The sequence below is a fragment of the Colius striatus genome, chromosome 2 (genome assembly GCF_028858725.1).
Source record: "Colius striatus isolate bColStr4 chromosome 2, bColStr4.1.hap1, whole genome shotgun sequence".
In the NCBI taxonomy this organism is placed as follows: Eukaryota; Metazoa; Chordata; class Aves; order Coliiformes; family Coliidae; genus Colius; species Colius striatus.
In genome coordinates this window covers 66,597,458-66,741,636 of record NC_084760.1, presented here as the reverse complement: position 1 = coordinate 66,741,636, position 144,179 = coordinate 66,597,458, and the positions used below count along the sequence as shown (strand labels likewise).

Below are 144,179 nucleotides of genomic sequence, written 5' to 3'. Positions count from 1 at the left end.
AAGAGCTGTGGCCCTTTGTAAGGGAATAATGCTGTGTTTTGAACAGAACCCAATTTCTCAGAAACTAATAGACTCTTCTCTCTGCTTTAGTACATGCAGAATGAGCTGAGGGAAAATCTTGGCTATGCCTGAGTTGCTGTAGCATGACCTCTGTTAAATCATTATAATTCAACACTCTTTACTACCCACTCCTTGACTGCTGCATCAAACGTAAATCCTGGGTTTTAATTTAAATATTAAATATTATTTATTTAAAGTAAATCATGGATCTTAATGCTTAAAGGTTCTCAGGAGTAGCTCTGGCTGTCTGAGGAAACGAGTGCACTGTTTATGTGTTGCACAGAGATCTCAGATGTTGGTTTTGCTCAGTCATTACCAGGTATAACATGCTCTCGCTAACTAATAAAAGGTGCATCCTATCCTTTCTCTCCCCCAAACAACCACACAAAACAAACAAACAAACAAAACTGGAAAAAAAGGAAGCATGGTCAAATGTCATGGACTCAAATCTCACTTGGCAATGGGACAAAACAATGATGCAGAAAGTCTATGGAGCTGCACTGATTTATGTAAACAAAGAGCCTAGATGCTGAACTGCTGCAGCGTCAGGCCCATTCTCCAAATCAGGCTTTGTAATGTTCCCCTAAACTTAAAGTTCACAAGGGAACATCACATCCAGGTCAGGTTGTCAGCAAAAGCTGAGGTCTTGCTGGTGACGTGACAGTGGGAGGCTACCTTCCAGTGTGCTTTTATTTCTTTCTTCTTTTTAGTTATCTTTAAGATTCAATTTATACACTTACAGAGATTATGACATCCTGTATGTGAAATGTATGTATGTGATTGCCATACTCAAAGGGAGAAAAGGTATATAGGTGCTCCAAGTGTATGCCTGCACGTGTGAGCCAATGTCCATACGTTATCCATTTTCAAGGGGACACAGGAGTGTTTCCTCTGGAACAATGAACAGAGTACTAGTTGATAGAGGGGAGCAGAGGGGGCAGGGACAGAAAAGTCTCCCTGTACCCTTGCAAAATCAAGCATCGCCTGCATTGTGTTCTAGCAAATAATAAGTACTAATGCCCTTAAACAATGTGTGCTTTAAGAAAAAGGATGGGTGGATTGAGGGAGGGGAGGTTTGTAAATATTGCCCACAAATCATTCAGTACTTCTTTCACAGTACAGTATTAAAGCCAGACTAAATTAGCAGTCCACTTCCCCCGCTCTCCTTCCCACTCAAGTCATGTCTGTTTACCTTCAGTAATGACAAAATGTAGACAACTGTCTGCTAGGACTGTGGTGACATTGGCACACACATACCAGACAAGCAGAATGTTGTGGGAAACAGAGATTGAAGCATCTTGATATACGAGAAACAATTATCATGGGAATTGTTGTTTCTCAATGCAACAGCTATAATAAATAGTTGCCATATGCTAAGCACAGATGTCTCCTTGAAAAGAAGCCCTGTGATGGCACAGCCTATGCTCTCCAGAGTCTGGGGCTTTGATGAAACGATTGGCTTTTTGCAAGCAAAACTGCTGCCCCAAGGAAAGGTATCTCAGGCCACTGAAGAGCTTAAGGGGAAAAAAAAAAAAAGGCTCAGTAACAGCTTTGTGTTTTGCTGGTGGGTTTTTGCAGGGGAATCTGAAGCCAATCCCTTCAATCAGGTGAGTGAAACGGGTTCCTCTTGGTAACATGGATTTTACCTTGCTTCTCAAAAACCAGGCACAGAAAACCTTTTTGGGGAAGAAGTACTAGTTGGCTGCTTTATGCACATAACAGAATTCCAAGAGGATTTAGTGCACTGCAGGGGTCTCAGGCTTTGTTTGATTTCAAGACAGTACGGGTGGAATGCTTCATATCCCTATATGCACACACACGTGTGCACATATGCACATATGCATGTATCTTCACCCACATCTCATGAGATTGGTCTGTCAATCTAGACAGGAAAAGGTTGTTTTTGTAGCAGAGGAAGATAAAGAAGCAAAGGGAAGGCCACAAGGTTCCTCCACCTACTGCACCAACACAAGAGGCTTATGCTGCTCAGCACAGAAACAAAATCTAACAGGTCAAAATAAATCAGGCAGGTGGACTAACACAGTACCATGCCAAGACTAGCAGGACTGATGACATATTATCACCACTCCTGTTTTTGCATCTGTTTGGATCCCAAGTTCTTTAAAACCTTCCCTGCATTCACCAAACCCTACAGGCATACCTCCTGTGTTTCCCCTGCCCAATGCAAAGGCTAGATTTTCAAAGTTACCTGTCTCAAAAGGCAGAGAGAGTCAAGACTCCAGACAGTTAAATGTCTGAAGGCACTTCACTATCAGATTTCAGTGAGAGTTAGAAGTGTAGAATCTTTGGGGAAAATTAAAAAGAAAACAACGACTTTTTTTTTTAAGAGGTAAAAATATATAATTGTATGTTTTATGGGGTATCAGAAATTTTTAAAACCCCCACCACCTCTGTATTCTTCAAGGATTTACAACACCCATCGATCTTAATCCCTGCGCTATGCTACAAGCAACTATTACTAATTTCTACTTCTTCACTTGTACTAAAATGGGATTATAGTCTCAATCTGGACATCTAGGTGTTATTGTAACAGAAACATCTGTTTAATACTCCAGACTTTGCTGCCAGCACACAGGAGAGTTGATGCTCCAGCAGGCTCTGCTAAGTGAGAAAAATGGATGAAAGTCTAAATGTGCCGACAATCCCTCCGGGTGTGTGTGTCACTTTAAGAACATGGCAGGACATGTATTTGGAAAGCCAGCTGTAAACCCCTTAGATAGGCTTTGGAAAAAGACAACCCGTCATGCACAGCAGATGCTGGCTTCATAAACGTCACAGAAGGCAATGATGTAACCTGCTGCACTGTTTGGTTGACAAAATTTATGTGTGCCATCATATGCTAATAGGTTTTAACATACATTTTTAAAAAATGGACTAGATGATCTTCAAAGGTCCATTCCAATTCCTACCATTCAGTGAAAAAGTGTCAACCAAATGAATAAAACATGTTACAAAAACCATGGCTGTTCTTTCATTTCTCATATGATCAACACATGACAGTGATTAACAACTACGAGCAATTTCCAATAACTTCTCAATTTTTTCAGTCATACAGTCCCTTTTAACCAGAAACTTCCTTTTATCTGCATTCACTTGTACGCTTTGTTAAGAACTGTAACATCAACAATACCAGGAACTTCCTTATTATTATCCTATTTATGCCAAGGATTCTGATTGCTACCCCCCACTCCCATCCTAAATTTAAAGGAAAATGGAAAACTGTTAAGGAAAATTAAACCCCGCCGAGTGGTTGCTATGCATTTTGAATAGCCCTTTTGTGCATGTATTATACATACATACATACTACATGAACCTTTTATTGGCTAAATTTGTATCTAGTGTATGTTTATTAAACAGCCTCCCCCCCACCAAAAGCCACTGTTAAGAGGCTGCCCGATTTCAGCTTTTGCTGCATTTGCAGCAACACTTACAAGATAGCTGGATAAAGGACAAATGCTCAAGTGTCAAGGATTCTTTTTTTTAGCATATGAAGACTTTACAGCTTCACACTTGGGGTTCTCAGAAGTTCCCCTGTTTCCAGGGTCTTTTCTGGGCTCTTACTCTGAAATTATTTTTTTTTTAAAGCTGACCTATTAGTCATTATAAAAACAACAACCAACAAACAGGATTTTTTCTCACCAGCCTTGCTATTATCCTGTTAAAAGATATTGTACAACGATGGCAATATAAATACACAAGCTATTTTAACTCTGTGAATTCCACAGCACTGTTTTATCTGAGAGATGTATAGACTCAGAACCCACTGTTGCACCTGGCTGCTGACAAAGCCTTTTCAAGACTCTCAGGGCAGAAGAGAAGGAAGGAAATTCAATACTGGCACCAGAGCCTGCTTTAATTTAGACCTAGGACTGGAGGCATTTTGCAATGCTTACTTAAGCTTTCTCCTCACAACTTTTGTACTGAATTCAAGGGAAGCACCAGCTGGGGTAAGGACTCCTCTGGATTCAGCCTGTAGTCAAAGTTGGGCAAAACAAACTGTTTGCTGAAATGAGGCTGCCCTTGCCTAGCATGGCACAAGGAAGCAGTTTAGCCTAACAAAGTGCTACACAAGAGTTTAGGTCAATCCATGCAGGAGAGAACTGAAACCATATGAGGAAGAGAAGTCCAGTCACTCCAAACTGGAATTTACCCTCAACGCACAAGTTGGTACTTGACAGCTGTGAAAAGCATCAGGAGACGTTCAATAAGAAGAAAGAGTCAGGACCCTGGCTTTGCAGTTTATTTGAAGGAGAAGTTCAGGCACATCAAACAGAATCTATGATGGACCTGAACTGTGTTTGCAGAGGGCAGGAAGCTCTCCTCATTTAGTCTGTGCTCATTAAGGAGGGCAATTTCCTCTGGATGAGAAGACTTGTTCTGGAGACATTTGCAAGTGAAAAATGTGACACTCAGATGAAGGGAAGGGTTAGAAAACCAGTAGCTGATGGAGCTAATGACAAGAGGTATATGCTCCTGAGTGTTAAGCCATTGTGTGACTAAGAGAGTGACACAAAGCACTCTACAGAATAGATCAAGTTGAACAGAATGGCATCAGTCTCCTGGGTTACACATTTTACCAAACCCTGCTACCAGGAACCTTGCCCTAGCTGCCCTGTATAGGTCCTCCCAGCTGAACCCACTGCTGAACTATCAATACATCAGAGCATGCTTTAGGACCTAAGAGTTAAGGCTTTTAGAAAATACATAACTCCAAATGATTTCTTAATTTCTTCTTAGAAGCTAAGATTAAAGTGCTTTTACAAGCACTGTTACGATACACTGCCTGCAAGGAGCTGTCTGAAAATCTCCTGAGTTTGGACTCAAAACCTTAGACAGTGTCTACACCATTCCTCAACACCAGCAATGACAGATGTGCTTATAGCACACCCTGCTCCATGTGTCCTCTGAGCTGCAGAAACAGTAAGGCAAGACAGCCATCACACCCATAACTCACCAGCCTTTGGTTGCCATGAAAGGGACAAGTGTTTGTGGCACCAACATGTCCTGCTATGGTCTGAATGTTATCACAGTGGAAATACTGAGGGACTAAAGGACCAAATAAACCCCAAGTACAATTTGCAAGGGATGTTACTCTTTACTGTTGCCACAGTGCTTTTCTCCAGTCAAACAATTTTGACATTTATTCCATCTGTAAGCACCTCAGATGATTTATTTCAGGTGTAACATCTGTATTTTCTCATGGCAAGTAAGAGCTTAAATACTGCCACACACCTTATTGGCAGCACTTATCTTATAGCACTTCTCTGAATGGGAGTTACTGCCGCAACATTTCCCTCTCACGCCACCCACTCAGCTTGTAGGGCCTAAGAGGAGGATGGTGGTTGTTTCTGACTCTTTTTCACCTCTTCTGCCCCAGTGACTAACTTCTGATGGACAGTGCAGCCTCCAGGGAGCACAGCTGAGCCTCCTCGGCCCACCAGCTATTGTTAGCTATGCTTTCTGACACATCTCGTTCAGGACAGTCTCTTAATCTAGTGTCTGGAGTGTCAACAGGTCCTGTAGAGGGATCTTCATCTAATCTCCTCTGGGACAGTCTTAAGTGTCTTTGTTTTCCCTTTTCCTTTTGCTTGGGCTTTGTCCCTTTTGGTTTGTATGCCAGCTAAATTCTCAAGTTGACAGCAGTTACTGAGAGCCTGGAGGTAACTTCAAGTACCTCTTTCCTCAGCTCTACTTGGCACAGGCCTTGGTTAAGTGCCTTAGTTGTTCTGTTCAGAGACAGATATGTGTTTAACTCTCAAATTTTCCAAGGTATGTTAAAAAAACATAAAAGGCAATAATAACCAATGGTTCCATGTATGCAGTGCTTGTTTTAAATAAGACAAAACCTCACATTTGAAGACCTGTCCATGTTCATTGTACCTCACTACATTTTCAAAGGAGATAAGCCATTAGAAAAATGTGACCTTCACATCAGATTCCTAAATGCACATATCAGCAGATAGGAAAGTGCCCAAAGCATCAGCAATTCACAACTGCAACAAAATACCTAGGAGATGATAGAATATTACTGCAGAGAGATAAAAGCCTGATGTTCAACAACAATTTTAAACCAAGTTTACTGAAAACTGAAAGTTAGTTCAACAATAATCTGTACATCTGCCTATCTTCATGTACTCTCAAGGTCTCTCAATGACCTTTGAGTTTAACTTGCCAGTTTCCAGGAAGTTTAATGGAGATTGGAAGTGCACTCCAAGACATTAAATTCCTACAAGTCTCATGAAAATGGACACCTGGGTAGAGGAAAGGGGTTTTGTTTGTGTCCTTATTGAAGACAAGTCTTTAGCAGAAGGTAAACCTTACTAGGTATGAGGAATCTATATGAGAGATATAATGTCATGGAGAAAACCCTGGACTAGAGTCAACACTATTAAACAGCAGAGTATACAAACACAAAGCAGAAATCCCACGGAGATCGTGCTCTTCCAGTCCTTCTACTCTTGCCATGGAACATCTCAACTTAAATTTTTAACAAGTTCTCTTGGGTAGATGATTCTCAAGTTTCCCTCTCTTGATCATCATAGGCCACTTAAAATATCAGAATCAAAGGAGAAATACAAAAGCAGTCAGTCTCCGTTATTAATCAGTTAATTTAGCCTGTTGCCACTTGTATGTTTATCTGCTCTTTCCACTTACCATCTAAATGCAGGTGATCAAGGAAAGGTGAGTGGGAAAACTATGCTAACAGTGTTCTGCATGGGCAATTGCTTCCTGAGGGTAATATGTATTTCATTTATGGCACCACCAAATACTGCTGGCTAGGGCTGATGGTGGCATTTGGAACCACATGAAATTTAGCCAATTGTTTTGTTAAGAATGAAATGCCTCCCAGGAGCACATCCATTTCAGCAATTTTCTGGTCCAGATCTACTTGTCACCTATTACAGAAAGAGTGGAGAATGAATGGAAAGGTTTGATTTCAAGGCTACATAGATGAAAATCCAGTAACAAGGAAGTTATCCATCCAGTTCTGAAGGGGAGACAGAAAAAGAAAAGTAATATGAGAAACATATGAGAGTTGAACAATACAAAGTATTGAATTAAAGCAAATTGCTCTGAGACGAACCCATCTCTGCTTTGTTTTGCTGTTATATGTTACTGAGTTGTCAAATTTTGCCCTTTCTATACAATTTCACACTCTGCTTGATTAAGAAAAGGCAAGGATAGTGTAAAGAATATCTGTATTCCTCTTATTGCTGTTTGAATGCTCACTGAGGTGAAAATACAATGCTCTTCCTCTTAATCAATGGCTCTTGGTAGTTAAGTGCTATCATTTGAAGGGCCAAAGTTTGAGTTAGGGTGCATTTATCTATGTGGATCAGCAAAATTTTCATTATCTCTGTGCCTTGGCTGTTGTTACAGAACTCACCTCTGTGGTTTAGCACCTTGATAAGAAATTACTTTTGTCAATATGGTCAGCTTTTCCAAGGCAGACACCAAATAAATGAAAACTGAATACCACAGTATTGGTTTTCATTATGCATATGCTCATTCTGTTTATGCTTACATGATGGTCATCTTTGCTGCTGCCTCCAATACATGTAACTAATATCGCAGATTCGAAATATTAGTGTCATACCAATGAAAGTATGTGGTGAAGAGGAGAAGAGTGCACATCTTCAAAACAACACAGAAAACACATGAGTATGAATGTGTCTCCATCAGGAAAAAAGCCCCTAAATTTTAAAAAAAACAAGCCCCCAAAACAACCCTCCACCAAATACTTGAAAAGACAAAGGGCTAGTAATTGCCTGTAAAATGTCATAAACCCTGTGCTGGTTACTCAAGCAGGGAACATTGCAAAGAACCAGGATCCCTGCCATTTGCAACACAGAAACTGTGGCTGCAAGAGTTCATTAATTACCGGTGGTGTTGCTATTTGTACTTTAAAGCAAAGGCGGCCAAAATAACAGTGCTGAAGAATACCAGATGGATAATCCAAATTCTGAATATTCTGCAGGAAAACAGACCATGTATTCAGACAACTTGTTGATGGATATGCTTGCCAAAGATAATTTAGTGCTGAACACAGAGCTGAAAGCAACCAAGTAAAAAAATCAATAGGCATCCAAGTGGTGCTGTGTAGAGCACTTTTACAGAGGACAGCAGACATCAAAGTATGCAGTGAGAGGGAGCTGTGGCCTTTTCAGTCCTCAGAACTGAATTAAATCAAACGCACATGGCTTCTTCATACAATGCTAACAGGATAGAAGGAAGACTTAAGCCCATCAGCAAGAACAGAGCAACGGATAAAACTCTTTGACTAAGACCTAGTTTATTTAGTCAGATGGGGGAAAAAAAGATCCAGCAAAGCCCCCCTGAAACCATCACTATCCCATCTGTCTATGTTATTAACAAAGACTTGTCCAAAGGCTGAGTGGTGTTAACAAGGCGTCTCTGCTCATTTGAACTGTGAGGTGCATTTGAACTACGAAGGTGCAGAAAGTCATAAAGTTAATACATTGTTAAACATTTACCAGACAATAACAACAAAAGGTGGTGAGAAATCCAAGAGGATCCACTACCAGCTTTTATTTCAAGGACACAACTACAGGCCAGGAAATACAAATACGAGACAAATTTTTCTCTTGCCCCATCGATAAGTCAGGTCTCATCAAATCCCTGCTTAAAAGATGGGAGGGTGTGTGTAAATCTCAAAGGTAAAGTACATCACATCTCTATTCAACTGTGGTCCCCTCTTTCTTCCTAACCAGAGACTGCCACAAGAAAAAGGGACTTCTCCAAGTACCATTAAAGGAGGAAGATACATGTTATACTGCTTATTCAAACAATTGGTAAAATCCAACAGTAATATAGAACTTGGCTAGTGCATGAGAAAGTCAGCAAACAGACACAAAACGTCCCTCACTGACAGTAATATAATAGCGTGCTCCCCTGGGACTAACGCATGCAGAGTACTGCTTGGCCTGCATGTCCTTTTGGGATGCAACGCTGTGAGTGGGGTTTTTTTTCAGACAAAGGAAAACTGGGAGCCCTACAACTCATGCAAAGAAAAAGCCCTTAGCAATATAACTTTTCAGTGTATGGACAACCCTGGGAGCTTTCATCAGGCTTCTTTCAGAAATTACAAGAATTCACATGCCATCTGTTTGTCCCTAAAAGTGCAACAACTGATGCCATTATCAAACCCTTCTCTGCCAAAAGGGATGAAATTGACTCCAGCCAGCTTCCCCCATGCAAAGATTGCTTATTTCAACATGAACTGCATGCAAACAACTAAGCAGGATTTTGGAGATGATTCCTGCAATGTAAACCTACTCTGCTGGATCCAACAAGTTATGTCTGGACAACTGATGTCAAAGGGAATTTAGACATTAAGTGGACGTCTGAACCATTATCACCCAAAGCTGTCTTGAAGCTTATGAATTACAGATGTGTAATGTCCATTCCTGTCAAACTGATGAACGCTCATGCATTAGTAATGGATTCAAATGTACAAAGATATGCAAGCTCCAAACCATATCAACTAAATGACCAATGGTGGAAAGGAAGAGAGTTTGCAAGATTATTTCAGTGAAGACTTGGCAGAGAGAGATAAAAAAAGAGAATAATCATGTTAGACAAGCCCTGTGAAACAAATATCTGACAAGCTTCCACAGGGGGGAAATATCATGTTGTTTACTGATGATATACTTAAACTTATCAGTTCCCTATTTGTGTTCAGAGTCTCTTTTTACCCACAAACTATGTACTTGGATAAAGCAAGGATCATTATAAAAAACATCCTTAGCAGCACTGAATTACCTCACTGAGAAAGTTTTTCACATCCAGCCAAAGTCTAGAGGTAGCAACACCTGCAAGGAGCTTCATAAGAATTTTGACCACAGGAATCATCAGCAAAACCTTGTCCTGTCTGGACAAGACACTCACTTGGACTTTTTAAGATTGCTTCATGTGGGTTTTTTTGGCACGTGATTCAACTGCTAAAAATAGGCAAACTGTCCTTATTAAATGGGAAAATAGACTTCTGTGGAGACAATAAGCTAGCGCTAACACAGAAAAAACAAACAGTGGTCCTGCTCTCTCCCTGCTCTGGCTGCTCAGTTCCATTCCTGGTGATATCATGTCCTGACTACTGACACAAGAGTTTGCGTAGTCATGCAGTGAACTCGACTGGGGAAAATGGAGCCAGCTACACCCCTCAGCTCCTCCACTACAGATGAATCTGCTTCACTTCACTGTTAGGCTAGGAAAAGACTAGTATGGTGAAAGGATGAGAAAAGTACAAGGGCGAGAACAAGCAGCCTTCAGAAGCAGAGGAAGTGTGGAACTACTGCCTATATCAACACTGACAGCTTATGATGGTTTATTTGTCTGACTACAACCCTGTGATCTCCCAAATAGCATCTCAGTTCATCTTATGTATTACCACTCCATAATCCTTTCATCACTGCCTGAAGCTGGTCAAAACACTGCAAGGGAAGAGCTTTTTGGAAAAGAGAGTTTCTTTTTCAAAAACTAAACTCAAGCCTTTCTTCAGGTGTGAAAAGGGATGAAATACCCAAAAACTATTCCTGTGGATTTAGATCCAGCATGATCATATCCCAAAAGGGGCCTCACTGCCCTTGACAAGCACTAATTCCTGACTGACAAGCATCAGAGAACACCCTACTGGGAAAATGACTGAAGAGACTGATGTGGATAATCCAGAATAAACTTGGGAGAACCAAAACTGAATAAATTGATCACACTTATTCAGAGACCAACCGAGCTGACTGACTCCTCTCTCAAGTTTCAGAAGTGACAGCCATTACCCATTCCCCTCTTTCTCTGCATGCCACGCGCAGTTTGTTGTTCAGTTCTGCAAATGTGCAAGACCTTTGCAGGTCTCTCACCTCCAGCAGGAAAAACAAGCAGTTTTCACACAGCTCTAGGTCACTCAATTCTGCTCACCAATAGTGTCAGCAGCAAGTGATAGTTTGAAAGCTCTAGGCCAGGACTTTAAATGTTTTTCTGTCCATCAGCCCCCATCCCCCAGGTGCTTTGATTTTTACATTGCTATGGAAAAAAAACCCTATTAACTTATTTTATCTTTTTCTTTTTCATTTTGGCTCAATTTCTTATGTTATTGAAGTGAGTTGACTTTTTAAATTCAAGTATTTTAACATGATACTAAATATTTGGCTTTTAAAACTTACCATAATCTGACATATTTTATCATGCTTTAACATACCTTTTAATATTGCCTTTTGGTATGTTTTCATATAAGAAACACACAGAAACTGATGACCGAAACACGGATTTCATCCTTACTGAAAGAAAAATACTCAGTCAATCTGAAGGAATAAAAAGTAGCCTATCTTCTGCTGTAATTCTATAAGCAACATGAACACTTTTGCTTTCTGCACCAATTCTGAAAACAATCACCCATAGAATTAATTTGTTGTGCATTTCCCACCCCTAAAGACACTGACTGTGGGGCAGCTGCAGTGGATACCCCAGGCCTGTGTTTGAAGGCTCAGTGGTATGGCTGGTGCTGCTGATCCTTTGGACAAAGCATGTAGCCTGCAGTGCTCCAGTGCTCTGCCTGAGCTGCAGTAATAATTTTACTTGTACTTTTTTTTTTTTAAATGAAATTGATTGTTGGGCCACAACTTTTACATTCAGAACCAGCCCTCTGTGTTTGCATACTTATATACTTCTCCTGAATCCAAAACTTCCTTGAGATCAGATGTTTTTTACATGTGAAACAAACTCAGGCCCGTTCAGATTATGATGTTAACCTTTGCGGTGTTTAGGTGACCAAAGAGGTCTCACTTCAATCTAATGACTCAAATCCACCTTTGCTGTAAAAGCCTCCTCTCCCAGGCAGCCTATAAGACTGTCTGAAAAACTCATGGAGCTCTGAGACTCATTGTCTTTCCCTCATGCCCCTCTCCAGGCACTTGCACCAGTGCTGAAAATTAAACCAGAAACAAGAAATTCCTCCTCGAGGGAGGGAGGCAGGTAATGCAGCTCCCTCCTCCCCAGCAGATCCTCCCCTCGATGGCAGCACACACGGAAGGTTTTATGAAAGTGACATATGTCTAATTGGCTGAAAGGTAATATTCAAAGGCCCGCCGCTCCTTGTCTCTGAGCTCAGGGACTGCAGCTGGCAGAGTGTTAAATCAGTTAACAGTTGGACCCATTACTGCGCTGCACCACTGCTGCTGCTGCTGCTGTTACCGGGGCTGCTGCCCAGTTTGGCTCATTGAGCTCCACAGTCAATGGAGAAGGCATCTCTATTGTGCACCTCAAAGCATGCTCACAGCCCCTGAAAGAGAAACAGGCCCCAAACTACTGGGGCAGATCGTATGACAGGATTACTTGCTTGTTGTTCCTCTTTCTTTCTTTTTTTCTTCTTTAAAGGACTTCTATTGGACTACAGGAAGGAATTACGTGAGCGGGAGACCGTATTACATAGTGACAGCTGGAAAACTGGGGACTGCAGACTGGTAACAGAGCTGGGTTCCCTCTATGCCGGCTGGACACCTACCTAAGGCATCTTTTAATTAATTTGTGTGGAGAGTGATCTCCAAAACCCGGGCAGCGCAGAGCAAATCCTCGCACAAGCCATGTTGAGTGGCAGCCTGCTCCTGATGCTGCAGGGAGGGAGGGATTGTTTCATAAAAACACACTGAAAAGCCCCACTTTGCAAACCTCAGAGCACAGCAGCGTCAGCAAGTATTCATTGCTCTGACAGGATCCAACTACGCAAGGTTCGGAAATGTGGTAAAGCTGTGATTGAGCAGAGCTCTGAGTGCTTAATGGTCCGGCCACAGCAGAGATCGGGCTCTCGGATGGTGTAAGTCAGTATTTCTCTAATGGTATCAATAGACGTCATCTGGATGAGGAACTCCCCTGGCAGCCCAACAGTGCTTCTAGAATTAATTTTGGTGTCCCAGTCTAAGCAATGTGAAACTGGCAATTGCTATCTGCCTCTCTGCTTTTTGCAAGCCAAGGCTATGTGTCCACATCTCAGAAGCCTGTATGTGTGCTTGCCATAAAACTTCTACAGTTTGCCTTCCAGTGCTGTAGGCAGGCACAGCACGAGGGATTTACACCATTGTTTAAGATGAGGACAGTAACCATTACATAGTTCACATAAAGGCAGCAAAGGCATCACTATCTGGCATTTCAACAAGATCCTTAGCTGCTACGCTCTCCTAGAAAAGCACAGATATTATACATTTCTGGTAGAGAACCTGTATATGCCTCTTCTCACCTTGTTAGTAGCATCTCAAAGCTTTGAAACTCTGCAGTTTACCACTCTTGCTGTTTGAATACCACCCAGTAAAGCCACACTGTAATCCATCTTCTCAGCCACATGTAGGAATCAGTGCAGTCATTTCATCTGAGTCTAAAAACTGTGCAAAAACGTGCAATCCCATCCTCTGCAAAAACTGCGCTTTCAGTTGGTAACTGCAAATCCTGCTGGAGGCTGGGCAGATGGTGGCTCATGCCACCAGCTTTCCTTCATGGTTTTTTGATTGAGGGAAAATCAAGTTGTCAAATCTTAAAGCAAAGTGTTAAATTCTGCATTGTTTTGATTCAAAATGCATAATAGCCCAGGCCCATAAAGCCAGCAAAACTCCAAAGCTCTATGACATTCTTGGAGGGGAGAAAAGATTGGCCCAATTTTTGTCTACATACTGTCACGTTTGCACCATTCTGGCAACAAAGGAAGAACACCAATGTGGATTTAAAAGCAGACTGGCACCAAATGAGTTGCCACAAGAAAGAGAAGATATAAATTTAGAGTGCTCAGGCTACATTGTGGGAATTGTGATAAACTGCAGAGAAATGCTTTAATCGTAACCACAATAAAGACGACATAAGAGACCTGGCTTGCCACTTGACAAAAGCACAGTGCACTGTCTCACACGTGCCATGGAATAGGACTCAACATTTGGGCACTTGCTACAAAGCAGATGAGGCAATGTAAATCCCCATCCTCGCTGGCCTTGTGATAATTTGTTCGTGTATTTGTCCCCGGGGTGAACAAAACCAGCCTGTTGTGCCAGAACATCCTGAAATAGTAACATAGGCTGAAGTTGTCCTTATTATTAACACCTAGGATTATGTCAGCCTGTATCATATCTTATCTACACACGTCATGTAGTCTCTGAGCACACAGCATTATTGTGCTATTGAGTCACTTAATTAAAACAATAATTGATGTATAAGAGTGAAAAATAAATATCCTCTTTTCTCTGAGGAGTTTACAACTTAGCCATATGAAAAGACAGTGGAGATATCTATCAGGATGCATTAAAACATGGGAAGAGGATTTTTGTGCTAGAAATAGAAGAAAAGAAAATTTTAGAGACACAAGAAGCAAGAGAAGCTGGCAGAAATGCCATCCAGAGCATGACCGACCAAGCAGGCCACAGGTACCACTGACAGAGAACTGTGGTAGGAGACAGAAAGGATAGGCTGGAGGAGAGAAAGGCAAAAAAGTTCAGTTTTGCTATGCAGGGACTCCAAAGAGACAACGTATCTGAGAAAAGATTTTGGGAAAACAGGAAAGAGGCAAGGCTGGACAGAAGGGAGGGGAGACAAATGGAAGGATGATGGGGGAGTCTTCAGCCTCCAGGCTGATGCTTGAGACATCATGTAAGTGATTGCTGTCCAGAGACTAAAACCCCAGGGCCATCTGGGAACACATAGGAATACCAACACAGAAAATGAGAGATAAGAAATTTCACAACTTCAGAGCATTTAACATTATTGAGCATCCAGACTTTCCACAACCTAAAGGCCACCACTTTTCACCCCAGATATGGTTGGCAGCTTTACCAACAAAGCTATCAGATGCTGCTCTATTCCCTTCACACGTAAGATGCAAAGAAGTAGCAGACACAGTCTACTTGGCCCTCATGTCTGGCATGCAGCTCCTGTTGGCACCACGGCTGAGCTGGGGCTCTTGGTGTGTAACGATGGGCAATATGGTCTAGCGATCCCAGCAGGAGAGGGCTGGGAGGTGGGCATGCCGTGCTTCTTGTGCCAGCTCTCACACTTTGCTTCTCCCTCTTCAAGATGGGAATACCACCTGCCAGCCCCACAGGCTTGTCATGAGGATTGATTAACGTTTGTAGACATTTTTAAGGAAGGGGGGCAGGGGGGGTGAAGCTCACCAGACAGAGCTACAAAAAGGCTCTGTGCAGGCAGTTTTATCGTAACTGCTACGGCTTAACATTGCTTTCTCCCCACAAACTGAGGCCTACACTGTAAAGGCATGGTTGCATTTGGATTCAGTTACATCTGAAAGATTTGTAGCTGTCAGGCACAACTACAACACACAGCAATTACAGAATGAATGACTCTTAACCAAGGCAAAAGTTACCCATCTCTTGCTCTTTGCTTGGCTCCAAAAATCCCTCTGTAGCCTTGCACATCTTCAGGGCTATAGGCATTTCTGCCAGTCACAGTCTCATCACACAAACTTCCTAACCACCACCAGATGTGCTTCCTCAGCCCTGGGCTGCCATGGGAAAGCGTGCCTACCCCTACAGCTGAGCATGTAATGCCAGCGGTTTATCAGGAGCACGTTAGCTCCGCTGCAGCCTTTTACGTTTGCCCTAAAACTCCTAACTTGAATTTTGACTGTGCTCCCCCTGGCAAGTTGAGGGAAAAGGCAGGGATGGGGTAACCCATACCACGGCAGGGCTGCCATTCCAGAGCACAGATAAAAGTGAAACCTGAGCAGAAAATGTTTGCGGTGCCACTGGCAATCATGGGCTGGGTTGTCCCAGCAACGGGAACACTTCATCAGCTCAGCTAACAGATGGTCAGTGAGCAACAGGCAGCATATGTTCCAATAAGCACTGACATCAGCACAGATGGAGGGTGGGCAGGAGGCTGGCCCTGAAACATAACCTGACATTTCCTTCTCATTTGGTGCTGCATTGTTATAACTCACACAGGAAGATTAGCAGGGAAAAGTGAATAGCATTAGGGAATCTGCTCAGGAACCGATTACTAACACTTCACTGCAGTTTTAGATTTTTACTTAACCAGAGTGCAACATTGTTAACAACATTCAGGGGCAGAAAAGGAAAATGCAGTGGGTTTTAACGATGGGGCTTTATTTTCATCACAGGCAGGTTTTCCCAAGAACACTAATTAACAGATTGCCACCTTCTAGGACTCTAGATCTCCAGTTCCACTGATTTCTACAGCTTTTTCTTTTACTACTTGCATCCCTTCCCCAGCAGAATGCACCCAAATACCCCACAGGATTAAATAAAGCCCCACAGCACATTGTCAAAAAGGGTATAACTTTCCTCAGCTCACATATAAACTTTAATGGTTGCTACAAAAGACAGCAAAATATCCACACAAGGACAGAAAAATAAATCAATCTTATATCCCTGCTGATCAGTGTTCAATAAAAATTAGGGATCAAAGGAGACTATAGTCCTTGGAAAGCAACAACAGATTGATCTGGGATACAGAGAATCAGTATGCAAACAGGTTACATACAAGTTGTATATTTGCATTGAGGATAATGGGAAAGCACGCTGGACGGCTCCAAAATGCTTGTTTCTGACAGACAGCAAGATGTCAAGTAGATATATCCAAATGATGTAAGCATACAGCTGTACCACAGGCAAGTATTAAAGAATTGCAACATGTGCAGCAACAACCTTCTGTTACCTCGTGAGATACCTTTAGAAGTCTTTTCCTCTGCTAACGCGTGGGAAAGTTTAGCAGGCACCTCCCTTCAATGCTAATGGGACTTGAATGTACATCTATCTCTCGTGTCAGCTGAACAGACCTTCCAGTGAAGCCAGTCCTGGGGGACTGCCAAGTTGTTTTGGGGATGGCAAACCCTTCCATCTCTGTTCCTTGTGCCTTTCTTTAGAGAGCATGAATCTGATCAGAGATTTGCAGTCTGTGTAACCCCCTGTGCATCCTCCTATTTATTCACAGATTCTTATCTGAACCTTTACCCAGATGCTACACAGTCCTATAGTCCATTCACATAAGGATGTCCTACTCTTCTTCAAGCTATAATCTGAGAGGTGAATATCATCAGGCTTCTTTCAGCAAAGTGCAACATAGAGAGTCAATTCCCAACACTTTCAAGCAGCTTCTAGTTTTGCACACCTCAGTTAACTGCGCAAAGCTGAGGCCAGATAGTTGGAGTAATATTGCACATATTTAGTGTCCACTCACTACAGCAATTGGTACCCAATAGATCCAAGCTTCATAGAGACTTCTGCTCCAGCAGATGACAATGGGTGTCACAAGACGCTGGTCACAGAGTTAGTAAATGACAGGTCTAGGAAGATGCAGGGGAATTAATCAGGTTTCCTAACTCTGCCCCATATCCTACCGATTAGACAGAATCCTCTTACAGCAGGCCAAATTAGATACTCATCAACTTTGAGAACATGTGTTCAATGAGAACTCCCTAATGAACGATGCATGTCAATGAGCGGACAGATAATCACACACAAACTGCAGATTTCTCCATGAGCAGCAAGCAGTCCCAAGCACGTGCTCTTGTTGCTAACTTTCAGGCACAAGCACTGCAACTCAAGTAAAGCTGTTTGAGAACACCTTTAACCTGAAAAGACTGAGCAGCTGAACTATTTTTTATTCACTTTGAGCACAAGGATGCCAGACTGTTGAGAGGTGCCCATTTTATGCACTGAGCTGCTTTATAGTTTATGGCATCCATGACTATATTATAGTGTATCAAAAGAGCAGTGTGCAAGGCTGGGATTGTGCTGTCTTCACCTCTTTCAGTGGTGTTTGGGGGATGCTCTTCCAGTCACAGAGGATGTTTTGTTCTCCTCCTCCACACGTAAGCAAAGCTTGTACACCGTTACTAGTGTGCTCGTACACATGTATTAGCCTCACTGTCCCCATTACACCAAGACTTTGTATTTCAAACATAACCATTTAGTTCTTTGTCAAATCTTCACCAAGGCTAAAGCAGCACAGATCCTTTCTGATCAATGGTCTTGCATGGAAGTCAAAGATGGTGAAAGATACATAGAATCAAACCAGAAAATCCCAAGCATGTGTTCTAGCTGCAGCAATAACGCTGTCAGTTTACAAAACAACTGCAGGGTGAGCACACACAGCCAGTATCTGCCAGTTAAAGACATTTGGAGTGACATGTAACAAATGAAGCCTTTCAGGATCCAGAAGGATTGGTCTGGTTTTGTATGCTCTTTATCAGGGATAAAAAAAAGAAATCTTCTGTCTCTATTTGCACTACATATGTGCTGAAATACAGGGCGCTGGGATTAGTTATCCAACAAATCAGACACCGAGTGTGCTATTTCTCAGCATGCATATATCTATCTATATGAGACAGTCTGGACAGAGGTAGTTTCTGTAGTAAAACCAGCAGCTTAAGGCTGTTAACATTGCCTAGATCTCCAGAAGACTCCTGCCTCTATGTACACCCATTAAAGAATCATCTTGTCCCAGATACCTGAGAACTGCCTTCTAGTGATTCCTTCAGTTCTCTGGAGCAGTATGAATAAGGGCTTGGACAGGTGGCTAATCTGAGCAAGGAACAGAAATACAGGACATTGCTTTTGCCTCCCCTTCACTCTCCAACCTCCTGATCATTGGAATTAGCAGGACATTCCTGTTCATTGAAATAAAGGTTACATCTCTCTTCTGTTCACTGCCTTTGTTCTGACTCACAGTAGTCATCGTTCACAACATAAGGCATCCACTTGTCAAAGGTTAATCTATACTGCTGATGACACTAAACTAGGTGGTGAGATGGACATGTCAGAAAGGAGAGATATCTTACAGAAAGCTGTGGATAGGCTGGAGGAGTGCGCTAGCAAAAACAGTACAAAGTTTAACAACAAAGAGCAAAGTCCTGCCCACATAACAACATAACAAATGTGCTTGCTACAGGCCAAGATCTGTGTGGCTGGGGAGCAGCCTTGCTGAAAGGGACCTGGTGGACAAGCTGAAGAGGTCTGGTAGTATGCTGCTGCTGCAACAAAGGCAAATCTGATCCTGGGTTGTACCTGTAGCTGTACTGCTAGCAGAGATAGTGACATGATGGTTTTACTGAGCACTTGGCCAGGTCACACCTCCAACACTGTGTCTGGTTCCAGTCCACATAATTCAAGAAAGACACTGACAGATTGGAGAGGCTCTAAAGGAGACCATGAAGGTCATCACTGCACTACAAGGAAAGACTGAATGAGTTAATTATTTTCTCTCTGGAGAATAGAAAACTCAGGGGTGACCTTATCACAGCATTCCAGTACTTGAGCAGCTACAAAGAGAAGGATGGAAGCTCTCTCTTTGTACAGAGCCACATGAAGAAGACAAGGGGCAACAGGTACAAGTTGCACTGGGAGAGATTCCAACCCAATATAAGAAAGAAATTATTTACAATGAGAACAATCACTCACTGGAAAAACCTTCCCAGGGATAGGGCATGGTGTTTGTCAGCAGAAGTTTTTGAGATGTGATTGGACAAGGTGCTAGACAATCTCGTTTAGGCTCCTTTTCCCATAGAAGTTTGGGCCAGATCATCTTTCAAGGCCCCTTTCAATCTCGTCTATGATTCTATGTCTCCCTTGGCTTAAAAAAAACCCAAGTTTTACAAAATGCTTTCTGGAAGAGAAACTGAGTTCATCTTAATGTGGAGCAAGTCCTTCCACTAAAGGAAAGCCCCTGTGTTCCCTCAGCTGTTCCCAGTTACCAGTTTTTGCCTCTCTTTTGTGCTGGCACTAGTTTTTGTGCAGCCACAGCAGATGGACTGAGTAACCAATTGAAAACTAGAATTCATTTTTAGTTTCTCAACCAGGTTAGCTTTCAGTCAAACCAACTCCCTGACTTTGTAAATAAGGCAAGAGCAAAGCAAGCCCACAAACAGTAGTCTTCAATTTGCTATAGAGCAGTCCACTGGAAATTTTCAGGGTGGACAATAGTAATATCAGTTGACTTAAACTTCTGTGGACATGCAGCCACAAAGGTGTCCACGAATTAAGTGTCAGACACAAAGCAATTGGGTCCTGTCTTGAATTTTAACCACAGAAGCTGCAAAGTACTAGCACAGGCAAGGCCTATAGCAGATGCTCTATACAGATCTCTGACAGGGCAGAGAAATGAACCCACAGCATTAAAAGTCAGTTGACTGGAGGCTTCCTGAACATTTGCCTTTGGGGCATGGAGATCAGGGGCCATAAAACAGAGAAGAATCCTTACTGAGAGCAGATCCTGGAGCCTATGAAGAGTATGGCAAACGGTGCAGTTGCTTTGCCTAACGTCCCCAGCAATATGAGGACCTCAGTGAGATGTTAAAGCATTGTAAATGGAGAGACAACAGCAAAATTTGCTCTGAGGAAGCAAGAACAGAGCAGTTCTAATGAGGCTCGTGAAATGTTAGAAGCATATTTGTGCAGGCACTGGCAGTGTTTTTCAACCAATTGCAGGTGCCTGATTTTAATGCTAGCAACTGCTTCTTTTTGTCTGTACTGTAGCCAGGACTTGTGAGCCTGAGAGAGATTGAATGCTTTGTAATGAAGGTATATTGTAACATTTCTCTCCAGGTGGCACTTTGTTAACAACAATTAGATCCTGATTGATCTTTGAAGGGCTAATTCTTATGTGGTTTGCAAGGGTCCTACAAGGAGCAAGTGTTGAGTGGGGGCACTTTAAAAGTATTAGTGAGAAGAAGAAAAAAAAAAGAATAGTGGCATAAGAAATTTGCAATACAATGCCCAAGCCTCCTTTGCACCCCATAGTAATTTGTTCGTATTCCTGTTATTATCCCCTCGGGCACTAATGGTCACTTTATTAATTAGTTGAAAAATGCATTCTAGGTCAAATGGCAGCTTTTTTCCCTCCCATTGTTGCAAATTGCTAGTGGTATGGCCCAGTAAATGGCAGTGTTACTGCAAAATGGGAAAGATCCTTTGCTTTTCAAGATAAAGCTCATGGACCAGCTGCACTTTCCATGACATTTCTAAGCAGAGCATTTCCCCAGGCCTGCTTTTAAGCAGTTAGAAATTAAACAGAACTCACTGTCATTGTTAAGATTTCTAATCATAGGCTGTTACTGTATTTGCTTTCTCTCTCCTCACCCTTCCTACCCCCCATTTTAATTCTAGCTAAGCTTGTTTTCTAAGGTGTATCTCTGCAATGCTTAGCCCCATTTTTCAGAAGAGTAGGCAGTGTGTTTAGGTGCCTTCATTTCTGGTGCTCTAATGGAAATACTTTAAGAGACATCTGCTTTAGCAGAAGAGGACAGATGCTCAGTGATTTCTGAGAAATAAGGTCCTGTCTGTGGAATGTGAAGTTAGAGACTTGAAAATTACAAATCACTCCTGAAAATATTTGTCGGCTACTGAATGTAGAAATAGAGCAAACCACAGTCTCAGAAAACAAAATGGGAAATTACAGATTTTGTGAAAGTTTTTGTAAAGAAAACTCCTACTGAGAACAATAGATGTTTAGCCTTTAAATCAGAGGATCAGCCCACCAGAAGTGAACATCAAAGCAGTCTATTTTCCATTAACTACTTTCTGCAGCCTACTGTGCTGGATGCAATCTGTCATGCGAGTTCGTAGTCCAGCAGTCAGGAAAGCTACCAGAAGTCAGAAGGCCTGGGCTAATTTTCCAGAACTGTCAGCCTAACACATACAAAAGCCTGCAGTTAATCTGAAGTCAGTTGCACAAGCCATATAAGAGAAAACATAGCTCTTCATTTCTATTTTGCAAGCAATTCTGGTGTCATATCTTCTTAATCTTCTTCTGTAAAGTTACCTGTAAATGAATTTATCTCCTTTTCCACAAGGCCCAATTTAAAACCAATACAATTTGGAGGAAAAAAAAAAAAAACTAACAAGTTTCTTCTGGCCCTTTAAAGATTTAACCAAAATAATAAAAAGAGTGAGGAAAGTTTTTGTACGGGACAAAAATGCCACAGTCTCTTATAGAAATTTCACACATGCTAAACTCACAGAGAATCACAGAATCATTTTGGTTGGAAAAGACCTTTAAAGTACAACAGTTTGGGGGTTAAAACCATTCCTTCTCAAAGGACAGATATATCCATCACGCATCTTATCCTCTAGCATGTTGGACACTCATACTCTCAAAATCTAAATGTCGTGGGCTGGCAACAGCTCTATGAACATTACATAGGGCAGTTATCAAACCCTTGAATCACTGTACTCCTGGAGTATGGGCAACAGAAGAGAGGCTTTTTTTTTTCCCCCTCCTCCCTAGATCCTAATTTCTAAAACAAAAAGCCATCACCCTTGCTTGGTTGGGCTCTCTGTATAGAAAGCTGAGGGTGTTTATCAGGGAGGGGGGTGGTGAAGCTGATTACTGAGGAAGCAATAACACATTAGTGTAAACAAATGCTCAGTAACAAATTTGGAATTTCTTTCCTACTCCTAACAAGTGTTAGGACACACAAACTGGCTCCTATTAACACTTAATGTTTTTTTTCTGTGATGCTCTTTTTTAACTTGCTTGGAGCAAAAGTTTCCTACAGCACTATTTGTTACCAAGAATTTATACAGTAATCAGTAATGTAAAGAGGTGAAAGGATTCCCTTCTCAAAATAAAAGGAGGATGAATTTGCTGGTTATTAATTAATTCTTTTGTTTGACCACTTCAGGAAACCATTCAAAATATAACCTTTATGTAAAGCATAAAGCACAATCCCTGTATAGACTTAGAGGCATCAAACACCGTTGTAAACGAGCCTAGATATGCAGATAGTAAAATAAAACAAAAAACTGCATTAAGTGTATTGCAACCATGATGGAAGTACAGTATGACTAGGTTTTAGAATTGTGTTTAAAGCCTAGAACTTATGGCCTAGGTGCACTTGTCACCTTCTTAATGCTCTGTGCTGCTGTGCATCAACTGTGGATCTGCTCTCTCTCTTTTGTTTGGAAATGACATTATCACAAGCAGATTTTTTCTGAACCTCTCCTGTTTGCTCCTTTGTGGAGTCTCCTCTCTGCACAGGGAAGGTCAAGCAGAAATTAAATCACACCTAGAAAATTAAGTCTTTGTCAAAGAGAAGGAGTATTGCAATTTGCCCAAAGATGGTTAAGATTCTGAGTCAGCCTTATCACCATATTTAAATGCAGTGATCTTTCATATGCATATTAGATAACAAGAGGTCTGGCTTTATCACCAACATGCCTCCAATCTGGATACACTTCATATACTTTACTCAAACTGAAAACCCTCCAGCAGAATGTAGATCAGAAGGACTAAAGGATCTGGTGGGTAATTAAACCAGAGAGCGAAGATGAATATCAAAAGGCAGCACCTTACACATTTACATCCTTGTGGATGAGCTGCATCATCATTACAAATGAAAATTAAAGTACTCTCACAGAAAGTAAATACAGAGCCTGCTGGGCCTCTGCTATTAACAAAAAAATTCTTGACTAAAATAAAGCTGGACCTGATAAGGCTAACTCCTGAATGGTTACCTTGACTTACATTTTCCAAATGCCATAAATGACATGCAAGTTTCAAAAAATTATGATTGTTTTCACTGAACAATGACTTTCTGACCAACCTACAGTGTATTTAAACTCACATTCAAGATCAGAACAGCTCTCACAATACAATTTTGCTCTTTTAGTAATTACTACAGTTGAAGTCCTGCCTGCACTCTTATTTCAAGCATGTTAGGGAGTCTTCAGTTGTGCACTACCATAACTTCTACTTGTGCAATGAGCAGTACTCAGTACAAGATCAGGGCCAGTATTTGGTTTTGATTCCTTACCTGAACAAGTATTTTGGACTGTAGGGTTGGGTTTGTTTTTTTGTTTAGATATATTTTCACAGTGGCACAAGTAAAACCAAACATTACTCCTTCATTTTGTAGAAAGAGTAAATAACACATTTAGGCAGAATACCATGACACACTCTGACACTCTGACAGAATACCATGTCAGCTGCCTCTTTGTAAATACAACTTTTCAACTCATCACATGTTGTCTCAGCTACAGAGCCCTAAGAACTACATACTTGAAGGTAAAAAGGCCTAGCCAACACACCTAATGTCCTACCTAGGGCTTCAAAACCAGTACAAGCCAGCAGAGCTTTAGAAGTATCAATTGCTGGTACACATTCAAAGGAGCTTCCATCTTCTGAACCAGCTTCATATTTGTGATATGCAACATTGAAACACAGTGTGCTCAGTAGCCTGGTTATGGATGAGAAAGGTCTGGATGTCAGCTACAGGGTCTAGGAAAACAACAAATGCAAAGTCCTAATTGTATAGACATATACAAAGACACACTGCTGGTTGTAGCTGGTTTCAGCTTTTCAAGCAGTTTTCAGTAGCAAGCAATCCTGCAGGCCATATCTATTGTTTTGACACTCTCCAATTACTTAAGTAGTTACAGCCAAGCTTTCTGACCACTACTATTGTCTGGGCCATGGAGGCTTCCCCACAAAGGAAGGTGAGCCAGCAGCTGAGTGCAGAGCAGGCAGGGCAGTGACCTCACTGGTGAGGGTGCAGTCCCACAGTACCTGAACAAGAGCAGTGCAGGTCTGATGATGGTAAACAGCTTCAAAAAGCAGTCCTGTGATCACTGGATGAGTCTGTGGTGATGAGGGATATCCCAGGTCACATCAGAAGTCAAATCAGCAAGGCAAGGACAGAACTAGCAAGGTGCCAGGCTGGAAACAGGCATACCTGCAAAGTAGATTAGGCAAGGACCTGGGCATAAATGCAGCTCTTGAGCCAAGAAGCAGAGGCCTTCCATGAGGCTCTTCCCAGCTCTTGCACACAAGGTCTTCCTCACACCCCAACAGAATCCAAGGTCCCCTAGCTGCAGGCAGCCAAACTCCTTGGGGGCCGTGACCAGAGCCTGGTAGGGCTTTCAGGGTGCAGACAATCATGGGAGTGGCAGGCACCTCTGTGCCTCAGACACTGGGAATCACTGGAGCTTCTATACTCACCATCAGTGAGGTTGTCCTGAGCAATGTCAGCAAGTCTGAACAATCTGCATTCAGGAACAACCTTACCAGGTCATCAAAATGGATCTAAGAGAGCAGCCTCACTGAACATTGTGGTATCCCTACACTCACAAGCATGATATCCCCATGTGGCACAAACATGCCAAGGCCTCTGCTGATTTACTGGGCTGACCATGTTTCTATATCACCAAAAGACACCCTCTAAGAAGAAGGTTCTGTGTCAGAGGAATCTCAGTCTTTCCAGGGAAGGAGCATAGACTAGCCTGCCTCCCAGCTTAGCTGACGAGGGCGGAAATGTTTCAAGGTGAACATGTAAGCTTTTTATCTTCTTCCCTAACCTTTATTTAAAGGCCACATTTGCAAAATAACATGTTTGATTTTCCTTTGTTTCTTCCAGACAACATGGCACAAAAAGATTTCACAGAATCACAGAACCATTTAGGTTCCTTTAAGATCATTGATTCCAACTGTTAAGCCAGCACTGCAATGTACACCACTAAACCATGTCCCTAAAGACCACATCTACAAGTCTTTTCAACTCCCCCAGGGATGGTGACTTCCCCACTTCCCTGGGTAGCCTGTTTCAATACTTGACAACCCGTTTAGTGATGAAATTCCTCCTAATATCCAATCTAAACCTCTCCTGGTGCAACTTGACACTGTTTCCTCCACAAACATAGGTTGCTTCACTTTAAATCCACATGTCTGGTTTTCCTCTGTCTGGTACTCATTCAAAGTAACTCTGTAGCCCACATATTAAGGAAATCATGATAGACTGGAATCTTTACAGTAGCATTCTTGTTTCCTTCCATAAGCTTTATGGTATTCTGACCAATTTAAAGTTCAGTGAAACAGGAAAGTGGTACCTCTACATTTTGACTTCATGCTTCTGCTTTCATTCCATGATTCCTGGTGGGAAAAAGTATGTTTTGGCTTGGAAATGATAATAAACAGCTTCTGCTTATGGTCTAACGTTAGGAGGAAAAAAAAACCTCACAGAGAAGCTAAAAATTCTTCAGTAGTTAGCGCAATTATTACCAACAATTCGTAACACACCACAGCTAGCACAGTAAAACTTCCACCCTAACTTTATTTAACTTTATTGAGGTCAACAGAAATCTTTTCTCATATAAAAGCCTGAAGGGGGAATCACCAACAGTTACATTATTTTCAAATACACTATTACAGATCATGAGATTCCTGAAACTAGAGAACTTTCCATAAAACTCAGACCACATTATTCCAAAATATTTTTTTGGGAAAAAAGTGTTTGTTTCTTGTTTTGTTTGTTGTTTTTAAAAGTGGTAGTATAATTTCAGTCAGTGACAAATCAATAGAGAAAGGAAGCAGGAATGGTCCTATCATGACAAGATCCCTGGAACACAAATCAGACACTGTGTTGAGTAAAAGTTGTGCCTGTTCAAACTTTGACAAGAATCAGAAATCCTGTATTGATGCCCGTTTTGTTTTTTTTTTTTTTTTTTTAGCTGGACTGTTGCTGTATGCAGAGGATGAAAGAATATATTTATTGGGTTAAAACCAGAAAAATACATGCAAGGGAATTATACTATTGAGTTATCTATGTCTGACAATAATCACTTTGACACAACATATGTACTAAATAGTAACTAACAGAATAAGTTCCACTGGCAGCTGACTCAAAGGAGTTACCTGCATAAGGCTTAAGAAACAACATTCACCAAACAATAATGGACTCAAATCAACAGAATTGAAATTAATCATCACATTACCATAAAGATGAGAGTAAGATGTACAACAGCTATACTACTTCTGAAAATAGACTTGAAAATCAGAGCTAAATTTTATCTTTGAATATAAAAGTAATGCTTTTTCCTTGTGCTAAACACATTTCAAGTGTACTTGCAAACCAATGTAAAAATAGACATATCTCCAAAGTAGCAATAAAATCCATGTGATTAACAATACACCAGATAAAATTAACACAGGAGATACCCGACTGCCCTACCTGTACTCTGTCCATTTACTTAGATCTCCTGGGACTGCCTTAGCAGTATGAAGTGAAACCATGGTGCCACTGTGTATGGGATTTGTGTGCTGAGTTTTTTTTGGTAGTGGGGGAGAAGCTGTAGAGGTGGCCCCTGTAAGAAACTACTTGAAGCTCCCCTAGTTCAAAGTCAGACCTGACTTGGGTCAAGGCTGAACCAACTGGATGTCTCTGCAATCACGACTTAAGAAGGGAAAATCTGCAGCAGGAAAAGGAAGTGGGATGAGAGACAACCATGATCTGAGCTCAGGAAGAAGGGAGGGATGGCAGGAAGATGTTTTGAAGATCTGGTTCTATTTCTCATTGTCCTACTCTGGCTTTGACTGGTGGCAGACTAAACTGATTTTGTTTTCTTTCCCACATTATTTCTGTTTTGCCCATGACCATAATCGGCAAGTGATCCCACCCTTGTTCTTCTCTTGATCCACAAGGCCTTTATCTTTTTCTCTTCCACATCCCATCACTGGGAATGGAGGAGTAAGCAAGCAGCTATGTTGTGCTTTGTTGCCAGCTGAGCTTAAACCATGACACATTAACATCTGCAAGAGATGCACTAATGATGTTGACAGGGAAAAAAATTACCCTGTGTGCTTCAAGCAACTGTCACTTAGAGAAAAAAAAAAAAAGAATGCATTGAAAATACCTATTTTTTTCCCATTGATTTTGAACTTCCTTCAAAATCATACTGGCCAGAGGCTTACGCTGATTTCTTTAAGGCTGAAACCACATATTTTATACAAGGCCTGGCATAAACTTTCAATGTTTCATAAATGACTACATATTGAGGAGAATTCCAGGTATTCCAGGAGAGGACTATGCATTTGACTTGGCTCTGAAAGGCCCCAGAATTATAGGAAATTAAAGATGTAGCTGTTTTGTACACAGAAACTATTTTTCTAACTTTCTGGAATGTTTTAGCTACTCTTTTCTCATTCTCTGACATTGAGGAACTATGAAAGTAAACCACATGACAGAAAAGTAACATTTTTTTAACTGTGATATGATTGAAAACACTTTTAGAAATACCCTTTTTTGTCTTAGACTGGACACTTTCAGACTCACACAGCATGAAGGTTTAACAGAAGAGACATAATAGTTCTCATAACAGAACCAGATGAATTAATTTTAAAAGTTTTGCGTCCCTCTTCGACATATAGGACAGACTTCTACTTTTTAAACATAATTTTTCTAAGGATCATTTTTCATGACAGTGAAGTAGTTTTTACAAAAACATTTTTGTAGAATGCTCCAAACAATACTGTCCCGAACCTAAATTGTAGAATTGTTTCACAACATTCTGTAATTGACTTCTCTAAGCTCATGATAAATTTCTGATGAGAGCCTTCCCAGCACCATTTTTGAAATACTGATGAAGTTTTTATGAACTTCTTCATAAAAGTGTATCTTTTTTTCTTATCCATTTTCATCCACTTCCAGTAATGAGTAGGGTCATCTGGATGATCTAAAAGACAAACAGTTGTGAGGAGCCAACTAAGATGCAGGATCACCAACACTGAAACAATTTTACAATCTATGGGCTGTGACAGGGAAAGATTTTGTGATCCGTACTCTGCAGGTCATTACCATAATGCTGGGTTCAGAGTTCAGTGATCTGATTGATTACCCAGATCAGTACATATGCTTTGAACATTAAGTTGTGCAAGTCTAAATGCAAGCACTAAGTTTTACAGTGTTTGCTACTTACTGTTAGTATGGGTCATGAGATAGTTTCCAGGTATAAATGTAATTTTCAAGTCCTTATAAAAATAAATAACCCTGGCAATCATACAAAAGAAGCCTAAGACTGAGACACACTTTATGTTATCAGTAAAATCTAGAATTATGATTATGAGAACTACATTAATAAGAATCTAATCAATCTCACTCAAAACAAAAAAGGAACATAATCCAAAAGTGTGGATTTTCCAACATGACAACCGTTAAGACCACATTTCTCTGTGTAAATACAAATTTTGTTCACGTGCAAGACCAAGGACTCCACTGTTTGGAACAGCTGTTATCCTCAATAACTAAATATGCTCTTACAAAAAATCTGTGAACTGCATCAGATTTCAAAATTTGCTATTAACATTTTGTCTCTGACTGTGGATATCTTCTTTTTCTGCTGCTCAATCTTTTTTGAGAGAAGAAACAGTACATAAGGCTATCATTTTTCTTTCATTGTATACCTCCCATATGAGAAGAGATATTATATAACTTCATGTACTGAAAATGCTGAAGTATTAAAAACTATTTAGCAAAACAAAATATACTGTGATTCCAAAGCACATAAATAGACAAGAACCCATCAGTTCCATAAACACTCACTTCAGCCAACACCATTCAAAGATTGTTAGAAACCTAACAAAAGCATGAAATTGTTTATGATTACATAGACATAGACAATTTTCCATTAGGTTGAGATGCAGATTAGTAAAAAGATAAACATGGTTCTAAGTGTATCATCCACTTTCTGTGTGACATAAGTGGTGTTGACACTTTTTCTCTGGTACAACTTTTACACTTTATGATTCAAGATGGAATTTCTACACAACTGCCTATTTTCTTTTTCCCCCAAAGACAGTAATTAAGTAAAGTATCTCTGATTATTTTTAACTGAATGGGTATGCAAATGGAAGACATAAGAAAGATGTAATCTCTAAAACAGTTTCTTAGGAGACACGATGACTTTAAGAATGTATGATCCTATGGTGCTGTTAAAAAATTGCTATTAATTCTATTGAAAAGTAATTATTTCTATAATTAAAGAAATACATCACTGAAATTGGATCACAAAGTAAAATATATCCATTTTAAAGAAATAATTGTGAAGATAAGTGTTTAATTTAGAATTCTGGACAGGAAAAGAATCTTATTTCTGATAAGTATTACTTATTACAGAAGAAAGCATGATGGATTCTTTCTCTCCTCAGCAGTGTAGTTCACTTCACACAGTCAGTTGATATTATAGAAAAGTTTTGGTGATTTTGATCTCATACTAAGCTTAGACCTAACATGACAAGTGATTAACAAGCTGAAGAGCCTCAGTTTTGAGTGATTTTCTCTGGAGTCACATAGTAAAGTTCATATAAAGAAGCTCAGATTGACAAAGATTACCTTATCATCTCAGTTTACTACCTGTACACATGTGTTCTTTACTGAGGAGGACGCTGAAATCTTCTCCTCCAGTCTGGATGTCCCAATCTATATTCTCTACCTGAAGGGAGGAGGACAGGAATTAAATATTTTAAATTAACATTGAAACAGGAAAACAAGAGCTTATCTGGATAGTCTGCAAGAAAAATTGTAATTATACATATTTTGAAAAAAAAAAAACCAGCAAGCTACCCCTAGCCTGTACTGCTGCATGGGACTGTTCCTCCTCAGACGCAGGTCTCTGCACTTGTCTTTGAAGTTCATGGGGATACTGCTCACCTAAAAGCTCTTTGACAACTGTAACCTCTAAATCTATTCAAATTAATGGGTAAGGGAAGTGAATCATACAGGCCATACACTGTGGTTGGTAGATCTGACTATGAATTCAAGAAAGGAAAATACATTATTTAGAACCAGATTTAAGCTCTGTTAACAAACATTTTCATACTGGTTTAAGTGTGCCTATGTACTGCTAATACTGCTTTAGTTATAGATTCCTATAAGTAAAGTAGTACTCAAACTGTAAACAAAATCCCTTTTTCAGCACTGAAGTTCTACCAAGTTCCACCAACATTATGTTCCTATCAAGATCCTATTAGTCTGAAACATGCTTGAACTCAGAGTATGCAACATGAGTGTGGAAGCCTTGATTAAACATTTTGCAAATGTAAACTTTCTACAAACTCATATCCTTCAGCAGAGTTGCCTTAAGTTCAACTACATGGTTTACACTGTGCTAAGACTAAAGTGAATGTACCCTTTTGATGCAAATACATTCCATGAAGAAGTGTCACTCTGGATAATTCCCTTTGGATTTGGACAAAAGAATTTCTCTTGAGTGAGACACACCTACAAGGATTCTATTTTTTACACATCTTTCCTCAACACTCATCTTTCCTGTCCCCTAAAAAAGTTCTTTCAATTTTCCATACAAGCTTTTCTCCAAGACCTTCTTTTTAAATATGAAGAAATAGCTTTTGAAAAAGTGATATTTCTAAGTTGAATTCTTTAAAAAACAAAACCTTTTTCTCTTCTTTTCCAATAGAACGATGGAAGAAAAACAAGATAAAGGTGAATGGAAACAAAGAAAGCAAAACTATTATTTTGGAGATAACATAATTTTCTTAGGCAGAATACAGTTTATCCCTAAATCCAGCAACTTCTAAATGCAAGTATGAAATTACCACAATGCTTCACCATTCCCCAATCTCACTGTTTATGATTCTGGTGGTAGATGACCAGTAGCTGTTACTTCTATATCTTTGACAGCTCTTACTTGTTACATCCTTATACCCCTGCGGGGCCCATCACACAGAGAGTTCTGATGTTTACCTTATCACCAGTAGAAATTCTATATCCTTGCCAATACCTTTCACTACTTCTAATGTATTAGGGTATTCCTTGATTTCAACCATTCAACCACGTAGCTGTTACAATCAGTCCCATACTCCTTCATATCTTTCCTCATCTTCACTTTTCATCTCACTTTTCAGACAGGCTTTCAAATACTAGTATGAGAACCATTGAAATACAGCTGTAAAAGTATGCAAGATAATGCATAGATAAAGTTAGACTTTTGTCTTTTAAAATTTTTTTTCTATATTTCTTATGTTGATTTAGATCTAGGTGGTAATTTGTAATTTGCTAGACAATCTCAGTGTTTATCAGCTGGACTGCTAAAGAGAGTGACAAAGACACATGATGCTCATTGGTGATTTCCATAGTTCTTCTTGCTCAGTTTATTTTTAGCTGTTTATAGAATGTGGTAACAATTGTGATTCAAAACAACGTATTAGTGGTCTTAACTGCTAACTAATCAAGCTTTGTCTACCAATAGGCTACAGGGCATGTGGTGAGCTGTTTCAGCCACAGAGAACCTGTAAAGTTATGATTTATCACAGACATCTATGCTAGCTTAGGCAAGACTTCTAAACTGAAAGCATATAGATTATAAAGAACTGCAATGCAAGACCTCAATAACAGAAGTCTGACCCTAGCTTTAAATTAGAACCCTACAATCTGTTTAACAAGCATCAGAATAGAAAGACATTCAGGATGAGACACAGAAGTCAGCATGCTAAACTGGAAGTTTTTGAAATGAACAAACGAGGAACACTATGGGAAAATCTACCTTCCTGTGACGCTTAAACATCCTGCTCTGAGTTACATGGATGCACTCTCCGTATGTGACACGTAGCCAAGAAATTTATGAAGAGAATTTAAGTAAATAAAATCAAAACAAACAAACAAGCCCCAAACCAAGCCCCACCACCAACTCCCTTAAAAATCTAAAAAACCCATAGCTGAATTCTCTCAAAATACAGCTAGAGGATGAGATGTTCATTACAAAACATCAGTGATTAGTACTCATAATAAAATCAGAAAAGTCTGAGTTCAGTTCTTGTTCTACTTGTAGGGACTCAAACAATCATCTCATAGAAATAGCAGTGCCTCTTAGGTTTATGCTTTCTGGGTAGAAGCACTCTTTCCACTCTTTCAACTCCACTGTTGAAGTTGAGACATTGTAATGGAATTCTTAAGCATCAACTGATAGGAGGGAGCAAAGGGTACCTAATTATTACGTACACTCCTGGCAGAGAAGATATGGGTCCCATGGTTATTGTTCCATTACTTTTTAATGCATTTAATCCAATGATTTCTATATAATATCCTACATCTATATACTATGCAACAGCAGGAACCATAACAGTACACCACAGGAAGGTATACAAAGGATGGGATAACATTACTAAGACGTTTTATCGCGTAACCTAACACAGAACACAAACTTGATACTTTTTGTTCTTTTTTCTCTTTGATGAGACACACACATATAGTAGAGGCAGCAGCTACATAATGAAGTAATCCAAAGAATTATCTTAATATTAGCAAACTTAGGAAAAATCACTTCTTCAAAATGAGTCATCTTAGCAGATCAGTCTAAAAGGAGCTCTAAAATCTTGCAGGGCTCCTTTGTAAGGACATTTTCCCCATAAATAAATAAATACATCTATTTTACTTTTGACAGAGGCATCTGAACTGCACTTATGGGCTTGTGCTTTATGAGCATCCTGAGGGTAGTATATAGGGCTAGTGTAGAAGAAGCCAAGATGTTTTTCATAATGCTAATGAAACACATTTATAACACAGTTACCGTGGAACATACTTCATGGAACACATCCAGTCTGTAGCTGGGCAGAGATGACGTGACCCCAAAGAGCAGGCTTCTTGAGATGGTCACAGTAACAATGACCAGTTTTGTTTCTGCTCATGGTCAGCTCACACATTCTATATTTTAGCTTTGTATTTTACATACACGATCAAACAATCTTATCTGTGAATCAAATGATAGCATCTCACTCTCAAACATTCCACTGTGGCAGCTGAAACAAACTGAAGACTTTATAGTATTTACTTAGTATCTATCCTCTCTAATCACATCATCAGTCTTTGAAAACCTCATCTGGAAACATAAACGAAATGTGGGCTCTACAGACTTAACAAAATAATTGGCATTTCTTAAGACACGTCTCTTCCTTTTGCTTATTCTCTTGAATCTATATGTTTATGCTTTAACCCATAATAATGGATAAATAAAACTGAATTATGTCAGATAACAGTGTTATCTACAGTGATGCCACATTGGAAGTGAGATTGGAAGTTCAAGAAGTGAGATTGCCGAATCACTTAAGATTAATGCTAAGATAAGACAGAATTTGCATTTCTATTACTTAGGCAATGATCTGGAGACTGAGACCCTGATCTAGAAAACCGCTTAAGAACACATTTAACTTTATTCATATGCCTAAGTATGTTGTTGAAGGATGAACTAGGATCTGCAGCTAGAGACTTTAGAAAGACATTTCTGTGCAGCTGTGCCAATTTGTTTCATAACTACTGCAATTATAAACACAGTTCATCTGAGAACAAGCATGGCAAGTTTAAATACCACAGGAAAACTTTCTTTCCCAGAACATTGTGAATAAAAGATGACTCCAGATTATAATGATATGCTCTACCTCACCCTGTGGAGTTAGTTTCTGTTAATGATAGTATACGACTATATAACTGCTACTTGTTTTGTTACTGACTGCTGTGGCCTCAGGGTAACACAGACACAGAGCTGCTATATTGTTGACAGAGACAATTCCAAATACACACACATATACACATTTTTTACCTTGTGGTTGAGAATTTCTCCACATGAACCCTCTCATCTGGTTATGATATGGAGCAACCAAATAATTTCTGTGTGTTTGTTGGAACCTGGGATTAAATCCCCTTTGCTGTGTTCCTGAAAAACAGTATTTACTAAGCAACTCTGATTGTATAAAAAATTAAATGAAGAAAAAGAAAGATCATATTATTTTTAAAGGAAATAACATTTCTTAGTTTTATGCACAATCATGATTATTCCAAACTAAAGTCAGCCTAATAAGCATGGTTCTTTTCCTCATTTCCATCTATGCACATCATGATTACAAGCTGTTAATTTGTGTACTTAGAAACCAGATCAAAATTTTATGACATAAATTTGGAGACTGCAGTCATTAAAACAGAACAGAAATCTCTGTCCAAATTGGAATCACAAATCATAATTAAAATAGTTAAATACAGCCCTCACAAAATAGCAGATGCTAACAAGGCCTGGTATCATAAATCATGAATAGATACTCTTAGTTTTGAATGTCCAGCACTGCTATGGTGTAGTATCCCATCAGAAGCATTGCTGTCACATAAAGTATTGAACTAGCAGAAAATCATTCTGTCTGTTGCAATTTTGAATTTTTAAAGGGTAATTTTTATCCTCACAGACATTATAATTGTTCAGACATTAAGCAGGTAATAAAAGTAATGCCAGTATAATCACTGAAATTCAGCGTGATTTCAAAGCTTTGAAAGCTTCAACATCAGGCTGACCTGTGAATGATGCTGAAAACTGTTTAGATGGATTTTTATCCTGAAAGTCAGTCGGATCAGGTGGCAAAACCAAAGGTCTTTAGTAAACTAAGCCATAAAGTGCGGGGTGAAAAAAAGAGTAAGGCCAAAAAAAGCCATTCTCCAGGTTACACAAAAGCATTCTTGTATTTTGAGTTATATCAGTCAGTTCAACAAGGAGTATTCTCTCTTCAGTCCCCACTCAGACCTTCAACTATCAACATTAAAATAGCTCCCCTGAGGGAAAGTAAGAAAAAACCCCAACCCTCTGAGTCATCTAATTTCTCCAATAAAAATAACCCTAGTCACTGAGTAAATAGCAGTGATGCTTCTATCGGCAAATGGTATTTTATTTATTGCATGTATCTCACTACGTAGCTAGGTAGAAATACTATTTTAGCCAAACCTGGGTAATCAAATTCACATGAATTCCTAAAATCAGGAAATATTTTCTTAGATTTCTCCTTTGGTTTCTTGGAGAAACACTTTACAACTTACTTGATGGGCTGCCTGTGTAAATGCTGCTGCTGTTGGAAGATAACTGAGCTCACCAATATACTGACTTTATTGAGAAAATTAACACAATGCCAACCTGTGATAAATCCATTCCCTCTTGGTCTGCTCTGTATTGTTCTTTTCTTCACCATGCAAGCTTTGCAAATTAAAGACCTCAGATTCTGGAAAGGTGTATACAAAGACTCCTGCAGACAATAGTGTTAAAAATAAATAACTCTTCTGTTTTTGTCTCCTCAGGAGCAGCACAAATCAATCACATATACAGCAACTAGAAGACTTGTCTTAGACACAGTCATACATCCATGAAGTTGGTTTGTATTTTTTTCAGGAAACAAAGTTCAAACATTTAATATTAAAAGTAGATCCTTGGAGGGATAAGTAGAAGTACAGAAGGAATGTTTTCCCCTTTCCCAGTGAAGTTTGGCTTTTTTTGCTCACATCTGTAAATCGCTCGCATTCCCATTCTATTACCTTTCAATGTAGATAGCAATACCCGAGGTAAACATGGTTAAAGCCTCCAGAGGTCTGATGAACTCATGGAAAACACACCAGTGAAAATCAAGTATCTCCATTTCATACATTAGAAACAAAACAACACAATACATCAGCCCCAACTACTGACTGATAAAATATAATGAAACCTAAAGAGAAATGAGGGAATTCAATAAAAAAATGTTTACATTGTGGTGTGACAAAAAGTTCTACTGTGAAAAGGACAAGCTGAAGCTGTTTAAAAAGATGTCATATATCCCAAGCTTTCTCTGATTTCAGTGAGCTTTGAAAAAGCGCCATATCTTAGAATCTTTCTCTCTTTTATTGATTTGTGGGCAGTAGTGCACATTGCAAAGAATTATCAAAATATTCTAGAGAAATAGCATAATCTGTGATTTTCATAAAACCAAACTGATTTTTTTCAGGATGACAATTTCCTTTTTGTAGCCACCAAGGCAGAGGAGGGACAGAAAGGATTACAAGCTAAGGTAAAAGTCCAACAGGTGGTAAGACTGCAGCAACTAGAGAGATTTCTCAAATTAGAAGTAGAATCTGAATCCCTCAAACCCTCCCACAAACATTCCTAGGACATTATTTGAGTTAAAAATCCTCTTTATAGAGCCTTAGGCAAAACATCCTGGGCCCTTCAAACTCTTATATTCTGTGATTTTTTTTTTTTTTTTCACATAAACTGAGTCTGTGAAGAACATCCATGAATGGGAACAACCTTTCCTTGTATTCTTAGGAGAATAAATTCAGACGTGTTTATGAAAGCTGGATGAAAGGCATGATCAGAAAAGGACAAAACATATCACTTATGCTGACCTCATTGAGTAATTTAGTTTTAATTTAAAAAAAAATGATCATGAACATACTCATTAGTCAGAAGCCCAATAAAACAGCTAATAAAGTGATAATATCATTGCCTCACTGCTTTATGAGACTATTATATCCAATTTTCTGTGTGGATAAACAAAGTAATATGATTACTGTTACGAAAAACAGAGAACCAGAATAATATGAGCTTAGCATATTTTTAAAAAAGCAAGACAGCTCTATTTTTTATTCTTATCAGAAGCTTTCCACTTTTTATTTTTAACAGCTGCTAGGCTACAAAGAGCTGAGCTGCACAAAACTTGCCCACAAATATATCAACTGCTTTTAATTTATACCTTTTCATCTTTTGGTACAACAATCTATGAGAAGTAAAATATTAAAAATATCTGGTACACACATAAGTATTTAACCAAAACTGTACTTCTACTGTGATTTTAATAAAGCTATTAATTGCATTTAAGCCCACCATAATAAAAACAACATTAATTCTCCTAAGCTCCCTTAAGTAATGTAGCTGTCCAGATCATAGAGAAGGGATCTTAGGAGTTAGGAGACAAGCACTAAACACCTGGAAGAGTAACTTTTTCCTACTACTTATATTTTTTTCTAGAACAAAACAGCCCACATATAATAACTTTTTTTATATATATAATGCTGTCACTATCATCATATTAGACTGACGGTGATCAAGGTTAGATTGTTAACAAACAAGAACTGAAAGATCTCAGCTTCCAGCAGCACATTAAGCTCTGCCAGGAATAAAGTACTGGGTTTTTTTAATTGAAGTTGATCTTAAAATAATATGAAAAACTAGTCACATATGCTTGCTGCCTTGCCAGTGTCCCCAGCTCCACTGGCATCTCTTGGCAACTCTCCCAAAACCAGATTCCTGTCTCAAACTGATAAGCTGGAAAGCTATTTTATTAGTCTGGGAGCTATCCCTGCCATATATGTACCATAAAATTGTATCTAAAAAAGAAAAATACATTTAAACTACTCAAAAAATTTATAGGGCTAGATTATTTTTTCCCCAGGTCAGAACCATTTATCTGGGATTTGGTTAAACTAGAGTATCAGGCTTTAAAAAACTCTAACCTAGTTATTTTAGTTCATCAAGTAAATTTCCAACTCTCTTCTAGGGATCTAAGGATCTTCCTTCTAAGACAAGTTAAAATAGAACTTAAACCTGACCACACTACGGTTTTCCAATGTTAGCTAAATCATACTACCTAACACATTTAAAAATACCTCTCAGACAATATAATTGTTTAGATCTTTTAACATTTAGATCAATATTGTAAAGGTTACTCAGGAATCTGAATTCTACACAAATGAAAATGAAGTATCAATTTCACACAGATCAGTATAGTTTTACATTTTCCCAATTATTTCTTAGACCCTCTGTTGTTCTGCAGAAATCCTACATGACAAATTGCATGAACCACTGTCCTGCTCCAAAATCTACTGAAATCAATGGACCAACGGGCTTTGGACTGAGGCTGTAGTGCTAATCATATGATTGATTCTATATGGAAAGAATTGTCCTTTGACTACATGCTGAAACGCTTACATTCCACCCACTCACATGCATTCCATTCATCATTCCAGATCAAGATGGTATGTAATTAGACACAAAATTAGAAATGAAAACTAATTACACAACAACTGATATTGAATGCATGAGATTAAAATCATTCAAAACTGAAAACTTCTTCCTCTATAACCACTTTTAGAGTTTTATTCTTTTTTGTTTACTTAAACCTCAAGTGATATATGTTAAACAGCAGGTAAAAACTATTTCAAAGGCAAAATTTCCAAAAGTAATTAAATGATTACTTTTGAGAGGAAAAATACAAAGAAAGGAGACCAGTGTAAACATTAATATTAAAACAACAAACAAATCTGGGCAGGTATATTTTCCAAAGAATGTAGAACCGTCTAAGAGACTGCAATTACTCACATTGCCTTCCAAAAGCTCTTCAGAAGAGCAACCTCGGTGTGACTGCTGGTATTTCTTCTGAAAAAGTTTTCCATCAAACACTTTCCAAGGCATCAAATCATCCATTTTGAATGGAAAGCCACAGGCACTATTAGCCATGAGCAAAGTTGTAAGGCCACGAATGAGAACAGCACCAAGATGTACAGCTCTGGAGTCCACTTGTGCTAGCTGTTAATACACATACATATGCACAAAAATAAAGAGGTTGGCCTCACAATTCAGGAACTATAAGCAACCTTACCATCACATATAACCACTTGAACAGCAGAGCAAATGATAAGCACTTCCAAAGTTGTGACAATGACAGTCCTCTACTGCATGGGAGAATTCATCAAAGGATTTTATACCTAGTTTTATTCAATAAAGTGAAAGACGTGAAATTTAACAAATACAGCATCTCACTCAAGTTTTTAAGATGGATATATTCAAAATGAAAACAAGACTAAATAAATTCTGTTAGTGGAATGCAAAACATGAACTGAGAGTATAAAATGATGTGTAAAGCGATCCGTTGACCTTCCACAGCTTGATCAACCGGGAAATGTTACAGCACTTAAAATCATTTAAATCGTAACATTTGATAGAAGAAAGTTTACGGTGCCTAGGCTTTTATTTTCAACACTCTAAAATTCCCTCTGACTGTAGTCTGAAAGTCAAATTGTTTCACTTCAACATGGATGTCTCCAGAAGAAATATTGTAATGGTACAACAACATCCAGAAAATGCAAAATGAGAAACTCAACAACACAATTAAAACTTACGTCCAAAATAAACTTGATGGCTAAGTTTAACATTCTGCTGTGGCAGAGCACAGAAAACTATAAAAGCCTTGAATCCAATGCTGGGTAACCTGTGATTTTAAGTATTGTGTAAACAGTGCACAGCTCCTCAGTGAGGAATGCCTCTTCCACAGTCAGTGGAAGCAGTCTGTAAGGATCAGGAGGGATTCGTAAGACTATGGCCATCAATATTGTAATCTGTGGCAGCTGCTGTACCCTTACAGTACAGTCTTCCTTACATTATAAGTTATACCAGGAATGGAATAGCATCCAAACGAGTCCAGAACAGAAAAGACAAAATTGTGACTCAAACATGTATTAACTCTAGTTCCCAGAGAGCTGTGAACTATTTGAAATGAAAAGGGTTGACCAATTATTACTAACAACAACAACATCTTATATCTTGAAAGATCCCCAAAAGACTTCAAGGTATGCACATACACCATCAGTATCCTATTTAAAAAAATGACAAGTAATAGTAGATGACATGAAATCTTGTGCTAATTGATCGGACTTTTTTCTTTTCTAAGGTCCACATAACAAAGCCAGGAAACCTTTGCTAGTAACATGGAGCTACAAAGCTTCTTCCAAAAAAAAGACAAACACAATAATATCATTTGGAGAATGGAGCCTGAACTCGGTGAAGGTCTTAGGTCTGTATTATTGTGCAATAAGCTGAACAGTGTTGCATAATTTGACTGCCTTCTGTAATAGGGTTCTCCCTAGCCATAGACAATGGGCAGGAGGGTTATGTTAAGCTGACTTGAAGATATAAAGTGTAGCTCCACTGGCTGTTTTTTCTACAATGTAAAAGCAGAAGAAGACCTAAAGATGATGATGCAGGCAAAAGATATCAGGCATGGTGGTCCAGAGCCCTCTGGGAAGAACTATGGCCTTCAGTGATTCCTGGAAAAGCATCAGATGGCTACCAGGGCACTGCCCCAACACAACACTCAGCACTTGAAATTCACCCTATCCAGACTACTGAAGACAACCACTGCCATCCAGACAACAGAAGCTAATTTTATCAGTCATTTAGAAAAAGAAAGCCTGATCCCTTTCTTACTGTGACACTTCATACTTGAGTAAGGGAGATCTTCTTCTCCCCTCCCTTTAAAATAAAAGCATTTTCAGTACGGGATCAGGCTATTGAGTTTCCGGAAGCTATTTCCTCCAGATGTAAACTATCATTTTGCCAGTTGAGACTGGTAACTACATGCACATTCATAATTCCCTTGCTCTGGCAAGTAAACCACATTTTTGCAAATCATTTAACAATGCTGAAAGGTACTTGAAAGAGGAATGTTGTTTAAGTACTATTTATACTAAAGTAGATTGTAAGAGTGCACAAAGCCAGTTATTATGTTGCATCTGAGAGATTCTTACATTGTGCTAACCAGTCTTTCTAATCATCTCAACGAATCTTAAGATCTGCTAAAGAAATGAGTCCACATCATTATAAGTGTTAAAATGTAATCTGCTTGGTTTGTGATCACAAAGTAAGACTTTATGAGAGGGAAGCACAAAGACTAAGAACTGCTGAGAATCCTCAGAACTTCCTTTTCTTTTAATAAGTTAATCCATCTAGGGAATTCTTTAAAAACTTATGCACTCTGGTCTTGTTCTCAGTGAAACAATAAATTGAACTTTAATTAACATCAATAAAATACTTTAGAGCACTTTGACAAGTGGTAAAGTTTCACTCTTAAATTAGAAGGAAAACAGACATGTCAAGCTACAATTAGCAGTAGAGGCCAAGAGTGACAATAGCACACCAACCAGCTGAATCAAACTTGGCCAGACTAACATAAATATCATCTGTACCACCAACAGTCTTTTTATTACAGATCAGTACAAAACCAGGTTGAAATTCCCTGTCATACAGATCAATATCTTCTGTCACTGAATTATCAGTAAGGACTGATAATGTCAAAAGTTTTAATTGCTGAAAACAAACTTTTATGAAGAATAATGGAAACAAGTATTTAAGCTGCTGAAAAGACAAGAGCAAATACTGTCATCTGCAGCAAGTGATCTCTCATCTTCTAATTTTGTGGCTGTATTTTATGTGACTATTAATTCATACCTTTTTCTCATTTATTGACAAAGACACATTTACTGCCCTTTTTAATCCCACTGGCACCAAGGATGTGAAACAGCTGTTAGAATAGATCACTAATACTATATGTGGATGCTGGATGCCATCTGTGCCATAAATCTCAAAATAAAGCATTTCTATCTTTATTTTATTCTGAAAACTCTAAGCATAGACCCAACACAAATATGTGATTAACCCAACTTCCCACAGTGATGTTTTTCAAGTTAGTCCAAAATAAATGCATGCTTATTTGCAGAACAAGTGTCTAAATGAGAATTTGAAGAACCTTGCTGTGGATGGTGATGCACAAAACAGTAAAACATAGAAGAGGACTTTGAGTGCTGTCTCAAGATGGAGAGCGGTGTTGTACTGTCATTGACACTAATTGTTACCTCTGTTTAAGTGAATGTGAAGTCTTAGCCACAGATACAACCCTAACTGTGCTCAACTACACTTGAGACATACAGATTAAAAAAGAGAAAATAACATTGCTGGTGAGAGGTTTTAGAGGAAGAAGACTTCATTGTCTATGGATATGTCATGGTTTTGGCCCAGATGGGAATAAAGAACAACAAAGCAGCTCCACACAAACTCATCACAGGATACCAATCCAAAACTTTCCTAAAGCACTAACATATTGGGAGGGTGAGGGTGGATATCACTGTCAGGCTTAGTTTTTTAATGGAAATCAATATTGGTGAGAGCAAGGCAAGAACTATCAACAGTGATTTCTTCATTTCAATAAGACAGGAAATAACGCTCAGTAAAGGCTAGTTTCTATTTTCCATGTCTGGCAATTGAAAACAAAGAAAATGAAAGCCCAGTGAATCTATAACAATGAGGCCTGTGCACATGGCAAACCACAGATCTGCTATGCCATGGGAATGCTCACAACTGCTTGGTGTCTGCAATGCAGAGACGTCACGATGAGGAGAAGTGGAAAATTCCAAAAGAAAAGGCGGCTTGCCTTCCAGGGCATTACACCCTAGAGATTACTTCTTATTGGAAATTATGTCTGTTCTTTTTACTATTTTTATAAACTCAGGACCCCAGTGAATCATGTGAGATACACCCCTGTGATCCCGCTGCTGCGACTCCTACCACCAGCTGATGACATTTGTCTGAGAGAGGCAGGGAGTGCGTGAGAACGGCTCCTCCTGCACCAGCTGCCTGCACTGTGCCCCTGCTGCTGCTCCTACCAGCAGCAGCTCCCCATCCTCTCAGGGTTTGGGAAAAAGATTACTTTTCCTACTTGCCAACATTAATTGAAGGCTGAGAAGGGAATTCAAAGTTCACAGTCCTCCAGTATCGCTGCAGCAGAGGTTACTGATATCGTGCTTAGAAGGCCTGAGCTGAACTGTGTCAGCCCACTTGAAGAGAGCAAAATAAGCACTACAGCACTCACACTGCAAGTGTAGCATTGTTTTTTCTAACCATTTGAGAAATGTCTTCACTACAGGAGCCACCATTATAGACTTTTCCCATATTATGTCTTTGCCTTCTCTAGAAATACAGGGCTTTAACTTGCAGACCACAAGGTCAGGCTGATCTCTGTGTGCGTCCTCACTGATCACAGAAGGTAAGTGCTTGCTCACAGAAGTGATTTGCAAATCTCGACTCACAGACTGTATGTTGTGATGATGAGTTTTTACTTACAGGAAGAAAAATAAATGGATCTCAATTATATGAATGCAAATTTCCAGTCCAAATTACATTTAATTAAATACTAATTAAAAGTAGTCAGGCTGTAAAAATACCTTTATGTTTCAGAACACACTACTAGTCCTCTGAGTCTTCTTTCTGGATTCACAAGTGATTTTTTGATGGAGGTGTAAACTTTATCCTGTGCCCTTTGAAAGCTGCACAATCTATTTATTTTTAGGAACATGCTTAAACCCCACATCTCCTTCACAAGTTTATGAGTTTAGAGGTTACAAATGCTGTGAAAAGGATAAATAGGTTCTACAGAACTTCAAATGTGAGGGTAAACATCTGAATGTGACAGATGTCAGCAGACACAAAGGCCAGAAACCACTGCCAGAGCCACCTTACTATCTTAATTTCTAGAAAACAAGGAGAAAGGTCAATATATGATAATAATTTAAAAATTCTTTACTTGAGCTACTTTACATATCATTTGTATCTTAATATGTAAACACTACATTTCATTTGAGAATTGGCTGCTTTAGTAGCATTTTCAACAACATTGGGAGGACACGGTTTTTCAATTAAAAAATAGTAATAATTGCTACTGAGGTTAAAGTTGTTCTTATGCATTTACTTTTTTTTTTTCCTGATCCATTGCCTTTTCCTGTGGTTGAGCTGAATACAGAAGATATGACTATGCCTAACATTTTGAAATACAAATTTTAAAAGAAATTACTTAAAAATTACATGTGGCATTTTTTAGTCACTCTCTAAAAAACATACCTATTTTTTGTTACAAAAAGAAACCTCAGCATTTAAGGACAGGTTAGCATTTGCTAATTTCTAGTTAAAATTAATCAACTGAGGAACAATAATTAAAAATCAATTACATTTGCCCCAAGCAACAGACTGATGGAATTCAGGTGAGTACTTTCCTAGTGCAATGGCTTCTTTTTAGATCCATTTGAACTCAGTCAGTATATTATCAGTATACTGCTTCTTGCATTACCTCCCCCAAACACACTTGTATCTCAAATGATCAAATATTTAACCATAGGCAATTTCTGCTTGAGCAATAAAGGCAGCAGGTAGATCCTATCTCAGGAACTTGTCATTAAACCAGTAAGGCTTAGCTTTGCCTGGGAGAGGTCAGGCACATCATGTTCCAAATATAAAGAGATGAACTGTCAACTGATAACAACTTCACTGAAGTTAAATTCTCTGCAATGGAAAGTACTATTAAATGAATTCTTTCAACCAAAAGCAAGAGCCTTTTTTCGAATTCCAGATCTTCCTGCCTTCAGCCATTAGTATAAATTCCCAGTGTGAGTTGTCAAAAGATGCCAAAGCCCCTGTGTGCTGGAGCTATACGCTATGTTGTTGAGCAAAGACAACTTAAACTGGTGCAATGGTGGTAAATGTAAGAAGCGTTATTCTACAGAGATGGGCTGGAGAAACAGTACGTTTACCTGGCATCAGTCACCTCCAAGCAATAGGCTTCTGGAAGTGCCATACATCACCTGCTTCCTTGACCTGTCAAATTGAGGCAGGTGAGGTGCAGCAGTATTTTGGAAACACTAAGGTTTCTTCTGATAAAAGATTAAGGCTTAAATTAAGCTCTTCCTGCTTAAACAAGGTGTGTGCAAAGGAAAATGGGGATTGAAAAGAGATCCTATGAGGGTATCTGCCTCAAGAGAAACTAGAAAGACCAGTTTTTAAACACTTCCAAGGCTTCACAGTAAATATTTATCAGTAAACAACACAATTGTTTAGTGTTTATATGTTGAGGAAAGTTTATTTACTGGGTTTTATCAGGGATTTGATGTAAAATGATTCCTCTCTGTGGAACAACACTGTTATTTACATTAAGCCAAAAGCGCCAATGAAGTCAACCTAAAAAACCCTTAAAACTTGCTTTTACCTTTAAGAACTCTACAAAATAATAACACAAAAGTACTACTGCTAACCAATCTGCCACCAGATAAAAATCTCCTTCAGTTCCAAAAAAAATTGCTTCTAATTTCTTGTTCAATTTCCAAAAATATCCTTCTTTATCAGAGCTCTTAATAATGCCTACAACAATACACATCTTAAATGACATGAATCAGTTAAAAAGTTTAGGCCCTTCAGCTTATTCATACACAGCTGTGTAGTGCACAGCACACTAGCATCTGAAAAAAATATTAAAATAACACTACTTACGTTAGCCACAATTGCTTGACAGAACATTATTAAAATTCTGAGTTACAGTCATCAGGTTAACCATCTGACTGCAGCCCAGCCACCCACCACACCTCTTTTGTAAAAGTGAATGGATTCGTTGAGATTTTAGCTTTTACTCTCTTAAATACGTGCTCGTGTTTTTGGTGACATACTTATCTTTGAATCTCCTCCCCTTTCCCTCATATAGATAACACCAGATTTATTTGGTAGCAAAATATATTTTGTTTGAGACTCTGAAAACTCATATGATCAGATCTTTTATTTTTTTTTCCCCCCATACATTAGGTAAATATTGTGGAATTATGAGAAGGAGAAGAATTGATAGCTCTGTCTGCCTTGCAACTAATAAAGTTTGTCCATTTGCCCCTCATGGGGGACAAACTGTTAAGAGACTCTTGGTACATCTGTGCCAGAGATGGATGGGATCCTCCATGTGCTATATCACTGGCGTCTGAAATGTTTCAGCAATTGTTTGAATATGTCTCCCTCTCACATGGATGGCCTAATAACGTGATGTCATATTAAAGCCTCCTCCTGTTGGGCAACTGAGAGTGCCTTCCTGTTCTCCCCAGCTGTCTAATTAAAACAACTGGCAATAACTTATTTCTCTCAGACTCCTACATCTCTGATAAATGTGTCTGAAATTAGACAACATATTCAAAAGTTATTAGGGAAAATGGAGAAAAAAATTAAAACATACAAAAGGTGACTTCGCTCTCATAATCCAGTAACTTTCCATTGTAAGCCTTCAAAGATAAAGTTCTACTACTTTACTTTCTGACACTATGTGTTTCTCTATTCTGCTCCACAAGGACCAGCTCCTCTACTAAAATCTTTACTCTTTTACGTGCTTCATTTACCACTACCTGTTCTTATCCATACCTAACCTCAGCTCCTTCCCTTTGTTTAATCATAGGACAGGTCCACAGAACACAGTTCTAGGAGTAAAAATTCTATGACCAACACAAGTGCTCAGCCGAGCATGCTTGGCTCCCTTTGCTAACTCAGCGTGTCCTCTCACAGACTCTGTTGGTTGGTTAGCACCCAACTTGCTCACTGAGCTGCTGTCTGTGAAACCATTTGCTGTGTATCAAGACATAGAGACTACAAAAGAAATTTTGATAGGTGGGAGTTCACTAATAAAATAGTCCAAAGCTTAATTAGTCAAGCTGACAAACTAGCTTTGTTTCTTCTTTTCTCCCCAGAGCCAGACTAGACGTTCAAGATCTATTTTACTGTCCTAATGTGTGACCATTCCCTCTCTTAAGCTGTTTTGAGTATGTGTATATTTTAAATGCCTGATCTATTTCTCACTGAAAACAACAGAAAGACCAGTGAAGTTCAACAAAATTAGATTAGGCAAAATTTAGTATGTCTGAAGCGCTGTAGCTTCCAGAAACACTATGACAACTGTTACTAATATCATATCTGGTATATAAGTTCTTCAAATAAAACTGCCATTGAACCAAATGCTTATTATAAAGAATTCCAGGAGAAAGAATAGTTTGCCAGTGCAATCAACATGTGGAGGGGTTTTTTTCTTCCTAGGGTTTCATTGTATTGCAAAGCAGCTGCAAAGTAAGAATGTTGGTACTACAGCTCATCCTTTAAAGTGATATGATCCAAGGCAAACAGTTCTGGCTAAAGAGTTTCCCAAGCATTAAGTCTACAGGTTGAGGAAGAAAAGTACTAGTCTGCTTCTGTTTCATGACAAACCCTAGGTTCAAGACAAATCAAATAACAAATCAACGCAGCAGTATCTCAGATGACCTAAGAATGGAACTGCCAACCTACGACCTTGTGATCAGGTATGTTCAAAGCACTAGGAATTGATTTGTAATTCAGCTGCAACAGAGTACCTGCCTCCAGAACACCTACTTCTTTTGGAAAAGAGAACTGCCATATGTGGCTTGACAGTTGCTACCTTTTGGCACAAGAACATCAACTCTGTGCTTTAGTTTAGATGAACACATAACAGTGAAATTAGAAAATCCTTGTTTGGTGCACAGAGCTGATACATAAAGACGGTCTTATGAGCTACTCAAGACCTAACTACAAATAAAGCTTTTAAAGAAAACAATATCACTTACATGTCATAGTCTACATTTTCTTGTATCAGCGATAGGTCAGAGCAAGCTGAGGAGTAATAGAGAAACAGTTTATGTCATTTGGACATTTTTAAAGGTGTACTTAACACAGAGAAGAATGCTGTTTAAAAGAAAATGCATGCTCCGTGCTAGGCCAAACTCTGGGATCTCGGCACTTCAGCCAGCACTGGACTCTGCAGGCACTTTGCTGAGGAAGTAAGCATTCAGTGACATTGCAGTCTCAGGAACCAATCCACAGCCCTTTTAAAACAAAAAGGTACCTTTTTTTTTGACACAAGGTGCTGTGCCAAAATAAATTTCCTGCAGAACTACTGTCCTTTCAGCCTCCTATAATTGAAAAACATTACTTGCCACTGTTACTAGACTGAAGTATGTCTTTATTAAATTGAAGCCTCAGTGTACAAACACAACATACAACTGTATAATTGTATCTTTTTTTTTTCTAAAAAGTAAATAACACTGAGCAGATTGAGGGATGATTTTTCAAAAGTGTTTTGGCATAGCTCTGCTTTTATTGAATTCAGTAGTAAAGCCCTCATTGACTTTAGTAGGAATTTATGGAACTCCAGTCCCAGCACAGAAATATTTTCTTCCAAGATGTATTTCTTTACCCTATACACAGAAAGGAAATAGAAAACTATTGATAAACAGGAAGCAATACCTGGGCATGCACAAACTGCCCTTGCTAAAACCAATTGGATGTTTCTTCTTTTAAATCTATCAGGGGGATATATAGTAGCCTGAGTGCAATATATCTTTTTACTTAATGTGCAGATATGTCCCACTAGTGCTGGTGTGACACTAGACACACTAGATTAGATTGCTAAACAATTAACTAAATCTTACCATAAATCACTAGTTTTGTTTGGAGGTAACACACAACCACGTTTCTACATCTACTTTTTATTGGTCCTGTGGGTTGTTTCCTCACTTATAACCTTTGGATAGAATTGTTTTAATGAGCTATGATATCCTGAAGTGCTAAGATGTAGTGCTGGTAAGGAATGTGGTAACGTACATGTATCACTTTTAACATAGCTCCATTTCTTTATAAAAAGCTCCTTCCCTCACATCTCAGCCATTGTTCAGTGAATGTCAAACAAAATGGTTCCAAAATAAAAAGGGAAGAGAATGTACATGCGACATCATTATTAATGTTAAGAATATATTCAAATTTCATATTTATTCAGCACTTTTGGCTACAGAACTTCTGTTACTGAGATTGCTGGTGCATGAGTGTTACAAGCAAGAAATATGAGAAAGAACTGAACAATCTGACCAAAGTCATAGAAGAAGCAACAGACAGGAACCAGACACTGTCTTGACTTTTAACCCCTGGACAACGGTAATGTCAATCAAGAATACGCTCAAAGAGAGAGGGAACAAATCAGTTCTGGGTTAGTCCAGCTGTTTTTGCTATCTTCAAGGTGAACATTTCTACCATAGCAATTTGAAAAATTCCAGTACATCTTACAAAGCACCGTAACCGTATGCCTAAAGGCTTGTTTTATCTTCTATCCTCCATCCACCTCCAAACAGTTCATTAGGTCATTTCAGAAAACATTTCTACTCCTCCGCAGTTAGCTGCAGCCATCTGCCTCTGCAGGGAAAGCCCGGGCAGATGTGCAGCTTGCATTCCTGCTCAGGCGTGACAGGGGCAGGCGGGCAGGTGCAGGCAGCCCCCAGAGCAGATGACAGGCAGGTGCGTGCGTGCCATCGCTTCCCAACGGCATGGCACGCGCCCTTCCCTGCCCAGCTCCAGGCCCTGCACGGCACCTGCTCTGTGGGGACACGGGGCAGCCCCACCTCCGCAGTGCAAACACAAGCCCTCACCTACTGCTCCTTCCTTCTAACACACAGTGTGTGAGGAAGTGAAAGCTATGTATCTTGTGAGTAAACATACACTTTGACCAACACAAGCTTGGCAGGAAAATGTCAGTTGGTACAAGGAATCATTATTTTACCCCTCTGTAATAAGTTATCTCTGACTTTTTCAAAGCTGCCGGTTTGCTTAATATTTTGGGAGAGCTTTATTACCCTCACTAGCAATAACCATGTTTCACTTTCTGCAACATTATTAGGCACAGATTACATAATTGTTATCTGAAATTCCAGAGTGTCTTTTACTTTAAACATCCCGAAGAATGTTTTGTGCTATAAATTGCTTTTAGACTTTATATAACTGAAACATTGCTGCTATTTCCTTCCTGTTGAAACCTTGCTAATAACGAGCTACAGGACAGTAAAGGGGAAAAAGTCACACAGAAGCAGAGCAAGCTTACACAATTATGGAGACAAATTCAAGAACATCTCTCACAAAGGAACACAAATCCTCTCTTATAAGGCCCTTGCTCAAGATTTTCTCCATGAGCAAACTGTATCAAACAAAATTAATGCATTTTTTTCTCAGAAGGTAGAAGAGCTGATCTAGCCATGCTAGGGGTTTGTACTTGTGCCAATGACACATAACAGAATTCACAGTTATGTGAATTCTGATACCAGAGCTTACATCAAATGTAAAAAATGTTCAGTGAAATAGACTCTAATAATACTAATAAATATACCAAATTTGGTAAAGTAGAAAATGGGTGAGAGCGAGGCAGAACAGCCATCTTCTCTAGAGCTTGAATATGTCAACCTAAGACTTTTTAAAAATAAGTTTATGAACCAACAGCAGAAAAGAAAGGGTAGAGCCAGTTGTCCATGCCATGGGACCAAGCAAAACTTGAATTTCTTCAGAACAATAAGAGATCCTTATGAAAATGGAAACAGATGCTAGAGATGGGAATTCAAAAATATGCTGTAAGTAGTGCGCAACTTCAGCTTCTGAGATACAATAGTATTTGCACTAAGGCTAGATCTGTAGAAACATAATATTTCACTCTCAGTAACAGACTGGGAGAGCCATACCCTCCACTTCAGTGTCATTAGGGAAAGTAAATAGGTTCTGCAATAGAAAGGCAGCACATTGAACTAGGAGTGCTGGCCCAAGAGGCCAAAACCCGGCTATTATGAGAGAAGCAGAGTATAGGTGCCTGAAAACTTTCAGCCTTAATATACAGATTTCACATAAGTGGGCTCATTTAACATAACTTTCTCTTGACTAATCCTGCAATTTTGTTGTTGTATTTTTTTAATGGTTACAGATAAAACTAATTTAACTACTTGAAGACTGTTTCAATTTGGACACATTCATTTAAGACTTATGTTGAGGACATATGAAGAAAGTTATATTTCTGGGTTTGAATAGGGACTGAACCAATCTCATCTTGAAATCACATCCCATACTGCTGCACTTTTGTTCCAGATTAGCCCAGAACATCAAGAAAACCGAAAGACTGCAGATGAGGGAATGGGTTGTGGAAGCAATGCCAGGATCAGTAAACCTCCCTCAATCTTCTCCCTTCCCCATTCCCTGCCAGTTACAATCTCATCTATCATTTTAAAAACACTTTTGACAGATGCAGGTTTTGTTGGAATAGAAGCCTTGATTCAGTAAACATTTGGGAATGCACTCAAATTCCAGTTTAGTTAATACTAACGTAGACTGCAGAAGCAGGTCCTAAGTCCATAAGGCAGGTTTATCTATGAGATCTTTACAATATTCTTTCTTGAATTTTATGTTTTGCTCAACCCATTTACACTTCAAGCAAATATTTATTAGGAAACGAATCACTTAGGCACAATAAACATACACTCTCTGGACAAGAAAGGATTTTTTCTTTTCAACAATCGTATTTTGAAAAACTTGATAGTTCACATAGGCTGTTAGGAGTCTATCTCAAAAGTACTGCATCCAATGGTATTGACAAATGTAGCTTGGCTTGACAAATGGCAGAAGATTGAAATTCTGGAATACTCAGGATCTGGGTATTATTTATGCTTTTCTATTGGCATGGCAAGGGAGAAAGAATATAGAGTTTAAAAACACAGAATAGATTTAGCAACGTCCTTCTGAAATTTGAGGGATCCTAACTAAGATATCTGCACACTATCATAGAGATCATCCAGTCCAACCCCCTGGCAGAAGCAGGTCCACCTAGATCAGGTCGCATAGAATACTCATAGACTTGATTTAGACTACTTTAGATCATACTGCGTTTTTGCAAGAATATGGCTAAGCATCCCTCTGGAAAACATTGTGAGAAAAATATCTTGTATAATATTGGTATAATACTATTACCACACTAATTTTGCTTCTATGACACTGTACAATACAAAAATTCAAACATTTTTTGCAATTACAATTCCTGCTAAAGCTATTTCTGCCTGTCAAACTCGTTAACTAGCTTGCAAAGGGATTTTTTTTATTGTTCCAAAAGTTAATTATGTAATATTTGATACATATTTTGTGAAAGTTCATTTGTAATCAAATTGCAAAGAGTCTCTGGTGTTTATAATTTAAGATCTAAAATGAATGTGCTCATTTTGTTATCTGTAATACTTTTAAAGTGAGTGAAAGCACTTGAAAAATTGAAGGAATACACTTCAGCACTTGACTTTCTTGTACTTCATACACAGCCAAACTGTTCCTTTTATGAGTAGCACAAAAGACATAATTACTCCAAAGCAGATATTCTGGAATAACTGGATATTTTATGGCAAAGCTACAGACAGCTTGAAAATGCTATAAATTCCATCAGTGATGTGTATGTGCACCCATGCATCTGCTGCTACCTTCTGAGTTTGTATTTTCTGGCATGTATTTCACTTGTAAAAGCATTTAACAGGATCTAAATTTCATCTACCAGTTCCAAGGTGTATTTCTTTTTTAACTAAATTTCCCTATCTCATTTTTTGGCCACAACTTTAAGAAAAGGTGTGATTCACAACTTCACACCCGCAATACAAACTCCTCATACATCCGCATGTTTAGAGACATCTTAGAAAAAACATATTTGTGTCTATAAGCTATTATACCCTCACCTGTTCAAGCAGAGTTAGACATGTATTACAGTTGAAAGATGACCTATAATTGCACTTGTAAACAACCTGGGCCAGAACAATATAAGAAACAAGACTGCAAGCATAACTGCTAGTGCTTCTTTTTCTCTGCAATGGACTCAAAGTTAGACTGGTGGCTCTCTGGGCTTTCTGCCCAAACAGCACACCAGATTAAAATAGAAGGAGGGAAATAGGCAACCTGGGGTCAAAAATTTAATTCTGACCTTATGGATAAGCTCTATGGGAGGCGGGCAAAGCAGAATGTTAATCTACCATATAAGGGAGGGCACAAGGAACCTAGGAAAAAAGTTAGAGAAAAAGAATGTATAGTATGTCATCTCTATCGTGCTCCCATTTTGGTATTTTGAAACCATCTATCTTGAAAAATAATCAAATCTTCATGTATAAACATTATGTTATGCTCAGAAAGCAATATTTAATGTGCATTTTAGTTTTATGTCGACAGCCCACTTTCAGCAAGAGATAAACTGTTTTTTATGGCTTTAACCCACTTTATTGAAACCATCAACATTTCTGTTTCATAAATTTACGGGTCTATGGCTCTCATTAACTATGAAATATGGATAGCGTATCAGAAAGCAGATTTGAAAGGGAAGGCTGAAAAGTTCTCATTATTCTATTTCTCTCATACTTCACAATTGAAGTTAAGTTTTCTTTTACTATAACATATTTGCTAATAGACTCCTTTGCAGTAACAGAGGAATTCTTTTTGTGATCAAACCAGTGTTCTTCACAAGGGGTAGACATTTTTTTTCCTACATTTAAACTAATAATATAGTGTTACGTTTAAAATTGGAAGTAGCAAACATTTCCAGAAAATTTTGCAGATAAGTTTAACATAACTTCCTTGAAAGCTCAGTTATAAAGTTGTTCCTTTGGATCATGTTTAACTTGTCAGTGGAGAACAAAAAGTACAGAGAACGGATTAAAGTCTATTCCTCTGTTTTCCCACTGTAAACCCCATATATTCACTGGCTATGGACCAATGTAATTTATTGCACTTGGATCCTTTGATATTAAACACAAATACTACAAAATTAAGCTGTTAAATAACTACTGATATCCTGTTTACTAACTACAAAAAAAATACTTCAAAGCATAACTTGATTTTCTAAAACTACTAAAGAAATGCAGTAATAAGTAAAAACAGTTCGAGCTATACTGAGATAGACTCTTTGAGAAGGAGATGCTTGAATCACAGTGCTCAATAAGCTTGCTCTATTGATCATTATGTTTACAATATTTATGTAAGATATTCTATTAGTTTAGTCTCTTGCCCTGTCAAGAGAAAATTTACAGGACATTACATTCATCCAGGCACCACATTTAAGAAGCCCTGAAACAAGAAAAAGACTATGTTTTACTCCTCCTGTGAAGTGAGGTTAACCTCTTATGAATCTTCAAACTTAATCTGGTACTACCACAAAATAACAGGTGGTTTATATATGAAGAAAAAAAGAGTATTTTTATGGCAATTAATACAATGTGGCATCTTCTCTTGACATAGCCTGACAAGTCAGAGATTTGTGACAAACTGAAAAACAGCAATATTTTTCCATGGGAGGATCTAGGCCATCAGAACACAGGAAGAAATATTAATTTGAAGGCAATGGGGGAAAGTTTTGAAACTGTTATTCACCTATTCACAGCCTCAGAAGGGAAAGAAGCCAAATCTTTCCTTACTATTCTCTTCAGAGGGATTTATTCTGTCCCAAACTACTACTGTGAATTATAGTAGAATAAGACAAGGAAGTGCTCTACAGAATAGCCCGATACAAAATTCTCAACTGCATTATATGACTCTTTTGTTGTTTTTTAGCACAGCAAAAAAGCATTCTGCATCAGTGCATGAAGTGCTTCCATAAACAGCAGTGATGCAACTTTGGAAAGTACTTGCCAATAGTATGTATAAATCCATTTCAACAATGTACAGTCCACTTCGTAGAGTGATACAGTGGAAGACCAGCTTCATGTGTCACATACTTTAATGTCAACAATGGAAGAACAACAATATCTGATCTACCATAAGCCTTGTGACAAAGTTATAATATTTTGTAAACAACTTTACATTACTAGAATGACTGCTGATAAGCAGCATACATTGATTAATCTTGGGCTGCAACACTCAGATTTATAATTTCCAAGGACTATGACACAAGTTAATTGCACAAAGACATCTATCTTTCAAGATCCTTTCTAACCCTTAAGATTTTATGATTCTATGTGACTCAAACAGAATATACTTCCAAGCACTTCAGAAACATATATAAGAGTAAAACTGAAATAGTCCCTACATTTTTGCTGTTTTCAATACTGCCTTCATCTCATTGCTTCCTTTTTGTTACACAGATCTAACACTTGGTCAGCTGCAGAACAAATTCGTGATGAATTCAGAAAAAAATGATAGGAAGCTGGACTTCATCTGTTATAGATAATCAGATAATGAAACTGGAATCACACCAGTTTTCTTATTTTGGTTCCCATGCGCTAGGAACGAATGGGAAGTAACCTTGTTATCAGCAAAAAGTACTTTAAAACTCTAATGTGGACTACTCAAAACGGAATTTACTGGACATATACGCAAAATTTTCACAGTGAAGCTACATTAAGGTTCCAACCATTTCTAACCCTTTCACTTTTACCTTTAAGTAAACGCACAACTCAAATAGGCATTGACACTTGCAGTGTGTTGTACACTGCTAATGCTTTCAATACAGCCTCAACCTATGAGATTGAAAATAGTCTTGTATAATTAGATATGGAAGAAGAACTATTTAGATGGCTCTGCTGCAATAACCATCTAGCAATCTGCTTTTCTACATGTGTATTTCCAGAGACAGGAAGGGAAAAACCAGATTTGCACACAGTATATAAAATTTTTAAAAAGAACTGAATAGTTACAGAATAGTGTGATCCAAAAGCTCTTCACTACAGTGGATCACATTAGGTAAAAAAGAGTTTTTCTTGTTAGTTTGACATTATGTTTATGTTCTCCCACAAGTAGCAATATTAAAATTTATGTAATGTAATGATTTTCATTTAACTTATGTCCCAAAACACTATCCTCCTCAAGAATGAAGCAATGTTGCGAGACAGGATTACAAATTTTCCATCAGCTGGAAGCCTGGAATCCAAGCTGGGAAGAAATCTGAGACTAATTCGCTCACCATAGGACTGTAACCACTAGAAAATGTTCCTCCTGTTTTGTTTTTTTTTCATGACTAACAAATGCAAGTATTCACATGAACTATAGAACAGCAAAATCCTATGTATTTACCATAACTCTCAGTTCCCATATCTGAAAAAAACTTCATGTAGACGAATCTTCCTAAACAAAATTTATCCCAAAGTTATAACGAACATTTTGTGTTACTTAGTTATTTCAGACAATACCTGCAAACACTCCAGTTGAGCAGCTGACTTTCCTTTGAGGCAGAGAACAAGTGCCAGAAATGCATTTAAGTCCTCCACAGAAAGGCTACTGACCTAAACAGATAAAAAGACAAAACATTATCTGAAGACTCTGAGAGTAATTTTCTGAAAATTGATTCCACTTGGCTCAAGCACATCAAACTTAAATAAAAGACATGACATTATGACCACTATGAATGCATCGTCTAGGAAAAGAGAAAGGGAACAAAAACTTGGAACAAAGTGCACATCCCAATACCTGTGTATAGTGTATATACATGTATTTCATAGAACCACTGAGTTGGAAGGGACCTTAAAGATCATCTAGTTCCAAGCCCCTGTAATAGACAGGGACACTTTCCTCTACAGCAGGTTGCTTAAAGTCCCATCCAACTTGGCCTTGAACACTTCCAGAGATGTGGCAGCCACAACCTCTCTGGGCAACCTGTGCCAGGGCTTCACTACCCTCACAAGGAAGAACTTCTTCCAAATATCTAATCTAAATCTACTCTCAGTTTAAAGCCATTACCCCTTGTCCTATTGCTACATGACCTTGTAAAAAGTCCCCCTCTGGCTTTTTCTTAGGCCCCCTTTAGGTACTGTAAGCTGCTATAAGAACTAAAAACTATAAGAAAATTAAACCTAGACTGTTCAAGTGGGAAAACATAAAGAAAAATTCTAAATTCATGTACAATTCTCTTTAACAGTTCTGTGAGAAAAGGGAGAATGGGGACATTTATCATTGTGAAAAGGTACTCTGAGATTCTAGAGAGGTACACAGTCATCTCAGGTAAAAACCAGCTCTAGACCAGCTGGACCGACTCCCTGACAGTATCAATCCAGTCCTTATCACTTGCTGCTTCTTCTTTGAACACTATAGATAATACATGTGTACCAAGGCCAAATATCTGTTACAAATGTTGAGGCTATAAAGAGAGTTCTAAGCAAGATCCAAAAAGGACTACAGTTCTTTATTCACTGGAACTTGAGGGAAGGTTTCTCTTGCAAAGTGTAGAAATGTGCATTGCGAGCTTACAGAACAGTCAATAGGCTGCCTGGAAAAGCCCCTGCATTGCTTTAACAGCTTGATTTTCAGGAAATGTTGTGTACATCCCACTGTGATCCATCAAGAGATTTTAGCATGGTTATTAAAAAAATATATAAAAAAGTGACAGAAAAACTGAAGGAGAAAAAAAGTAACCAAAAAGTATTGATGTAAATGAATAGAAAAGAACTCCAAAACCCACACTAAAAAGCCATCTATAATTACCTAATTAATTTATTTGCTTGTGAGGTGTAACCCATTCTTTCCTCCTCAAGACAAAAACTATTTAAAGCACTATAGAGAACTGGATTTTTACAAATCAGACCTTGCTCTGTGTCCCACTGTAAAATACCTTCTACTCTACAACGTTGTTAAAACTTGCATCAAGCATAAGAATGTGAGAGATATCAGAAAACTTTTAAGCTTTCAAAATGCTCTTGGGTATTCATTAACTTCACTTGGCTGCTAAGATCTGATAATGGCCCTACTTTACCCTGTATTTCAAGTCAGGTATCACCTTTGTGTAGATGGAAACAAGAGAGGTTTACTAAACTTGAACATTGTATACACTGCAGTAAGAGGAAAAAGGACTTTCATTTACAAAAGTATTCTTAATACTCTCACAATTTTGTCCTAAGAAAAGTAAGTCCAAATCACTTGCAAGTACAACAGCAAGGAAGTGCCCCTAACAAAGCAGATGGATCAAAATGCTTATGAATAACAAAATCCTTCTTTAGAGAAATATTTTATTCAGTAACTGAACTTGGTGAATTATCACACTTTCACTGTCAGACTTCTTCCAAAACTGTAAGAGCTTGAAAGAGAATTTCTTTCTTTGGAGGCTCCACAAGTTTAATATTTGAACTCATTCATTCCTTTACCTGACTTTAAAGACAGACCTATTATTTCGTAACCTTTTCACTGTTTTTCTTCTTCATTTGGAGGAGATTTGAAAACGACCCTCACTGAAAAGATTACTCTCAACACTTTCTTTATATAGGTAAGATTTGTTTATGGTATATCTTTTCTCACTTAAAAAAAAAAAAATCTGAAGTTTTCATTAAATACTTGCACATAAAATTTGAGGAAGCCAGATGGCTTGGTCACTATGCTGGTTCCTGCAAAAACTTAACTTTAGGTTAGAATAAATGCTACCTCATGAAATTTTTTAAAAGTTTATTTCTCCCTCATATAAGATGAAGGAAATGATGTTAAATCTACTTCAAGGCAACCTACGATCACTCAGCTTAAATCATCTTTCGGATAACAGTCCACCTTTTCTCTCTAATATAAATCTGAAACTAAAGTAGAAAGAAAGAACGAGAATTAGGCCACACTTAGACAAGCTTTGTTTCCTCAGCTATAAAACAAATGAAAGTAATAAGGTCAGCTCAAAGCATGGCTGCTGACAGTCTTGTTCTCATGTTTTCCCCTCAAACACAAAGAAAACAAATTGACAATATGTTCAAAGCTTAAATCAAAGTTTAAATCAGAAATGAAAAACGCTTTAATCGAAACCAATTCCCTAGTCTGGTTCCCAGCGTGGGTTGTACCAGTGCAACTCAGAGAGCAGAAGAGGATCAGGAAAATGGGAAAGGTGGTGTAAAGCTGGCACTGCCATGAAAAATATTCCATCAAATTAAGGCTTTCACATGATCTCCCTGCTATTATTGTTGTGGAAAACATGAGCTGCAAAACTGTTTTCATCTATTTTTAACTGTCATTGGATAATAAGTTCTGAAAACCATATCCCTAGAAAACATTTTCCCCCATTTTATTAATATACTCTGATCAAAACTTGCTGAACCCATCTATCTGTAGGTGTTCTATCTCCCCAAACCCACTAAAGAAACCCTTCTCAAATAATTTAGTAATCATGCTATGAAAGTGTGTACAGGATAGCACAATAAATAAATGAAACTGTGATTTCTTATCCAAATATGAAAAACACTTAAAGTATGTTAAAAGCTAAATGCATGATACATATCTTGCTGAATTGAAACTGCAAGGCATGAAACACTGTTTAGAGATGTACCTTCAAAACACTTTCCACTTATATTCTGCCATACAAAAATTATGGGGAGAAAAAAAAAGAGCAATACGGAGATCACACAGATCATTTGTGTAATTCCCATCTGTACTTCCTCAATGCATCATCTAACACATATGAAGGAAAAGAAAAGAAAATTCAAGGACAACTTGTTCTTGTGTGTTGCACAACATTATAAATCTGTTACCGAGGAAAGTGAAGTCTGAATAAGCAAAACAAAAGATAAAATATTGTTCAGTGTAAGTAAAAGTGCAACAGAGCCTATTGGATTTGATACAGGCATTATAATTTTTCTCATCTGCTGTGAGATCAGCATGTGAAAGGTGGCAAGTACAGACAATATGTTAAATACCTAAGAGAAATTTAAATAATGAAGCAATATTGTGGTTAATTTTGTGTTCCTTTTTATTACAATTAAGGTAGTGTGCAGCCTGACAAATATTTAGAATTATAACACAATTGCTACTTAATGATCCCCTATTACTCAGAACTTAATGAGAAGAGTCATATCCTCAATTCTGTGTTGAAACTGAGTAGATTGACAAGATGGCACGAAAAGGAATCAGAGCTGAGTAAATATTTATATTGTCTCTTTGCACAGCCTGCATAGTCACCTAAGGGAAGGTCTTCTTTTGATGACACAAAAGAAACTCAAAAAGAGAAGCTTTAATTTGCAAATGGGTCCTGAAAACCTAGACAAATTCCTCGGTTTATACTCTGTCTGTTAAATTGCCCAAGGGGCTTTGTCATGGGCATGTGAGAGTTATGATTAACTACTAAAAAAACCCAAGTGTTTCTTAAACAGGATGCTGCATGTTAAATGGAGTAATTAAAAATACTGTAATGCAGTACTATTATATTTGATCAACTATGCCTACAGTAAAGATTAAGAGAAAAAAACAGCACAGGCTAGCAAGAGTGAGTTTATTAGTCAACCATGTGTATCAGGGCTGACAGATGAAGAAAAAGCAACTGTCCCAGTTACCTGCATCATAAGATAAGCCAGCAAGCAGCAGAATGCTGCAACAGGTGCTTCTAGAGCTTGGAGCTCTTCCATTCCCTCCTGAAGGTGAAAGCATGCCAGAAATGTACTATACCGTTGCTTTTCCACATCAGGTCCTTTGGCAAACCACAGTGTTTTTAAATTAGGTGTTCCACCTACAAAAGAAATCCATTATTCTATCTTGGCATCAGCAAGGTAAAACATGCCTACTTCATTACAATCTGAAAGGAAACAAATGATCTGCTCTTAGTACTTGCAAGTACCATGGAATTGAAAATAAAATGCATTTGACAAAACTTGGCATTTGGGGGGGGAAAAAAAGCCAACAAAAAAAAAAAAATAAGGCCTGTAATTTAAACAAATTGTATTGAATCTAGGCATGTTTAAGCAGAGAGGACTGAATTCAATTGTTACAATATAGACGATTTGGAGACAGCAGCTTTTTACCATTTACAAGAACAAAGTTTGTTCACAAATGTGTCCTTTCCCTTGGGGATACACCACATTAAATGAAGTTAGCTTCACCAAAAAATAGCGATTCAGTAAAAAAAAACCCTACATGTATTTCTTCTCTCTGTCTCCTAGAGCTAGTCTATCAGGGTTCCTCGAAGAATTCTCTCACAGCCTCCTGTTTTAATCACCTATTTTAATAAACAAACCACACACCTAGGCCATTTGCTGCCAGACATTCATTCTCTATCAACACTGTGTTGGTATGACTCCTCTGCAGTATATTCCAGTTTGGGAACAAAACCCAAGGCTATCTGGTATTTTGCACGTCCTACGCTACTCTATGAAATGTTTTTGCAAACACACACAAAAAAACCCCTGTCATCAGTTAGGTATAACGTTTCTTTCCAGAGTCTCTATAGCATCATTTGCCCTGGTCTCTAGATCCTTAATATTTACCCCATGTTGCCATCTTCAAGCTTGTGACGTGTGAACTACTGTAAAATTTTCTCCCTGTTTAAATTACATTTAATCTATTATCAAAATAAACACAAATGCATGTGAAATAACAGAGCAGCTAACTGGTTATGCCTAAGAACCCCAATTAAAGACAGACTCCTCCAATAAAGTAATGCTGCTTCTGTAGTTAAATAAAACGAGGTGTGAATTTTAAATGTTGGCTAATTAAGCTGCATTTGGTAACACCTTTTCCTTTTTTGTGTGACATGCAGCAGCTGTAGTCCAGTTAGGAACAGTTGGTGATAATAAATGATTAAAGTGACAAGGTGCTGAAATCTACATAGACAATGTTTATTTAGCCAAGAATGCCCATTAACCAAATGGTACTAATTCTTTGGAGAGGGAGAAACTAGAAGAAAAATTAGTATTTTCTTTCCTCATCTCCCTCATGATGTTTCTTTTACTCTTTTTTTTTTTTTTTAGACTAACTCTCCCACCAGAACTGTTAACCATGTAAACAACTACCATCTGACAATCTGTAAGTTTCTAACCTTATTTGTAGGGAAATATGTACATTAGTAAAAAATACCAGTTGCTTGACTGGAGTTAGAAATGTAAGTTAGAGATAGCACAAATACTGTCAGTGAGTGGTCCAGCACAGACAGCACACAAGACTCAGATTACTGGGTTTGATATTGGTAATTGCTGCCTTAAGGAAAAAACAAGTAACAGCAGAGACTGACTTCCAGGAACAAAAGCAAATAGAACATGCATAAAAACAAAACATGGGTAAAATACTTTTAATGGTTTCTGCTTTCCAGAAGGTTGCCAATCAGCTGCATATGAAGACATATACCAAGAATCAGTTAAAGGAAAGTACTCCTTTCATCTGCACAGGTTTTTTTAAGTGTGTTCCATCCAGGGGTATACCTAATAATAGAAATCTTTCTTTCTTCAGAGTAAAAACATGAACCACATCAATAATCAAGACTACATATCTATATTGAGAGAGCTCAACAAAAAATTCAAGACATCTCTTCCATAAACAGTTTCTTACACTTTCAGAAACAACATCTACTTGTGCCTGGGAAAAAAGAGGTAGTGATGAATTATGAGCTATTTACTCTAGGAAAGAAAACTTGACACTATCACTTTTTGGAACATACCAACCAAAAGCATTATTTTTCGGAAAGGATCTCTTCTACAAGCAATTAAATTCCATGTAATAACCAAGAGTGAGTCATTATGTTAACCCCTAAATGAAAGATAAGTAAAACAAAGAAACAAGCACATTAAGGTTTAATGACTCCCATCACGCACACAGTTAACAACAGACCTAAGATTCAGATACAACAGACCCCCCAAACTGTTCTCCGCTCTAGTTACATCCTCACCACAAATACTTCACTGCAATTAGAAAACATTCCTGAAAGAGAGAAATTTACTTGTATAGAGAAGAGAAATATTTACTTTCTGAATACATCGAAATATTTATTAAATCAACCTAAAAAACTCCAAAACTGAGTAACAAAAGGGAAACAAGCCATATAGTATATAAGTGATACATCTTTACTGTAAAGATTAGTCATGAGAAAATTATCTATCCTGCTGGGGTTGTAGGAACCACAAGTTCCTATGAATTACAGAGAGATGATCCAACACTGCATACGTTTGTGGTTATTCCTAACACGCACTGAAATTTGTGAAAAACACATTCAGTACTACGTAAACTGCAATCCTTGGGAACGCCAAGAAGAGCATCACAGAGACCTCCACAGAGGCTGAGATACTACTTTCCTGAACACAAAAATGGACAACCAATGAGTTAAGAGAAAAAGCAGTGATTTCTCATTTTTCCTTTTTGCTGACACACTTAAAGACATTTTCATGTAGAATGCATCATGATAAACAAGAGCACTTGAAGGGAATACTTAAATACTAATTTCATTTGTCTGAATGTCAATAACTGATTTATGAATACGCAACACATGCAAAAGTTGTGGAATGCATTCACACGATACCATTGAACTCAAGGCTTATACAAAAGTGATCCTCACATTTATACCAACTTAAAACATGCCATTATTGTGTTCATAGATATATATACATATATTAGTAACTGTTCATGTATATTCGAAGTAATGACCATTGAAAATTAATTTTATAACGTCAGTAATGGAACTTTAACACAATCATTTTACATGCTCATGTAAATACTGAGCAATAATAGCTTATACAAATGTACTTCCTAGGAATACTCAACATTAACTTGCCAACAACCACGACCAATTTTAAAGATGCCATACACCCAAATGTCAATTAAATCTGACCGTTAAAGAAGCATTCAAGAGATGGCATTTTGAACATGAGCATATCCATGATATAACCCTAGAAGATGCATTGATCAGAATACTGAAAGCACATCCAAACTGCTGTGGTGTGAAGCTGCAACATCCTACATATTTTCAGAAAAAAAAAAAAAAGCAGAATCCATACATTTCCAGTAAAGACTTTAGAACTTCCTCTGTTCCATAGAAACTGCACACATATCAAATAGAAATGTTATGTTCACAAGATATGGATGTTACGCAGTATTTTCTTGGATCACAGATCTTCAAACAAATGTCATTTCTCAGAGACATTTTTATCAATTTTAGTGCCACTCTGTCAATGTGTGGGAAGCATAATGATCACATTCATTAAACTGAAAGGAAACACTCCAGAAGGGAGAAAAAGAGACAAAGACCGTGAGCAAGTACAGATGCCAAATCAGGAGACTATCTCTCAAGAAAAATACGTATACATAGTACATGCTATAGGTTAAATCTATTTTAAGCTATTACTTTACAGCCTCTAGAATTCAATATTTCAAAAAAGTTCACATTCAGTCCATCACCTGCAATCTTTTGAGATACAAGACAGTTATGCTAATTTACACATTTGCAAAAAATCAGTGGGAATTCTAGATTTTTCTTCAGATCAATACAAAACTTTAAATATTTACAGTTATGTATATTACAGTTCAAAGCTCATATCAAATATTCTTTCTTCAGATTTTTTAATCTAAAAATCAAATTCAATAGTCAGGATTTCTCATAAATTCTCAGTACACTTCTAAAGCAGTTATGACGATGCCGTTATCATTTTTTCTGAAAAACAGAACCTTCCCACATTAATTGCACCTGTAATATTTCAAATAGTTTCTGGCAAGGTTTTTTTTTCTCTTTTTGAGTAACTTGATCTTGATTGACATCTTTAGGTTATAACTTCCTACAACAACTTTAAATTTAGATCCCTGTCTAAAAAATGCGATGCGCTTTTGAGCACCTTATTTGGTGAATTACAAAGTCATGCTGTGGAAAATGCGTGAGCGAATGTAAGGCATACAAATATGGACTGTAAAAATTTTAGAAAAATATTTGTTCACTGAAGGAATGACAACAGAGCACTAAAAATAAACACTAGAAGTCCTCCTCCCCTTTTTTAATAGTCTGTCTGAACAGCCTTTCATGACTGAGTTAGAAAAGATTATGGCTGAGATGCTGTTTTTATAAACTCCTCTTCTGTGATTGCTATAAACAAATACACATAGTGATTTAAAATCCTGTTTATTGTCAACATGAAGGTGGTTTCTATGTGTAGCATGTTTGCAGAGCAGCAGAACCAGAGTGCATGAGATTAAGTGATTTTTCTCCAGAGGGGCAGGAAGGTATTACACTATATGGGAAGGAAAATTTCACAACAATAAATACAGTATACTCGTTAGGCAAACTGAAATGTAACTACAGAGGTATGGTTTATACTTTGCTGAGTTTTGTTTGCTTGTTTTACAAATGTATGTTTCCAGACCATTTTATGCTGAAATAAAATAGTTGCATAAGACAGACTGATCAATTTTTACCCTGCATATACATATCCATTTGGAGAATTTCACAGCAATTTCACACTATCCTCAAATCAATTAGACAATCACTCTCAGGAGCACTGGACAGTGACAATACTGTATATCAGATTAAACTTTGTACTTGGTCTATATAACTCATTTCTTTCCAATCAGTTCCTTATAAAAGGATTTTGAAAAGGTTGATATCTAAAGAGCAACTGTTCTTCCTTCACCTTTGAATTTGAAGACTCTCATTAAATGGGTAAGTTTCAAATATGAAGATGAATGTACCACCTTAGGATATTTTAAAAGAAAAATTACTATAACCCTAGAAAATTACAAACAAGTAGGTTCTAAAGCAAGAAAAAAAAAAAGTGCATGGATTTCAACTTCTTCTGAATCTGTTTAAGAAAAGCTTGGTATCATAGTATTATATATCAATGGAACTATTTAATTTCATATGAAAGACTAAAAAAACCTCTGAGCTCCTGATCCACATGATAGCAGATGACCAGACAGAGAGAGTGAGCTATGAGAGTAAAGGTAGGGTTGTGACTACAATATGATACACAAATGAACAACTGGAATGGTTTTCCCTCCAAGATAACACAATTGATACAGTACTGCTCATTTCCCATCCTAAACTTGTATTGCATGGTAAAATTCAGTGTTAAGGAGATGAGTGACATTTAGAGTGCCTCATCTTTTTACTAAAGTGCATGATACTGCTTCATAAATGTAAAATATTCTTCGTAACACTAATTTTACTAAAAGTGTTCATGAATGTGTCCTTTACCAAAGGAAAAAATGATACAAACACAAAAAACACTTCACACTTAAGATGACAGAAGCAGCTTCACAGACACAGTCTACTTTTTTATTGAAAACTGGATTATCTTTTTGGGTTGTCACAGGTGATCTAATAATGACCATTTTTTATATTCTCTGTCAGTCTCATTAATACATTCTCTCAAACAGCTTCATAGAAGAATTTTAATATGGCCCTACCCACCGCTTCCCCTGGCCTCAGAGCAGTATTTAAAAACCTTTAAGAAATTGCTTGCTTTTTAGAACTGATGTTTGAATTAGCACTGGGTTTAACAAGACATAGTAGTAACATGTAGCTCAAAGCTGAATCCTCTTATAATTACATAGGGCAACTGAAAGCAATTATAGGCATGTGGCATTTCTACTTTCGCTCCTTGTTCTCCGTAGTCTTTTCGGATTCCATATTAAACGTGATGATGGATTGTCTAACCTGATTTGAGTGATCTCATTACTTCAATTCAGATTTAAACACATTTTTATTCTACCTGGAATAAAAGGTTGTACAGGTTGTATCAGCTCCGGCTGCTGGAGAGGATTTCCAAAATAGACAAACCACTCTTTTACCAAAGGATAGGCTCCACCTAATAAAGACAGAATTATATCAGTAAGTAGTCAAATGCAAACGCGGACATTAGTGTAGAAGTTGAAAGAAGTGGTAATCAGGATTCTAAAGGAAGACAAAGCACTTCATAATGACTTATTTCTTCAGCTTCTTTGAAAACAAATAAAGAAAAAATAATTTTAGTATCTTTAAGACAAATCATCAGAACAAATGAAGAGAGTTTGAATTATGTACTCTAAACCAGAGTTTAGAGTTGGGAATTGCAGCCAAAAATGTTTGAGAATGTTCCAAAACAGTTTCAGTCAATTTTAGGCCTGCTTATCCCAAGGCAGCTCAAGAAACTGTGGAGGCATCTGGCATATCTTAGGAACCTATATGAGCTACCTCAGTCTCTCAGGGCTGTCACATTCCCATATATGCAGGCTGTCCTTAATATGATTCTCCTCCCAACTTGCCCTGACATTTCCTGTGTCAGGGTTTGAGACAAAATCTTTATAAGGAGGCCTTGATGGCTATTTGAAAGCTGACAGCAATGGAGTCATCCCACCCTCAGATGCAGAGCTTTTACAGCCCATTGTTCCAGACCTTTCATCTAGTATAAAGGGATTGTTTATGCATAATAGCTCAAGTGGCTTCCTACCCCCTAACCTCAACTCTGCTCCGCCTCCCAGTAAAGAGTAGGGTGCCCCTTAAATTAAAAATTTCACAACTTGACTTGTGCATCTCACTACTTGATGCTTTTTTTAACAAAAAACCACAGATGAAACTATCTTCAGAAAAAGCTCAAGCATTTGTGAAATTTTACTGCAATCTATCCAATTTCCAATAGATAGCTCATAATCATTCCAATGCAAATATTAATTAAAAAAAACCCAACCAAACAACTGGAATCATTATTGTCATTATAAATGGCACTTCTGCATTCTGTCCAGATTTTGCTTATGATAACCATACCATAGGGCCCTCAATTTCCACTCACATCTTTTCTAGGACCAAAGCTTGTTTGCCTTTTTTTTTATCTTCCTTTGTCCTTTTCCAGATTCACAGGACTGCATCTCTAATTCCTTCCAGCTCTCACGCAGTGCTGAAGCCGCTGTTTTGAAAAATTCCTTTTATTATAAATTCCAGTCACCCTTCACTTTACTGCATAAGCATTTCTGATGCCACACTATGAACCTTAATCCACCTAGCTTAGACGGAACAAACAAATCACTCCAACACTCCTCTTCCCTCCACCACCCCAGAAAATTTGGTCACATTAATTTTCCGATCCTGTTCATAGTTCGACGCTGCAAATGACTGTTGGCATAAATGAATGAGCAAGTAGTGTGCTATGGTGCAAGGGCAGAAATTCCTCAGATGGAGTTCTAGTGTCAGGGATAAGAAAGGGAGGAAAGAACATGACAAAATCTGTTTCATAGCCCTGCTTCCTCTCTCCTTTCTTACCCACAGACCTGCACCAAAAACTCCCAATAAAGGTGAGGGACTGAAGAACCAACAGCTGGACTATCAGGGACAGCATTACACCTGGCTTGCCATGCTTCACTGTTCAAAAACTGATGACATTAAGAATAAAATGAAAAATGCCTACTGCGGGGGAAAAAAAAGCCTTAAACTGCACATTTCAGTACCTGAATAGTCTCATATCTTGATTATAAATCACTGCCTATAATAATGCTATTTCATAAACAAACTCCTCTAATATAATACCCCAAAGTCACTTTCAGAAACATTCTGATGTTTTAGCATTCTGGTTTATTATGTAAATTACTCTGCTTTATTCAATCTATTCAGCTTGCTCAGCCTCCCAAATTTTAGCCTGGCTACTTAAGGAACCAAGACTAATATAATTAGGACATCTGTCTTATAATTAACTCATGGATGTAATGGTCTGTTTCAAACTAACTGTGGCAGAGGAGAAGAGATTTCAAATGTATTAAATTCCTAAACATTTTGTGAAACTGGTGACTCAGCTGAGAGCGATCCTATCAAGCTATAAACTGAAGAAAAAGCAGGAAAGTCAAGTTATCTGTTGTATCTGAACACACTGGAGGCAAAGAAATACACAAGTACTTACAGAAGAGATAAAGTTGAATAAAAAGGTAGATAGGATTTAGGGATAGCAGGAGGCAATAGGTAATATATTTGACAACACCATATATTGCAGGAGGGAGTTGTCAAGAATATGGGGAGAAGCTAAGAGGATGTTAAGAAGGAGCATGGAAATATAATAGCTTTGCTAAGGAGAAGCTGGCATAACCCACAGAACAATTTACCAAAATGTCTCTCAATTCTGATTGTCAGTGAAACACTATTTTTACATCACCCATTGAGCTCAAGAATAGTAAAAAGAGAACAGAAAACCTCTCGTTTTTTTTCTTTTAAAGTATGTGAGTGGTAGAGGTCGTAGCATCACATCAGATGGGGGCTTTTCACCATTGCAGTCCATTAGTAATAAAAGTATATTCCCGTTTACAATAGTAGCCAAATAAGTATAGCTGAAAGCAAGGTCCTGCAAACTGACAGCACATTAACATACCAAGAACAAACTGGAGACATGATTACTAAACGGCAGCTCTCCCTGCATGGAAATATCTCTGGAATAAAAAAATAAATGTTTCAATATTTTTTCCCTATAATGCACACAATATTATCAGTGAAATAAAAAAATAGCAGTTCCTTTGTTTAAATAGACTCTGAATGACCTGTGGAAGCTCAAGGAGGGTGTGGAGTCTACTTCTCTGGATGTTTTACAGATCCGCCAGGACACGTTCCTGTGTGATCTGATGCAGGGGAAACTGCTTTAGCAGGGGGTTGGATTCAATGATCTCTAAAGGTCCTTTCCAACCCCTACCATTCTGTGATTCTGTGAAGCACTATGTTTAAGCAGCCTAGGGACAATTTCAGCTATATGCAAAACACCAAAACACGAGACAGTTGGAAACACTGTTATGTGTGCTCCTCTATACCTGCAACAATGGCAGCCCATCTGTGTGGTCACTGGTGGTAAATGGCAAAAATTCAGCTATGGGATTGCTTTTGACAGTGTCAAAGCGAGGATCAGTCTGACCTGCTACTGTTAGAACTGGGAGTGATGCCAGGACTTCCAGGCACTGGCCACAGGCTTAGGCTGCATTCCATACCCTCACAATTGGTAACAGCCATGCAGGTGCAGGTATTTCCATGGACTGTGCTAGTGCCAAAGTCTGAAAGCTTTGTTCTGAACTCTGCACACAAAAGAGCGAGCTTGGTTGGCCTAACAAGGTCAACTACTGTTTTTCTAGGAAAGATGCTGCAAGTTGACAATTTATATATCATGATATGCAATATTCCACACAATAATCAGAAACATCTCCACTAATTACAAGGATAATTTTTAAATACATAGGCAACAAATGCCACATTATCAGGATTTCCATCAACCCACTAATTATTTTTGTAGAGTCAAAAATAAGGCTGTGATTCTAGCACCACTTCCATGAGTAAAGGTATGCACATGCCTGCCATATACCAAACTATACCAAAGGCACAGATAACTACATGAGCAACACTCACGTAGCACTGCTAATTTTCACAGATGACCACTGATATCTTCATTCACACTCACTGCCATTCCCTCCGGCTGTTTCACCACAGCTGTTTGTGGCTACACAAAGAGTCAGATCAGAGAACAGAGCCAGGTTAGTTACCTGATTGCAAGAAAGGGAGGGAAGAGGGGGGCTATTTTAAGTTCCTCAAACCAGGCCACCACACAGCTGCAAGAACAGCTGCACCAGCACAACTGAAAGGTTGCTCAGAGACTGAAATCAGTGGCTGTGCAAGAGAATTACTTAAACTGCCACTGACAGCAAAATAAATGCTTATCACACTATGGCTTCAGGAAAAGTGGCATGGTGTAATCAAGTGATTTCAAAGGATACAATAACATCCAGCTCCTACAGATTCATGGGTCTCTTAGGCACCCTAAGAAACCTCAACCTAGACATTAAAAAATAAGAGTTTCTTGTTTCAGGGTAGTGGAAATAGTTTACATGATTTTTAACCTGTTCTTACTAAAACTGTAACCACTGCTTTTACTAAATGTTGGCTGCTTTTCTATTCATATTTAATGGTAAATAAGCAGATTTCCAAACTGCAAGGAGGTCAGTTTCCAATACAGGAATCTTGTTATTGTGGGATCTTATGGAATAAAACAGAGGATCTGTAACAAATACATCTCCACTGCAAACTGGAACCTTGTGCAGAGTTAGCCAAGTTAGCTTCAAATGAACTACATCAGCAACTGTGTCATAATGGCAACAGACTTCAAATGGACTAATTTAATTGTTTAATTCTTTCCAAAAAGCTCCTTTTAAATGTTAATCCAAAATAATTCTACATTGTACTACAATCTACATACAGTGTAGGTTACTTTTTCTCATCCTACCCCTCAAGGAATTACAAAAAGCAGTCAACGTGACCTCATCTGAAGGAAACTAGCAAAGGATTCTACCTACTTTATAAAATCAAAACCTTCTTTTAGGTCTAGCAGCAAAGTAATAAAAAACAATGCTTATGTTTACTTATGAATTCCCCTACAGACTCTGATTAATGACCTACATTCTTGACAAAGAAGCAGCTATACACTGGAATAAAAGAAAACAACTCATGAACATAGAAGTGACATGGTTAAAGAAGTTACAGGTAGCTACATGAACTAAAAATGCAGATTTAATAGAGGTGCCATGCAGACACACTCTACCTACCTTTCTGGAAGGGTTAAGGATTGAGGGTACATAATGATTTACTTCAGAAAACTATCTCTGGAATTTGAAGCATGAACTGAGGGTTTCTTTATGAACTGTGGGTTTCTTCTAAAATCACTTTCTTAAAAAAAGACATTTTTTGTAATCAGATTTCATTTTCAATAAGATTCTAGATTAATGCTTCTGTATTTCAATTCTAATCCTCTTCATCTAAGTACTACAAACACTGTAACACAAATACAAATTTGACCACTACCCTGCCATCTCACTGCTACAATTGCTGATCAGACGTTCTGGTCTGGGTGTTTCTGAAAACATCAATGACTATCCTGCTGCTTAAAGGAATAAATAAAACCCAGCCAAGTTATAATAGTCTACAAAATTTAGAGGTGGTAGGCCGAAAAATGACAAATGACAGATGTGCATGATTAGTGCTGAGATTTTTGGTACTCTCTCCAAATGACTATATAAACTATGATTCAGTTTTTCCTATTTTTCTTTTCCTATTATGGCACAACTTCAAACTTTAGTTACTGAAGGAACTGGAGGATTTAATTACCCTTCTGTGCCCTTCTAAGCACATTGAGTATTAGGTTTGATGGTGGTGTACTTTCATTAATAAAATATAAAGTGATTACCAAGGAGAACTCAACATATTAAAAAGAACAAAAGCTTAGTACATTTAAAATTTTCAATCCGCTGTCTAAGTGATACTGTAAAGATAACATTTAACTAATGTAAGTCTTACAAAATTTGTCCAAGAATGTGGATAAAGAATTCTCTGTCTTAAAGCAGAATGGAAACATGGATACACAGATACACGCTACAGAATCTGTTTACACCACCAGATAAAGAAATCATATTTCCTTGCAGTTTGATGAAAGAACTAATAATCACTGGCATGACTACTTGCTTTTGTAATACTACAGTAACTATATTTGACTACCCTAGAGTTTCAGACTTAATATCAACAGAGGGTGTAACTGTAACTGTGCATTACTGTCTTGCAGAAGTTGTCTTTATAACTCACTAATCCATCAGGAGTGATACATATCAAAACAACATAAGGCTTCATATCCTTTTGAACTTTCAAAATCTTCTAAAAGCTACTGTTTTGCTCAATCTTTTGATTATAGAATCATAGAATGGTAGGCGTTGGAAGGGACCTTAACCCCCCTGCAGAAGCACGTCAACCTAGATCAGGTCGCATAGGAACGTATCCAGGCAGCTCTTGATCTCCAGGGAAGGAGACTCCACACCCTGCCTGGGCAGCCTGTGCCAGGGCTCCCTCACCTGAACAGTGAAATAGTTTTTTCTTATGTTTAGTGGAACTTTTTGTGTTCCAGCTTCATCCCATTACCCCTTGTCCTGTTGCTAGGTACAATAGAAAAAACGGATGCCCCAACCTCCTGACACCCACCATTTAGATATTTGTAAATATTAATGAGATCCCCCCTCAGTCTCCTCTTCTCCAGACTAAACAGCCCCAGTTCCCACAGCCTTTCCTCATAAGGAAGATGCTCCAGTCCCCTGATGATTTTGGTGCCCTGTACTGGACTCTCTCCAGAAGAGACCATTAACAACTTTCACAATGTCCCATTTAAGAAGGGGAAAAAAACCCCAATTTCTAAAAAATCTCTTTTAAAAAGCACTGAAACCGCATAGCATGTGGAAAACCTGCCATTTCACTGTCCCATTTTCTGTGAATTCATTAGAGAAGTACACTTCAGTTGCCCACAGATTTCATCCTCAATGCCATGATGATGCAGCCACTGAAATAATGAATTCAAGATTTTATCTTTCAAAATTGAAAGTATACTTGAAAAATGGTGTAAGTAGTTTAATCCTTACCTTTTCCAGATTCCAATAAGATAGAATAAATATGCTGACGAGCAGGGCGGTAGATAAGTGCCTGCCCAGGAATCTCTGTGTCACATTCATCTTCCAAAGAGTTGCTGCACTCAATCTCTCCACTGCTTAAGATACTGAAGATGGCATAGTTTTCAGATTGGATATGCTGTTCTTTAGCTACCTGTTCAAAGAAGAAAGAAGGCATAATCTCCGAAATAAAGAAGGAACAAAAAGTAACAAAATTATTTCACTGTTTGAGAAATAGTACTTTCTCTGTCAGTAGAAATGAAGGGTACGACAAGAGAAGGAACAAGTGCTTTTTCAAGTAATGGTAGTACAGTATATTTTCAGAGATTTCTCTTTTCATGGAAAAAAATTCCTAGGAAACTCATCATTGCCTTTCTTAACCCATCCTGGAATTCTTAAAAGGTCGGATTTTTCAAGACAATTTTTAGGGAGTCATTTTTAAGATTAATTTTTAATTCAGAGATAGAAAAATGAGCTGTCTTCCTTTCGTCACCTGAAGAAGTTATTTTCCCACTTTAAATAGTGAGTGAAGGTATGAAAAAAATCCAAACTTTTACTGCAACATGAACTGTATAAGACAGCTCTGTTTCTTTCCTGAGCTGACTTTATGTAGTTTGCATTGTGGTGAAATTAGCATCACCACACTTTTACTTTGCAACAGCTCTTGCCCAAGAAAGGAAATACAACTTACTCTAGAGAGGAAAACCTGGCATGCAAGGCTTTTGCTGAAAAGCAGAATCACAGCATTAGCCATGCTGCATATTAACCACACACTGGATGCAGACAGATATGGCTACACCAGCTGGCTACAAGCAGACTCAGTACCAACAGGAACCATGGGTTTGGAGCAGCTTAGATGCAGAAGCAACAGAGCTGCCCTTAGGAAGCACAGGATTTCAACCATAACACTTGGAACATGGACTGGCCAAGTGCAGAGCCAGACAGATTTTCTACTTCAGAACCTCAGACCAAAACTATGGGGGTATTCAAACAGTGAAGCCAATTATTTCCATGAGGTGCCACTACTAAATTCTCCAGGACCCCAGTCATATGGTGAGCAGGCACTGCAGTTTCTATTCCCTGCATTCCCTGCATGTGCCACTCTATCTGTGTTACTTGGGTTGTGCCATCCATGCAGCTCTCTCAGCCTCTTTGACTAGGAATTACGGGACTACTGGCTAGTACCAAATTCATCATTTCTGCAGAATTCCAGTGTTTGCAGTCCTAAGAACTCAGCAGATCAAAGCTGCAGTCAATCATCAGGTCATTACTAATAAAAACTAATTCTACTGAAATATCATACTTTCAGAAAAAAACCTCACAAGAGCATAAAATCAATGAGAGGTTTCCGTGTACAATGACAATCAAGAGAACACAGGAAAATAAATAAATTAAAAAAAGGTTTCCCTGGAAGAAACACTTCAGTGTTCCTAACACAGGTAAGCAATGTGATCACCCAAATGTACCTCTGTATAAGACAAAGACTTGAGTGTATACATAACCACGATTTGAATGAAACATTGAAATATTTTATACAAACCATTGTCACATATATGAGATAATTTGAAAATACTAGTTCCTTGCCATTTGCCAATAATTGTCATTTACATGCAGTGCAGATTATATGCAAGGCAAGCAGAACTACTCATGGGTTTCAAAATATGAAACAAAGCAGACACATTACATAAAGAAATACTTAAACACCTGTAACAACCACCAAAAGCAAATTAACATGTCCACAACCTTGACTGCAATTTCCTTGTCCCAGGAACTGGTTTAACATAGGGACTCACAGCAACAGTGAGGAATTCTTCAGTGAGTATCTAAAACATTATTATTTTATTACAGCACTAGCTCAGCATGATGCTAGAGAACTGCAACCCTTCAAATGAAAGATCAAGCCAAGAAATAATGACCACTTGTCATGAAGACTGCATGGTACAGTCTCTTACGGAGTAAGGATATTACTGCTATTGTTCTGCCCATAATCCAACCTGGATAATTACATTCTGGCTAATTTTTCCTTGCACTTCAAGCATAAACAGTATTTTTCAACACTTAATTAGGATGTAGGGTTGGCTTTTTTAAAAAAAATAACATCTTCTATTTAACTACTACAGTCAAAAGTGACATGTGTATCACCTAAATATATCTGCAGTTGACCTGCAATGAGTATTGAATAGGTTACAATATAGTTTTAAAATGGTTCAGAGTCCTTTTGGAAAAGGAAATGTATATGATATGATTACTTTACAGTAAGATGAGGAAATAGAAAAATATTTTTAAAGAAAATACTCATGATAAGAAAGAGACAGATTGAAAAAAAGACTATTTCAAGTCTGTGGGTACCTAACAAAATAAGGAGTAACAGACAGCTAATATAGGGTCTAAACTACATTACCTTGCATACATTTCTCTTTTAATTAAATCTTTAACGTTATCTTTATTGCCATGAATTTACAGAACTGTACTCCAGATCTACTATTGCATAAGCTCTGATGCAAGATGGCTCAGTTCTACTAGCCAGGTAGGCTACCCTAGCTAATATACCCCCTGAAAGCAACCCAGTCTGACATACAGTTTCTCACCCCAGCACCAGGGTATCTGTGCCCAAGCAGGAGGCCGTCAATGCAACTTGCTAGTGCAGGCCTGCCCTATAAGGATCAATCAGCCACTCAAAGTGCTTTTAGTTCATTCAGGGACTATGAACCTAAAGGATAACTAACCTTATAGAAAGTTTCCTCATCTCCCCCACAAAAGCAATTTTAACTTCTGCGTTCCTAGCACAGCTCCCATTGGTACGTTGACTGCAAGGGCCAGACACAACCAGGCAGACCACTAACCAGCTGTATCTGACCTGTGGGTTCCCAAAGCAAAAAGACAAGTCACTACATTGTGCAATATGTGGGAAACACCCAGCTATAGGCCTATACAAGAGCTGCTCCCCATTATTTGACCTGCATGATGTTTCAAAAAGAGAGGAATCACTTTTAGTTAAACGTGCTGCATCTGCCCTCATCCTGATGCATGCAATAGTCCATGTAATAGTGCAGTGTTTATGACAAGTGGTTTGATCTTTCATTTGAAGGGTTGGAGTTCTCTAGTGGGGAATAATCCTGACCATGGCTTTACTTAACAGGTAGAAGATGTTGCTCCAGCAAATTTAAATCAATAGATTCAGTGTACTCATTACCAAGTTCCACTCAGTACTCATGGCAATAAAGCAACCATTAAGTTTGAGCTTTAAAAACAAAGGTACCTGAAAGATTTCTTTATCTTGACACATGTCTGTTTGTTCTTGAAGACAGAACATTTGGCAATTTGTAAAGCTGGGAGGAATCCATGGAGACTGCTGCCCGGGCAAAAGATAGGACCCCACGCCTTTGTAAAGTAATGTCTTGTCTGATCCCAAAGGTAGCATCTCTTCCAAGTGTTTCAGGCTGTCGTATGAGCATGGAACTTTGGAGATGTAATTTGCTACAGCCAGAAGTGTGTTTATTCTTCTGCTGTAGCTGTTATTCCTGTGGGGACTGGTGGCCAAACATTTACGCCAAAAGTCTTCCAAAAAGTTTTCTGGAACAACATCATTGCCAAGCAAGCAAGCAAAGAGAGGGAGGTGTGTCAAACTAAGACCCAAGGAGTGGCAAAGATCTTCTCGAGAGTACATAACAGTGACCAGTCTGTCCAAACGGAGCTTCTCAATGGAAAAGTAAGGGCACGTATCATAGATGAGGTAGTCACTATCTTGCCCAAGAATTCCCATGCAGTTATGTTGCAAACCATATGCAGCCACCTCAAAGTCTGCCTCTTGCAATGTGCATACTGTCTTTTGACCAAGCAACTTCAGGGCATAACGTGTAAAAGTAGGCAAAGCTGAAGGAATAGTGATATTTCCTCTCTCTGGTTGCTTCCTGTGAGTCTTGATAAACTGAAATATTGTTGCTATTTCCTTGTTATTCTGCAACCTCCGTTCGATCCATTTATCTCTTTTCTTGTCTTCTACCACTCCATCAAAGTAAAACACCAACTTGATACCAGCTGCCATAAAAGCTTTAATAAAATTCTCTAAATTGACAAGGTACTCTAGCCACTGGCCACCACACACCCAGGATTCTGGTGTGTACCAGTATTTAACACAACACATGGCATCGACTACAATAACAGGCGGGCCATTGGGATGATTGATGTGATGTTTTTCTGCCATCTGTCTCAGATCTACTACTCTGCATGCATCGGGGCAAATGTTTGTCACAAACCACTGCAAACCTTTAATGCCCATGGCTGACTTCTGAAACTCAAAGCAGCCTGAAAGGAATGCAACGAAGGAAAACGAAATTCTACAATCAAAGAAAAGCAGCTTGGAAATGGAACAGCCAGCTTTCTCCTTTAGCTGATAGCTTGTTCTCTTGTCCTGGCCTTTGAACAGTTTGAACCAGTTTTCTTCCCATCAACCAACTGAAGTGCCCATTCACTTTACCTTCCACATCTGTTTTTTATGTCTGTAAAAATTATAAATATAAAAATGTTTTCATATTAAAAAAACCCACAAAATTTCAGATTCATGGCACAAAATACAGAAAAATATGCAGAGATAGGTAAACAAATGCAGATTTGGGCCACCAAGATGATTAGGCAAGTGGAGCATCTCCCTTATGATGAAGGAGCTGGGGCTCTTTAGCTTGGAGGAGACTGACGAGTGACCTCATTAATGTTTACAAATATGTAAAGAGTGAGTGTCAGGAGGATGGAACCAGTGTCTTCTCAATGATGGCCAAGGGGCAATGGGTATAAACTGGAACACAGGAGGTTCCAAAGAAATACAAGGAAGAATTTTTTCACTGTTCACATGAGGGAGCACTGGAACAGGCTGCCCAGATGGGTTGTTGAATCTCCTTCTCTGGAGACATTCAAAACCCACCTGGACGAGTTCCTGTGTGACCTACTCTAGGTGGTCCTGCTCTGGCAGGAGGGTTGGACTACATGATCTTTCGAGGTCCCTTCCAACCCTTAATATTCTGTGATTCTGTGATGTAATTAAAAGCCTTATAACAGCTGACAGAATAAACACAGGAATTAATGGCTTGATTTTCCCACTGAAAGTATACAAGCATCTTCAATTGAAGTCTGCAGAAAAAAAAAAGAGAATAACTCTGGAAATCAGTCTTACACCTCGATCGTGCAAATGGCTCAGTCACCATCTGATTTTATAGACAGCAGCCCAGCGATATGACACCAGTTGCAATACCTCTACTTCTGCAATGATTTTAGTAGTTGAAGTTCTGCTTTGGATCAGAAATTCAATCCAAATTTACAATCCTGTTACTTGAAAATGGAATTTTCAAGACCTGTTTAAAGAATTAGAGGTTTAGCTAAATTTTGTGAACTTACAAATCTAATATAAATAATGTAGCTAATATATTCATTCTGTGGCAGAACAACATGACAAATGAACCAGTTTACCCCTTCCTTAGACAGGGTTGTGGGGTAAACTTAAAACCATTGATGACTTCCACTTTAAGTCTCAATGCAAAGAGGTTTGGCACACCTCTATGATTGATGTGCTCTTTCCTCTAGAGCATCATTTCCTCTGCCACAGGACCACTTTATTTTAAAGGCCCTTGGAACAAAAAGTCGAGGTAACAAACTCCATCAAGCTTTGTTTTCTTCTTTATTCTCAGAAAATCCATTTTGTTGTTATTTTGTTCAACAAACAAATCCCTTCTCAGTTAAACACTGAAGAATTGTTTTAATTAAACGAGTACAATTTTTCCTGGTTTTCCCACTGCCAATTGCAACATTCCAATTACAGACTGTCTCAGGAGTCTTATAGATGCAAAAAGAAGGGGGGAAAAAATAGGAAGTTGAATTCATGAAAGTATTGTGAGTTGACAGCTTTCGAAGGTTTTCCTGAGTCCTTGGAGTTTAAATATCTAATATCCTCCAGATATAGGTTTTGAATATCATCCTCTCTAATCAGAGTGGTTTTGGTTGGAAGGGACATTTTACGGTCATCTAGTCCAACCCTCCTACAATAAGCAAGGACATCTTCAACTGTATCAGATTGCTCAGAGTCCTGTCCAGTCCAACTCTGAATGTTTGCTGAGATGGGGCGTCCTACAACCTCTCAGGGCAACCTGTTCCAGTGTTTCACCACCCTCATGATGAAAATATCTTATAAAATGCAATATGAAATACATATGAAATAAAGCAGAGAGCATGCAGTAGACTGTTGTTAAAAGATCAGAATTAAATGTGTACTTATCTACTTCATTGATCTTACTAATATTTACAAATACTTAAAGGTCGGTGTCAGGAGGACAGAACCAGGCTCTTTTCTGTGATGTCCAATGATAGGACAAGGGGCAATGGGTACAAGCTGGAACATAAGAGGTTCTAAAGAAATACAAGGAAGAATTTCTTCACTGTGGGGGTGAGGGAGCACTGGAACAGGTTGCCCAGATGGTTTGTGGAGTCTCCTTCTCTGGAGACATTCAAAACCCAACTGGACAAGTTCCTGTGAGACTACTCTAGGTGGCCCTGCTCTGACTGAAGGGTTGGTCTAGATGATCTTTTGAGGTCCTTCCCAACCCCTGAGATTCTGTGATTGCTGTGCATGGATACAAGATAGGACACTGCTCTCTCTACAATGCTACTTCCAATGTTACCTGGGTGCTCTTAAGGCTTCAGCCATTTGCTTTCCCAGGAAACTTGTAGCCCTGATTCCAAATAGTTTGAGCACTGACAGGTTATTGAGTTATGGAGAGGTTATGGAGACCTACCAATGGGTGTGAACATCTTCATCTTTCAGTCACTAATACATGTAGTTAGACAAAATGATCTCAGGTCACTCACAGATACAGTATGCCATAGCAGGCATTACTTCTGCAAAAATGCTTTGCATCCAAGCAAGTTTTAGTTATGATTCAGCACAGATGCTGTTCATAGTGGCTACATACCTAGAGCGAGAAGTGTGATAAGCAACTTACTAGCTAGACTGTACTGTAGTAAGTGGAAAGAAACATTTTCCCACCTCCTCACACCTGTACATGAAGTACTTCTCTTGCCTAACAATTTAAACAAGTCTATGACAGAGAGATTATCAGGAAAACAAAAGTCCATTACAAGTATTAGTTTAGTTTAATCAATAATAAGTTCAAACCCAAACACCTTGGCCACTACCAGCATTTTAATATTACTATCAAACACATCCACTGAAAGCAAAATTAAAAAAATAAAGGGCTTACATTCTGTCAACCATCCTGTTTCATTACTAAACGGTAACAGACATGTTAAGGAAATCACTCTCTATCCATCACAGAGGCAGAAAGGAGCACAAGTAAAATCTATTTTGAGAAAGTGTTTCATCAGAGGCACTGTAATAAAGTTGGCAGAATCTGGACTGAAATGTCTTATATTGTAATGCGAAGTTTCCCAAGAGTGGAAAATATGCACATTCTGTGCAGCAGTTTAAGACTGGACATTTATTTCTAATGATACTTGTGTGACACAAAGACTTCAAATGTACCATGAATCTGCAGAAGGAAAGACTTTTTCTTCACAAACTGAAATAATAAAAAAATGTTTGCGCTCCTTGTGCCTACAGATAGAAAAAATTCAGAGGTGACATCTACAGCAGCTGAGGATACCACTCAACTTTGCAGCAAGTAACGACCATAACGCAAATTTTACTATGCCCATAGTAATGTGCAGCATTGCAAGGGGCTGTTAGCAGGAATGAACCACAGAACGGTCAGGGTTGGAAGGGGCCTCTAAAGACCATCCGGTCCAATCCCCTGCTAAAGCAGGTTCGCCTCCATTAGGTCACACAGGAACACGTCCAGGAGGGTTTGGAAGCTTCTGGAGACTCCCCAACCTCCCTGGGCAGTCTGGGTCAGCACTCCCTCAACAGCAAGGTTTTAGCTTGTGTTTAAGTGAAACTTTTTGTGTTACAGCTTGTGCCCTTACTCTTAGTCCTGTCACTGGACACTACAAGAATAAGTGTCACCTCATCCTCCTCACACCCACCCTTTAGGTGAGGTTCCCCTCATTCTTCTCTTTTCTAGACTCAACAGCCCCAAGTCCCACAGCCTTTCCTCATCAGAAAGATGTTCCAGTCCCCTGATCATCTTGGTGGCCCTACATGTTTACAATAATCGCTACAGCGCTCACAAGGGCCCTCTTCCCGAGTCACACAGCACAAGGACGAAAAGTAAAGTCCTCCACTTCCCGCTGCCCGGGCCGAGCCGGGCAGTAGCTGCCCGCCGGTCAAGGGGCAACCAGGGCCAGGGCCTGCGCTGGGTGCGTGTGCCGCCGCCTCCAGTCCCAGATAGGCCGAGCCCCTCGCTGGGGAGGCGTGCTGCACACGGACCATGCCACGTGCGAGGAGCGGAACTCCCTCACCGCTGCCCTCACCAGCACCATCCCCACACACCTTCACCTCCCGCCCCACGCATCGTTAAACGGCCACGCGCCCCCTCGTAACCGCCCCCCGGCACTGACCCGAGTCTGCGCTTCCGCTTCCCGCCGGGGCGGGGCCGCGCGTGCGCTCGGCGGCCGGGCCGGCCTCAGGGGACGGGGTTGCCCATGGCCCTGCCTCTGTCCGCCCTCCGCCCCCCCGACACAGGCGGAGACAGCGGCTGCAGCGGGCCCCTTCGCTTGACAGCGGCGGGGGGCGAGGCGAGGGTCGGGCTGGCTTGAACCGTGGCTGTCCCCGCCCGCGGCCTGGTGTGTGTCCCTCGGCTTTGTACGGCCACAATGGGGCCGAAGGGGCCATTGTACCCCCGAACAAACCCACAGGCGGGACGGGGCGGGGGGGTCGGGGCATGAGGAGATGAAAGCGTCACGCACCGAAATCGACTGAGCACTATCCTCCCCCCACCCCCCCCGAGTCGTACAGGGGAGATTTATGTCGCCCCTGGGTTGGGCAGGCTGTTGAGCCGCGTTGGCCCGGGGAAACAAAGCGGCCCGGGAGGGCGGATGCCAGCGGCGGGACCAGGCCCGGCCCGGCCCAGCCCGGCGCGGCGCGGGGAGGGCGCCGAAGTTGCGCAGCTTTGCTCGCCACTTGCCGGTGGCGAGGAGCTCCCGCTCCGTTCCCCCGGGACACCGGCCCGGCTGCGGACGTGCTGGGAGCGCGACCCGCTTCCACCCCGCCGGCAACAGGTGGGGACCTGAATAACTTCACATGTTTTCAGGGGGAGAAAGAGGGACGGGGTGGGGGAGCCTGTAGGAGGATTAGATCAGAAGTTATTGCCAGTGAAAAATTAAACAGAGCTGTGCTCTGGGGAGCACAGATTAATATATTTGGTGACTCCGCATTCACAAAGCCTCACCATTGTAGCCGTGTCTGAATGCCTGTGAATAGGATGGAGCATATGTGGCCTGTCACCGCAGGTGCCCACATCTGTTCGTCTCCAGGCAGATGCTCTTAGAAAAGGAGAGAGCATTTCCAAAAGCTCAGGCCCGCCCTGTCCATACCCATCCTCGTTCTTATAATCACCTTCTGCAGGAGTTTCAGTCCCCCACATCCCCCTCCCTCCTTCCCCACACATGGAGAGATGCAGAAAGAAATAAAAACAGCGCAAATTGGAAGTGGCTTGGAAAACCCTAGAAACATACACTCAAACTGCTTCCCCCCCGTCCCCTCCCCAAGTTTATTAGCAGCAGGTTTTGCACTGCAGCCAGCGCACAATGTGCAAGATGTGCACACTGCGCAAAGGGGGCTGCAGGCCACGGGGGAACAGAAAAACTCTTCATGTGTGAAAATGCAGTGCAATACAGTGGCATGCTGTGCTGGCTGTCCCAGGGAGAGAAGGGTCTGTGCAGCCACTGTCTGGGCTGGTATTTTGTAGCTACTACTTAGAATTCTGGCGTAAGGTGATGATTAATAAAACCAGGGAAAAGAGAAGAGAGGATTTTCTTGAGAGAGCTGGTGAACGTGGTGAATACTGCTACTGAAGTCAGTAGCAGAAAGGAGTATTTCCAGCCATCCAGAGAACTGTCATAATCAGAAAACACATTTCTGAGAAGAGTCATCATTTTTTTTTAACCTGAGTACATGATCTGAGCCTAGTCGCTCCCCCTTCCTGCTCTGTGACACTCCTGCCTCAGCATAGAGGCTGAGGCTGAGACAAGCCTCAGCATAGAGTCACACCAGGCTTGCCTGACAGGGCAGATGGAGTGCTGGGCAATCTCAAGATCATGGGATATTTTGGATTGGAAGGGACCTCGGAAGATCGTCTAGTACAAATGTGATCCATGGTTTCTAGCATGGCAAAGATGGTGAATGTCCTTGGAGTTCAAGGGGAGCAAAGAGGCTAGTTCTCCAAACGTGAGGCTGAGTTGCTCCCCAGAAGTGCACAGGTGGTGAGAGCATTCGAATGGCTGTGTCCTGAAGCAGAGACAGGACGAGGCAGTGGGACCCGCCCAGCCCGGGACACCCACGGAAGGATTCGCAGGAAGGTGCTGTCCCGGACCGAGGGTTGCCCGAGGGCCCAGGGGAAAGCAGAGTGAAGGGAATCCTCCTTCTCCCGGGCCCCCGATGTCCCCTCGTCCCTGGGAGGTGCGGCCAGTGGGCTGTCCGAGGCTCTGCCCCCCGGGCGGGCGATGCGCACCCTCGCAGAGATATGCAGACCTTCACCCTTTCCACTTTGGCAGCAACGACAGCTCCCGCACACATGTGACTAATTTTATCTCTCGTAGTTTCCCACAGGCAAAATGCCGTCGGAAGCAAGCCAGGGAGCAAACCCAAACAAACAAGTAGCGCAGGAGAGCGGGGCGGCGGGGATAGGGAGGCATCGTTTTCTCCTCGTGTGCAATCAGTAAAACATACAGGGGCCACTTCGGGATTTGCCCAGGGAAGGGTTGGAGAGCAGCTGGCCACGGTAATCTCCTCGGGAGACAAAGGAATGCCCCGTCCCCGGATCACAGGTAAACACACAACCATTGTCATGAAAATGAGGGGCTAGGATAGGGCCAGAGCAGATGATTTGCGATTTGAAAAAGGGGACTGGCGGGGGAGTGGGGGGAGGGAAGGCCCAGAGCTGCTTATCTATCATCTGGCCTCGCTGTGTGCCAGCTGAGCCACGCGACTTCCCTTTCTTATTCTAATCAGCACATGCCTTTGCAACTTTGGGCTAACCTACACGCGAAACTTCTTAATCCCCCTCTCCGCACACGGCCGGGGCGGCGGAGCGCCCGGCCGGTCCCGCCGCGCCCCCCGCCTGCCCACCCACCCGCCTCGGGTCGGGGCGCTCGGCGGCGGGGCCGCGGGCAGCGACAGCACCCCAGCATCGCCGCCGAGCCGGGGACCGGCGAGGGAGCCGGAGCCCAGTCCCGGCGGAGTCCCGCCTGCCCTCCCCGCCCACCCCGGCCCAGCCTGGCCCGGCTCGGTTCCGGGGACAGGTGAGGGGGGCGTGAGGGTAGGACTGCGACGGAGGGGCAGCCGCGCACACATACCTCCGTAGGGACTATAGACCTAATTAAAATATTATGCACACTCGGCTACACATAGCTCCACACGTACACGTCCCTCCGACGACGCACCGTTCGCCATATGCCCGGAGCCCTCTGTCCCGGGAAAAATGAGGGTTGCGCGCCAGCGACGGCAGTGCGTCGCCCTAATTACCTCCCCCCTCCGCCCCTCTTTGAAATGGCTTTTCCCATAATCTGGCTCGGTTAGGAATAAAAAGTGCGGCTGTTGGAGAGCTCTCGGTCGCGCTCCCGCGCGGCGGGACCGTAAATCCCCGTCGGGAGGGTCAGCGTTGCAGGAAGGGTGTCGATTAGGGGCAAGGAGGGAGAGCACAATTCCCCACCAGCCCCAGCGAGCTGCTGTCAGGCGGCGCCGGGCCCGCCGCGTCCCGGCCGTGCGGGGTCACCGCGCCCCGCGCCCGCCCCCGGGTGGTGAGAGGGGTCCCGCCGGTGGCTGCCCCGGCGGGGCGGGAAGGACTGCGGGCGGCCTCGGTCTCGGCCGCGGCAGTGGGGTGGGCGACGGTGCGCGGGCGCGGTTAACACCGCGGGGGCGGCGGGGGGCGACGGGCGAGCGCGGTGCGGAGACACGCGGTTGGGAGCGAAAAAGCACCATTTGGTTGCGAGCAGATGGCTGGCTGGGGGGCTGATCGCGTCTAAAGGCGTGTCATCCCCCTTCAGCGAGAATCCCTGAGGGCTCCCCTTGTCTTCGAAATCAATGAAAATTAAAGTGCAGAGAATGGATGAATAGTTAGACCTCGAGTCCCTCCTTTGTTCGCCTCAGCTACTGGTGGGCAGGAGTTAAACTACAACAGCCTCCTATAGAAACACTTAAGTTAAACAGTCTCCCCGTTAGCCCAGCATCTGAAAGAGAGAGGGAGAGGGGGGGAAAAAGCAGAAAAAGGAGCTTTCTGCTTGATTTCCCCAATACAGAATCGCGTGGCATAAATTAAGCTGGAGAAGAATGAGCGCCGTGGGCAGGATCCTGCCGGCTCTCACGGCGCCTTTCAGTCACGCTCAGCAGCGGTAATCGAGAAATCTGTGCCACGTCAATTTAACAAATACCCGGTACCGAAGGGGGGTTGTTAAGGATTTGGGGGCAAGTTTTTTCAGGTCTTTTTTTTTTTTTTTTCTCTTCTTCTTCTTTCCCTGTCGCTAGGTTAAAGCCCTCGCGCGTGTAACATTTTATTTCCAGTTTTTTAAGCAAGGGGATGCTAATGGACCAACTTTCTACCTCTCGCAGATTAAAAGATCCGCGGTAATATATCACTTCTCGCCTCCATCGGCGGGTTAACCCCAAATTTCGAGTCACATATTGTCCCCTCGTCGTGTCCTCCCCCCCCCCCCCCCCGCTTAGTAAACTAGATACGAAGTGGTTTTTTTACACCTCCTCCCCCCACCACCTCCCCCCCATTCTCCCTTTCCTGAGGATAACGCCGTAGCAAAGTTTGTGAAGCAGCGGCAAGCCACTTGAAAAGATGTTGACGCTAGGTGGCAAAAGTATTGTACAGTTAAACCCGGCGATGCTGCTGCCTTCCCCCCCGCCCCTGCCACCCCCCGGTCCCCGCTGCAGCGGCTGGGCACAACGGGGGCGGGCGACCCATCCTGCGGAGACCTGCCGTCCGTTCCGCTCCCTCCCGGGCCGCCCCTTCCCCTCGCCTGGGTGCCTGCCGGCTCGCTGTCCCTCTCTCTGCCCAGATAGACCCCCGGGGTAAAAAACATCCTCAAACATTCCTGTACATTTAAGCTTTCGCTTAAGCGTGGAGGGGTGGGGAGAGGTGAGAAGAAAAGTACCTGGATGTAGATGGCTCTTTCGACCAAAATTAGATGCAAAGGACACGCAGGTTGAGAAGCGAAACGTTGCAAAAGTCTGCTGAGTTTAAGTGCTTAGGGTACTTGCCCGAGTTTGGGGTAGATGCCTACCCGGGGTAAATGAACGCTTCAGCTACAGTCCTGGAACGGTCAAGAAGAGCTGGTCTGAATGAACTCATTAGTGATTTTCTTTTAATTGGTATTACCCGATGCTTTTACTTTAAGAAGTCTTTAAGGGTTTTTTTTTTTTTCTCCAGCGTATTCTAAGATAATTTGTGATCAAGGCATCTGCTTCAATGAAAGTCACATTTTGCCATGCAAATGCACGTTTCAACCCAATAAAGTCGCCATAATAAGGCTTTTAGCACGGCATACCTACAGTGAGGTTATTGTAGCCAAATCCTCTCCTTTCGCACACAAGCTTAATCTGTGCTGAAATGATCTGTTACAATTAAAATGACATTTACAGAGACAGTTACACCTTGCATCCTAATGAATCCGCCTGCGCCCACCGAAGGTGTTTAAACAGGGGGCCCGAACAAAATGGACAGCCCCGCTTCGAGTAGCATGCCAGAGTCGCCCTCCAACTTTCATCCCCCGCTCCCAGCCATCATTAAGAAACTGCTCAAATGGTAATCATCTCTATCCTTCTTTCACCGCACCAGCAAACTCTTTCCATGTTTTTTAAGATCGAGACAAAAGTTCTAGTGTCTGATGGATATGTAAAAAAATAATAAGGTGGCGGTTGGTGTAAAGTTGGGTTGGTTTTTGTGTTGTGGTTGGTGTGCTGCTTTTTTTTTTTTTCCTTCTTTTTACGGCGGGGGGAAGTGGTGGAAGAGATTTCTTTAAAAAATGTGGGGACATTGTTGTAGAGGCAGTAGCGTGCGCCGAGGGGAGCTCTTTCTCTCCCTCGCATTGTGCGGGGAGCAGGTGCTGTCTACATTACCATACAGCTGAGAGCACAAAGAGCTAACTGATTCAGCCCTCACACAATAACAAACGGCCTTAATGACAGCCACGCGAACGACACACACCAAACTCACTTTTTACTAAGCTGAAGGAGGAAAAAAGAGAGAGAGAGAGGGAGAGGTTCCTGGCGATGATGATAATCATAGAGTGGTGCGGGAACCGGGCGGAGCGGGCAGCTCTCTCCGGCTCCCCGTGGCAGCGGGGACGGGACGTGCGGAGCCCCGCAGATGGGTCCGGTCCCCTCGGCGGGTCCCCTTCGCGAACCCACCTGCGCCCTCCCCTGCCGCCGGTACTCCCGGGAACCTCCCTTCCCTCCGCCGGCGGGATGAGCGAGGGGAGCGGAGCTGAAAGACGAGCGAGCAAATTCATCCCCCCCCCCCCCCCCCGCCCGGCCCCTTCCCCAGTTATCCTGGTCATGCCAGGGGAAATGCGGGGTGAATTTCAAGGCACCAGATTCCCCTTGTTGCGGCTCGCTGGCTCCCGCCTCCCTCGTCCCTTTAAAGCCGAAGATGCCCCTTGGAAGTGGTCGTGGTCACGGAGTCACTTTTTGGGGGTACGGCGGCTGCTTTGCACGTTTCCAGCGGTAATTACAGTTCGCCGGTCCGCGGCTCGTTCCCTCGCCGGAGCGTGCTGCGCTGCCGCTCTCCGGTGCGGCGGGGGTGTTACCCTCTCCCCGGAGCAGAAGGGGGATTCTTGCGGTTACCAAATTTGCAGGAATGTAAATGAGCACGTTTTGTGAGCGCAGAGGGGAGGGGGAGGAGGGTTGCACATTTTACAGCTCACTGACCATTTGGCGATCCATTGAGAGGAGGGTTTGGAAAAGTGGCTCCTTTGTGACAGCTCTAGCCAGATTGGGGGGCTGCTCATTTGCATCTCATTAGGCATGCAGGCGGCCGGCGGGATATAAGGGAGGCAGGCGCCCAAGGAGAGGCAGATCCTTAGCGCTTCACCCTCGGAGAGAGCCGCCGAGCCGCGGCGCAGGGCAGAGCAGGGCAGAGCAGAGCAGAATAGAGCAGGGCAGGGCAGGCACCCCCTCCCTCCCCCGCCCGAGCACACCCGGACACGCTCAGTGGGCCGCTATTGAGACACGAGCTTATTTTTGTTGGCTGGGATTCCTCTAAAAACAAAAGTAAGCCCGCAACAAGGGAAAAGAGCTTCTCTTCTTCTGAAAAAAAAAAAAAAAAAAAAAAAGAAAGAAAGAAAAAAAGAAAGAAAAGAGGGGATCAAAGCTCGGACGTGACCTGCTGCTCCGCTGCCACTGCCGTTTGACACCCACCAGCCCCGACGTGCGCAGGGCGAGCGCAGCCGCGCAGAGCCGCTCCCGCATCTCACCGCACCGGGAATTACCGCCGCTGCCGCCTCTGCAGGGATTTCCAGATCGCCGATTTTTAATCTTCCTTGGGAAGCCTTTTCTCTGCCTCTGTTGGGAATTAAGTTGCTTTTATTATTTTTAAAAGATATTTTGTTTTCTTCCTGGAGGAAAGAAGGAGCACCGTGGATTGGGAAAGAAAAAAGAGTTTAGCAGATTAATCTTAACTTTTTTTTTTTTCTTTTGCCATCCGAAAGAGCTGTCAGTCGCCGACAGACCACCTAGAGGTATCGACAGAGGGGAAACAAAAAGTCAGAGACTCTCCTAAAAGAAGGAGCCCGTGACACTAACTCTTCCAGCTCTGCCAGGGCAAGCGGCTTTGGCCGCTGTGTTTCTTTTTTTTTTTTTTTCTTTTTTCTTTTCTTTTTTTCGCGTTCCCCCGAGAGACACTTTCCCCTTTCCTCTCTGACGAGAAGACCGGGGGAGGGAAGCGAGGGCACCAGAGCTGCCCCTCCAAAATGGGAGGTCGGTTCCTGCTGACACTCGCCCTTCTCTCTGTGCTGCTGTCCCGCTGCCAGGTAAGTGCCTGCGGGGTCGCTGGCAGAAATACCTGAGGTGGTCCCTGCACCGGGGGGTCCTGCGGGGGTGCCGGGGGCTGTGGCTGCCAGCAGCAGCCGGGAGAAGGGCGGGGAAATGGGGGGGGGGGGGGTGGCCTCGGGGTGGGGGGGTGTCCGTCCCTCTGATGCCCACCGGGGTCGGGCCGCGGGGAGCAGGCTGGGCTGCTCTGAGGGCTGACGGCCGCTGTCACCGCCTCGCAGGTCGGCTGCTCCGGGGTGTTCGAGCTGAAGCTACAGGAGTTTGTCAATAAGAAGGGGCTGCTCAGCAACCGCAACTGCTGCCGTGGGGGCGGCCCCGGCGGCTCCGGGCTGCAGCAATGCGACTGCAAGACCTTCTTCCGCGTCTGCCTCAAGCACTACCAGGCCAGCGTCTCCCCCGAGCCGCCCTGCACCTACGGCAGCGCCATCACTCCCGTCCTCGGCGCCAACTCCTTCAGCGTCCCCGACGGCGCGGGCGGCGCCGACCCCGCCTTCACCAACCCCATCCGCTTCCCCTTCGGCTTCACCTGGCCCGTAAGTTGGAGGGGCGGTGCAGGAGGAGGTAGCCCATCCTACCACACCACCCCACACACCCGGGCCACCAGTGGAAAGACACAGCACGAGTGTCTTTCCAAGGGGCCACTGATTCCCCTGGGGGTGTCCTGTAATTCCCGGGGGACTCAGGGCTCTGCCCTCTGGCCCTGCCCTCTCTCACGCTCTCCCTCCTGTCTCTGCTCCTTCTTTCCTCAGGGTACCTTCTCACTCATCATTGAGGCTCTGCACACGGACTCACCTGACGATCTCACCACAGGTAACTGTCTTGAAACACTCTTCTCAAGGATAATCCTAGCCCTGTCACCCCACTTAGCCAAATTCTTCGTGTTGTGCAGCATGTTCTCCCCATCCCATCCCATCCCATCCCATCCCATCCCATCCCTGGGAAACCATAGGAAGAGAGGCCAACCTGTTGGCATGCAGCCCTATATGCCTGCCTCTGCGGTTCCCCTCCCATGAGACCCACATTGAGCATCTTCTTATGCCCCTGCCTACGTTGGGATCCCTAATCATGCCTTTCCTCTCCCCTTTCACCCAGAAAACCCCGAGCGCCTCATTAGCCGCTTGGCCACCCAGAGACACTTGGCAGTGGGTGAAGAGTGGTCCCAGGACCTGCACAGCAGTGGCCGCACTGACCTCAAGTACTCCTATCGCTTTGTGTGTGACGAGCACTACTATGGGGAAGGCTGCTCCGTCTTCTGCCGCCCTCGGGACGATGCCTTTGGTCACTTCACTTGTGGAGAGCGTGGCGAGAAAGTCTGCAACCCAGGCTGGAAAGGCCAGTACTGCACTGAGCGTGAGTGTCTGCCTTCTTGTCTCCTTGGGTGCTGGTTGCAGTCATGTCCTCTGAGCTCTTGTGGAGGCATTTCTCTGATATCAGGTCCCACAGGAGAGGGGGAACCAGGCTACAGTGCATGGAGGTCTGGTGCTGTGTATAGGCTTTACTGCTGTGGGGGGCAAGAGGTCCTCAGCATTACTCAGACAGCCCATTCTCAAGCTAATAAAATGCTGGTGCCAACATTACACTCTTGGTCATCTGCTATAGACATCAAATCTGATAGCAAAATGCTCAGCAGTTGCTTGAGGATTGGTTAAATCTATCAGCACTACTATTTATACTTGGCCACCCCTTCAACCATGGTACACTGGTGTCATCATCTACATGGCTTCAGGAGGGGGAGCTAGGCTTTGGCAGCATCCATGTGGCAGACCTATTGGTAGACTTGTTACGGTCTAATGTCTTGCCACCTTGTAGTAAGAAAAGTGCTGGGAAGTCCAAGACACTCTCTGTGGCAGTGCATTTCTCACTTGGAGTACTCATAAACTGCCATTGACAGAGACTATTACACCTGGAGCCACAAGAACATTCAACTTCTTCCCCATCTCTCTCCTGTGCCATTGCCATGATCATTGCTACTAATACTGAGGGATGTGAGCTTTAAAGTACACTTGAGCTTGAAGTTGTTGAGGAATGTGATGTGTTGACACATCAGGAAAAGATGGACAGTAAGGGGATCAGAGAGGATAGTCAGGGATGTCAGATACCTGCAGCTTTGTAGAAGATTACTGCCCTTTTCAGATACATAGAGGTATACACCCAAACATGCACACAGAGCTCCTGCTGCAGTGTGTGATGGCATTCTCTGTTTGCACGTATGCACGGATCTGGAGTACGGTGGCAGATGACGTACTGGGCTAATCATCAAGGAGCCAGGCAGGCGAGGAGGGAGAAAGCAGTTTTCTCCTTGTTTGTTGTTTTTTTGTTTTTTTTTTTTTCTCTTAAAGCCCACCTACACCATGGTCTCAGCTGAGCTGCTATCAAACGAGCCCAGATTGATTATTTGCACTGTTAGTGACTGCTAGAATGCTTTTGGCAGTTCACGGTACAATGTTGCACAAAAACAGCAGGCGGAGGGGCTTACATTTCCTTTGATAGCATTTTAAATAGGAACTACAACCTTTCCCATGATCAAAAAGTGCCTAGCCCGGTTGTGTCAAGGGGTGGGAAAAAGGAAGCATTTTGATAATGAGCTCTTTCGGGGCTGTCAGCACTTTTAGATGCCTGTACATCGCTGCTCTTCCCATTGCAAAGTTGTCTTTCTTGACTCGTTACGTATGCTCTCTGCTCTGCTCTCCCTCTTGGAGGCAGAAAAAAAAAGCAGCTTGTAGCAGTGATGCAAACTTACTGGGCAGGGGAGATGTGTTTATGTGTGCACCCAAAAAAGAATGTGTTGCCGTTGGCGAGCAGAGCTGCCGGGCGCAGATTACTTCCCCTCGCTTTGCTCCCAGCTCCATTCTTTACAACTTGGAGGCGATCTGATTATCAGCGCCGATTCTTTCTTTCTTCCCCCCCACCCCGCCTTCCTCTCGCATGCCATTGTCTCCGGGCTGGCTTTGTTGAATTAAAACTTTGCAGTGCCTGCTTAATGAGTTCCATAACCAGGCGAAGTAATGAGCAGAAGTCCCTTTTCCCTTCCCCCCCGCCCCGTTTCCCCATCCTCCCTCCCGCTGGCCCGCTTACCTCTTTTACCAGGGCTGTACCCACACACCCACCCCTTTGCAGAGCGGGAGGGAGGAGGGAGGAAGAACTTTAGACTTTTTTTTTTTTTTTCTTATTCAAATAAATAAGTTGGGTGGGTTTTTTTTGCAGCGAAATCACGCGCGTGCCATAGATTAGCTGTGGGCAGGGATAGGCTGCCCGGCCGCCGGCCGCCGGCCCCATTGGCTCCGGGGCCGGGGTATTGTTGCAGTGGGGCAGCTGCTGGGAGAGAATAGACAATAGAGCAGCTGTCTTGCACTGGCACCCTGCACACCAGCTGTCCACTCTTATCTGCACACACACTTTCGGGGGGGATATTAAGAGGTGGAGTTGTGTGCATAGAATAGGAAAAAAGGACTTCTGACCCTCACTGGGAAGGGAAAGGGAGGGGGTGGGGGGCGGTGAGGGGCTGTAGGGAAGGGAGCAATTGTGAGCCCTCTTTTGTCTGTGTGCAACTGTATTAAGAAGAATGCTCATCCCTGGCGATAAGTAAAGTGCCCGGTTACGGGGGCACTGCAGGCTCCAGAGATTAACTCAGCTGCGCTTAACTGCCCCGACCTGGTAAAAGGGGCTCCCTCCCCAGCCCACCCCACCGCAAGGCGCTCTTGGGATTGGACTTGTAAAAGGGAGGCCTTGAGCCCCAGTGCTGATGTCTCTCCCTTCTCGGTTTGTTCACAGCGATTTGTTTGCCTGGATGCGATGAGCAACACGGCTTTTGCGACAAACCTGGGGAATGCAAGTAAGTTTTCCACTCCCCTCCTGCTTCCTTCTTTGTCTTCCATGCTGATGTTCTGGTGTTAAGTAAGCGACTGGTCATTTGAAGGGTCGGTTCAAATGCCTTTTTTTTAGATGGTAATTTGAGAAATCCAGGTGATGCCAGATCAAAGTATTAATCTACAAGTCAAACAACAGTGCTATTAATATTAACCTAACAAGTTTACGGGGCTGTGTGCAAGGTTTAGCTGTTTGTTATGAGAGTAAACAAATTAACTACCTGGAACCATAGCTCTATCTAAGGAAGTGGAAGAGATAGCTGGGACCGATGAAAGCTGATGCTACGGTTGGACTCGGTGACTTTCTCACATGAAGGATCACTGAGGCCTTTTAGGAAACTTGATTCCTGGCATCAGTGTGTTTGCAGAGTTTGCGATTGGGTTTCCAACTGTGAGAAGTCTAAATCTGACGAGACTTTGTTGGGTTTTTTTTCTTTCCTCAGATGCAGAGTGGGTTGGCAGGGTCGATACTGTGATGAGTGCATCCGATACCCAGGCTGCCTTCATGGTACCTGTCAGCAGCCATGGCAATGCAACTGCCAGGAAGGCTGGGGTGGCCTTTTCTGCAACCAGGGTGAGTTCTCAGTCCTTGCCCGAGTGTCTGTTTTAAAAGCAAGCGGGTATTTCCAGCTCATCCTCTCTGTGCTAGAGCCTTGCAAAGTAGCAAGTGTCTTGACTATCCTCTTTTTTTTTTTTTTAAATAAAAATATAAATCATCTTTTACAGACCTGAACTACTGCACCCACCACAAGCCCTGCAAGAATGGTGCCACATGCACCAACACTGGGCAGGGGAGCTACACTTGTTCTTGCCGACCCGGATACACAGGTTCCAACTGTGAGATTGAAATCAATGAATGTGACGCCAACCCTTGCAAGAATGGTGGAAGTTGCACTGTAAGTTTGAGTTGCTTGTTCAGTCTGAAACCCCAAGAGTGGAGCCAATGTCAGTTTTACTGATGTTTGAAACCCTTTTTTGGGTTTCAGAGCAACTTCAGATAAATCTTTTAACCATTTCTCTTTTTCCCCTCCCCCTCCCAGGATCTCGAGAACAGTTATTCCTGTACCTGCCCTCCAGGCTTCTATGGTAAAAACTGTGAGCTGAGTGCAATGACTTGTGCTGATGGACCGTGCTTCAATGGTGGGCGATGCACCGACAACCCTGATGGCGGGTACAGCTGCCGCTGCCCCCTGGGCTACTCTGGGTTCAACTGTGAAAAGAAGATCGATTACTGCAGTTCCAGCCCTTGTGCTAATGGTAAGGCCAAACATGCTGCAGGGACCTTCTAAGAGGAGATCATCCAGCTACTTGGGCTTCTGATCTGGAATTCATAACAAGGCCCACTGACCAATCGTGGTCCAAGTCGTGTCTATAGTTGACTTAGTGGAGGGACTGTACTGAATGGTGTGGTTTGGGCTGCTGCTGCAGACTGCATTTTCCCAAGGGGTGACTGTGGCCAGGTAGCTTGGCCTGAAACTTTGCTGCAACTTTTTGGCAAAGACCCTTTGTGGTCTGTGGATGCAAAATGCCATCCAAGTGCTAAATATTATTACTTGTAATCTGGTAACAGTAATCGTCCTGTTTTGATTAAACTAGTGAAGGCTTTCCTTACTGCAGTCCTCCTCATTCATTGCTGCTCAAGCTCTGTAATGTGAGATTGTGGTGTTAACCTGATCTGGACTAGCTTTGATGTCCAAGCTGAGCGAAATTTTTAAAAGGGAATAGGATGGAGAATGAAAATTAGATCTGATTGACAAATATCTTCCTTTAAAAATAAAAACAACCCTCTACTTTTCATGGTGGGTCAGACTTTGCAAAGGTTAAGCTAACCTCTGAGAAAGCAAGCTTTTCTCAGCTGCCAGTTGTGACGGTTGCCACGGGAGCAGCAGGTGGGAGGCTGTCGGGCCTGGCTGCCCACCGCTCAGATCTTGGTCCCCCCTTTGTGTCTTGCAGGAGCCCAGTGCGTAGATCTGGGGAACTCCTACATCTGTCAGTGCCAGGCTGGCTTCACTGGGAGGCACTGTGATGACAATGTGGACGACTGCGCCTCCTTCCCCTGTGTCAACGGCGGGACTTGCCAGGATGGTGTCAATGACTATTCCTGCACCTGCCCCCCGGGATACAACGGGAAGAACTGCAGCACCCCGGTGAGCAGATGTGAACACAACCCCTGCCACAACGGGGCCACCTGCCACGAGAGAAACAACCGCTATGTCTGCGAGTGTGCCCGGGGGTACGGGGGGCTCAACTGCCAGTTTTTGCTCCCTGAGCCGCCTCAGGGACCTGTCATTGTCGACTTCACTGAGAAGTACACAGAAGGCCAGAATGCCCAGTTCCCCTGGATTGCTGTTTGCGCCGGGATTATTCTGGTCCTCATGCTGCTGCTGGGGTGTGCTGCTGTGGTTGTCTGTGTCAGGCTTAGGGTGCAGAAGAGGCACCACCAGCCTGATGCCTGCAGGAGTGAGACTGAGACCATGAACAACCTGGCGAACTGCCAGCGCGAGAAGGACATCTCCATCAGTGTCATTGGTGCCACTCAGATTAAAAACACGAACAAGAAAGTAGACTTTCACAGCGATAACTCTGACAAAAATGGCTACAAAGTCAGATACCCATCAGTGGATTACAATTTGGTGCATGAACTCAAGAACGAGGACTCTGTTAAGGAAGAGCACAGCAAATGTGAAGCCAAGTGTGAAACGTTTGATTCAGAGGCAGAGGAGAAAAGTGCAGTACAACTAAAAAGGTATCTCTCACATCTGAGCACAGGGGGGAAGCTTGACTGAAGAGGGTGCATGTGACTCATAGGTAGCATTAAGCAACAACTATCTGACCTGTGTTGTCTCTTTTTGTCCTCAATAGTGATACTTCTGAAAGAAAACGACCGGATTCAGTATATTCCACTTCAAAGGACACAAAGTACCAGTCGGTGTATGTCATATCAGAAGAGAAAGATGAGTGCATCATAGCAACTGAGGTTAGTATTTTGCCTGGCAGTTAGAACAGCAAAGCCTCAGTGCACAGCTCTCATCTAGCACACATCAGTGCAGTTAAACTCTTTTCTGTGGTGCCACAGCCATTTGTACCTGTTGAAAGACAGCCAGCTCGAATCTGTTGTGCTGTGGATATGTTTTAAAGATGAGATCAGTGACTTGCTGTTGTGTATATTACAGCTACCATGACTTTTGCAGACAAGGATATGATGATAGTGGGGTTGTGGTCTATTGACCTGCCCCTTGGTGTACATCATACAGAATCTATTCTTTCCTGGCATAGAGTCCTGACCCTCTACAGCCTTACAGCCCTCTTTTTACTTTCCGTTATCCTCTCCTGATCTTTGCTTGTGTTCTCTCTTACCAGGTGTAAACCAGAGGTGATATGTCAAGGTGGTTGTTCAGAAAGATTTCAGAGGACACGTGCCCCGATGAATGCTGCTGAAAGAGGAATGGGAGATAGATTCCTTCACTGACTGCTGCTGAGAAACTAAATTCAGACTTGAGCTGGTTCTCTACTGAAGTTAGCAAAGTGACTGCAAAATAAAGAAACAAGATGGACACCAGGCAAGGGTCTGTGTTCAAGGATTACTGTTGCACTGCCTTTTATGAATTTTATCATTGCACTATGGTCAGTTGCTTTTCTATATATATTTAAATGAACGGACTTACTTACTACATAAGAAGCATGCACTGCCTGAAGTGTATATTTTGGATTCTTATGAGCCAGTCTTTTCTTGAATTAGAGACACAAACACTGCCTTTATTGTCTTTTTTTATACTAAAATGTGTTTTTACTAGGTGAGAAAAAGTGTGTTATTTTTTTGAATCTGTAAAAATATTTTCATGATAATTGTAAAGCTTGAGTATTTTGTGATGTTCATTTTTTTTATAATTTAAATTTTTTGGTAAATATGTACAAAGGCACTTCGGGTTTACGTGACTATATTTTTTTGTATATAAATGTATTTATGGAATATTGTGCAAATGTTATTTGAGGGGTTTTTTTTACCATTTTGTTAATGAAGAAATTCATTTTTAAAATATTTTTCCAAAATAAATATTATTAATGATAACAAGAGGGCTATGCTTATTCTATAACTCGTGATGAACTGACTTAGCCTTGCAATCAGGCATCCGATGGGCTGCTGTGGACTCATGCGTGCATGGGATAGGCCTGAGGCCTATCACAAAGACTGGGCAGCACCTCATTCTGGGCAGCGTTTTCTGAATTGATCACCCCACAGTTGTGCTCACTCTTATACCAAAGGCAAATGTCTGTCAAAACCTTAAGGAATGTTTGCTTGGTTGTGTGAGACTGTCTATATATAAGCACATAGATGGCATTGCTTCTTGAGGAGTGTGCTCTGTTGTAATTCAGATGTGGGGCTCATCGTGACTCAGCTTTTAATTTCTCACAATCTCAAAGGCTTGCCTGGAGTCCAGGGAAATTTGAGACACTAGGGGCATGCCAGTGAGGGCCCTCTGCTCAGTTCTTTGATGTGCATCCATGGGATGTGAGTTCCCCTGACCACACCTTCTGGGGAGGGCGGCACTTCCTTCTCCAGGAAAGGCTGACACTGCAGTGACTGGTGGCTTCAACTTTCCAGGCTATGATACTTGTCAGGAGTATTAGTAGCATTTTTGGTTACCACTCTGCCCCTGATCCCTGCTTAGTATTGGGGCAGAGCGTGACCCCATTTCCTGGCCTGGCCCCAAGCCCTCAGGCAATTTCCCCGGCCTGGCCCCGAGCCCTCAGGCAATTTCCCCGGTTTAGTTTGCTCTAACTAGTTCTCCTCAGGTTGTGCCACGTGTTAATTAGCAGAGGCCCTTCAGAAACAAGAAAAGTGTTCTACTCCAGGAAAAAAAAGGGAAATCTAGGAAGCAATTTCCTTTTTTCTCCATTAAAGCTGAACTCCAATCATTGTGGGCTTCGAGGACCCAGTGGAAGTCCTCTGTTCCCATTCACTGCAGGGGAGAGGGATACTATCCTTAACAGAAAGAGTGGGATGGCAGAAATAAACAAGATATTATCACAGCTGGTGATCTGTAGCCATAAAGTATATATATGCTCCCCCTGTTTTAGTGTACATAAGTACATGAATCACTGGGAATTGTACTTTGGTATGAGGTCAATAGGAAACTCATGCTGACTGCAAGGCCTTGTCTGTCTATAAGGCCTTCTCGCTAAAGCAAACCTTAGACAAAGTCTATCAGCTCACTTCTCCTGAAGCAGCCTGATGGGATCATCCTCTTTATTTATCCCAAAGTGTCTCTTGAGGGAGGGTTTTCATGAGGAGAGTGTGGTAAGATATTAAAACCAAGCCTGTCAGTGATGGTCTGAACAGCATTTTCAACCTGAGTAGTAACATGACAACCTGCCAATAACCAGTCAATTAATCAGACATTAAAAGAAGCACAATGGCATGTACGGCAGCAGGTGTTCAGAAAAACATAGCCTCACGGACTGGCCAAACAATTGAGCCTTGATAGATTTTATTGCCATCTCTGTTGCTGATCTGCTCTTGATCAGCCTTGGGCACATTGCTTTATTTCTCCTTGTCTCCTCTTCCTCCTAAGCTTTTTGAAGCAGGCTTGTCTCTGATGATGTACTGCACTATGCACTGTCAGTGTCATGATCTCAGCTGGGCCCTCTTAACATTGCTTCTGTAGAAATAGCTGTAAGGAGTGGAAGGTCATTGATGGCTGAGTGCCATCAGGTTTTTAGTGCTACAGCAAGTACTACTTTAATATGGTGTCAGGTAAAGGTCTGGAAAAGAGCACAGCTCCTTGTTCTTTTAAAGAGGCACCAAATCAGCACCTTCTCAAGTTTGCTTAAAAATAAAACCTCTTTGGAAATCTCTTTTTTTTCAAGTGTGCTAATTACCAGAAATGCTGAGCTTGGTGAGTGAAGGAAAATGTACTGTGGGCAAAGAGAAGTGCATAGTCTTGTCCTCCTGAAGCAATTTCTGAAACAATTGCTATACAGGTGAGCCCAGCAGTTCCTTCCATTTCTGTATTGAGCAGGATTAGGGCTAGTGCCACAGCAGGATTTATTTTTTGTACAGGATTGTCCCCCAAACCTGAGTGTGTGCGTATACAGGAGCTCTTGGTGACCGGAGCAGACCGAGGCCTGCAGTGTGGAGCACTGAATCCATGCTCCTCATCTTATTAGTACCTGGGTCTGGGGACAAAAAATGGATGTTCCTTTTAAGGGGTAGAGGTTGTGTGTGTGTTTGCCTGAGAGAGGGAGGATGACACATGCAGGTGTTGAGCCATGTGTGCTGGTGGCAGTGAAGGTGCAGGGCTCAGGCAGCACTTGCCTGAGGACGGCAACTCTGCTGCCAAAAAGCAGCAGGAACCTCCCTGTCAGCAGGGTCTCCAAAAGGCCTCCTCGTTCTAAAATGAGAGGAGAGCCTGCCTCGGGAGGCCGTTTAGCTGGGACAGCTGAGAATTCAGGGCCTGATCCAAAGCCCATTAAAAATCCATGGAAAGGCTCCAACGAGCTGCAGGGACACGTGGCTCAGTGCCCCTCCTGACATAGCACTCCCTGGAGAAGCTGCATGTACTGATGCAGTGCTTGTCCCCATGAGGGGGGGGATGTGAAAGCTCATAGCTGGTCTAGTCAGGTCTGCTCATTTCCCTGCACCCCCAGTGTCAGCCTTCATGCTGTGCCAAGACCCTAGAGGCTTGCAGTCTCTCCGCAGGCCCTTGCTGCACGGCTGTTCCTTGATGCCCACCACCACCTGCAACATCTCGTCCCCCTCACCCTGCAGCAGCCAGGGAAGACTTGGCCTTGTTCAGTGCCAGATCTCAACAGGGTGACTGGAGAGGGCACCTCTCAGCCCATGGCTCTGCCTGCAAACCTATTTCTCTGCAGCAAGCAGCATTTATGGGGTTGGCATGGACAGGATGAACTTAGCAATACTGAAACAGCAGGAGAGGTTAGCTGCAGGGAGCTATTAGCTGCTCTGTTTGTGGAAAGGGACTTTTGAAACATAGGAAGCTTTGGGTTCAGACAGCATGTCTTGGGTTTAATTGCAAGACATGGGTTTAAAAATTACTTTAAATTGATAGTTGTGCTTACTTTGTACACGGTGCAGGAGGACAGCTTGGGTGTCAGGAACCTTGGGTACTATTCCTGGCTCCGCCACAGACTTGATGTGTAACCTTGGGAGAGGAAGGATGGTCTTGTGGTCAAGGCACTGTGGAGAGACTTAGTAGGGCCCCCTTCTATTTCCAGTGCTCCCTCCAGACTTCCTGTGCAACCTTGGTCACTTAATCTTTCCAGGACTTTAGGAAAATGGGGGCCTCCTGGTTGTGCAAACAGGGAGAAGGTCATTTGTGCTTGTGAGAGGATACCGGTGGTGGTGGGGAATGTTAAAATACCCTCCAAGGCGGGTGAGGCTATTTCCTACCTCTGCATGTCTGATGGCTTGTCTGCGAGGTGGCGGGCTATTTTTGCAAAGCGCCTTCAGATGCTGCTATGGAATAAAGAACTCCTATCACAATTGAAACATCCATCATCTCAGAAAGAATACGCAAACCCTGTGCTGACAGTGGGGGGACAAACTGGTGAGGGGAGGGAAGCAGCAGCAGTGGTATAAGTGTGTGTACAGTGTATATGCAGGGGGAAAAGTGATGCAGCTATGCGTCCACAGCCCAGAGCAGATGCCACACACAGGAGTGCTAATGTGTGGGGCTGCAGTACTATCAGCTTCTACTCACAAATCAGCACCTGCAATCAAGGTCTGTAGCTGTTTCGCTGCTGTAGCAGATTCTCTTCCAGCAAAACCATTTTGCAGGTAGAGGTACAGATTAAACTTGGGACTATGAGGGACGAGGAGGAAAGCTGCGGAAATGATAGAGATGGGAATTCACCACCAACAGACCCTAGGAAGCCTCCCTGTTGTTATGGTTTAACATCCAAAGTCACATATTTCAAAGAAAATGACCTGAGAACTACTTCTAGGCCAAATCCAAAACTGAGCAGCAATCTCTCATGCAGCCTGGAATCTACTTATGTCAGGTGAATGGCAAGTCTCTTGTCGCTTTGCCCCCAGGAGCCACTTTTTTCACCTGCCTGTTAATACCTGGCTTTCTGCGTGTGTCTCTGCTACTTACTATGCAAAGTCAGAGAAATCAAGAGCCTGGCCAGAAGAGACCCAATGTGCACTATGAGGCAGGTTTTCAGGTGGAACATGAGGCCTACTGTTGAGAAAACATGATGGCTGATCCTGCTGTTCTCAGTGAGGCAGAGGTGGATGACTGAGCCACTGCTACTTACGGGCTACTGCAGAAACCAGAAACATTTCAAGACCTCTTTGTGCTTTCGGTTCAAAGTGCAGATAAAGGGAGGTGGATTTTTTAGGAAGCAAATGGTAATGATTAGAGTTTTTAAGTCTAACATCCATTTGTATTAGATTTGATATATACAGCCTTCTCTTTTTGAGAACTCTGGAGGTCACAGCATCCTTGTGACAGGTTGGCTTTTATTTTACTTAGGAAGAAACATCCTATGTCTTTTCTCCTACTACTGCAGCTTCATGTCCTGCACCAATAAACTGCAGTCTGTCCCTGTGGCCAGTTGGTACGGATCAGTCTGCATCTATAGTGTTAAACCATCTTACTTTCCATATCCGACTATGGCTCCTAATTTGTTCCTAGGAACAGCCTGAACACGGCAAACTATGGGGGCAAAAGCACTGCAGAAACCACTGTAGCAATGCAAAGATACAAATGATTGTGCTCCAGAGACCAGGAATTGCTTAATTTTCCAGCACAGGTGTATCCAGAGCACCTTAGTGAGTGCCATGTTCAGGAACGCCTTACTCCTTTGCATAGACATGGAACACTGTGTGTGAGCTGGGAGATAACTGTGAGAGTCAGTGCAGACTCATGTCACCTTCTAGGGGCAACTGTTTGAACTGGCATTGCTTACTTTAAAGCCTGCTCTGTGCATGGGTTATATATGACCAGTGTTATTTTTTTTGGTATAAAACTGTACCAGCTGAGCAGCCAGCGTGCTTGTAGCTGCATTGGAAGAAAGGTCATGTTCATTAATGCAGATACCTTTCTTTCCCTTGTATATTTATCTAAACTATGCTGGTAAAGGCAACTTTATACCATTGTGCTCTCTAGTACATGGCTGTGTGGCTATAAAGACACAGGTATAATTCAGGAAATACCTGGTTGTTCAGACAAGGCTCAGGACTGCTGGTTAGTGCATGTGTCTCCATGGGGTCATTTCCCAGGATGATGAAGGCTAAGTAGAAGAAAGGATCAGGGGAGCAGTGTCCTGTGTCCTCTTTCATAAAATGAAACTAGAGCTTTCTGAGGACAGCACTTTCTGTGGGAAAGAACAGAGGAGATAGGCAACCCTGACCTTAAGTGCAGAGAAGACATACACTCCAGAGCCATCTCTGCACCCAGCTTCCACCACTGCCAGAATGTTTCCTCTGGAAGCAGTTGATGATCATTTGTAATTAGAACTTTTACCTAGCAGAAAATTATGTTTTCCCACAACAATTCCAAGTCAGTATTTTTGTGAAGGAGATTTTCAGTGGGAAAACTCTTTTTCAGCTGTGGTAAACTTAAATATCCTCTTGAAAAGCTCTTACAAGTTTCACTTTCTTCATGAACCAAGACAGCAAAATGATAAATAAGTGCGTCCCAGCAGACAGCAAATTATCTCATAACTTCATTTCTTTTTGTATTCTTTCTTTTTTCCCTAAAATTAAGCTTGATTCAGGAATTTGATCTCATTAAAAAGTTGTGTATTTTACTCCTGATTTTCCTTTAGAGTGTGGACATCTTTAGAGATAAGTTCTGGCTCCCATCCCATCTTCTGGCCCTAAGTCACTCTTTAATGCCCCAAGGAAAGTTGTATTTAACAAAGTAAGCTGCAGGATTTGGCCATATGACAGCAAATACTTTTAATGGTAACCTGCACATAGCAAAACTGGCGTCCTCAAGAACTAATTACATGAAACACAAAGCATTAGGAGCTATGAACTCCTAGTGTAACACGCTAATTCTTTACCAGTAATCTAAATAAAATAAAACTCTTGAAAATGTTTTCAACAGGCATACAATCAAAATACTTTCTCTACATTTAAAATAAAAGTTGTATAGAGGAGAGTCAGGCCTCCAACACTTGGATTAAAATTTCACATCCAAGATAAGTTGGCTATTACTTATGTACTTTGCTTTTCAAGTGACTGAGAGATATTAATTTACAAGGTTTGTCTATATGCAAATAGTGGTCTTTACAACGGCCACCTGTCTGAAAAATGTAAGCTCCTCACTTTGGTCTGGTTTTACCTTGGTTTGAATCAAAGGCTCTGTGGAATTCTCCATTTCCCCACAGTGGTGATGGTTCAGCACAGCTGCTGCTGTTGCTGCTGTGATTGCCTGGTGCTTTTGCTCAAATTGAGCAGGATTATTCAGAGCAAAAAACTAATGTCGGATAGCCATGTATTGGGCTTGTCATAGCCTGTATCTCCTCTCCTCTCCTCTCCTCTCCTCTCCTCTCCTCTCCTCTCCTCTCCTCTCCTCTCCTCTCCTCTCCTCTCCTCTCCTCTCCTCTCCTCTCCTCTCCTTTCTTTCTGCACCCATTTAAAGAAAGTAACTGAAAAATGTATGATGTTCTGTAAGTTCTTCTAATTGACTTCAGGAAGTGTTATCTGGCATGGCAGTTGTGAGCACACAAACTCAGCAGACTTATCTGCCTTTATCTAATTACCAGACTATAAAGTTCTGCTGACATTTCCTTTTGATAAATACAATACACAGCTTTCTTTAGCTATCTGTGTTAAAGAAACAATGTTCTCTTAAATCCAGTCCTATGTGTGCTTTTTGCTAAAACAACTTTATAAACCCCAAGACAACAGAAATGTTGCCACAACTTTAACAGTCCTAAAGCAAAACAGTAGCTTTAAGACGAAAAGCATTATCAGTGGTAGGAAACCACTGCAAATCTCCATGTTTAAACTGTGACTAAGCATGAAATGGACTTGACACTTATGTATTAAGTAAAAAGAGAGAGCTGGAAAAAGAAAAAGGAAAAAATAGCAGCAATGTTACAGATGTGCTTGCATTTCTTCACTGCTGCTGATGTGTTTAGCTATGTGCAGAAATACGGAGTCATAGAATCATTTATATTGGAAGGGACCTTTAAGATCATCAAGTCCAACTGTTAGCCCAGCACTGCCATGGTCACCACTAAACCATGTCCCTAAGCACCACATCTACATGTCTTTTATAGTATGGATTAGTGTTTACCACAAGGTTTTCAAACCTGGGTTGCCCGAGCAGGGTGGACTTCCAGAGCTCACTTCTGCATGTGTATAAGAATGTTTTGAATGATAGTGGAAAGCAGGACATCTCACACTAAGCTTTGGTGCTGGAAGCCTGCAGGTAAGAGATATAAAAGAAAGGTACCTTTAACAATGCTTGTTACTGTTTGATCCTCTCTATTTTATTCTAAGACACAAGAAGCAGTTTGTATGCCTCTTGCACTGGGAGGAGAAGGGGAAAGAGGCAGCCAGAGGCTGTTGCAGGAAAAGGTAAGGCAGGACATCTTTTTGCCTGGGGAATCCTGCTCCTCTAGATGACAATAGGGAATCAAGGGAGGTCATAGAGCTGGTGGAGGAAGGTGGCTGAGAAACATCCTCACCAGTTCTGTGGAGGACCCTGTCTGGGCTTGGTCTGAGCAGGAAGGTGGAAGCTTTGGCAGACGACAAAACTTACACAGAAAGATTACAACACCTGTATCTCTGAAATGCCAGATTGTAAACTCTCCGAGTTCCTGTTTGCCTTAGTGAGAATCAGGCACAGGGAAGCTGTAGTGGTTGGGAATCCTTTGGCACCTGTACACATCCCAGACTCACTATGTGTCCCTGCCCACATCCAGTTAACCAGGGCATACCGAAGATTAGAGGCTGCAGTTATTCAGTAAAAGATATGGGATGTTCAGTGCTGTTCAAACCTACATTTAGAATAAAGAAAGAACCCACAAGTGAAAAAGAAAAGCTGTGATACCATGCTGTGGTAAGCAGTAAACACGCATTGTAGATCAAACTTAGCCACCAAGTTCTGGGGATGTTCCAAAGAGCACTTTTCTATCAGATAGAAAAGATACCCATTTCTGTCAGAAATGCTAAAGGAAGTGTTAATGACGGGAATAAATAACAGGTGCTGGGAGCAGCTGTTACTGATTAATGAGTTGCCTTTTTTTTTTTTAAATAGGTTTTCTGTTGAGAGAATAAGAAGTTTTCAGTAATGCTCCATTGTCAGACATTCAAGGAATGTTTTTTCCTTTTTCTACTAAAGTGCTCCCCCATTATTCTAAGGCAAAACAGATTCAAGAATCAAGCTAAATTAATATTTGAGTTTCGGGCCATCAATATTTGAAAAAAATCCAAACTGGAATTCTTCTCAATTGCACAAATGACTTATTTTCTTTCTTTCCTTCCTTTCTTTTTTTTTTTTTTTTCCTGTTCATTTCCATCTTGCATTCTCTTTCTGTTTTTTTTTTGGGTTTGTGGTTTTTTTTCCTTTTTTTACCTCTCCGTCTGCCTTTTGCTGTTTACCTGAGGTATCTGGAGATGGTGGTTCCAATGCTGTGTATATTTGGCCCTGAAGCTGTCTTTTTATCAGCACATGAGGGAGGATGAGACTGAATGTTTCAAGAAAGACTAGCATTGCCATTTTTCAGTCATGGAGTAAGTTAAAAGTCACTGAAGACAGCTCAGTGAAAACATCTGCTCTGTCCCTTGGGGCCAACAGAGATGCAAACAAAATAGTTTGATGGAAAACAATCTGCAAAAAACAGTAATAATTATGATGAATTTTAATTTAATAATTTAATTTTAAATGTGCATCTAAAACCTCTTCAGAAACAAAGGCAAGTACCATAATATCCCATTTATCAGCACAAAAACAAAGGCAGAGGCTCTGTTATCCTGGCACTTCCGCAGTTAATGGCAATTGACTGAGATGGAGCTAGGATTTCTTAGAGCAATCCAGGTCACTCAAGGCTGCCTTTCTAGTAGTCTAGAACCCCATCTCCCTGCATCCTAAAATGGACAAATGCTACAGTCTCCGTATTTCTAAGCAGGTATGTATGCTCAAAACTGAATGGATTGCAGAGAGTGACAGTAGAGGTGCCGAGGTGTATGGAAAGGCTTCGTGTCATGATAAAATGCCAGGGGTTCTTCACTAAAGGGTAGGTAAAGATGGAACATTACAATACATGGAACAGTGAATTGGCTTCCCCTTGCTTGCTCAAAAAGGCCAAAATGAAAGAACTTAAAACTAATACATTTAGTTCACCAGTGGAATTTAGTGCGTGTGAACAACTTTGATGCCATTTCAATAGCTTAGCATGCTTTAGGAAAGCATTGTTGTTCATATTAATAGTGTGGATCTGTACAGCAACATTAGAGATGATAAGTAGTAGAACACAAGCTTTAATATGCTGAAACGTGTTACCATACTTGGACATGTTGTGTGTTGCATTTTCTTCCAAGGCTAGTTGCTGTCCTTATCGTTCATTAAATACCTTTGTCTATTTAAAGTGGCTATTTAAAAACAAAAGACAAAATACAATACTAAATAAAATGAAGTAAAATAAAGTGATTGATTCTAGTTTAGAGACAGAGCTGAAGAGTTGAGATTTGCTGCCCTACTGACTGTCAGTTTTCAGAAACAAACTCATCTTCATCTGATCTTGGTTTTTCATTCATCTGAAGATAATGTTAAAAACAATGCTATCATTCTATGAGTTGCATGTACCAACCTTCTTACTTATTTTTTTGTCATATTTTAGGAAAAGACACATATTTTGCAGCGGGCCATAACTGTGGAGGAACACAGCACTGTTCTGTGCAATATCTATCACAGTTTTGAAGAAAAAGGAAGATATAACTGTAAATATGAGAGGAAGAGAAGGTTATAGTCAGGCAGGAGGTAATGGTACTCGCTGACATTGGTGACAAAGGCCATTAATTCATGGTCTACAAGGACACATCAGCCCTTGCCTTGCAATGTGCACAGTGATATCCACCGTGGTCCCAAGCAATTCCAGAAGATACATGTGCAGCAGTCTCTTCTTATCATCCACCTACTGTGTTTTTCATCTGTAACCACATTTAAGACTTTTGGAGTATTTTTTTTTAAGCTGACATGACCAAAACAAAGAGTTTCTCTATGTTTAGATTTGCTGATTGTTATGAACAAGCCACTTCACAATGGTGCCAAGAAAACATCCTGGCCTAAAACAGTTTCTGAGAACAAGAAGCCCCAACCCTAAGAGATCTCTTTGGTTTTGCATGCTAGTCATATAAGCATTCCTGACTGGTTTAAAGATCTTTGAGAAGTATTCCCTCTGCTCAAAGAAATCCATTCCACAGTTTTCAGCACCCCTCTGACAACCAGGATTTCAAATCCCTTTATCTGGAGACAAACAGAAAGAGTGTGCTTGTGGTGAATAATTTGAGCTGATATTCTTGCCAGCTGTTAAGGGACACGTGCAAAAAAAAAAAAAACCCAACCCAACAACAACAAAAAAAGGAGTCAGTGACATCTGGTCAGCACTGATATTTCCTAACAGAAGTATTTGTTTCAGGGTGGGGAAGGGGTGGTGGGGGTAAAGAGAAATACCATCTCCATGGGCTCTTTTGCCCCCTTTTGAAAAGTGAAAGTGATAACATTGACCACAGCAACTGGAACAAAAATTGCAACTTACATCACTGGGAAAGAGTGACATTACATTAGCCCATATTACACAATGGTTGAGCAGTTGCTTTCACACACTAAGCTTTCAACTTTAAGTTTTTTTTCACCCCTTAAGCTACACAATGGATTTTTTTGCTGAGTTGGAAAATACCAGGAGACAGGCAGAAAGCCTTCCTTTTGTTCCTTCATCCTGCCGAGCACCTCATCATAAAGATTTTTTCCCTTCTGTTCTGTTTTGCTTTCCCAACTTCCTTTCCCCTTTTCACCCTCCCCTCCTTTTTTGTCAAATAAATGTGACTAATTAACAGCATGACTTCTTTCCACTAAATTGTAAAACCACCTCCTTTCACTTCATGAAGGTGATAACACTGCATCCTAGTTTGTTCTTGGGAAGTACACTTGTAAACTACCTTGTAAACGCTTTGCTTCAAGTGATGGATTTCTTGGGCCTCAGGCTAGAAGACAAGTTGACTTTAGTTCAAGAGCAACTTCAGCTCTCTCTTTCTCTTTTGGGCCTTTTCAAGGAAGTACATCCAGCTCAAGTCAGTAGATAATAGAAATCCCAGAATGGAAACACATAAAAAAAAGTTTCCTGGGGTCAGCAAAGGACAGGAAAAGAGCCAACAATTACTTAAATAAACAGTATTTAGAGAAACAACAACAACAAAAAATACATGCCTGTACAAACTGAGTTACATATGAAGGAAGCAATGGTTTAAGGCAACCCAGTGCTCATTCTATTGAAGTTCAATATTGTTAGGAGAAGGAAAGAAAAAACAAATAAATTTTGAGGACACTTACCCTCAGAAAAACATCTTTTTTTCTCCCTTCTCACCTTGTAATAATACTTTGCTCTTCTATAACATTTCTCACCCTAAGGGCAGTAATGACTACAGGGTGGACATTTCCTGGGGATTAATGACTAGCCGAATGTTAACAATTTTCTGCTCTACCTCAAACCAATGGCTCCTTCTGACTTGTCAGGAACTCTTAAAAAAGAATCCCTACACCTCAGCTGTTACTGCTTATTAAGATTAGGAATAGAAGGGTGGTAGAAGAAATGTTTCATACTCTGTGGTTGTCTTAGAAGCAGCTTGGTAGGAAAGAAAGTAGAGAGATGAACAATGTCTTTAAACTGCAAGAAAAAGTTGCAACATGGTGAATTCAGTATTTGCTTATTAATGACTACTGCATACTGTCAACATGGCAAAAATCAACCATGTTAGCAATTGCTCTAGGCATTTCTGGCTTCTCAGAGAAACCATAGGGCAACTGCAGGGCTGAACAGGCAAGCAAATTTGCCCCATAGGGCAATGTACTAATACTAGTATGTTAGCTTTGCCTTCATATCCAGAATACTCAAGGAAAAAAATCAGACTGTAGGTAGATCACAATCCCTGGTCCTCATGGGGGACTTCAACCTCCCTGATATTTGCTGGGATAGCCACACAGCCAAGCGCACGCAGTTCAGGAGGTTCCTACAGATTGTTGATGACAACTTCCTGTCGCAGGTGATGGAGGAACCAACGAGGAAGGGTGTGCTGCTGGAACTGGTACTGATGAATAAGGAGAGTCTGGTTGGGGATGTGAAGGTTGGAGGCAACCTCAGCTGCAGTGACCATGAGATGGTAGAGTTCAAGGTCCTGTGTGGAAGAGGAAGGACACAAAGCAGAACCATGACTCTGGATTTCAGGCGAGCTGATTTTGGCCTCTTCAAAGATCTGCTTGGATGGATCTCATGGGATAAGATTCTAGAAGACAGAAGTGCCCATTAGACCCAGTCAATCTTCAAGCACCACTTCTTTCAAGCCCAGGATCAGTGTGTCCCAACACGCAAGGAAGGAGGAAAAGGAGGTAGGAGGCCTCCATGGATGAGCAAGGATCTGATGGGACAACTCAGGCAGAAAGCAGCCATCTATGAGAGGTGGAAACAGGGGCTGGCTTCTTAGGAAGAGTGTAGGAACATTGCCAGGGCATTCAGGGGTGCAGCTAGGAAGGCTAGAGCCCTTCTAGAATTAAATTTAGCCAGGGAAGTTAAGGACAGTAATAAGGCATTTTTCAAGTACATCAGCAGCAGAAGGATGGTGAGGGGGAATGAGGGCCTGCTGCTAAACACAGAGGGTGCCCTGGTGTCTGAGGATGCAGAAAAGGCTGAAGTACTGAATGCCTTCTTTGCTTCAGTCTTTACAGCCAAGGCTGGCCCTCGGAAGCCCAGTCCAGCAAGGATAACAGGATGGCCAGGACAGGAGAGGAACTTGCCCTGGGTGGAAGAGGAAGAGGTTAAAGACTTGTTGGGCAGGTTTATAAGTCAATGGGTCCTGATGGGATGCATCCTAGAGTGCTGAGGGAGCTGGCTGATGTGATTGCTAAGCGTCTCTCCATCATTTTTGAACAATCGTGGAGGACAGGTGAGGTGCCTGAGGACTGGAGAAAGGCCAATGTCACGCCAGTCTTCAAAAAGGGCAGGAAGGACAACCCAGGAAACTACAGGCTGATCAGTCTTACCTCCATCCCTGGAAAGGTGATGGAACAACTCATCCTGAATGTCATCTCTAAACATATGAAGGATAAGACGGTTATCAGGGGGAGTCAACGTGGATTCACCAAGGGGAAATCCTATTTGACCAACCTGATATCCTTCTATGAGTGCATAACCACCTGGCTAGATGAGGTGAGAGCAGTGGATGTCATCTACCTTGACTTCAGCAAGGCTTTTGACACTGTCTCCCATAACATCCTCCTCAGAAAGCTCAAGCAGTGTGGCTTGAATGACTGGACAGTGAGGTGAATCGAGAGCTGGCTGAATGACAGAGCCCAGAGGGTGGTGATCAATGGCACAGAGTTGAGTTGGAGGCCTGTGGCCAGTGGAGTTCCACAGGGATGGGTTCTGGGGCCAGTCTTGTTCAACATCTTCATCAACGACCTGGATGAGGGGACAGAGTGTACCCTCAGCAAGTTCCCTGATGACACCAAACTGGGAGGACTGGCTGATTCCCCAGAAGGCTGTGCTGCTTTCAGCGGGATCTCAACTGGCTTGAGAGTTGGGCAGAGAGGAGCCTCATGAGGTTCAACAAGGACAAGTGCAGAGTCCTGCATCTAGGAAGGAACAACCTTGTGCACCAGTACAAGCTGGGGCCAATGGCACCCTAGGATGCATCGAGAAGAGTGTGGCCAGCAGGTCAAGGGAGGTTCTTCTCCCCATCTCTCCCCTCACTCTGTCCTGGTGAGGCCTCATCTGGAGTTCTGTGTCCAGTTCTGGGCTCCTCAGCTCAAGAGGGATAGAGAACTTCTGGAGAGAGTCTGGAGCAGGAAAGGCTGTGGGAACTGGGGCTGTTTAGTCTAGAAAAGAGGAGACTGAGGAGGAATCTCATTAATATTTATAAATATCTAAAGGATGGGTGTGAGGAGGTTGGGACATCCCTTTTTTCTATAGTACCTAGCAACAGGACAAGGGGTAATGGGATGAAGCTGGAACACAAAAAGTTCCATTTAAATATAAGAAAAAACTATTTCACTGTTCAGGTGAGGGAGCCCTGGCACAGGCTGCCCAGGGAGGGTGTGGAGTCTCCTTCCTTGGAGGTCTTCAAGACCTGCCTGGACACATTCCTATGCAACCTGATCTAGGTGGACCTGCTTCTGCAGGGAGGTTGGACTAGATGATCTCTAAAGGTCCCTTCCAACCCTACCATTCTATGATTCTACATTATCTGTGCATTCAAACCACTTACTTCCCATCACAGGCTCAACTGGCAGAAGAAGCCATCCTCTGAATGTTTCCTGTCTGGTAAAATTTAATGTTCTTTTGCAGAAATCAGTGTGGAGGTAGGAGACTGGGATTGGCACTCTGAGAAATCTGTGAGAATAGTTGGTTTGACCCTTCTCAAGTCCGTGCACAGAGAAGGATATGTGAGGACATGCTATTTATTTTCCTCATTCTTGTGGGTTGTGCCTCCTACATTTCCTTCTGTGCTTTGCTGTTAGGGACTGGCTCTCTGCTCATAAGGTGGGTGAGGTGCTCTGAGACAATCTATCTGATATGGCAGACCTACAATCTCCATTAAAGGAAGGAACCCTACTCTCTTGAATAGCTACTTCCAGAAACACAAAACCTATCAGAATACGTGTCAGGATCAGCTAAACCACTCAATTCTATCTTATCTGCTTCTTCCTAGTTGTAATCTCTTCTTGGAAATGTGAGTTCAATTGGGTAGGACGTTTAAGGCCAAGTGAGAAGAGATATACTGAGCCTCTAGTTTGCAGTGATGCCACTTTCTACCTTGTGGGTGCTTCTCGATGCAATTAATGTCTGCAGATAATCAGTAAAAAATCATTAGAGAAATAGAGAAATTAAGTGATAAAACTAATGAGAATGAATTAGGGAGAAACTATACATACATGAATACTTCTACTTACCTCTCTATTTGTATCTATACCCCTACCTATATCTCTCTGACACATGTGTACACATAGACCACACACATCAATATTTTATGTTTCTGTCAGTTAACTCCTGTACGATTTTTTAAAAATTTATTTTAATAAAACTGAGTTGTTCCTTCAAATATTTCTGAGACCAACTTATCTCTAACTAATTAATTTCTGAGGCAGCTAGTGGCAGCTATTTTCTTCCTCAAGGCTCCCCTACCTAGCATTTCCTTTTGGAGAAAGGTGCTCTCACAGTCAGAAGAGGGATCTGGCACTCTTGGGTCATGGTTCTTACACTGCCCAGGAATGAGAATGAGATTTTGGGCTAACTGCTTTCCTCCAGTGTCACCATCTCCAAAAAGAGAAGTGTCACACTTCTTCTTTTGATATTGTGAATGGATCCCCGAAAGTTAGCACTTCAATTACTGCCTCCAAAACAAAGTAGAAATAGCAATGGGATCACTTCTGTCAAAGTGGCAACCTCACAGAGACAGCAAACAGCCCTTCAGAGAGCACGCAGCACTCCAAGTACAGTATAATCAGCACTTCAGGTACAACGGCTTGTGAAGAAAAGTGTTGCATAATTAGGTGAGCATAAGTGGTGAGGTTCAGTGGTGAGTGGCAGTGAAAGCCTTTTGGATTATGAGTTCTTTGAGAGCAGTCAAAACTATTTACTTAAATTGTTGATCTTGTGTGGTTGAATTTCAATGTTATTGTCACTGAAGCAGTATTGAATTATAGTGTCACAGGTCGACTGAACATGAGAGCAGAGATAGCAGGTGATCTGAAGGGCAAGAAACACTTCTGCAGTAATGAAAACAAAGCTAGTCACATCAGGAAGGTTGCTCAGAACAGAACTTAACTCTATGAGGATCAGCCTGAGAGGTGGCTAATACCTAGACAAATATTAATCTTATTTACCTGACTCATTCAACTACAGCACCTTCAGTCACCAATGAAGGATCAAGTACTAACATACAAGAAAGGCATAGGGTGGGATTGAAATTATCTCTTCCAGAACATTATACAAGAGCTAAACAAGATGTAACTGATTAATTAATTAATTCTGATTAATACAGAAACACAGATCGACATTGCTAGTGAGGCACAGGGCATCATTCAGATTCTGAGCTTTAGATTTCAAAGTTTCCTGAAATTCTCTGATTGCCACAGGATCTTTACAATCCTGGGGACAGGTGCGTGCCTTCAGGCCAAACTTAGTGAACTCTGGGGACACTTATGCTCTGCCTGGATGGGGCTGATCTGTCTCTGTGTCTGAGTCACGCTTAATGCACCTCAAGAGCATTGAGGCCCTTAGAATGGATGATAGATATAGTGGAACCTCCGACTGCTTCCCTCATTAAGTTCACAAAGATGGACAAAGAAAGTGAGTCTAGAAGGATGAAACATATGATATGCAGCCATGATAGTTTTCTGATGAACTGGCAGCAATAAAAGTCATGCAAATGCTCTCTGGGGAGTTAGGAAATTTGCAGAGGAGGAAGGTAAACATACCTCTATATTGTTCTCCCAGAAGAGAGTTCAGTTGAAGATCATAAAATGGTAGGGTTGGAAGGGACCTTTAGAAATCATCTAGTCCAAACTCCCTGCAGAAGCAGGTCAACCTAGGTTAGGTCACGTAGGAGTATGTCCAGATGGGTCTTGAAGACCTCTAAGGAAGATGATAGCATTTATGCAAGAAGTATGACACTGATAATATGCGACAGTCAACTGATAGCCAAAATTAAGTTGAAAAAGATTCTAGTTTAAGGAGTGAGATAGCAATCCTTACTTTGATGAAAGCCCGGCCTATCCAAACCAGAACCAGAAACAAACTCAGATGACTTCTGTGAAGTTCAAGTGTCAAATTCTGAAGAATGAGAACATATTAGAAAAAAGCCATCTGAGGACAGTTTGCTAGTAATCTGTGACTGTACAATTGCTATGAAAGCTCAGGAACAAAACAGTTTTGCATAAGGAGCAAATTAGACCTGACCTTGCAAAACCTCACAAGCAACTGAGAATTAGCACTGACAGAGGCTATTTTGGGTCGCAGAGGGTCTTCAACTGTGAGATGTTTCCCATTTTTCTATTCCTCTTTCCCTCTTGATGCTTTCTGATCCTCAGCTGCCATGTAGAGAGCCTGACACGACAGTGAGGTTAGCTTCAGCAGGTAAGATAAAAATCTGAAGGCAGAGGTATCTTCACACCATGCTCTCTGGCCAACCTTTTTTGATTAATGGAGGTACAATCCAATGATTGCTGCAATTCTTGGCACATATACAGCTGTGGGACTAGATCCTGTCAGAAACACAACGGGGATCTCTGCTCCTTACTCTGGCCTGTCATCATTTTGGTGATTCCAAGAAATAAAAAGTTACTTTTGTGTGTGTGGAAAGAACACTGTATTTTTCAGCCAGTGGACGGGGTCATGGCTCGTGCCGCACAGCCCAAGTGGCAGTGTGGAGTGTATGCCTGGAGCAATGTGCACTTACAATTAGTTGAATTTCACTGTGTTGGAGATGGAAGCTGACAGGCCACCACACAAAACCTCCCTGCAGCCAGACTCATGCTGAGATCCAGAGCGGAAAAGTATTTTAACTGAAAGGCTTTGAAGGCTTTAAATATGGAGGCAATGAATTCATGCACTGTTTACCTTTGCAGGCCTGGCTTTGACTCTGTCCTTCATTTTGTTTTAATGAACTAGGTGGTCTCATGTAGTTCCCAATTACTGCAGAACTGTGATTCTCTAAACTTTAAAGTTATGAATATCCACTGGGGCTCACTCAATTCTGAGGAGGTGACAATATCACAGTATTTAGGGAGAAACAGCTGAAAACACATATATTCTCACAGAACTGTCTATGACAAGGGTGTCATCGACTATCATACAAAACATGTGTACTGTTTAGTTTACCAATTGATATCAAATGAATCACATTCTTCTTAATATAATTCTTTACTCTTCTGTAAATCACAAACTTTATATCCTACAATATACTGTGAAGATTGGCTCATCCCATAAACCCTCTGTCCTAGCCCTGCCCTTTGTCTTCCTTGCCTGTGGCAGGACATTCACTCTGGCTCTTTATTTGTGGCAGCAAAATTCACCTTGCACCTGCCTTACTGACAAATGTCTGAGCAAAGTGGGCTTAACTTGGATTGAACAGAGAAGGGATCCTAGGCAGTACAATACTCCAGCCAAAGGCCAGAGAGCTCAATTGTCATAACATGCATTTCTCATGCATTTCTCACTTACAGTCCTCTTTGTGCTTTCTCTTCATCCTCCTGCCTAAGGACTGTCTCAGGCTGAAGTGAGACCAGCGACTGTTAGACCATTACCTCTTCCTATGGCCTTACAAATCATTTCAGATAGTGGGAAGGAAACAGCTCCTTTTTAGATTTTGGAGATACCCTGAATATTCCCACTCTTCAGACTCTGAGCTACAAAGGAATTCAGCGTGCACAGTCAGCTTTGCTTGCCATCAATGTTCACTAGTGTCTGCACTGAAGTTACTAAAAGCTTCCAGGTGCTTTTTTTTCTTGACAGTAATAGGGGGGTGGGGGGTTTACCAATGAAAATGGAAAAGGATTTCTTTTCCATGCAGACATGTCACTTATCTGACTCTCACTCTAGAGAAATGAAGTAGAGGGTAAACATGGTAGTGAGGACTGTTGCCAGCCTTCCCCGCAGATTGCCTCTAGCCATGGTCCATCTGATGATAGAAAGGGAATGACGGGAGCTTGAAACGACACCACAGGAGAGAGCATCACGTCATTTTCCTCCTACTACTCTGAGAATTGAGATGTTGCTTTCCCTAGCACTCAGTGTGCCAAGTAACAGTGATGTTTGATGTGAATGTTGAAAAGGATATTTGTGTATATGTGAAAGAGGAGCATGTATGGCAAAGACTTAGTTGCACAAGACATGACTTGCAAAACTCAGGTTCTTCTTAATCTTTTCAGGCTTCCTTTTTTCCTTGTCCTTATCCCATGCACCTAGGTCTCATAGCTGTAATATCATTTGATCTGTTTGTGAAGTGCAACATTGGGAACAGCTCACTCAGATGTCAGGAAATCCACTTGCAGCATAGATCCTTCTACCTGGAGAGTGCCTGATGAGACCTCACCCTCTTACACTTCTGTGTGTATCCTAGAAAGGAAAACAGACGCTCACAAACTTTGTGAGGCTTTGTTTCACATCTTTGCCAGCAGTTCTGACACCCTTCACTGCTCTTCCTCTTCCCTGTATTGGCAGGCACAGATTAACTTTGTAGAAAACATTGCTGGCCAGCACCATTTGGGCAGACTTTGGAGCACCAGTTGGTGGCTCAGTGAGCCAGACCATCCCAGTATCTCTGATGTCCCATGACAAAATCACTGCTCCCAGGAGGTATCTGAGGGAGAAAAGGTTACTGTGGCTTAAAGTGTAATTGAAAGTCCTGTTAATAATATTCTCTTCAAAATACATTATTTCCTCACAGCAGTGGAGATATTGGTTGCTCAGACAGACACTGATAAAATTAATAATTAAAACTGTCCTCTCCAGGGCATTAGTTTTTATTAACCTAGAATCACAGAATCATGGAATTGTTTAGGCTGGAAAGGACCTTTAGGATCATAAAGCCCAGTTCTTGACCCAGCACTGCCACGTTTACCACTAAACAATGTCCCTAAGCACCTCATTTACCTCTCTTTTGAATACCTCCAAGAATGGTGACTCCACCACCTCCCTGGACTGCCTGTTCCAATGCTTGACAATCATTTTGGTTAAGAAATATTTCCTGATATCCAGTCTAAATATCCTCTGGTGCAACTTCCTCTTGTCCCATCACTTGTTACTTGGGAAAAGATACTAACATACACCTCACCACAGCCTTGTGTCAGATAGTTGTAGAGAGTGATCATGTCTCCCCTCAGCCTTATCCAAGCTAAACACCCCTGGCTCCTTCAGTTGCTCCTTATCAGGCTTCTTCTCCAGGACCTTCTCCAGCTTCGTTGCCCATCTCTGGATATGCTCCAGCATCTCAGTGTCTTTCTCGTAGCGAGGGGCCCAGAACTGAACACAGTATTCAAGGTGTGGTCTCATCAGGGCTGAGTACATCTTCTCTTTCTTCCTTTATTATTTTGAAATATTAGAATCAACTAATTTTGTCAGGTTCTCCCTCACATTATCTTGTTTCATTAAAAACTGATATTCTCTGAAAATGTTATTGAAGTCCTTTGGACATAGCTGCATGTAAGTGAGCCCAGGTGTCCTTCTACTGACAGAAGTTCTTCTGTTTTGCAGGTGGAATTTTAACTGTAGACACTCAGGCCCTGGAAACAGGTCTTTGTAGCTTGATGAGGCCTTACAGAGTCCCATGCTTGCACAGACACCCTTCCATTGGGCCACCAACAAACAATGGTACCCTCCCGCAATACACTGCAGGGCTGGGGCCTTACTACCCTACAGCCTCCCCAAGAAATCTGTGTTTACCAGAGATATTTACCACTTCAGAGGATTCCCCTTTGCCCTGAAGTCTTTTGTTGGTTCAAAGAGCAGATATGGTGCAGGAAACAGCAGTGCCAGCTTCTACCAGCCTCACCTGGAGGGAGCAGCTGAACAAGGGAAGGAGGTGGTTCAGCCCTACTGCTTTTCCCATTCTTCAGCCTTTTAGCTGAGCTGGCCTCAAAAAAGTACCAATTACTGCCACTTGTAGCAATGGCCTTGATGATGGGGAGAGCTGTCAGCTGGGAAGTGGACTGACACAACCAGTTCATTTCACATAGGTCAGCAAACAGTCATCAGATTAAAATGATTTTTGTTCACTATCAACCTGGGCTCGATTGGAACCAGTGACCCGGAGATGAAAGGCTCAGAAAGAAGGGTTTCTATTTTGTATATGGTTACACATCACTGCTGTCTCCACCTCACTCATTTCCTTGTCCAAAACTCTTTTATTTTTCTTTTCTCCACCCCAAAAATTATAAATCCATCCTCTACTCTTTTAATTGCAGTGCACCATATGGGGATCTGTTGAGGTTTTGTTAAGGCTTCATTAATCTATTAGTCATTCTCTCCTTTGTGTTACAAAAGATCTATCCTTCAAGAGACGTATTGATTTCAGCGTTCTGCAGCTTGTTTGAATTTGGAGGGCACTTTGTGAAGTAAAGCAGAGCCTGGTTTGAAATCAGCAATGATAGCAAAACAGCATTAACAGTATCAGGAACAACCTGATAGAGAATTCAACATGCAGACTATACAAGAAAAAAGTTAAATGAATGGGAAAGGAGATATATTGGTAGCCTAGATCTACTTCTTTTGTGAAATAATGTTCTCTGGGGTCTGACATTTCTCTATTTTAAAACATGGGTGAATCTTTAATTCTGTCTTACCACACTCTTTCTTTCTTTTTCATTCCCTGGCCTTACCCTATATAAATGAAGCATCAAACTTTTTTTTTTTTTTGTTAGAAAAAAGGAGATGTACTGGGAATTGAATATGCTTAACATTTTTTTAGTGCTATATATTGTTCTCCACCTTCTCCATTTATATTTAGTTTCAGAGACCTTCCCTCTCATTTATGCTTATGTTTAAGGCCTACCATAATAACAAGAATCTCAACATTTTCTTGAATTAGAATCTTTGTTGCTTATGAATTTCACGAGATGCTCACAAATCTTGGTTTCCTTTTAGCACATGGATAGGTTTTTTTTCTTTCTATGTCATGGACAAAGCAAAGACGATGTAAATGAGAATTGAGTAAAATTTTAGAGCTTATAAAAATGATACCAATAAATATGTGGGACTCTGTAACGGCTCTCTTTACTATGAGCCTGACATTAACACCCATTTTTTAAGGATGTAAAAGAATATCTACATAAAAATGCTACATTATCTCTTCTCCTAAATGAATGGGGCAAATATGGTAGCCCATTACTTAAATCAATGTAATTTTCAGGCATTCAGAACAAGACATTTTCCTAGGACCATATTCCCCTGTAAAATTCATTATCTGTGATAAACTATTCATTTTGATTAAACCTGTAATCCGGTCCCTAAAACACTGGTTATTATCATCCTTGCTACAGTTGAGCAGTATCATCATCATCCTCACCACCATGATTACCATATGAATCGCTGGTAATAACTGATTTTGTTGGGATAATTGCTTCTTTGTCATGTCTGCTGTTATATTTCCAGCACATGGGTGATGGTTGAAGACTAGGAATGGGCAGTAGTTAATTCCTCCAGATAGTTACATTTAACCCACAGAAGTCTGCAGGCACCAGCCCTTATTCTGAAGCTTTTACCACTGACAAGCTGGAGCTGGGTAGCCCTGTTCTTTGGGTCTTTAGAGGCCTAGGGTCTGAATATGGCCATCTCAAGTTGTTCAGCCTTCTCTCATCTGCTTTGGGCTTCTTTCAAGTTCCATGCGTCTTGCTTCAACAGTGAAACACAAATTTGCACAGAGCATCAATGGTGAGCTAAGTACATGACTGTCATACACTGACAATACCTGCTGTAAAGTCAATATGTGTTTATAGCATTAATATATATTATAATATTGCCTATATAAATGAATGTAGATAGACTACACTGCTATGTGACACTGTTCATTAAGAACTGCAATCTTGTACAGTCCCGGCGTGCGACTGACACCTGTGAATTTACCAGTTGTTTTTCTTAGTGAGAACACTATTCTGTCCTTGAAAAAGTATTAGGCTAAATCATATTGCCTATTTCCCTGAAGAATTCACTTCCAGCACTAGGAGATTTTGACCCCTGCTTTTGTGTAACTAGTGTGAGTTCTAGAAACAGGGTTTTTTTTCTGATGAATTGTGCAGCAGTATCTGTGTTTTTTGTTGAGATAACTCAAGCAAGGGACTTTTGAGTGTTTTTTGCCCATCTCTCATGTACACATAGCAAACAGGATACATCACTGTACGGGTATGTGTTGCTCTGCTTGGTTAGTGAGGTATCCAGACTCAGGACAGCTACAAATGGGAATGTGGCTTGCTAAAAAGTCCTGCTGAGAGATGGAGGAGAAATCACCTTAGATCTGTGTAGCAGTAATGCAGCTACATGGCTTCTAGAACAAAATCTCCTTGGTTTTGACTAGAGTGGAAAGAGTTTGTGCTTGCCGGGAGCGTGGTCAGAGTGAGCTTGTGTCAGCCTACAGAGTTTTTTGCAGCCAAACCCTGAGACAGTGATGCAGAGTCTAGGTATTTCTTTAATATGTTCTGATTCATTTTAAAAACTTTGGCCCCTGGAGCTTTTCTGAAATACTGTCTAACCAGTTGTTTCCCAGCCTCGGCACAGTACACTGTTGGCTGTCCATGGAGCTGGTTTACAAAACAATCTTTACTTTAAAGTGCATTCAGATGAAAGGTAAATGTTTAAGGTACTTTGTGACTGATGGAAATGTGAATGGCTGTCACAAGTCTCTGATTCAGAAAGCCTCTTAACTCCCACAGTGAGAAAATCTCCAGACTTTGTATCATTTCTTCTTCAACCGGTAGCTGGTTTGCAAGACCACAAATCTGATACTGTTCAACAGGGTACTGATGTCTAAATAGAACGGGTCCACAAACAGGACTCTCTAATGCTACAGAAATATGAACCAAAACAGAAAAGACAATGCATGACACAAGCACTGACGGAGTGGTTAAATCTTGGAAATGTGTTTATTGCTAGATGTTGTGTAATTCTCTGAATGTTACACATTCAACAAAGTCTCTTCATGACTCTGTTTAGTTCCTTTGATGGCTTATTTTTAGGCACAGTTTCTGTCTACAAGATATTTCTGGGTAGACCAGAGATTATATGGTATGTGGCCTGAAGCAAAATGTGTGAATGCTGGTAAAAGGAAATTGCAGTTTTGTTCAGCTTTCTCGACTGCAAAAGGAAGTTAATTGTCTCTGGCTGTGGTATTACAAATAGAAAATTATGCAATAACAATAATCATGATAACACAGCAACAATTATATGGCTTTCGCTCCTTCCTCATTGGTTTGCTAGAATAGTTGGCTTCAACCCTTTATATGATACTAGTATTAGTAATATTATTAGCTCTGGACAATGTGGTGACTCTTCTTAAAATCTAATAATTCCTTCTCCAAGGACAGCAGTATTTAAAATTTGGCACTGAGTTCCTGTACAGCATCTTGTCTCCTATATTGCCTAATCTGTGTTTTGGCATCATTTCCACAAAGCTCAGACTCAGGGATTTGGCATCAGAGTCCAATATGTTTCTCCTCTCACTTCTCTCCCACTGCTCCTCACCAGCTAAACTGGAACAAGAAATAATGACATCCTACAATGTTCCAAGTGAGGGGTGGGGGAAACTGGCTTACGATAGGACTGACAGACCTTTTGCTGTGTGGAGACGAATGCTCACTGAGGAAAATATTTGACTTGCGAAGAGATACTGGAATCCTGTTTAAAAACCTCATGTCTCTAAGGTATATGTGTGAAAATTAGAAATGTGTATTCTACTTTATTTTTTGTTGTGAAATTCTTACTTTAGTGTAGGGGAAGATATTTCTCACAGGAACATTGTTTCTTCAGTACAGTGTAAGAATTTCTTTTACCTAGTACGTGGCTCAAAATGCCTGCATTTATCTCCCTGGTTAAGAAACAGCCAAAAGCATGTGCTCTTCTGACATACATTTCACACAGAATTATCCAGGGAAAAAAAGCCTAACTGCACATTTACTTAGGGGAGAGAAAGAGGAGGTAGCAGTACCCTAAACCAACTGTAGGCCCCGTCTTCCTCACACCTCACACTATGTGCTACACATCCATATTTCATCACACAGCCATGAGAAGCAGCAGTGCATCCTGCTGCTTTGGACTTGTCCTGCATTGGAAGCTATTGACAGTTGGTATACATCTTCTTTCCTCTTTCCTTTAGGGAGTCTATCACAGTGCTGAAATGATAAAAGTGCAATACATTTCAATGTTTTATAATGTAAATTTTTATTGTAATTGTACACTTGCCATAATAAGAAACAACAACTTATTGGCAAAATGTCGAAAGGAGCAGTCAGAAATAAGAAAGTGTAATGAAAAAGTTAAAATTGTTAAAAAAGGAATGCAGAAAGGGAAAGCTAAAGCTAAGTAGATTCCTATCTGGAGCTGCTGAAGGCAATGAACAAGAGTTTTTTAACTACAATAGGAACAAAATAAATTTTAACAATGGGATATAAATATTAGATCTAGATTACAAAAAAAAAAAAGATCTCCCAGATGTGGAAAAGATAGATATTTCACAATATTTCTTTTTTTTTACTTGTGTACTTCTCTTTTATGAAGATCACAGGACCTCCTTTCAGACACTGGGGTCTTGGAAAGAAAGCGAGGCACCATCTTTTAGTAATAATAATTTCTAAACAATCAGGGCTCAGTAACTTATACCTAGAAGTTCAGAAACCATTGGCTGAGGAATTCTTCAGCTTGTTGACATTCATTTTCAATTCATCTCAGAGTACCAAGGATATTCCAGCTGTACAGAGTGCAAATGATTTGCTGATACTCAAAGAGGGTGAGAGGGATGACCCAAGTAACAATTAGCTTATCATTTATCTGAGGGGAAATAGTGCATAGGCTGTTATAGATTTTAATCAATAAACAATTAAAGATGGAAATATCTTTGGACTAATGACACCAAAGAAAGTTGACCTTGTCAAATAACTGCTATTTCCTTATTCAGTGAGATTCAAAGTTCAACTTTTAAAGATAACTACAGAGGTACAATATATTTAATAGTGTTCATGTTAAGGGACACTACTTAAGACTAAAGTTCTTTAAAATATCACTAGATTATGTGACAAATAGATTAGTAGCTAGATACTGGCATGTACTGAAGAGAAGTTGTCCCTGGGTCTTTCAATGAGATTGTTCCTAGTGTGCTTGACAGCAGCCAGACGCAAGCCTCATCCTGCTTGCTCATCTTGGAGTAAAAAAATGCCCTTCTGAAAATACATTTACTTACAAAGATTGGCAGAATGGTTGAGGACACAGCAGTCATATGGAACAATATGACCATGTCTCAAACAGAGTGTCTTTAAAACTGCAAAATGGTGCATACGTAGGAGCAAAGAAGGTGGACTCGTCCTCAAGAAAGCAGGGACATCTAGAATTTGGCAATTTTGGAGAGGGTTGGTACTCACAGTGGGTAAGCTGCCTGAGCATGGCTGTGGCAAAGGGATCAAAGCTGTCCTTGGGTGCCTGCACAGGACTAGCAAATGAGAGCAGGCAATCCCCACTTAACAGTAGAGAAAGATTGATAAAGTAGCTTCCAGTGAACACCCCTAAGGAGTTAAATCAGTTTATAATGTAAAAAAAAAAAAAAAGACAAATAAGTAATGATACAAAGATTGCAAAGAAATCTAAATAATTTCACAAGATGAAAATATGAGGTTCAAGAAGGTTCTTTAACTTCTGTAAAGCCAAATTGAGCAAAAACGAACAAGGAAGTCAGGCCCACTGAAATGAGAAACTAGGCACATGTTTTTGAAGAATCAAGATCACTAAAATACTGGCACAAACCACTCCAGGAGGTAGTAGTTTCTCATTTTTAAAATTCAATCTCATTTCAACAGGACATGTTATCTGTTTTAATTGAGTACAGGTAATTAGTCTCAATATGGGAATAACTGGGTGAAATATGATGACATATGGCATGCAGAAAGTCAGAGCAGATGATCTAACAATTCCTGTGGTCTTTGACTCTGTGAAATTATGAAATCTGTCCTATCAAATTTAGTGCTAGCAAAGTGCAAAGCCTTGGCACAGGAGAATCTTTAACATCTTTGAACCCGGGCAGATCAACCTGCTGTTACTGCATGCTCCTGGAAATTCATTGAACCTGTTGAACTAATGGAACATTGAACTTGGATAAGTTTTTTTAATATTTTTTAAAGTACTTGGACAAGTGTTAACCAACTGTGAATGGGCAGAGGAGGCTGAAGAAGGTGACTGTCTACTGAGACAGTCATGGGGCTAAGTCAAGAAACCAACAAAATTAATGGAAGGAGTCTCACTGACTTGAGTCATGATGTTTCCACTTATTCACATCGGAACAATTAAAATCCAGAGGAAACAATATGGAGTTTAATTTAAATACTACATGCATGGTGCACATGGAAGTTGATGGTGCATTCATACAAAGTAGCTAGTACTTGGTGAAAGCTCTTCTCTGAGATGTCAAAAATATTAGGTTTTTAAATATGTAACATGTCATAAACTCATAGGTTGCAATGTCATCTTTGCTATTATCTGGGAAACGGGTTTCAGTCTTTGACTTGTTTCGCAACCTGGAGGCATATACAGAAATAGAGAAAAAACTAAGGAGCATTTAGAGTCTGATCCAAGCTAACAGGAGGCGCAAGCTACCAAACCCAGACTAATTTGCATGCACCTATCCTGCTCCCCTTGATGCCACAGAGCAAACAGCCCTATGGCCTGTGCTGGCAAGAGGACTGTTTCCTTCCATTCAAATGGTGCTCCAGCATGTGATGTGGTGTTGAGTCAAGTTGCCCTCTCCAGAACTTGCCAGCAATGCTCCCTTCACCTTCATTTTTCATCCCAGCAGTGTATTAAAACTATTCAAAGCCATCTCCTTTACCAGACACTCTGTGTCTGTGCAGGAAAAAGAAAAATGAATGAGTTCAAGGTAGGGCATTGGCCACTATGTTGAATTTCCTCTCTTTTGAGGTCAGCCTATCTTACAACACTCAGACAATATTTCCAGGCTGTAGAAGAGACTGATTCAGATTTGTATTTATTAAAGATTTAAGTGTATGTGGGGGCTGGTCACTTTTGTGTGCAGTTTGGTTTTTTTTTTCATGTTCTGTTGTTCTTACTGCCGCAAACACTTGTGCCTGGAGAAAAAAGAATTAAAATGGGGTGGGGGGGGGGGGTGGAGAAAAATAGATCAGCCTCTATCAATTGGCCTGTTCAGCAAAGAAGGAATAGATTTTACTCTAATCTGTACCATTAGCATAACAAGAGAAATGCTGGAGCAGTTGTTAATAACAGCAAAGAGGTTGTTTAAGTCAAGCATGTGTTTCAGCTCCACGGGCTGATTAATCTTGTCACCTTTTTTTTCTTTTTTTTTTGTTCAGAAAACTTTTCACTGGAGGCAGAGGGGAAGGGAGGGGGAGAGGAAAAAAAAAAAGGCCCCAAAAAGAGGCAGCAGAATAGCCACGTCCCCGCCTTCAAACCTGTCTCTGTGTCTACCCTTACTTCTGCCTGGATTAGTCGACATAAAGCTGTTTTCTACAGCCAGGGCCCTCAATGGCAAGTTAAATTCAGACAGATTGTGAGGAGTGGAGAACATGGGCCTGAGAAAAGGGACCCGGCTCCCGCCCTGACCCCGCTTTGTTCCCCCGCCGTGGTCACCTGCCACCCTGCACAAAGGCCCACGCCTTTGCCGCTGCTGCGGCCCTGACCCGGCCTGGCCCTGCTGGCTGCCGGCCCGCTGTTGCTGGGGAAGGAAGGCCGGGAAAGGCTGGAGGATGGAGGCTAGTGGAGACCAGGAAGGCCGAAGGATGGGATCCCACCAAACCCAGCCACCAGCGGCACCTCGGGGGAAATGGGGAGAAGGTCACTGGTGCCCACAAGGCCTCGGGCAAGCATGCTGGTGCCAAGGTCGGGTGGATGATCTGCCCCAGCAAAGAGCCCTGTGGTCTCCCCCTCCAGTAATCCCTTCCCATTCAGGCCTCTCCCACCTCTGCATCACTTTATTTTAATCTCTCTTTTGCATGGTGTGATCTGTGGCTGCTTGACTAAATTAAAAAAACCCCAACATTTGCAAACAGATCTGCTGACAATAAGGCTGGAGGGAGAAGAGATGATGGATCCTAGTGTAAACACCCTGCTCACCCGTAATAAAAGGATTTTGTCCATACTTGTTCTTGATGTTGAAACAAACAGAGTTAAAAAAGTACTGCTGCCTCCTTGCAATATTTTCTGATTCAGGAAAACATTTATACATGTGCTTGTCTGTAATCATGCCAGTGCTGCTTTTCATCCAGGAAAGCTGCTGGTAGGCCTGTGGACAGTTCTGGGCTGGTGAGGCTTGGGCCCCTTGTTGGAGTCAGAGGGACAGGGTGTGCTCACCAGCTCTTGCAGGAGCTGTTTACTGACTTCAGCTGGACCATGAGCAGAGATGGATCAAAATGAAGAGCAAGAGTCCCTATGGCTGCCCTGAAATAGGAAAAAAAAATCTCACTGAAGCAATGTTATGCGGTTAGTGTGCAAATCTCTTTCTTTTGAAAGCAGTGCTTTTGTGCCTCCTTACATCACACCTGGGGTTTGCTGTATTTTACTGAAGATCTCAGGAAGGTTATAGTGCCCTTTACAGTAGGTCTTTCCTTGGTTCACTTTGTTAAAAGAAATAATAACTAGACAGCTCTTCCTGTACAAAAAAAAGCTGTCAGTAAAGCATCCTGTATCCTTATGGAAATAGCAAAGGATAGAGCGGTGCCTCAGGGAACTACAGACTCAGAAAGGGTGCAACAGTTGAGTTTCCATAGCCAACCTGGGAAGAATCTGTAGCTTAAAATCTGTCTGTCAGAGCATTTTTTTTTATCAGAATCTTGCTCAATGATTCTGTCACAAGCCATGCCACATGATGTGGCTGCTAGGATAATTTTATTGCTTTCCATCTATGGATAGCAAGTGTTTTATGAAAGTAAATCACACACATTTTGTGCCTATGGATTCCTTCATATGCACAAACACTCTCCTTCTCCTTTCTTTAAAAGAAATAATTAAATTCTCCATGCAAATCTGCCTGTGCAGATTTTACAGCCACCATAGGGACTGGATGCTCTTAGTTCAGAGGTTCAGCTACAGGTACTCTCTTTTCTTCCCCAAGCTCATCCTGTCTTAACACTAGAAAAGCTGCCAGTCACCCAGCAACTGTTCTTCAGTTATCTATTGCCTCTGGAAAAAGGATTTCAGAGTGCAGAGAGGAACTTGATCTTGGATTCAGCAATGTATTTTTAATGGTCTCAACCAATAGCAGATTGACAGATCTGTTATTTAACATCATACCTGGCTTAGCCTGAAGAGTGCCTTATTCTCCCTAGAATTTATGTGCACAAAGAGAACGTAAAACAGTTTTAAATAAGACTTCCTCATTTAAATTTTTGATAACACTGGAAATAGACTTTAAATAATTAGTAAATGTGTGAAGTCAAGATGAACCGGTGCCAAAGAGAGTAGTATGCCCGCACAGTACATTCCCTCTTATGCTGGTACTACAGTTGGCTTTACTAGAGCTGACAGGGTAAAAATACAGTTGAAATAACAGGAGTTCCCACTTAAAATAGAAATCATGGAGATATAAAATGACACGATTTCCTCCTTCCCCAGAAGCCCTCTCCCCTGTAAAATGTAACATAGGTAAGGCAAAATATAATACAAACAAGGCTAACAGAGGAACAGTAGACAAATGTATCCTTGTAAATGCTGATACTTGCTTTGTCAACATGTGCTATATTTCACTCCCTGACAGTTCCTGTGGACTGGGTAGAAGGAGAAATGAGGACTGGGGGAGGCTTAGTTTAAAAAGTTTTCTTCACATAGTCTTTTTTTTGTCTTCCTATTTTTCCACTATTTTGGCCTGGTCTAAGATGGATTTAAAAATTAAGCTAATTATCATTATTGCTTCCACAGTCGGCCACTTTACTCACTTTAGCTATTACAAAGTTGTGAAGGTATCTCTGAGGGGATTTAGGTATGATGCCATACATAACAAGTAGCCTCAAATTAATGCAAAATTAAAAAGAGGAATTAAAAAAGAGGGTAAAAGATATATGAATTCATTTTCGGAAATAAAACATCCCTGGTGTCCTCTGTATGTTAGGAAGAGATACTTCCAATTCTTACACAGATATAGTAATTACCTTAAATACAGCTGTAAGGGATAATTGTATTATTTGAAAGCCCACCCTGCTACAAATGATCTGGGGGGACAGGAGGGACATACACGAGAGATGTGATCTCTATTTTAATCACACCGATTCTCCATGCGGAGAGTTACTCGAACAGAACCAAGTTAAAAATCCAACTGCTAGGAACCTGGCCTTCTTTTAAATGGGCTTTGGTCAGAAGGTACACAAGAGCAATAACTTTAGAGAATTGTAAACATGGTTTTACTAGTAACATCTGTTGCGCTTTCTTTCTCCTTGCCCCATAGTGGGCTATTCTGAGCTGACACCAAGGATATTGTCATGAGTTAAAAGTGACTCTCCAGAGACTGGACTGTTCTGTGCTTATGGTCTCTTACTCTAAAAGTTCCCAGGAGAAGCGCTTGACACACTAACTGTTTGACAGAAGGACAAGGCAAGATGACAGCTTGGGACGCCTATGTCCATCAGAAGTCTCAGTCTGTATCCCACTAGCAGAGGGTATTTAAAGATCAGACACATAAATAATAGCATTCACACACATTTGGTTACAATGCTTAATAGCCGTATCAGGAATCAGGAGAAAAAACAATGCATCCTTTATAGTATTTTTAAAGGAATTGAAACTACAAGTTCAGAATTTTTTTGTCTTTTTGTTTGTTTTTAAACCTTGAGCTTCCTTAATGCCAAACTGTCATTATTTTAAAAGCAAAAACCCAAACCCAACGAAAAAAAATCTGTTTCGCTTTCCCATCCGTTGCAAGCCCCGAAAGTTTTCCTTACGAAAAAGGTTCAGCCTATTTATTTTTATTTTAATGGTTTGATGCATAGGAAAAGGGTTAACTGCATAACTCAATCACACAATATCTTAGATTACAGATAGCCTGCAAGAAAAGGTTTTGCAGTGTGGTAATAACTACCACTGCATCGTGGGAACAGGCTGTGGCAGACAATGATGGAATTGACAATGGTGCATACAAAGGCCACCTTTGGGAGAAACCATATCTCACAGCATGCTGGGAAAAGTGAGAAATAGTAGCAGATGCTGTCAGGACTATAAGCAACAGATGCCTCCTGGCCAGCGTTCAGCCAGTACAACCAGATCACACCATTCATAAGCAGGGAACATTTTTTTTTCTCCCTCTCTTTGTAGAAGGGAGGTAGCAAATACAAATATTGCAGAGGAATTAAAAACAGCAGATGGTGGCAGCAGGATTTGATGAGATCAGGGTCAGGTATGGGTATACATTTGGTAGTGGCATTAATCATCCTTTCCCTTTGGGAACTGAAAGTTCAGGCCACTAACACAGCATTAAATTGACCACCTTCAGGTTATGTTTTACTTACCCAGTCACCCTCAATACCCTCTTGTCATCCTCCCCCCACTTCAACAGCATGGCCGCATAGCTCTCCTGTGCAAGGCTCTGGTAGATTTAAGAGAGTTTAAAAAGAACATATGTTCAATATTTGGTTAATTCAATTTGTGCTTAAATCATTAATAAGCCAGCCAATCCTGAACAGGAAACGTTAAAAGCCTCCTATTAAACCCACTGCATTATCTCTCTCTCTCTTGTGCCAAGCTGGTTGTTTTCACCTACAAATGCTCACTGTTTATTATAGACTTGAATATATTTGGTCACCTTTTATCTTCCATCTATTGCTTGAGACATTTAGCTTATAGCTGCCGTCGTAAGAGCTCCAAAGGAAATGAGGAGGTAAATAATACAGCTCCCTTGGAAAAACAAAGTTGGAAGTGTAAATGAGCTTTCTTGCATGTGTTGATCAGTGCGTTGGGTTCAATACAGTCAGATCATTAAAGGAGTGTAAATGAACAGTTCGTTTCAGAAAATGACACAGATTCCTTTTCGGAAGCTTTTTTCAGATTTTGGTTTTATTTTAGGAGTGGTTTGAACTCGTCTCTGTGTGAGAACTTGTCAAATCCCTGAGATAATTTTTCCAAAACAAAATGTATTTTCTCCCAGTCTTTACTCTATTACCAGATTGTTGAGTAAACAGGATAGTGATGAAGGCATAATCGTTCTTCTGCTAGGGTTGTGGGTTTATTTGGCAATTAGGAGAACACAGTTCAGTAATTAGATGACCTGCATTCAAGCGTTGTCTGTGATGCTGGCTTCCTCACGTTGGGTAGGAGATATTTTTTCCATTCCTCAGTTTTCTCTGTTGTGAAATAGAGATTTTCATTATACCCACATCAAAAGAGTAGTGTGGATGCCTAAACAAATTATTCTTCATTTGCCCAGTGAGTTTGTAGAGTCTGAAAAACATGCCCACTGGCATGTTGTTTCAGATGTCAAAGCCTGACAGTTTGGTGGTTTTAATCCAAAACTTCGACACATAAATTGTAGGTTCTGAAATTCAAGGTACAGGAGAGGTGAGAGTCGACTTCCCTTTATTGAATTTCTTTTTTGAAATTCTCATCCTAGACTTGTATGAACTGTTCTTGGAAGTCACCCAGTGTTGCCCCAGCACCTTGACTTTCCAGACCAGTGAATCGTCTGGCAAACAGTTGTGGGTTGTCAGGTCCTCCAATCAAATCACTAGATTTTACTTCACATAATTTTGCAGATATTTGCTATGAGGATGGTACACTTCTACATTCTCATTAGGGGATTTTCTTTTAATTTGTACTCTAAAATTAATCCTAATTATCAGTGAATTAGGATTTGGAACATATCATATCCATACGCTGGGGATAAACTGGAGATTAAGGGAGGCACTATTAAATTTACTAATCTGTCTGTTGCATGAATATTCTGGGATGAGCAAGAATGAAGAAGACATGCTGCAGGCAGCAGAGGAAGAAAATATTTCCAGTTTCCTCTGCATGAGTTTTCCTTCTCCCAGATTGCTATCTTCAGCGTCATCATCAGATTCATTTGCCTCAGGGTCTATGGCCAAGTGACTCATCACTACTGACATCGTAAGACAACTGGGCTTTCATTATTTGCTACATTCTTCTGTTTTAACAGAAATGGGGTAAACTTGTGTGTTCAACAGGAGATTGCACTGGAGATAGATGTTACTTTTTATTTCCTGCTTACTTTTGCCCACAGAGTTCATGAAAAAGGAATCTTCTTAGTTAAAAGGCAGCAGGTGTAAAATTAATGGAAAGGCGGGATTCTTTAAGTTGTTTCACATAGCTCTGAGACAGATGTGGCAACTAGATAATTTAGTTTGAGCTCCTGTTTATCAAAAACGATCACCTTTTTTCCCCAGTTATGTCTCTCTCAAGCCTAGTTGAATGCATGCTTGCCTAAAGCATAGCCTGTGCTTGGCTATGCACATGTGCACATATGCACATGTGATTATCTGATGAAACTCACAGCTCTGGGAAAAGAATAAATAAAATAAAAAGCAGTAGACAACATTACCCACATAAACGCTATCTGGTCTGTGATTATGAATGATAATGTCTTCTGGGACATTAACATACAAAGTATCTACAGTTTCAAAATGAGGGCTTTAAGAGTAATTTTATCATTCTTTTGAAGGCCCTGGCATTGACAACAGTATTTGCCACAGTGGCAAAGTTATGACAGAGAAATGTTTATTTTGTTACTGCTGGAATATCCCACTTGACTGAGAAAGTGTGCCAAACCTCTACCAAATCCCGTTGGCTGAAAAATTTGTATAAAAATATGAGTAAGTATTCAATTTACAATGACTATCACCTAAATGTCTACAGAGTAATGTAATCAAAGAGAGTGCTTTTACTAGATAGATATGGTTTCTCTGACTGAAAGAAATCAAGTGATCATATTGGCTCTGGCTTCTTTGAAGCCTTAAAATTCACATTGTTTTGTTGTGCAAAGTGTCAGTTTGAAAGTGAATTTTTGTGGAGTCCAAACCAGATCTTTTTGTTCCAGAAATCCAGGTAACAAACTCAACTGATCTCTGAGCCGAACACTGCAAAGCCCTGTAAACATGTCTGAATGATGACTTTCAGGAATTGACATTTAGTTATGGAGCCAGTTATTCAGAAATGGAAAAAAACCTGTTCCTGAAACTGAACAATCTTGAGCTTTGAGGTACTGAATTCTAGAAAAAAGAAAGGATTATAGATTTGTTCTCCTGAAGTACCTTTGATTGCAATGAATTAACACACTTAAATGTGTCCACTAAATGGTCCTATTCCATGTTACCCTTTGACAAGTGTGTTGGGTGTCTGTAGAGGTGTTTCTGGTAATGGGGAAGAGGCTGCAGTGGTTGCTCCTGTAAGAAGTTGCTCCAAACTTCCCCTGGCTCTAAGTTGGATCCACCTCTAGGTGGGCTTAAACCAGGACAACATGCTAAGAAAGTTGGTATGTTTTAAATACATACTACCTGATCTTTAAAAAGACATATTGTGACATTTGCCAGCAAATAAGTTTCCCAGCAGAGAAGGCAGAACCATGCCCAGGGTGATGTAGGTGAACTTTGCAGCATGGAAACAGAGCTGAGTGCAGGCACGGATGTGGACAAGGCAAGACATGTCCATGCTCCAGAGGGGATGTGGGAATGCAGCTTTGAAGACTTTGATCCAGGGTATGATCCTGCCTGATTCTGCACATGTTGAGATATGGGTATCTGATATGGCCTGAGTTTTAAAGCAATGACCTCCCTTGTAACTTATTTGGGGGCTACGAAGAGCTTTTTAGTGTCTCTGCAGATCAGACCTCTGAATGAAATTACAACAGCTAGTTGGAGTTCTAACCTCTCACACTTGCCTCAGAGGATCAACAAGATCAATTATTTTAATTTCCAAATTGTAAAGGAAGAGACTTGTTTGGGAGCATATTTTGTATTAAAAGCCAGTAGTGTATGCTCTCTCATTGCTCTTTCGATAAAGTTCTAAACCCCTGTGATTGCTAGTGAAAACTCAAAATAAAAATTGGACCTTTCCAAGCCTAACCAAGTTTGTGTATTTGTTTTCCTGCTAGTTTTGGGATAAATCTTTCCACCCAATAGGAAGTTCTTTTGTTTCAACTTTCTATCTGAAGGAGCCAATTGTCAAACTTCCCTCGCTGCCTGCAAGTTCAGCTGTCATTAGTCCTTTCTTCTGAAACGACTAATTTCCATCACTCCATGTCATCCATGAATGGGAAAGTAATCAGCACCATTTAGAGAGAAAAAAACCCACTTGAGCTGCAGGATCCTTTTCTCTCTGTCGCCTGATTGTGATTTCATATCTTTTATGTAAAGCAGACTTTCAGAGCTGTTACCTATTTAAGGAATTTTTCAATTAACATTTTTTTTCAAGAGTGACCAAGGCCTTTCGATTCCACCACAAAGGATTGGCTTACTTTTCATATAGCAATGTGCTCAGCTCAGTTCCTTCATCCTGAATGTCTTTTATTTGGCAGTGATAATTTAGTTTAAACCTTCACCAATCAATAGCTGATCAATGCACAGCAGGAGAGGATTTCTATTGAAAACCCATTACACTTCAAGGGACTAAAAATTTCTCATTTGAACAAAAAGTGCTTCAAGCTCATTCAAAACCTGTCTAATTGGCTCTTGGTTAAAAACAAAAATAAGCCTAACAGGGAAGAAAGTTCTGCATGAACGTTAAGGAGAGACTGAGGTTGAGGACTGGTCCGGAAAGGTAATGAGAATCTTTAGTTTTTGAAGAACTCAGTCTTTCAGTACTTGCCAAGGTTAGGCTCTAAAGTGCATTTTATGAAGAAGGTCATATTTATTTGTAAATGTTTGCATTAGGATTGATTTTCCCTGAGTGTGAAGTATATTATTTCCAAACAATAAATCCTCCAAAATGCATAGTTTTTCTGCCTTCACAGGATGAGGTAAAATCAAATCTCAAACAACATGTGTAATCTATTATTTACCCATTTGTTGGCTGGATGCTCTCCTAACCAGGGAATATCATAATCCCAGGGTGGAAATACTGTAAAGCTGTCCTCAACATAAATTATGATACAGAGGCTTGTGCTTTCCTGTAGAATGATCCTCAGCTTTCACTTGTGCTGTGAGCCTGATCTAATGCAACTGACCTGGTCATTGATTTCTCTGTGTCATTTTTTCCCTACACAGCCAAGATTGTAGGATCACACCTAGGGCTGATCTGCCAAATGCCTATTGCAAACTCCTGTTTCAGCAGGTGCTGGCTGGATCGTGGTCTGATTTCCCAGTTTTGGCTCAATCTTGCTTCTGCTCTTTCCTCTGCTGCTTTGCTCCGCTGACAAGAGTATGAGGTGAGAGAGAGACATCTCTTCCAGAGCTGAAAGATCATGAGCTTCTGGCAAAACAGATAGCTGTACCCATGCTCCAGCTGAGTGACTGCTAGCACAGAGCAGTACTCGCTGCCTTGATGGCCTCAGAAGAAGGAGGAGCACTATAAGCGCACATGTGCAGGTGGGGCCCCAAGGAAGCCTTCTGCTGGATGCCACCTCTCCAAGGCACGCAGAGATCCCCTGTTCTCCTGCTCCAAGACAGGATATGCCCCATACCGTCTCCCTGGAAAAGAAGTGACAGCTATGGGCTTCTCAGAATTGGGAGAAAATTATACTTCTCCATGTGATCTGCCTGGAGAAGGGAACATCTTTATTGTCCTTAACACCTTTATGAGTCCTTAATTTCACAGAGCAGGAGATACTCAGGCTCTGGATTTGCTTTATCCACCAGCCTAACCCAGATCCCATATGGATCACTGTTATCATCTTTTATCACTATTTGTGTAAGTCTCCTGACGTGGGAGACCCCATGTGTCATGGTTTGGCCCAGCTAGCACAGCAGCACAACGACAGTCTCTCGCTTGGGGCCCCCATTCACCCCACCCTCGTTAGGATGGCGGAGGCCCCAGCGACATGGGAGTAAAAAGATAAGCAAGATTGTTGTGGATTAAGACAAGGGCAGGGAGGGCTCGCTGCCAATTACAGTTCCGTGCAAAACAGACTCCAGTACTCGACTTAGAGAGGAAAGTAGGAAAGTTTATTCTACAAGAAACAGAATGGAATAAAAGCAAAAAGGGAGTAGGACGATGAGAAAATTACAACCAGCACTTTAAATCTCCCTCCCCCATCCCTCCTTTCTTCCCAGGCCCAGCTCACTGCTCCAGATATCTCTACCTCCTCCCCCCCTAACGGCTCAGGGGGGCAGGGAATGGGGGATGTGGTCAGTCTCTCACAGATGGGCTCTGCCGCTTCTGTCTTCTCAGATGAGGATGACTCCTGGCATCCTTCCCGTGCTCCAACATGGGGTTCCTCCCCAGGGACACAGTCCTTAACAAACTTCTCTGGTGTGGGTTGTTCCCAACAGCTGCGGCTTCTGCTGGTACAGGGTCCCTCACATGGGACTCAGCCTTAGTGAATATCTCTGATGTGGATTCTTTGCCACGGTTGCAGTTTCTGCAGTTACAGGGTCACTCTCTCGGGACAAGGCCTCTTCTGGGCATCCTCCTCTCTTTCATCACTGACCTTGTAGTCCGCATGGTTGTTTCTCTCACTGTTCCTACTGCTTGCACCACCACCAACCAGAAGAAAAAGAAGGGGCAGAAGAAAGAAGGAAGAAGATGGAGGAAGAAACCTCTTCTTCCGGCTTCTTAAAAAGTGATCGTGGAGGCATCTAGTTAGCTCAGCCCCAGCAGTGGGTCTGGCTCAGAGCTGGGGAGAGTTGCGAGCAACTACTTACAGGAGCCATCTTTACAGCCCCTTCCCCCTTACCAGAAAAGGCTGTCATGTCAAATCATCACACCATGTCAGTGAACAGAGCTGTCCTCTCATCTCCCTTTCTGCTTGCCACCCATCCTACCTGCTGCTGCTTTGCCTGGCCTTTCCCCTGCTGACTCTGTTTCCAGAGGTGAAATCCAGCCCTGCACAGAGGGTATATCATGGTATCCTCGTGCCACTTAGTTCCTCCTTAATCCTCATCTGCAGGGATGACACTACATTAGCTCCACAAGTCTTTGTCCTGGACTTCTGCACTCAATCATCTTGCTTTTTCAGTCCCATCCCACTTAGTCTTCATCAGAAGCAGCAGCTTCCTGGGTGCCTGTGGTTTAACTCAATGAGAGAATCCAAATAGTGATACAGTCGCCTGGTTAGTAACTCACATCCCTTCCTCACAGCACATTGTTTCCTAATCCATGGTTGTTTCAAACAGCAGAGAAAGAAAACATGGCCACATTGGAACTATTACGTTACTGCATGAAGGTGGAGTTGAAAACGTTACCCTTAGTAAACCACTGTTCCAATTCCGTTCCAATTCCTATGCTGCTGTTTTTATTTTCAAAGCTCTTAAGAGATGATGAAACCTCCAGATCACTGTCAGAATAGTCTGACTTAGTACGTTTTTTCTCCAGTAATTTTTATCAGGGCACTAGTTGTGTTTTGTTTGTTTGTTTGTTTGTTTTAAACTCAAGCACAACAGATTTTCCTAGTGGAACTTTTCATCAAATTAAATTTTTATGTGGAATTAAAAAACCCATCATCAGCTAAAAAGCTTTTAAAACAGTTTAGTAGAGAAAAGAATATGTGAAAAATATCCTAGGAAATTGGATAAGAATGTATCCACTGAAAATTCTGTAAAACAAAACCAGTTTTAATTTGCATTCCTGTTTAGTGATTTTTTTTTTTCCTGAGTTTTGGTCAGTTCTGCTTAAGAAATGTAAAAAAGATAGATTAAATCTTAGAAACCAGGGGTGCGAAAGAGTTTTTATATACTTTTGTTCTCTTCTTTGTGGAAGATAAAGGGTTTTTCCTCTTTGTACTGTGCATCTTCCTGCAGTATGCTTTGTCTAGATCAGGACATTTTTTCACCAAGTAATTATGGACATTAAAAAATCCCTAAAAATCTTTATGAGTGTTATCAAGTTTGCTTTGGGTAATAAAAGAGGCACTCTGCAGCATTATAAATACTCCAGGAAGGTAAAAAGATAGGTTGGTTTTGTTTCAGTTCATTTCAATTAGTTTATGTCTCTCTAGAACTTTTCATTTTGTGTGATTGCTGAAGACTGCCTACCAAGATCATCAGTGTGCCAGTGTTTCAGTGATGGGACTACCCCTGCAAGGGGAATCTAAACTACAATGAACAATTAAATGGGAACGGATGCAATGACAAGCACATTTCCTGTAGATTTTTTTTTCTCCCTCACTGAAAACTCTGTAGGTGGCTGGAAAACCTGTTTTGTTTTATTTTTCTTTAAATAAATGAGCACAGAATGAATTATTAGAATAAAAGTGTGATGTGGTGTGGTTTCGCAGGAGATCCCCTGTATGATACAGTACACAACTGTGCCTCATGGATGCAAGCAGGTTTCTGGACGTCCTATTTCCCCTCCTCAGCATTGTTTGGGGATTTTTTTGTCATGCTGCCTTCCTCCAAAGCCACCTCCTTCGGGACAAAGGCTCTTGGCTGCCTTTGAGAGGTGGCCTGTCCTGCTGACAGCCTTGGCTCTGCAGCCCTGCAGCATCCTCCTGACCAGCCCCATGCCTGCTGCCCACAGCCAGCGCTGCTGCTGGAGGGAAGTTATGGCAGGAATGGTTAGTCCACTGTGAAAAAAGCACCCAAACTCCAATAAGCCAGAAATACATCTTATCCATTATTATCTTACTGATCAACTGGTGTGCTCCTCTGCTGCTGTGCTTAGGTGAAGTTACACTAAGTCAATGCTTAATTTTATTTCGTTTTAATTAATAATGCACATCAAACATCTCTGCTGTTTTAAATTCAATCAAATGGCATGCACATTGACACAGCCACTCCTATCCCAAACAGTCAGTAATTACATTTTTCTGAAATTATTTTAGAAGTTAACACTTGTTTCTGTGAGGAACAGTTCTGTGCTGTGTGGCAGAAGTTTACCCATTGCTGATACCCTGCAGATGCCATTATGAGAAATCTCTTCTAATTCATGTCCTCTGAAGATACCAATAAGCTCTAGCTGTGAGACCTACACCAGACTCACCACCCAGGCCTAAACTTCCTTTGTGCTGCAGCACAGTTCAGATTGACACCCACTAGTTTGTCTTAAGACAGAGTAGGCTTCTCAGTTTGGAATTCATATCCCAGCTTTCATGACAGAAGCATCTTCTTGAAAAGTATCCCTTAAACGTCATCAGACAGACATCAGGTAAAAAGAGGAAGCATGGGAAATCTCGGAAGGGATCCTGTTTTCAGACTTCCAGATCTGCATGCAGATCCTCCTGGAGGATATGCATCCAAAAACCAGTGGTATAATAATAACAGCAGCAGAAATAACAGTTGTGTATGATGCCTACTTTTCAATAGCATACTCAGGAAATCACACTGTAACACTGGTTCTTGAGCAACTTTAGCAGGAAGTGAGGCTTCATAGGCTGTCATTTTAGTACTCTCCCTCTTCCGTGCCACTTCCTCACCCATTATCCAATATTTATTTTGTAGGTAGAGGTTTTGCTTTCTTTTACAGAAGAACTGAGTGGCCTTATTTCTTCCTTTCTGATTTAGCAGCAGTCTGGTAAAGCTGCTGACATTTCCAGTAATGTAGCCTTCCATACTATCAACTTTGTACTTAGTTTTCTACACCCTGAAAAAATTCCCAGGGAATTAGTCTAAGCATCTTCAATGACCATTACAAAGTAGATAAACAAGCATAAGGAAGAACATTTATTTTGATGAGGCAAAGTTTTGGCACCTTTGCCCGTGCTCTCTAATCCCTTACACTGAGCACTGACTTCAGCAGGCTCCTGGAAGAAGGTGCTATTCAAGAGGGCAAACTGAAAGCCCTTGCTTCAGCCATGAGTAGTTAAAATCCGAAAAGGTGCATTGTGCAAGTAGTCCTTTCATAACCCCTGCCTCTTTAATGATAGTCATTTCTCCTTATTGAACCCTTTCTACTCCTTTTCTCCCTTGTTCCTCTCTCCTTTCAAGGTTTCTTTGAGCAAGTGCTGTGCCTCTTGTTTTCCTTCGCCTGCTTTCTCCCTCTTATTTGTTTAAACCATTCCCTTGTTCATCTGCTCTCATTTTCTTTCTGCCTCTAACTCCCTCATTCAGTGTTATTCTCTGTTGGTTTTTTTTTTTTTCTGTGTGGGTGTGAGCACATTCTCCTGCCTTATCAGCTCTCTGGCCCTTTCCCTGCAACATCTGAGTGGATGCTGGAATGATCTTTAGCCAGATTCTCCCTAGGGGTCTCAGTCCCAGGCTCCAGAGCTTCTGAAATGAGATGGAAAAAGAGAGACACCCTGGCAGCAGCTTGTCCCTAATGGCCAGATGGCCAGCACTCACATTAATACAATATCAGGCATTGCTGTAGTTCTGCCTTGGAAACTGCTTGCCTGTGCTGGCATCTTCTCACACTCTTCTGACAGCCATGCCAGTCCCAGCACCCTCTTGGGAAAAGAAATGGAAATGACCACATAAATACTTTGAATTCAAGTCACTGTGCAGTAAGAATCATCTAATATTTTCAAGTGTGAATGTTTAGGTTATCCCCTCCCCCTGCACTCTCCCCCTTCTGTCCCCCTCCACTTCCATTATACATTGTCCTTTCCTGTATGTTTTGCCGATATTGAATTCAGCTCCCTTGCAGCCTGGGACTGATGTTTTTGAATTTACCCTAGCTTTCATGTGTACATCCTTTCACACTGTGCTTTGTCGGGTGGGAGACCAGAAAGCAATTGCACATGTCAGGACTGGAAGCAGCCAACTATCTACAAAGGAACAATCGGTTGTTAATGTTTGGCTATGGTTAGATGGGGGAACAAGCAGGCAGTGCCTTTTTTTTTCCCCTTTGCTGTTTTTTTTTTTTTCCTTCCACGACCTTCTAATACCGTGGGGCTTTGCTTTGTGTCATGCCATTCCCAGAAAAATACGGATGTGAAACAGAACATTTTGTGGCCAATGGCAGGATCAGAGGAGACAGAGATGGAAAAAAGCTGCTGAGCGCATCTTGTGCTCACAACCGCTCTTCCTTCTCTCACTAGGACTGCATTATTCACTTACCTCTGTTGCCAGAGCTGCTCCTCTGGGTCTAGCTTCCCCAAAACCCTGCTGAGCACAGTGAAACGTGAGCAAGGGCTGCCTGTAGGACTCTTCCTGACCTTAGATCGGCTACAATGCAGTTCAGCTTTGTGAGCTCAGACTTGGCCTGCTGTAGAGAAAGACATGTTTGGTGTCACTTGAATGTCCAAGCTGCAGTTGCTTACCCAAGTGTGCCTGTCTGTCTGCAAGCAGCCACCTCCAGCCCGAGTGCCAATGGAGAAGAGTGACCTGCCTGCACAGGAACATCGTCTCCTACAGATCCCAGAGCTTCCCATGCTTACGTGTCTGGGTATGTGGGCAGCCCAAGTGTATAGGAACACCTAACACCTCAGTGCAGCATCAGAGTAGAAGTCACTGAGCAGAGGAGTAAAACATGAGGCACAGTTTTATTCTTTCAGAGGAACTGTGTGTGGAGTACCTCATTCCCATTTGTAAAGGATAGTCCAGCCCTGCTGGGATGGCTCAGGTGGACATTCCCTTGCTGGTGTGAATAGAGCTACCACCCAGTGCTGTGTGTGTAGCTTTGTTTGCTTTTTAACTTCTGCTTGTCTCTTGCTTGTCTGTCTTCCTTAACGCTTTCTAATCCTGCCTGGGTTTCTTTTACTTGGAGTAGAAAGGGGAGGGAGACTTTATCCTATACACGAGCAGATTCTGAAACCATTACTAATAGTAAGTTGCGATGATGCTATTTTCTACTGCTATGACTACCATGTCTACTACAACTATTACTATTACTAGTCTTACCAGTATTGCTATTACAACAATAATAGCAATATTATTGCTATTACTATTGCAGTAATATGACTGATAATCTGTCTCTTCTTCCTTTGGAATGCTTTGTAGAGTCTAGGAGCAATACACGCAGCTTAAAGGATTTCCAATTGCTGCATGAAAAGACAGAAATTATTTTGGTGGCAGCCTTTGGCCAGGAAATCACCTCTTCTGCTAAAAGAGGCAACATTTAGTTGAGTTTACATCTAGGAAGTGAACAATGGCTGGAGTTAAAAAAGAGACTGAAACAAACAAAGCTTGGCAGATCTGGCTCAGCTTTGTCGGAGGTGTTTATGAGCCTCAGAAGCAGCTTGGACATTGCAGGGCTAAGCAGACAGTGCTACCTTTAGACTTAGGGAGACATAATGAGAGGGGAGAACAGGTGGCCCGGGCCCTTTATGCACAGAGAGTTAGTAAATATTTGTCATCAAACAGGGTTGGCGTTTAGTGCACAAGTCTGAGTGCAGCTTCATTAAACACAGTTTCTGCTTCAGATCATTAATTGGTCTTAATGACGTGTGCACTGGTCAGCCCGGGCTGGGGGGGGACCGTGGCAGGATGAACAGGGTGCCGGGAGGTGTGGGTCACAGGCTGGGATGCTGGCAGGGTGCCCTCCACGCACCCAGCCCACGCGACCCCTCTCCTCCCTCTTCCTCTCACCCCAGCGATAACGAGTTTTACACAGGACATTTCCTCTGGGATTAAATAATGCCTGGCTGGGGTTAATAGCACTTGGCTGTGCTTCATGTCAGCAGCTCCACCTAGCTGGTCATTAATCCGTGGCCTCAGGGGAAGCCCTGTACTTCAATTATTGTTGGATTAATGAGATTAGATCTGGTCTGTACCACTCAACAGTTAATTTCCTCATTTGAATGTTTAAAATTGTGTGAGTGATGGCGAAAATTTGTGTGCTCTTAGTATAAGAAAAAAAAATCTCATCTCCTTTATGTAAACTGCATCGTGGGCCTCCGTTTGATTGAGGCAACACTCCTAAAGAGAGAGTGATACTGAGGAAATCGGTAAGTGCAGAAAGGTTAGGGTCTGTGTTAGGAACAGAAATTGCTCTAACCATGGCTGTCACGTTAGAGGTAGTGCAATAGACTGACAGTGCGTTCCACTTAAACACCAATCAATATTAATGGCAAAGGAGAGAGCAGCTTCTGGCCTGAGCAGAGTGTGAAGTAGTTCTTGTGCATATTTATTAGGACATAAGTACATAGTATGGGATCATCTTCTGCTGATCTAATCTGGTTATATTATCCAGGACAGCTGAATATATAGATAATAAAGCATATGCTGATATATCATTAGCTCAAACAGATAATATGCAACTTAATTATCCTCTATGGTGGGAAATGATCTTGATTCATCTATTACCATTTCTATCTCTGAATTGCTGAGCTTGTAGGTCTTTTGTTATGTCTTTTCTCTGGGTTTAAGACTGGTTTTATCTTAATCTCTAATGCTAATGTGTGCACCTTTGCATATATGTATCCTGAAGCCTTTTGAACCTCTCTTCTCTTCATGCCGGCCTCTGCCTTTACACTTTGTGTGTGACAATTAAAAGCAACACTGCTGCCCACCTTTCCTTCCTCCCTGTAACTGCATGCTGAGGAGGGTGCTGCTGTTCCCCTTCCCACAGCCTGGACTTGCTCTCCTGTCCTCTGGCCTTGGCTGCTGGTGGGCACAGGCAGGAGAGGCTCCCTGGAATCTGGGATGCACTTTCCTTGACCTTCTGATGTGTTCTCAGGCAAAACTGAAATAGCTATGAGTGTTTTGTGAGAAGAAATACAATATAGGCATAATGTTTTCTTCAAGAGCCTAACTAAAGACCGAGATATCCCCATTACAAATCAAAATTAGCAACTTCTGTCCAAAGACTGGATCATGTTAAGTATAAATCCACAGTGGGATAGGGCAGAGCAATCGAGACTTGTGTATACCTTTAAAGGTGTTGGCTGCAGTGCAGGGCTCACCTTGGCATTGCATCTCCTTCCGACCCTTGCCTTCATCCCTGGCAAGGTGGTGGCCACCTCTGGGAGGAGTGATGGAGGCATTACCTCTCTGCTCAGCCATTCCAAATCTCTTCCCCAAGACATCTCTCCCTATATCAGCAAGGCACGGGATCAATTCCCCCGGGACACAGGAAGGGACCAAACTTGGTTTCTCACTTTCTAGAGGGGTATTCCTGACACAAGTACACCACATCAGAAGGCCAGTGGCGCTGCTGATGCTTGTCCTCTGGTTGTGTTTAAAGAGGCTGCTGATGCTTGTTGTGTTTAAAGGGTATGAGAGTCCTATTCAGTCCTAGCACTGAGGCATTAGCCTTTGGAAGGGGAATCCAGGCAATAGACAAGCATGTGGTTTGTACAGTCTGTAGTGGAGTGATCAGAGATTTAAGATACACCTACATTTCCCATTTTATATTACCTGCTCTATAAGGCTGCCACAACATAAACTGCTTTTGATGCCAGTGGGCAAAAATTGTGCAAAGTGCCTGGAGCACAGACAGGCCCTGCACCCTCTCCTTTGTGTGGGTGATGCCGAGTCCTGGGGCAGCAGAAACCTTACTATGGCTGAGATCAAAGAAGGAGAAATGAATGGACAGGAGGACTGGCCACTGTCTCTTTTATCAATATGAAATACATGAGTTAAAAAATAGCAGCAGATAATCTGCAGGCATCATGGAGGCTCAGCAGTGACCTTATCTAGCGTAGTACCCTGTCTTGGATGCTGTTGCTATTGCAGACTTGGATTCATTAGAGGGTGTATTAGAGTCCTCAGAATAGTTACAAAGTAACTACTTTAGGCAATACCAGTCATTGTCTGAATTACACGGAAAGCACACGAGTCTGTATCCCACATACATACATACGTAAACCAATTCTGCCTGCTGTAACCAGATGTCCCCATTATCCATGTAAAGGATAGAGGGCATCGTGAATTTTTCATGCAGAGTGATTTCCATTTAAGTGCTGATCTGGATAATATTGATCTGTAGGCCCCTTGTCATGCTATTATTCTTTCATAGACATGAACGGTTTTGATTCTTCCAAGAGGAAATATAGTTGTGGGTGGATGTTTGGTTTTTTTTCTTACCACCACATTGGCGCAGTGAATGGGACACGGAAGTAAAAAGAGAGGTTGAATGAAGCAGGAAGCCTGCATGTGACCTAACAAAGAGAAGAGTTTTATAGAA

At 41.4% G+C, this 144,179-nt stretch overlaps 2 protein-coding genes across 11 annotated transcripts; one reads left to right on the top strand and one right to left on the bottom strand.

The window, feature by feature from the left end:
* Positions 1 to 24,689: 24,689 nt before the first annotated feature.
* FAM120B (family with sequence similarity 120 member B) lies at positions 24,690 to 81,681 on the bottom strand. 8 transcript variants are annotated; one of them, XM_061990912.1, is made up of 11 exons: positions 81,654 to 81,681; positions 76,414 to 77,653; positions 73,128 to 73,308; positions 66,455 to 66,550; positions 60,332 to 60,504; positions 56,234 to 56,326; positions 38,982 to 39,188; positions 35,769 to 35,877; positions 34,419 to 34,532; positions 30,221 to 30,299; positions 24,690 to 24,772 (listed from the first exon to the last, which is right to left on the bottom strand). In XM_061990912.1, exons 2-10 carry the CDS (start codon positions 77,431 to 77,433, stop codon positions 30,238 to 30,240), a joined length of 2,055 nt encoding a protein of 684 aa, XP_061846896.1. In that variant the 5' UTR covers positions 77,434 to 77,653; positions 81,654 to 81,681; the 3' UTR covers positions 24,690 to 24,772; positions 30,221 to 30,237. The 8 variants fall into 8 exon arrangements, with proteins under 8 accessions (XP_061846896.1, XP_061846900.1, XP_061846893.1 ...); XM_061990911.1 differs by lacking the exon at positions 24,690 to 24,772 and adding an exon at positions 28,457 to 28,544; XM_061990910.1 differs by lacking the exon at positions 24,690 to 24,772 and adding an exon at positions 28,479 to 28,544 and having other exon boundaries at positions 30,200 to 30,299.
* A 2,330-nt stretch (positions 81,682 to 84,011) lies between these two features.
* Positions 84,012 to 97,154, top strand: DLL1 (delta like canonical Notch ligand 1). Of its 3 annotated transcripts, none has more exons than XM_061990907.1 (12): positions 84,012 to 84,080; positions 88,965 to 89,285; positions 89,526 to 89,837; positions 90,054 to 90,114; positions 90,397 to 90,654; positions 93,076 to 93,136; positions 93,614 to 93,744; positions 93,897 to 94,066; positions 94,211 to 94,427; positions 95,124 to 95,916; positions 96,033 to 96,147; positions 96,531 to 97,154. In XM_061990907.1, exons 2-12 carry the CDS (start codon positions 89,226 to 89,228, stop codon positions 96,534 to 96,536), a joined length of 2,184 nt encoding a protein of 727 aa, XP_061846891.1. In that variant the 5' UTR covers positions 84,012 to 84,080; positions 88,965 to 89,225; the 3' UTR covers positions 96,537 to 97,154. The 3 variants fall into 3 exon arrangements, with proteins under 3 accessions (XP_061846891.1, XP_061846892.1, XP_061846890.1); XM_061990908.1 differs by lacking the exon at positions 84,012 to 84,080 and adding an exon at positions 86,852 to 87,061; XM_061990906.1 differs by lacking the exon at positions 84,012 to 84,080 and having other exon boundaries at positions 88,604 to 89,285.
* Positions 97,155 to 144,179: the final 47,025 nt, after the last annotated feature.

Coding starts and splice junctions, on each gene's coding strand:
- DLL1 (XM_061990907.1), top strand. CDS start 89,226: ATGGGAGGTCGGTTCCTGCTGACACTCGCCCTTCTCTCTGTGCTGCTG. Junction 90,115..90,396: donor ACCTGACGATCTCACCACAG/GTAACTGTCTTG, acceptor CCTTTCACCCAG/AAAACCCCGAGCGCCTCATT. Junction 93,137..93,613: donor GACAAACCTGGGGAATGCAA/GTAAGTTTTCCA, acceptor TTCTTTCCTCAG/ATGCAGAGTGGGTTGGCAGG.
- FAM120B (XM_061990909.1), bottom strand. CDS start 77,433: ATGGGCATTAAAGGTTTGCAGTGGTTTGTGACAAACATTTGCCCCGAT. Junction 73,309..76,413: donor AAGATAAAGAAATCTTTCAG/GTACCTTTGTTT, acceptor TTCTTTGAACAG/GTAGCTAAAGAACAGCATAT. Junction 56,327..60,331: donor TGGCTTATCTTATGATGCAG/GTAACTGGGACA, acceptor TTATCTGTTTAG/GTCAGTAGCCTTTCTGTGGA.